Source organism: Lemur catta, chromosome 1, assembly GCF_020740605.2.
Source record: "Lemur catta isolate mLemCat1 chromosome 1, mLemCat1.pri, whole genome shotgun sequence".
Taxonomy (NCBI): Eukaryota; Metazoa; Chordata; class Mammalia; order Primates; family Lemuridae; genus Lemur; species Lemur catta.
In genome coordinates this window covers 274127291-274271469 of record NC_059128.1, presented here as the reverse complement: position 1 = coordinate 274271469, position 144179 = coordinate 274127291, and the positions used below count along the sequence as shown (strand labels likewise).

Sequence of the window (144179 nt, the reverse complement as noted above, 5' to 3'; positions counted from 1 at the left end):
GGCTTGGGTGAGTCTTGGGTTCCTTCCTGTCCCACTTACCTGGTGGGATTTGTACTGTTACATGAGGCTGCAGATCTCTATCAGGCTGTGAGGCCACCAGGGTATTAAAACCAAGACATTGATATTTTACTGTTTAAACTTGGAATTGTAGGAGGAAGTGAAATCAAATCTGCTATTGGATTGGTAACTGAAGCAAGTCCACTATATGTCATGTCAGAAGACGGGACCACAATTGCAGGAGTAAAGAAATAGTGTGACCTGAGTTGTAGGAAGAGTCAATAAAAGGCCAAGCTGGGATTTGAACCCTACACAGTCTGGTCTAAGAGCCCATGTGCTTAGCTGGGGCTGCCCACGGGAGCTGTAAAGCTAGCACGTGCCTTTCCTGGCATTAGTGCTTGGACTTCCACAGACCCAGGCAGGCCGGGGTACTAAACTTGTCAAGAGACCCAGAGGGCAAAAACTGGAGCCCCTCCTCCCAGCTTGGGAACCTGTGGGACCCGATGGGAAAGTGCTGGGGATGAGAATGGACTTGGCTCTGATCCGGAGGCTCGGAGGCCTTCCCGGAAGTGTATTTCCCAAAGGCCACTTGCAGCAGAATCTCTCTGCAGGATTGTTAAAATGCAGACTTCTGGGCCCAGACCCATCAATTCAGAACTTTGGAAGATGGGACTCTGAGAAGCCGCACTTTTAACTAACTCCCCCTCCGCCACACAGCCCATCCCTCCCCCACAGTGACACTGATAAACAGCACAGCTGAGAAGGACCAAGCTGACCACCAGTCTCCCAGCTCATTCTGACTTCACGTCTCTCCTCCCAGGGGCAGGAGCTCTGAGCATGGGGCGTGGATAAGCAGCTGACATTTGATAACACGCAGCTCTTTCATTTATTACGATCAGTTGGCATCCACATAGATGGCTGGACTCTTCGGGAAGGGTATCAGTCAAGGCTGTCTAGAGAAACAGAACCAGCAAGAGATACATATAGATAGAGGCTGGACAGAGGCAGAGACATATACAGAAATAGATATATCTGTCTATCATCTATCTAAAGAGATGTATTTTAAGGACTAAGTTTATGCCATTGTGGAGACTGTCAAGTCCAAAGTCTGTAGGTCAGGCTGGCAGGCTGGAAACTCAGGTGAGAGTTTGATGCTATAGTCTTGCAGCAGAATTTCTTCTTCTCTGGGAAACCTCAGTCTTTGCTCATAAGGCCTTCGACTGATTGGAAGAAGGCCAGCCACATAGTGAGGCTGATTTCCTTTGCTTAAAGTCTACTGACTGTAGAAGTTATCCACATCTACAAAATACTTTCATAGCAACACCTAGATTAGTGCTTCATTAAATACCTGGGTAGTATATAGCCCACCCAAAGTGACACATGAAACTAAAAATCACAGGATATTGGTTAACCTATTTACCCAAGGTAGAATTTTAGGGAAAGGACGTTTGTTGAATAACACATGGTAAGGTGACTCTACAGTTTATGGCAAAAGGTGGCTTCAAAGAAAAAGAGAAAAAAAAAAAAAACCTCACATCTGCTGCCAGAGAGAATCTTTCTTAAGCTACCCAAGGCAGAGGGTCACTCCAGTAATGAGAATCTTGAGTTCAATAAGCAATGACGTTTCATAATCTCAAAGGGTTTTCGGTCTTATCCTGCCTTCTGGCAACCCTGAGCTCTGGCTCATAGTAAGCACTTTAATTAAGATGGATGTTTGTAAGTACCAAAGAAAAGTAAAGTTGTGCCTTAATTACTTTCATTCCAATCGAATAATTTTGCTAGATGTGCTTTCCTTCTTACTGAGAATTTTAAGAGACAAGGAGAAGAGGGGAGGGGAAAGCTTGGTTTAGGGCAGATTAATGTATTCATGCGGGTTTGTGTTCTCAACACAGTATCCACAGATTTCCTGGGAATCCGTGCTCTTACGTACAAGATGTGTATAGGTCTCTTTTGTTATGTGGCCAGAATCCATACTTTCATCAGATTTTCAGAGCGGTCACTGACTCCCACATAGGTTAAAAACCGTGTTGAGTTTGGGAAGATGATAGCACATAATTACCTCATTTATAGGGCAGCAAGGTGGCCGATCAGCCAAGAACCATTGTGATATGAATTTTACAGATGAACAGCATTTTCTTTAAGCTCACGACTTGTAATTGAGCACTAATTAGCCCAGTGGGTTGAAAAGTTATTCCTAACAGTGGGCAGCCTTCTCCGTCTGATACAGTCCACTCTGTTCCGTGGTTCTGCAGCTGCTCAACCTGGGTTCAGATCCCAGCTCTGCCCTTTATCAGTTGTGTGACCAGGGTGAGTCCCAACTCTCCCTGTGCCAGTTTCCTCATCTGCAAAATGGGAGCGAAGATTAGTAGCACTCGTCTCATAGGGTTGTGAGGTCTAAGTGAGTTAACACACAAAAAAGTGCATAAAGCAGTGCTTGGCACAGAGCCTTAGATTTCACCAGGCTTGGAGGGTATGTGGGGTAGACCCAGGAATTTGCATTTTAACAAGCCTTCTTGGAGATTCTGTTTGCAAGTGTGATTGAACTACACTGTGTCAACACCCAACTAAATTGAACTTGCCTGTTCATAGCATAGGGCCCTGTTATGTAAAGCACCACTCATGACGCACAGAAATGCCCAGTGAGTTCCTGATCCCTGAGGCTGGGGCCCTGTGGTGAGCCTGCTGGGCACAGCCAGTTGTGAGCAGGAGAGAGCCACGCCCTGGCCTTGACTGGCCCTCCCTGTAGAGCTGGTCCGTGGCAGGATGCAGTCCGAATGTCTCCTGGCAACTGCTGTCTCCTGGGAACCAAGAGGATGGGTGCAGCACCCAACAAGGATGCAGAGCATAGAAGTGGCCCCTCCTGGCCCTGCCCAAGGCCGCAGGAGAGCCACCTGGGGCTGCAGCTCCCACCCATGGCTGCAGGAACACCTGTCTCCAGGTGCCTTCTCCCACCCTCTGCTCCCCAACTCCTCTCTCTGGCCCTGGTTTCTCTCCCTTTGGCTTTTTACTAAAATTCTTCCCTTTCTGCCAAAATTACAGTGTCCCCAGTGGGCATTTAGATTCCAAATTGCCCCAGATGCTTGATGGCCTCTCAGCTCTGGTTTATGGCAGCCTATAGGCAGGTGACGCTTCCAGCCAGAGCCAGGCCCAGTCACAAAGGTGATCCCCAGAAGAACCCGCAGCAGGCAGCCACATACACAGGTAACAGCACCTCAGTCCCCCACTGGTGAGAGTGTGGCCCCATGTCCAGGAAAGGTGGAAGGTTGAGAAATGGAACGAAGGTGGGCCCCGGCTGGAAGGATGGAGGCAAGTGGGAAGAGGGAGGATAGAGTCCTTGTCAAAGTTGATTAAGTCAAAGAAATAGGGTCTCCATCCATCTAGAGGGGCTTAATTATCCACTGCTCTCCGCTCAGCATTGCTCGTGAAAATGGGGGCTGCTCCGCATGTGGACATGAAATGGCTCCAACTGCTAGAAGGAGGCACCATAGAGGGGCCAGAACCCTGTTAGGACACAGCCCAGGGACAGCTGAATCATAAGTAAAAAATTCCAGCAAGAAAAACTACCACTGTTAAATTGGGAGGCACCTAATAGGTGTCAAGCTACACACTCTGTAACAACCCCATAAACTAAACTTCAACCTTAGAGGCAGGACAGCTCCAAGGGTTAGGAGTGGGGACTCTGGAGCCAGCAAGCCTGGTTTGAGCCCCAGCTGTACCTATTACTAGCTTTGCGATTTCGTGCCAGTTTCTTAATTTCCCTGATCCTCAGTTGCCTGTCTGTGACATGGGTATGACAAAGGGAGCTCAGCTGTTGGAAAGGTGACTGAGATGGCCCACTAAGTGCCCAGCACAGGGCCCAGCACCCGGGAAACTGAATGGCAGCTGCTGTCACAGTGTTATTATTGTCAGTATTATTCCTTTTATGTGGTTCTCAGGGCTGAGCTCACCTGGGCACATCAGGAGGGGAAGAGGAGCAGAGAGGTAGGCAAACTGATACTCCTTGAACCAATGGTAGCTGGGCCCAGTGAAAGGAAAATGCTCTTAAAAATATCTTATGTCTGTTTCCCTTTGCCCACACTTTAGGGGCAGCACGAACAGTCTGCAAACCACCTTCCATGTGTCCTTGACAATCAGACATACCTCTAGGCAAGAGAAGCACTGGAACTTTCCTTGGATGTTCTTGCAGGAAGACTGTCTGCAAAAGACAAGGGTCTTTCACTGGCAAATAATACTAATAACAATTGACTCAGAATGTCAATAATAATTATACTGGGGGGTGCGGAGGAGAAATAGAAGTGAAGTCCCTAAAAGCTTATTATAATTCTAATGTGCAAATCTTTGTGCATGTGACCTTTCTACCCTAGTATGTTATCTAGACACATCAATCCAGGCTGAAGGTAAGTAACCACCCGCCCAGTTGTATATGTGATATGGCTGCACCCCTCTGGGCTGAGGGCAAAAGGCATCTTACGCCCTTGTCATCACTGTGCAAAAGGAAATGTACGAGGAGGAGCTCTTCGGGGACAGGCAGACATGCTGGCCGAGGGAGGCAGCAGCAAGAGACCCAGAAGGAAAGAGAAGACACTCGAGGGGGGTCTTTAGAGTTAGGACACGCGAAGGCCACTGCATGGTGCGTGGATGGACACGTTGGTGGATGGGGTGAAAGGAGAAAAGACGATGGGTCAGGTGCGCTGCCCCGTCATCGTGCAAGACCATGAGCCTGGGAGAGCAGGTCGCCTCGACTTGACCCCCAGGGCTGCTGTGTCTTGGAGGGATTGTGAGCAGGTGCCCGCCTAACCCAGCAATGCGATTAGAAACCTAGCCAGGAAAGACTTTGTATGTTATTCTGTTTATCTACACACAAAATAGAAACAAGTACAATTACAATCATATTTGTAAAGTATCTACACTCCTTTCTCCCCACGTACATCATAGGCACTTAGGAAACACTGGTTGAGTAAATGCTCGTAGGTTTAGCAGGTGGGCTCAGGGCTGCAGTCCCAAGCAGAGAGCCCACTGTGGCTCGTCCTCTGGCCTAGGGCAGGAGCAAAACATCTGCTTTAGACTGTGAGTTCCTAGAGGGCAGGGAGGTGTCCCGGTTGAGATCTCACGTGGTCCACATAGTAAATATCAATATTTAAATGAATGACATGGTGGAGTGGAAACTAGCAAGAAGATCTCACAGTGAGCCGACGTGGCAGCCAAGGGTCTGGTCTCCAGAAGACAGATGATGAGACACATATCTCTGAGAATTCCTGGGCAATGGGCATCTTTTGACACATATATGAGAGAGAAGGCTGGAGCAAAAACACAACAAAGCATGCTGGAACCCACGTAAATGCCTGAGGGAAAAAGACACTTGCCACCTCCCCCCAGCCCAGGTTGATATTTCAGGTTAAGCTCAAGTTGTGTCAGAGGCCTCAGAGTTGGGGCCAGAAATCGCAGTTCTGGGGACAGCTGTGTGCCTGGAGATTTTCAGTGCATCACTGGGGATCACATATAGGAATCCTGTCACTGGGGACAAAAGTCTCTGCAGCACCTACTGCCAGGAGAATCTCTCCCTTTCTTCCTCCTCCTCCTCCCCTCCCTTCTCCCCTCCCCCATTCCAATCCTGCAGAGTGGGGGAAAGCCGTGCATATCAGGAGTTTGGAAGGGATTAGTCAATAGAGCCAGATCAGATGGTCAGCTTTGGGGGAGTTGGGGGGATAAAGTTAGATCCTTCACTTCAACCTAGACCAAAATTAATTCCAGATGGCTTAAAGAATTAAATGTAAAACCTAAAACCATTAAAAAAGAAACTTCAAAGGTGCTATGGGTTAGGGGATGATCCCACAGATGAACTTCCCAAACATAAAAGCAAGAGAAGGAGTCCAAAGAAAAAGCTTGCTAGATTTGAGTACATAAAAATACAAAACTTCTCCATGCCAGAAAGACATCCTAAGCACAATTAAAAGGCAAATCACAAAATGTTTGCAACATTCACAATACCTATTGTGAATATACCTATTGTACATATACAATAGGGTTAATATTAACTTTTAAAGAATTCTTACAAAACAATAAGAAAATGGGGGAAACAATAGCAAAATGAGTAAGGAATCCAAATAAGTATTTCATGAAAGAAATATAAATGGATAAAACATATATGAAAATAGTAAAAACATCTAAAAATTAAACAAATTTTATTTAAACCAATAATAAAATATCATTTTACCTATCAAAATTAGCAAATATTTTGAAAATTCTGTTATCCTGAGGATGCGATTACCATCACACTAGTATACTGCCATAAATTAGTGCAAATTTTCTGGAAGAGCAAAACAAAGTAGAAATAAATATAAAAGATACTACTAGTACACTCCTACTCTTAGAACAGCAACTCCCACTTTTGGAATCTATTCTAAGGAAATGATAAAGATATAAAGACATGGATGAAGACTTACATTTAAAGGTATTTCCTGTAGCATTATTTATAACCTTGGAAACTTAGTAAAGACCCAAATGTCCATTAGCTGGGAATTCACTTGAAAAAGGCACTTCCTTGTGATGGGGTGCCAACTAACTAACGATAATCATAACTAGTGATAAGTGAGTAACACTAAGCAACACTACATACAAATTTGGTTCCTGTTTTAGAGTGTCTCTTTCTCTCTCTGTCCTTTTCTTCCCTTCTCTCTGTCTCTCTCTCTCTCATACACAAACACACACTCAAACCCCAGAAGGAAATTAATTGAAATGTTAACAGAGGTTGTCTCACCAGGGTGAGTATATTAACACTTTTTTTGTAGGTATGTAATACTTCTATGAGAAGAAGGAAAACAACCTTCCTATTGCAAAATACACAATATGTTATAGTAAGAATGAGCCTCCGTCTCGTAAGAGCAAGTTACAAGCACAGGTTCCCTGTTAGCAGGATGCTGTGTAAATCTGAGTGTGTATTTGTACTAACATTCCTGCACACGGCCCACCCATACACCCAGGCCTCGGCTGGGGTTTTCTTAATAGGCCATGCAAAATAAAGTCTGCAAAATGATGGCAACCTAGGATTCTAGTAAATCCTGCCACAGGGGACTTTGGGGGAAAGTTCCACCCTGAGAGCTACCCAGTGTGGACTTGCCACCCTGACTTCTAGAAACGAATGGAATCCAATGAAGTGTCTCAAGCTGGAGGAGCAAGTTTAGAGCAGCAGTCAGCAAGCTATGACCTATGGGCCAAGTCAGCCCACCGCCTGCTTTTGTACAGCCACGAACTAAGAATGGCTTTTATATTTTTACGTGGTTAAAGAAGTACCTACATGATATTCTCAATTGTGTCTCTTGGACCACAAAGCCTAAAATATTTACTACCTGGACCCTTCCCCTCACCTGTCCAACCTGGTATTTGGTTGTTTGGAGTTGAAACATGTATGTACCTTAATCAAACACTCTTTTTTTTTTTTTTTTGAGACAGAGTCTCACTCTGTTGCCCGGGCTAGAGTGAGTGCCGTGGCATCAGCCTTGCTCACAGCAACCTCAGACTCCTGGGCTCAGGCAATCCTCCTGCCTCAGCCTCCTGAGTAGCTGGGACTACAGGCATATGCCACCATGCCTGGCTAATTTTTCTATATTTTTTTTTAGCTGTCCATATAATTTCTATGTTTAGTAGAGATGCGGTCTCGCTCTTGCTCAGGCTGGTCTCGAACTCCTGAGCTCAAACGATCCGCCCGCCTTGGCCTCCCAGAGTGCTAGGATTACAGGCGTGAGCCACCGCACCCGGACAATCACTCTTAACAATTTCAAAACAGTAACACCTTTTTTAAAAACCAAAAAAAAAGTAATATATACCTACTGTTAGGGAGAACGTGTAAGCATGGAAACTTTTTCTCTTCTTCTGCTGGGGAAGGTGATCACTTTTAGTCCCTCTTTTAAGAGTAATTTGAGATTTTATATAGAAAAGCCTTCACTATATGCAAACTTATTTCAATTCCACTTTTGGGAATTTAGTCTAAGGAAATAATTATATATGTGCATGAAAATTTAGCTACAAAGATATTCACTGATGCATTCACTGTGGAGTTAAAAAATTGAAACCAGCCTTAACATTCAGCAATAAGAAATTTGTTGAACAAATTATGGCACCTTCATTTGGTATAATATTATGCATCCATAATACATGCATTATGGATAGATACGCAAAGATGTTCATGATACGGTGTCAAGTAAAACAAAATAGGTTACAACAATTATATAATATGAGCCATTTTTTATTACTATTAGCATGCATAGAAAAACCCTTGGAAGAATATAAACAGAAGTGTTAACAGGCATTATCTCTATGTGATGGGACTGGGGATAATTTTCCTTTTCTCCTTTTTTGCTTATCTAGACTTTTGGACTTTTATTCAATGGAAATGCGTTATTTGTGCTCCTACTCCTTTTCCATTCCCACACCCCCCAAAAAGTAGACCAAAAGTTGATGAAAATATAGTTTTACTGACATGTCTTACAGCATTGTACAGAAGTGTTGTACAAATATTATTTGAAGTGAAAGATCTAATTTGATCCTTCCCCTCCCCACCCAAGGCTAACCAATTGGTCCAGCTCCACTGATCAATCCTTTCCTGCCACTCAACGTGCATGCCTCCCTCCCATTCTGCGTATTTCAGATGTACCACTGTGTTTCTGTTACCTATTGTTGTGAAACAATATACTTGACATTTAGTGGCTTAAAACAGCCACTATTTTATTATTTGCTCCAGATGTTGCGATTTGGTTAGAATTGGGTGAGGAGAGCTTGTCTTGCTCCACGTGGTGTTGACTTGGGTAGCTTGAGCAGGAAGGGATGGGTGGAGTGGCTCAACTGCGGCCATAGCTGGGGCCTTGGCTGTCACTGTTGTGAGGGTGTTGATTCTCCTTGTGGCCTCGTCACATGGTTAGCTTGGGCACGATCATCTCAGGGTAGTTGGATTTATTTTTACCTGGCAACTGGCTTCCACCAGAGCATAAAAGCACAGACTGTCTTTGAAAGATGTAGATCCAGAATTGGTCCAATATCACTTCTGCCACTCTTGGTTCATTAAAGCAGGCCCCAGCCCAGCCCGGATTCAAAGGGAGCAAATACCCTATGTGGTTCTTTGGGGGCCACCAAAAGAACATTTTCCCACACTCAGCATTTACAGGAATATTTTAGCAAATTCTCTGGAAGTGTAGACTGATCAACTACCAATATATCAATCAATCAATTTATATTTCTCTGTATTGGATTTCTCAAATTTGGCAATGCCTATAAAAGGACAGCTCGTTATATATTTTACTGCTAATTTGCACCTCTCATTTGACACAATGTATGGTTGATCTGTTCAAACATCTTAAAATGACTATTTTTATATATGCCACTCAGCAAGTTAACTGTCATTAGAATATCAACATCTACTTATCATTTCCTTAAAAGCAGCTAATAGCATCAATAAATTTGAGTTTAAATATTGCTTTGGAGCCCAACTTCTCTGGTGAGATTCAAATTAGATGAAGTATTTTAGATACAAGTTCAAAGAGCTTTCCCCACCAGATCAGCGTCTATCCCAGATTAGCAGGAAGGACCAGAGGAGCCCACAGACATTCAGCTGGAGTCACTCTGGCTAGGGAGGGTGGGTGGGGTGTTGCCTGGTGGGGACAGGGGCATGTGGAAACCTGTGGGAGGACAGCAGAGTAATCTCTCGACCTCCCCACTCTCCTCCCCCGACCAGCACCAGCTGGCACCATCACCCTGAGGACCAGAATCTTGTTCCTCAGTTCTGTCTGCTCTCTTCTGTATTTTCAGCCTCTCTCTGTCTGCTGGTAACTGCCAAAATGTTATAAAACTTGAGTCTGTATGGATTAAGATAACACAAGCAAGACACTCTAGCTGTCTCTGAGCTCATGTACCCATTCCATGACTACTGCAGTAGTTTTCCCCCACCCTCACACCCAAGCCCCCGAAAGAAGAGCCTGCACTCATGGTATCTCTCTATTTTTTCTTTTTTTGGTAGAGACAGGGTCCCATTATGCTGCCCAGGCTGGTCTTGAACTCCTGGCCTCAAGCAATCCTCCTGTCTCAGCCTCCCAAAGTGCTCTGATTACAGGCTTGAGCCTTCGTGCCTTCGTGCTGACCCATGGTCTCTTCCTCCTCACCGCCCACTCAGTTTCCAGCCTACCCTGTCTCCCTGGGAGGTCCCGGCAAAGCTCCCCCATGACCACCACCCCAATTCTTAACTTCTCTGTAGCCCAGAACACAGTTGACCCTTCTGTGCTTTCTCCTTGGCACAGGCTCCTCCTCGGCACCCTTCTCTTCCTCTCTCTCTGCCCAGCCCCTCTCCGCCTCCCGGGCAGGCCCCTTCCCTCTGCCCATGCCTTGAATGCTGATGTGCCCCAACTCACAAATGGATTCCAGGCCAGAGGTTCTTAATCTTGCATCCACGACTTTGTGACATCCATGACTCTAGAACGAGCGACCACATGAAGATTTTTGAGTGTGTTAGTATTCTGAGGAGAAGACCAAAGCTTTCAAAAGATCCCCCAAGGATGCTGTTACCCACACAAGGTGACAACCCATTGTCTTCGGCCATGTCACCTGTTGTTTTGGCTTCGTCTACCCTCCACAGGCAGAAGAGTTGTGCATCTTTGTCCCCAGCCCATATGTCTTTCTGAAGCCCTAGTCCTGTGTGTCCAGCCTAGACGTCTCACAGATACTTGCAACTCAATATGTCTAAACCCTACGTCTTTAAACCTGAAAACCTGGCTCTCTTTTCTCTCTTACCAAAGCTCTCAGCTAGGAAATGATCTCCTTTCCTCACCCCACATTCAATCACTGGCCAAGTCCATTAATTCTACCCCTCTCACATCATTCCTGGGCCTATATCTTTCTGCCATCTCCACCTCTATTATGTTGGTTTAAGTTAGGGACTGACAAACTTTATAAGGGGCCAAAGAGTAAACGTTTTAGGCTTTGGGGGCCATATGGTCTCTGTTGCAATTACTCAACTCTACTATTGTAGTGCAAAACAGTCCTAAGTACTTTGTAAATAAGTAAGTGTGGCTGTGCCCCCAAAGAGCTACTGATGGACATTGAAATTTAAGTTTTACCTAATCTTTACATGTCGTGATGTAGTATTCTTCTTTTGATTTTTTTCAACCACTTTAACAATGTAAAATACATTCTTAGCTTGTAGGCCATACAAAAACAGATGACGAGCCGAATTTGGGCCATGGGTCATCACTGGGCAACTCCTACCTTAAATCTTCACATCTCTTGCCTGAAACAATCTTCCTTCTTCTAGGATTTTCCCCTCAGATCATCTGCCATGGTGCTACCCCAGTGATATCTTCCTAAGAAAGAGGCCAGGGCTCCACTCACCAGCTTAAAGCCCCCAACAGTCCCCACCATCATGAGAGTAAGGTTCTCAAGCTCACACTGCTGATGATATTTGGGGATTTGTTGAGGGGGGCTGTTCTGTGCATTTAGCAGCATCCCTGGCCTCCACCCATCAGATGCCAGCAGCATCCTTACCTCGCTGACCATCAAACATGGTGTCTTCAAACGTGGCAAAATGACCCTGGTTGAGGGTCTCTGCACTCGGAGTAGAGTCCCAGGCCCCTGGCATGGCACACCTGGCCCCTCTGCCCCAGCCCTGCCTTTCCTCCCTGTGGAGCCTCTTGGGTGCCCCATGTTCCAGCCCTGCTAAGCCACCTGCAGTTTCCTGGGCCAACCAGGCTCTTCACACCTCTGTGTCTTTGCTCATGGGTCCCCTCCAGGAGCACTCCTCCCTCCTGTCTGCTGGGTAAATGCCCACTCCCTGTTCAATGCTTAGTGCATCCCTGTCTTGTGTGTCTCTCCAGCACAGGGAGAATCGAGCTTTTCCTGCATCGTGCTCTCTTGGTCACCCCTACATGCTTCTGCCACAGCACCTAAAATGACTTTGAGCCCCTGAGTTCATTACGTCTCCTGTCTTACTAAGGTTGTCAGCCCCTTGAGAGCTCACGCTGTGCCCGATTCCTCTCTGGAGCCTCAGCATTTAGTTCAATAAATAAATGGGTAAACTGAGTCTCAGGAAGTTAGTGTCTGTGATGGTGGAACCCCAGATCAAGAACTCTCATGCTAGGGCCGGGGCCAGAAGGTAAATCTCCTGACCGCGGACCCTCTACCCTCACCTTGCCATGTGTACTCCCTAAGCCTCAGCTGATGGTTTTGGTGTCTGCAAATTTTGCTCTTACAAATGAAAAGGAACCATTTCCAGGTGAGAAGGACAAGCTGAGGAAGACATGTGGGACGTGTACCCTATACTCATCAATCCCCTATCAGAGCTCCAGAATTTGCTAGCTGTGCCCGTGGGTGAAGGCAGATTGGCTCACAGTGTGATGACAGCCCTCTGCACAGGCCTAGCGCGTGGTGACCTTAAGGATAAAGACAGGTGGCCTCTCCCTGGAGGCCAAGTAAACCAAGGCCGGTGGGAAGGCAATAAGTGAAAGATACACCGGATCCCAGCCACCTGGATCGTTGCGTGCCACAGGATTTTCTAGCTGCCCCAGCAGAGGAAAATTACTGTAATTAACCCGTGCTAGAGAATACTATTAGGACACTTGATTTTTGCAGCAGGGCTTTTGAGCACCTCCAAGCCACCAGCAGTCACACTGCTGCGGCAGCCACAGACTACCTGAAATTCAGCAGCTCACAGGACTGAGACATTAAGCATTTGGTTTTTATTTCAGAAACCTTAATAAGGCATGGGGGCTGCCTAGAGGATTGTAAAAGCAAAGGCAAAAAGTTGAAAAGCCAGCTGGACCTTCTGAAGGCTAAGGACAGTCCTGCTTTGCTTCTCAGGGGACGCAGTGTTGCAGGCAAAGGGTGTCTGGCAACCTTACCCCACCCAATACCCCAAAGCCCTGGTTTTGACATATCTGATAGTGCATGAGCATTCAGCTGTCTGGACCTCATTCAAGAAGCTTCCTCAGCCGCCTTCTCTGGCTTTCATCAAATGAGCCAGGACCCTCTGCTTCCTCCCACACGAGCAAACTGCCATCAGTCTGTGCCCCAGGCGGGGAGCAGGAAGGTCAGGGCTCCCCTCTCCTCCCCTAGACCCCCACTCAAAGCACCCAGGAGGAGGGACTTGGAGCAGTAGACCCCTACACCTGGCAGCTGGAAAGCAGGCTGTGACCATGTCCCTAACCACTCATTTTACAAAGGTCCCGAGGCCAGAACTGAAACAACCTGCCCGGGGCGGGGTGGGGTGGGGGGTGTCACCTTCCTGAATATGACTGGACGGGCTCTAAAGAGCTGCTCTCTCCCAAATGCCCAGCAATAGAGTTGGGTCCATAAGACGTGGTGTTTCCCCCACAGGGCAATACTCCACTGCCTCTGAGAGAAGGCAGGAACTCTTGAAGGGCTGACATGGAAAAATCTTCAAAATACATTGCTAAGTAAACAAAAGCAAGGTATGAAACAGTGGCCACTTGGGTGAAGAATAGGGTTAAAATAGGCATTTGCTTGGGTGCTTTTGTGTGTTGAATTGTGTCTCACAGAAAGATATGTCCAAGTCCTAACCCCCCAGTGCCTGCAAATGGGACCTAATTTGGAGACAGGGTCTTTGCATGTATCAACAAGTTGGAGATCTAAAATTGAGCTCATCCTGGATTTAGAGGGGAGCCTAATCCCAATGGTGAGTGCCCTTATAAGAGAAATGGGAGGGACATTTGAGATGTAGAGATGTATAGAAGAAGGCCATGTAGAAACAGAGGCAGAGGTTGGAGTGATGCTGCCACAAGCCAAGTAACTCCTGGGGCTACCAGAAGCTGGAAGATGTAAATAAGGATTTTCCTCTAGAACCTGCAGAGGGAACACAGGCTCTGCCAATATCTTGGTTTGGGGCTTCTGGTCCCTAGGACTGTGAGAGAATAAATTTGTGTCACTTTAAGCCACCGAGTTTGTGGTAATTTGTTGTGGCAGCCTAAGAAACTAATATAGATGCCCAAAATATTTTTGAGAGTGAACTTGGATTTTCCTGAATACAAGATCAATATTTAAAAAATCAATAATCAATAGTACTTATATACACCAGTAATAAATAACCAAAAAATAAAAATGTTAAACTATACCAATGATAATAGGAACAAATATATTAAATACATAGGAATAAACATAACAAAAGATATATTAATACAAGACCTCTACACAGAGAAACATAAAATATTATTAAGAAAACTTAAGAGGTTCTAAATCAAGGAAGGTATAGATTATGTTTATGGATTGGAAGGTTCAATAGTGGAACACTATCCATTCCCCCAACACAATCACAATGTAGATGAAATGCAGCCACAATCAAAATCTAGGTAGATATTTGTGAAAATTGATACACTGATTCTAAAATGTGGATGGAAGTTCAAAAGTTCAATAATAGCCAAGACGATCCTGAAGAACAAGAACAAAGATAGGGGACACACCCTCCTGTCAATCAAGACACTATACGGCCGCAGTAATTAAGGTAGTGTGCTATTGGCCCAGCGACAAACAGACCAATGAAACTGAACAGAGACCCAGGAACAGAACCACACATATGCGAACACTTGGTTTTGATTTATAACAAAAGCTTCACGCTGCAGAACACAAGAGAAATGGGGCTTTTCCATAAATCGTTCTGAGTCAGCCGGCTCTCTGTAAGAAAAAATATTTCTCTTGCCAGCCACCTCACCCCATACAGAGATCAACTGCAAGTAGATTGTAGATCTAAATGTGAATGCCAAATAAATAAATAAATAACAGCTCTAGAAATACAATAGGGGAATGTCTATCTGACCTAGGAATAAGCAAAGATTTCTTAAACAGGACGCACCAAACAATAACCACAGTGGAAAATATTGATCTACTGGACTTCATGTAGAGAACTTCAGTTCACCACTATTTAATGAGTGGAAAGAGAAGCCACAGGGTGGGATAAGCTACCTGCCTTCTGCCTAACTGTCGAAGAACTTGTGTCCAGGCTATAGGAAGAACCCCTCTGATTCAACACAACAACAAAAACCCAAAGGAAAATCATGGGTAAGAAACTTGATCAGGCACATCAGAAACGAGGCTATCCTAATAGGCAGTAAAAACATAAAAAGGTATTCAGCCTCATTAGTCATCAGAGAAATCCAAATCAAACCCATGGGAAAAACCATACACACCCATCAGAAAAGGTAAAATTAAAAAGACTGACAATACCATTTATTGACAAGGATGTAGAGCAACTGGAACCCTTATACGCTGCTAGTAGAAGGGAAAACTGTACAGCGCTTTGCAAAACTGTCGGGCAGTGTCTACCAAAGTCGTGCCTGTACGTAGGTTTACCCGAAGACGTGAACAAGAATGTTCACAGCTGCGTTATTAGTAATAGCTCAAAAATGAAACAACCCAAATATCCACTAACAAGAGAATGAATAAAGAAATTTGTGATATATTCATATATATTAATAGAATACTAAGTAACAATGAAATGAATGAACTACTGCTACAAGCCAAAATATGAGGCAGAGGGAAGAAACCAGGCTCAGAACAAGGCAGACACATTATGTCCAAACACCAATCCATGATGTTAGAAGTCAGAGAAGAAGGCAGGGCCAGTGTGATGGAATTAGGAGGTGGGGCCTTTGGGAGGTGATTGGGTCATGAGGGTGGAGCCCTCATGGATGGGATTGGTGCCCTCATAAGGGGCTACTGAGACCAGAATTCCCTTCCACTGCACAAGGACACAGCTAGAAAGTGCCATCTGTGAACCAGAGAGCAGGTCCTCACCAGACCCAGAATCTTAGACTTCCCAGCCTCCAGAACTGTGAGAAATAAATTCCTGTGGTTTATAAGCCACGACAGCCTCTGGTATTTTGTTACATAAGCCCACATGGATATAAGACATGCTATATATGTGTGAGGTACACTTTCCTGCATTGTATTTTTAAAAACTTTAGGGAACATCACAAAAGCTCAAATATCACACACACACACATACAAAAGAATCTCAAAGGACTGAAAAAATATTGTTTAATTTCTGGGAAGGTATAAATTAAAAATCAGTATGATTTTCTAAGAAGAAATATGTCTTCTGATTACATCTTTCTTCCCCATTTCCGTCCCACTGCACACCTTCAGGCAGCAGACACACGTCCACCCAGGAGGGAGGACAAAATAAGAGGTGGGTTGGAGGTGGGGACAGGGAAAGATGTGACAGAAAATGAGCACGAGCTACTGGAGTCAGAAAAAACACTGCTTGAAACCTCCCCAGATCCCACATCCACTTGGCTAACAGGCAGCAGGTCTGAAAATACAAATGTTTCTGAGGGTGTGAGCCACGCAGTAAAGTAGGGATCTATCGGTCTAGCTTCATCCGGCGCCCAGGTGATGAGGATCCAGGAATAGGGCCATGGGAGTGGCAGGAAGAGGGGAAAGTGTTATTTCTAAACAGGCCCAGGAGGGAAGAGTTGGGCTTAGATGGGTAATAAACCGGAGACCTCTGGCCAGGCAAGGGGCAGCGTGGACGCTCCAGGCACATGGGGACAAAGGAAAAGGGACACCCACGAGCCTGGAAAATAGAATCTTCCAGCTCCCTGGTATGCCAAGCATCTGTCTGACCAGAGGTGTTTCATTCTCACTCCCCCGACCCCATCTGCAAAGGTCACTAGAATTTGGCTTTATTAACAATCAATCCCACCTGAGTTGGTGGTGCTTGTCTCTGTAGGTGACCTCACGATGCCCAGCCCAGCTCAGGCCCAGAGGAGGAGCCATTTCACCTGCAGACTCAGCCCTACCCCACCTTGAGAGAGGGCTGTTCAAGGAGTGAAGGTCCCGTGGTTCAGAGAATCATGGTAGCCTGGGAACCCAGATCTCAGATTCCAGCCCATACCAACTTCCCAGTGGTCACCGTTGCTTCTTGCACACCTGCCTGAGCCCCCTGCACCAGGGTGTCTGCACCTCCTGCAGCCCCATCAGCTGGGCTGGGTCCCCATGCACCTGCCTCATTGCTTCAATTGCTAGGTGTGGCTCCTTTCACCACCCCAGAGCTCTAGCTACTCAAGAGAAAATAAGTACTGGCAAACACATACATACGTTCTGCTATGTGCCAGCCACTGTTCTAAGCACTTTACCTGTGTTATCACATGACCTCACAACAAACATATATGCCAGGTAGTACTTATTAGCAATCTTATTTTACAGATGAGAAACTGAGGCACAGAGAGGGTAAGACGCCTGGGCATGGGCACACAGCTAGTATGTGTAGTACTGGGATTCACATTCTTAACCAACATGCTATGCTGAGTTGGGCAATGACAGCCTAAGAAGTGCAGCCACAGTATGACACCTCCGAGGCAGGGGAATGATCACATACAGCAAGAAAGATAAGAGACCTCCAGAGGTGAAGCTGGCCTGATGCTTCCACACTGGCCTCCCCCGCCAGCAGACATGAACACCGCCTCTCAGCGCCAGGCTGGGACTCCAATGCCTGGCAGGAAAAAGGGAAGTGTCCGCTAAGGCAAGAAGCCTCAGGATCAGAGCGTGCTGGCTGCATGCTGGGCTTTGAAGCTGCTGCCCAGCAAAGCTCTGTCATGGGTCAGGCCCTGCAGAGGCCAGAGCCAGAGGTCCCGGCAGGGGTAGGACGGAACCAGCCCTGCTGTAGCTCCAAAGCCAGCCTTGTGATCCTATCACCTTTCCCTCCTCTTCCTCCTCCTCCTTTCCCACCTCCACCACCTTTCTGCTCCCTTTTTATTATCTGACCTTGCCCCTCACTTGAATGTAAGCTCTAGAATGTAAGCTCTGGGGTCCACGGGCCTCCCTGGGTTGTTTCTTCTGTCTCTGCATCCCAACCTCCCAGAGCAGTGCTAAGACGTTGAACAAGTGCAATAGATATTTATTAAATATATGTCTGGGAATGAATGCAACAACACACATGCTTTGGATAGAATAGAGTCAAGTGTTCTGGCCATTCCCCAAATTTGTTTTGCAGCCTTTGTAGGTCTGCTCTGTGCCCAGGAGGTGATTCCTCTGGCCTCCGCTGCCCAGGCCTCCTGGCTGGTGGCTCCCACCAGCAGTCAATGTGGGAACAGGAGCAGAGTGTGGAGACTGATGACACCAATTCCTCCTTCCTCCCTTGTAGCCTCAGGTGGGGGATCTTCCCCCTCTTGCTGGCACCTGGAAGCCTCATTGTTCCTTGCCGGTCCTTTATCCCTACCCACTGCAAAGTCTCATCATCCGCATCCTTTGGGATGAACCCTGTCTTGTTGGAATCCTGTCTGATACATCAGCAACTCCCCTTCTGTCTATATGATTTAGATATCTTTTCTGCATATACAAATTGGATGCACACTTGATTTTTTTCTTTCTTCATTTATTTATATAAAAATTTAACTTTATGGCTCTCTTTACTTTTAAATTTTCCTCAGGTACTGACATAAAAATTAACAATGCCTTATATCTGCATTGTGGCTGTGTGTGTGTGTGTGTGTGTGTGTGTGTGTGTGTGTGTGTGTGTTTGCCATCAAGGGAAAACTTTAATTTTGATTGTAAAAATTTAGAAATGTTTAAATAATAAACAATATCTTAAACAAGAGTTTAAAAAATTATAAAATGAGTGGAGAAAGAAACAGTTGCAAAATTTCAACTCCCCTGAATTAATCTATGAGTTTAAGACTAATCCAAAAAAAATTATGATATTTGAATAGGGTGCTCTTGTTGTTTAGGGTTTTTTCCTATTTTTTAAACCAATCAAAATGTATTTAGGTAAATATAAAATTAGTTGTACAGATTTCTAATAACAGTCCCTAGCATACAGAAATGGTCTCTACTGTTTTGAACATCAATGTTGGTTTAAATAATAATGGGCCTTTCATTTAAATCAAAATACAATACTTCTACTGCCTAATTGTAGAGGGTCTGATGAATATTATCTTAAAATTATATGCTATATCTGCTTGAATAAGAGCAATTGTAGCATCAATTAAATAACAGTAGCTAAACTAAAAAGAAATAAATCAAAATCACTTTGAAGAGACAGCACAGGCTGCGGCATCCTACTGTGGCGTGGGCGTTCAGGGACCTGCTGCTGTGAGAGCCGAGTGAAACCTGCAGGTGACTTCAGATCCTGGGTCACCCTGCTCCCTCCTGAGAACCTGAGAACCAAGGGGAACCCCTGGTACTTCCAGGCCTCTGTAAGCTGCACCTGGAAGAGCAGGAACAAAGGAGCCACTTGGAAAGGCTCGGACTTGAACTCCATGTCAGACAGTGTTTGCCTGCTGCGATCATCTTCTTTTCTTAGCTCATGTGCTTTCAGGCAACAGAACTGCCCTGCAGCTTTCTGGAGCTCTTTTCTCATAGGAGAGAGTCTCCTTTTGATAGAAGGAAGTGCTTCTCTCCAACTCCTTGCCTATGTCTCGGGCCATCGTCTTACAGAGGTTACTCATCTGATACGTGTAGTTCACATTTCTACACACATTTGGAAGCTTCTTCTTGATTTCTAAGTAACATGTTTCTTCTTCAGCCAGTTTTCTCTGCAATGGCAGTGCACATTCTTAATATAATTCAGGTGGCGTTTGAAGCTTCAGCTTCAGCTTCAGCTTCTGAATCTCACTTGCAAGCTGTGAATTTTCACACTGCAAAAAATGCTTCCTTGGTTTGCAGCCTTTCTATTTGTCCTGTAAGCTCTTCATTTATTTGATTTTCTTCACACAATTTTCTGTATAGGTCTTGTCATGTCCCTTCAGGCCTTTCAAAGGACAGATTTAAGTTCACCTTATCAATGTGACTCTCCAGACAGACCGATGGATGGGGTGATCTCTGCAGACATCAGGCAAATGTATGGTGTTTGGCCAGGGATTGTAAATGGCTCCCTTGGTCACTCATGGCCTGTTTTATTCACACGTTCAAGTCCTCCAGCATTTCTATTCGTTCTGTCTCATCTCGAATTCTTTGCTTCCATCCCAGTTTCTTGCTGGAGCAGTACTGGACTTGGCTGAGAATGAGTGTTTTCATTCAAACCATCCATATTTCCTTATGAAGTGGTTCTCTGCATGTCTAGATCTGAGTCCCTGATATCTAACATTTTCCTTCTCTCTGAAGAAATTCTCTAAACAATCCTTACAAGGCAGGTCTACTGGTGACAACTTCCCTCAATTTTTGTTTGTTTGAGAAAGTCTTTCTTTCTCCTTCACTTTTTTTTTTTTTTTTTTTTTTTTTGAAATAGAGTCTCGCTCTGTTGCCTGGGCTAGAGTGCCATAGTATCAGCCTAGCTCACTGCAACCTCAAACTCCTGGGCTCAAGCAATCCTCCTCCCTCAGCCTCCTGAGTAGCTGGGACTACAGGCACCTGTCACCATGCCCAGATAATTTTTTCTATTTTTAGTAGAGACAGGGTCTCACTCTTGCTCAGGCTCATCTAGAACTCCTGAGCTCAAGCAATCCTCCTGCCTTGGCCTCCCAGAGTGCCAGAATCACAGGTGTGAGCCATTGCGCCTGGCCCTTCCTTCATTTTTGAAGGATAATTTCACTGGGTACGGAAGTCTAAGTTGGTGATTTTTTTTTTCTTTCAACATTTTAAATAATTCTGGTCTTGCTTACCTGGCTTCTGACAAGAAGTACGACGTGACCCTTCTCTCCATTCCTCTATAGGCAAGGTGCCTTTCTACCCTTTCGCTTCGTTCAGGAATTTTCTCTGTCTCTGATTTTCTGCACTTGAAATGTGATGGGTGTAGAGCTGCTATCCTGTTCACACAGTTTTATAATGACCATGTTCCTGTGCATTAAAGTGGGAATTCCTCCCCGAAACACACATACACACACCAAACCATGTCAGGAAAATTCTAAATCAGAAAAATAAGAAGCTCCCTCTGCATCTATAAATATTCTCCTTCATGTGAACAAGTTGCCAAACCATTTTGTTTTTGTTTTTTATGGGAACAAGTTCCCACGCCATTTTTTACTGGAAATGTGATCCGGGAAGCCCCACAGCCGTCCTGTCTAAAGGGTTAGACAAGGCCCCGCAAACAAATGCCTTGAATTATGTGGGGCTTTGGGTTTCAACGGCATGTTTCTCCCAAATCAAACACGTTTGTGCACACTTGCTTCTTTCTCAACATCCTTCCTGGAGGGGGAGCGGTGGCCACGTTGAGAAAGGCGGATTGTGCCCCCTGCGTGTGGGGCTGGCCCGTGGGGCTGCTCAGTGCTCAGGCTGGGGTAGCAGGGACTGGGTACCGAGCAAGTTCATGTCTCACGTGTCATCCGGGAGGGAGTGAGAAGTGCAGCCCACGCGAATCAAGTGCACGGGGGTGGGGGAAGGGGTGATCACCCTGGTCTCGAGCAATGTCTGATTGACGCCACATGTGTGGGGGTCCCAGTCACACTGTGGAAGACGCTGGACAGCCCCTGGCCTCAGAGTGAACCCGTCCCCCTGGGCCGCATCCACCCACGCAGCACTTGTCAGCTCCCTCGGCCAAGGTGCCTTCTCACCCCTCGGCCTCCACTTGTGGAACGAGAGCGTTCACCTCGCTGTGTCCACTGCCGCCCTGTGAGCAGCTTGGCACGCTCTTGGACCAGGCAGGAGGGGGGATTTATTTAAGGCCTGGAGGGTGGTCTGTAATTGAGTCCTGTGCACAAAGGCAGGATGTCCTTTCAGGGTCCCCAGCTGAGAAGGACCTCCACCCTCGGGACCAAATCAAGTCAGTCAGAGGGAGGGGAGCCGGGGCCTGCCTGCTCAGCTGGGCTTCTCTGTGCACACGCGCGCACACACACACGCACACACGCACACACGCACACATGCACAGTCACTGTGCACACTCTCAGGCACACACACATGATCTCACACACACTCCTACCCACATTCACACTCGGACATGTGAACTCACACACACATATTCACATACACTCACATGTGCTCACTCTCATGCACACAGATACACACATGCTCACATGATCTCCCATACATACATTCACACCCATATGATCTCACACACTCACACCCACTTCACACACGTTCACACTCACGCAATGCTCTTACATACACACACATTCATACACACATGTGTACCCTCTCACACACACACATACATTCCCACCCACATGATCTCACACTTGCACACACATTCACATACACACTCACATGTACTCACTCTCATGCACACACATACACACCCACATGATATCACACACATACATTCACACCCACAGGATCCCACACATACACACATTCACACTCAGACATGAACACTCACACACACTCTTACATACACACATTCATACTCACATGTGCTCGTTATCATGCACACATACACATTCACTCAACATTTTCACACAATTACACTCTTGCACACTTTTGCACTCACACATTCACATACACACATATATTGACACACACATACACATTCATGGACATACACACATATACACACTTGCTCACTTACATACACACTCTCACACACATTCACTCTCACACACACACTCTCATATACACACACACTCACACACACACACACCTCTTTCTCCCCTGCCAGATACAGAGGCCACCTAAAGAGGTTATTGGCTAGTCTTGAACAAAACTCTGCAAGTTCAACTCAACCCCTCCCTCTACCCTGGCAGGACAAAGTATAGAGTTGGACACATTCACAGAGTGTAAGTCAGGTGAGATCCCTACAGAGAGGCCACTTTAATTTTCTTGAAGCCACTGAGTCAAGGCCTGCTTGCACCTGTGGTCTGTGGGGCTGCCGAACCCCACTCGCTTGTCTGGAGTGGGCTTCGGCACCAGCTCTGCCACGCAGGGCACTGTGGCGCGGGGGCTCCCAGCCTAGCATAAGTCGGTGAGAAGGGGTTTTCCAGGGCAGCTCTGCAACAGAGGCTGTCCCAGTCCTCCTCCTGCATGCCCTGGTCCCTTTTATGTCTCTTGGCCACTGTCACCAAGGTGATCAGCCTTTTTCCCTCAAAGCTCATGTTCCTGGGACCCCAGACTTTCCCACGCTTTTCCTGCTCTGTCCAGGCATCTCGGCTGTGGCTTGCTGTTATTTGGGAGACCCCAGAGGACAAATTATAACTGTTCATTGCTCGTTCATTCTTTCTTTTCAGTCAGTAAATAAACCTAGTGCTCCTACGAGCCAGTCTCGGGTGCTGAGAACATGGCAGTGAACAAAACAGAGAAGGACCCTGCTCCACTGGAGTGGAAGTTTCAAGTGTGGGGCTGGGGGCAGAAGGGGCAAAACGGAAATCAAGGAATCGGAGACGAAGGTGAGTGCCGTGAACAGACGAAGCCGGGAGGAGGCAGTGCGCATCACAGCAGGGGCATTGGTGGGGGTGGCAGGGCAGGGAGCCAGGGGACAGCCAGAGCCGCAGCCTCCCACAGGATGGCTCTGGCTATTGTGTGGCTAATGGAGGGACAGAGGTGGGAGCAGGGACAACAGTCCAGGAGGAACATGGTGTGGCCTCCTTCTGCGTTGCAAGCTGTAGTCCATCCCAGAGCTCCAAGTTTCACTGCAATGGAAGCCAGCTCTAGCCACTGGGGCCACGAGGTCTAGCTGTCTTCCCAGACAACCTTTTATGTCACATTAATCTACCGAATGCCAAACACTTCAATCACTCCCATTCCAACTAGACAGGAATTGTTCTCAAGCCACTAATATCTCCTTCCACAGAGTCTTTTCTGAAGATTTCCTTCTAAAATAAGATTTAAACTTTCGTATGTCTTCAGGGTGAGTCTGTAGGGGGAGGATGGGAAGGAACACCAGAAATGGTCTTTGACTGATAAGAGCCTGACGAGACCAGAATACTTGAGTGGTGAAGCACTGTGTGTCAGGGAACAAGGCCCATCTTGCTGAATTATTCCCGTACGCTTTCAGCTTCTGAGCTGAGACTAAACTTTCAGGACAGGTAATCAAAAGCCTAGGATGAGGCACCAACATTCAAAATGTGAGCAAGACACATGTAGCCTCTTTCTGGAGGATATAGCTTAAGCTTGGTCACATCAAAAAATCAATTTTGAATTATCCCCTTAATTCAATTATGTAAACATATGTGGCCTAGATGACACTCTGTTAGGGGCGAGGGAGGGACACTGAAGTCCCCACCCCAAGGTACTCATAATTAGGTTAGGAGGCAGATAGCCCACAGCTAGCTCTGATGCAAGACAAGTTAAGCAATCAAAGAACACCCCTTAAAATTACCAGAGGCGTACAGAGGACCCAGGTGGGCTTCATGGAGATGGTGCCACCGAGCTGGCCTTTGAAGGACGGTGAGAACACACTCAGAGGGTGCGCTGGAGGACGCTGGGGTGGGGGCCGGCCTGTGCAGTGAGGGTGCGTGCTGGTGGATGCTCCACTGCCAAGGCTTGAAACTCAGGGTCAGTTGTTTGGTTTTTTGTTGTTGGGGGGGAGCGTGGAAGAGAGAATAATCATCAGGCAATGTTAGGGGGATGTCTGCAAAAGGGAATGCATGGGTGGCCCAAGGAGTGCCACAATTCTTGTGTGTCACATGGGCACTGGAGAAGATGAGAGAGGACACTGGTCCTCCACCCTCCGAGGTGGACCTAGCAGCCTCCAGCATCTTCCCTGTGTGCCCCCCCTCCTTACTCCAGCCCTGAACCCAACACAGGGCCCATCTCTTCCCTTCACAAGCCCACTCGGCAGCTGGAGAGATGGTCTGCCATGCGGACGAGCACTACCTAGCCTGGTGGCATCCTGGCTTTTCCCAGTCCTGGCCGGGTGACCTTGGGAAGCTAATACCGCTCTCTGAGTCAATTTCCTCATGTGTCAACCAATGATGGCAATACCTGCCTCTTGGGACTGTTGTGAGGGTTAAATGAAATAAGGCACATAAACGGATAAGTGGTAAGTGCACAATAAATGGTGACTGTTATTATAGAAGTCTGAACATGTCCCAACTGTGGGCAGAGCAACCTAACATGCAACCGACCCAACAGGCAGTCACTAGACAGCTATACCAGCACACACACCCACAGCTGCCGATCACAAGCACTCAGAGCATAACCAGTGGTTTCTTTGTGTGGCCCGGCTGTTATTAATATCAGCCAGTTTATTAATAATGCAGACGTTGGCCTCTGGGCTTTGGAAGCAGCCTTTTGGTCAGAGGATGAATCAACTCTCAGCAACAATAATGGACTAATCTCATTCTGAGGCAGAGCCCACGCAACCCTGTTTTAGCCTGTTCTTGACATGATGCAGTTCACTCTACTATGACATTATCAAAGGCAGCCCAAGCCTGGCTTTCTCATGGAAAGCAAAGCAAAAAAAAGAAAGAAAGAAAAAAGGCAATTTCTGTGACTGCAAAGAGCATAGTATATTTTGTGGGTGGTAATAAAGGGATGAGAGAGGATCAAGAGGACCCAATCCTGGGACACGGTGTGGCAGACACTGGTGGCTGAATCATCAGCCGTCATTCTATTTATTTCCTTGCAAAAATAAAAAATTGACTTTGCAGGCAGGTAGGCGGGCATATAAAAACACCCCACCCTGGAGGATGAGTCAGGATTGGCCGAGCCTGTCTTGCAATCACCTTCCCCTTGGCTAGTGATTGGTCTAGAAGTGAGCATGTGACCCACTGCTGGCCAATGGGACATAGAAGGAGTGTGCTGGGGACTTTCTAGGAAAAATATTCCATTCCTGATCAATAAGGGCCCCTTTTAGGAACTTACCTTCTATCCTCTGTCCAGTCACGTGTGGGACATTTCCGGTTCCCTACTGCAAGCTTACAAAGAACAGGGATGATGTCTTAGTCATACTCTTATCCCTCTAGTTCCTGCTTCAGGTAAGATGTTTAAATATTGAACAATCACACAGGTGATACATATTTGTTGTTTGAATACCATTGCTCTACAGCAGTGGTTCTCAGCAGTGGGTAATTTTGCCCCCCGGGGACATTTGGCAATGTCTGGAGACATTTTGGGTTGTTATAAATGACCACGTGGAGTGGGTGCTACTGGCGTCTGGTGAGTGGTGGCCAAGGACGCTGCTCACCATCCCACTAGGCGCAGGACAGCTCCCCCTGCAAAGAATTGCCAGGCCCAGAGCAACTACATCCCTGCTCCAGACAACCAAATAGGAATGCATTCTCGTGATTCTTTTTGGTAAGGCTGAAATACATGTTTGAAAACAAAGTCATTTTTAAAAGGGTAGAACTGCAAGGCACTAGACCCTGGATCATTTTAGCCGATTAGCTAACAAACATACATGAACTGTTCTGGGAAAGCCCAGTTAGTCTACAGTCCCTGAACAACAGGCAGCATCTCACCCCAAGAAGCACCAAGGTGGTCCTTCAATAAAGAGGCTGGGGTGTGGCTGGGGTCTCCCTACTTCAAGGTCAAGTTCTGTAGCATAAAGTGTGGTGAGCAGTGGTAGCCACACTTCTGTGCCACGTGGTGAGAGATCCACTGAGGCAGATGGTGGTAATTAATCAGAGAAAAGACCTCTCAGCCAACAAAGCACAGCCTGGGAGGAGTACCTCTCGTGTGGCCTTTGAGGCAAGAGGGCACACATTGGGTGACTGTCCCTGGCCAAGGTTGCAAGGCCTCTGGCGGGTGGGGCAGTGACTCCCGGGCTGGGTGCAGTAGATCAAGGGTTGGCTGGGCTGGCTCGTGCTGAACAGGGGTGAGGCCCTGCGCCAGTCAGCAGATGGAGTCCTGCCTGGGGCCTGAGGGTGACAGGTCTGGTCACCCACCCCCTCCCTGCCTCTCACCCACCCACCTTGTGGGGTGGTTTGTTTTCTTTCCACCTTCCAGAAAGCTGACCTTGCTGTTTCTTATCCCCTGATTTCGAGGTCAAGGGTGATTGGTGAGACTCTAGCCTGGCCCTTCTGGAAAACGCAACCCTGGCCTGGACAACACAGGCAGAATTTCTCCTGGAAGCCTGGCTTCCGTGTGTTGCCCCCTCCTCTGCCGCAGTTGGCCCGCACAGGTCCAGTTCACAAAGCAGGTGAGCACGGTGGGGCTGTCTCTGCAGCCTGGAGGGTTGAACCCACACGTTTAGCTCCAGGAGCTCTTTGGCCGGCGAAGGTGCCCTCTGAGATTGCCGTTGTCCTGGCCGAGCCCAGGTCCCCCCTGGAGGAGGATGAGCAGTAGGAGGGAGAGGGTGCAGGGGTTCTCACCCCTCCCAGAGTGGACAGGAAAGCTCTCACTCTCTCTAGAGAAGGCCCCAGGGGCTCTCTGGTGAGATCATGTTTTCATTTAGGATTTTTAGGAGCCGCTGCTGGGGCTGGGTGAGTCCCGCATAGTGGAGGGCCATCTTCACAGCCTCTCCCACCTCCTCCTAGGTCCGGGACCCACCTCTGCCGTGCTACCAGCCCTGCTCCTGTCTGAGAGGCAAGGGATCTAATAAACGCACATGAACTGTGGCACTAATGACATCATGCTACCTTCTCAGGGATTTAAAAAGCAGCAAGGGGCTTCTAAAAGCGCAATCCTAGATTCTGCCGTCAGAGTGGAGACGGTTTTGTTTCAGGTCCTGGGAAATGTTCCTTAACTTTTCCATTTGCTGAGTTCTCTGCTCGTCAAACCTGCAGTTCCCCTCTTCATACACCCTAACTTCCCCCATACCGAAGTGGGAACCCCAGCCTCGGTTGGGCCAGACAGGCAGAGGTCTTCCCTGTGTGTCTCGGGGGTAGCAGAGAAGCAAGGCTTCGGCTGCACGTGGCACTGCAGGGTGCTCTGCTCTGCAGGGAAGAAAGAGCATCGAGAGAAACCTCTTCTTCCCTTCCCGGGACTCAGCAGCAGCTCTGGGCACGCACCGGGGCCTATCAGCTCTGGAACGGCAGGTTAGAGAAACCTACACGGTTCTCACCAGGGACCAAGGATACACCCTACGGTGGCTAGAACTACAGGTGATACAGGAGGGCGGGGGGAAAGAGACAATGTGAACAAGTGATTAGCAAGAACCTCATGCAGTTTAGTAGCCTCCTTTCTGCAGAGATTATTCCGGATCGCCCATGTAGGGGATAAGAAGGGGCGAGTTCTCTGTCGCTGCCAGAGGCTTAGCTGTGCAGCTCAACTGGGTGATGGGGCTTGGTGGTGGTGGTGGTGAGCGCATGACAGCCTGGGGTTTCAACACACTTGCAACGGGAATCTGGTTTCCTGGAATACGCTGGGATAAATGCTGCCCTCAGCGCTAAGCCCTGCAAGGTGGCCTGGCCCCGTGGGGACAGCATCGCCAGCCTCCCTCCACCCTAGTTTCCAGTGGGACGCTCCAGCCCAGTGAGTGGGGGCAGAGGAGGGGAGACAGCTCCAGATATTTATTTCTCCGGCTCTCTTTCTGCCTGGTTGCTCCAGGTTGGCTGTGTCCATCCAGCAAAGGGCACAGTGCCTGCTAGATGGCCCTTGCCATTCTGCCACCCTCTGGACTTTGGGGTAACTGCTCCCTCTCTTTCCCCATCCAGGCAAGGGATGGTAACAGCTCCCTGCTCTTCATGGCCTGTGGGCTTCTGCACTGTCCCTTGCGGTTTCTCTAAATCAGCCCACACCTTAGCCAGTACTCCTTTTAGCAAACACCCCTCAATTACCCAGTCTGAGTGTGTGTGTTCCCTGCCAGGACCCGGATGGGATGCACAGGGAGGAAATGAGCCACTGGGATTCCAGCCGGGCCTGTGGAGTCCGGTGTGAACCATTACCGTGATTAAAATAACAGACTATTCCCACCCTTCTTGCTCGTTTCCACCCACCACCTGACACTGAACTGGCCGGCAGAGCCTCCTCTCACTAATTCTGTTTTCTCCCCAAAAATCAGCAAGCCACACTCATTTCAGAAACGGCCCCACTGCCCACCCGCTTCAGCCGGCAGAGGTAGAACCCCAACTGCTTCCACGCTGAGCAGGAACCTTCTGCCCCTTGTTCTCCAGTTCTCGAGGAAGGGGAAAGATTTTTAAAGAAAGAATGGAACGTCCATAAAGAAATTATACTTCACTCCTAGGAGAGTATCTGTGTACGGGAAGTTATCGCTTCCCCAGAACACATTGTCTTTCTCCCCCCACTGGGATGAAAGCTCCATAAGGGCAGAGATGTTTGTCTGTGTTGTTCATTTTTGTGGCTTAAGTGCTTAGTGCAGGGCCTGGCACCCCATGTGGGGAGGGAGAGAGAGAGAGAGAGACCCTTGAACAAGTCTGACCCCTACACAGCTGAAAATCACATATAACATTTGACTCCCCACAAACTTAACTACTAACAGCCCACTGCTGACTAGAAGCCTTACCAATAACAAATAGTTGGTTAACACATGTTGTATGTTATATGCATTATATTCTGCATTCTTATAATAAAGTAAGCTGAGGAGAGGTGGCTCACGCCTGTAATCCTAGCACTCTGGGAGGCTGGGGTGGGAGGATCGCTTGAGTTCAGGAGTTCAACACCAGCCTGGGCAAGAGCAAGACCCCATCTCTACTAAAAATAGAAAGAAATTAGCTAGACAACTAAAAAACTATATATATATACATATGTATATATGTATATATATAAATTATCTGGGCATGGTGGCACATGCCTGTAGTCCCAGAATCTGAGCCCAGAATTTGAGGTTGCTTTGAGCTATGATGATGCCTGTGCACTCTAGCCTGGGCTACAGAGCAAGACTCAAAATAGTAATAATAAATAAAAAATAAAATGAGCTGGAGAAAAGAAAATGTTATTAAGAAAAATCATAAGAAGAAGAAAATATCTTTACTACCCATGAAGTAGAAATTTTCATCCTCATTGTCCTCTTGTTGAGCAGGCTGAGGAGGAGGAGGAAGAGGAGGGGCTCGTCTTGCTGTCACAGGGGTGGCAGAGGTGAAAGAAAATCCACATGTAAGTGGACCTGCACAGTTCCAGCCCACGTTGTTCCAGGGTCAACTGTACATGTAAACAGACCCCTCCCTTAGGCTAAGGGGAGGTTTGAGGTATTTGGGGGCCCCAACACCTCACCGAGATGTGGGAGTCAGGGCAGATCTGAGAGATGGACTCCAAGGCATGAGGCCAGTGCTGCCTGGGAAACCAGCCTGCTCCATGTGGCCCTGGTCAGTGATGGGGGTGGCCCACATGGCCTGAAAGAGGTGAAAACAGGGGATCACTGGCCCTGTGGCCAGGCAGCCAGGTTGAGTCCCCCAGCTGTTTCTCAAGCCCTTGGTGCATAGCAGACAGCTTGGTCAGGGAGGGGGTCTTGTTTAAAATGTTGGCTCCCAGGAGCCACCCCCACCCTCAAAAACTCTGAACTGGTCCCCATGAGGTCCAGAGGCAGGTGGACCATATCTTGAGAAACATGGCCCTAGAGGACAGAGAAAACTGTTCTTCCAGGTGGGGGCCACAGAAAAAGTGTCCTCTTCCAAGTAGTTGCAAAGAACTAAGAGGGGACTGCAGGCGAGCCCACCTGAGGAAACAACCCAGCCCAGAGGACACCGGAGGGAGAACACTGTTCGCTCGGTGGCATAATGCCAGGTGCAGGTGAGCGGAACAATTGAGGGGCGGGGCATGGAGGGAAAGGAAGCAGAGAGGCTGTGAGCTAAGGTGGGGCTGGGGTGGGAGGCTCCCTGCTGCCCCAGGGTCCAATCAGAGCCTGAGTCCTGGTAAGCCCCAGTAGACATCTGTTAAATGACCCCCCACCATGAAGAGGGATGGCTGATGATTTAGTAGAATTTTAAAACATTTTAATTTGTTTTAGAAATTCTCAGCCTTGACTGCCTGTTGAAACCTCCTGGGGCGTTTTAAAAAATCATGTTGTTCGGGTTCCAACCCTAGAGATTCCAATTTAATTGGTCTCGCTCCTGGGGGTTGGCCTGGGCATTGTTTCTGTTTTGTTTTGTTTTTAAAGCTCTCCAGTGTACCTTATGTGCAGTCAAACTGAGAGCCACCGCTTTAGCTGTCAGTGAACTTGTGCATGTTAAGTTGAACTGTATAAAACTGGCCTACGAAAAGGGCAATTTCATATGGTTGAACTGGATGCTTCTCTTGAAGGGATGGGTAGCTCTGCTTCTCTTTAATTCATTTCTGTGTTTGATTGTTGAAGTAAAAACACCTGAACCCACTGAAGCCCAGGTGGTCCTGATTTGCGATGCTGCCTGAGATGTGTGGCAGATGAGCTGGTCCCAGGGCAGGCAAACCCTGCCTTCCGAGAGGGCCACCCTCGCGGAGGCTTTGAGAGGCTTGATCTCCAACTGGGGCCAATTCACGAAGCTATTCTGTGAATAGCAAATTAAAGGTGTTAATATGAACTTGCTTTCCTAATTCACCTTTTACTGTAGGAAAGGCTTAACTGTATTCATGTGTAAAATGCTTGGAAATCCATGAAGTGCTCTGCAAATCATTTTCACTTTTCCACTGATAACCAAAAATCTAGCCCCAGCGGGGACCCACCCAGGGACACACCCAGGGTGGGGGTGGAGGGGGGAGGTGGGGAGGGGGGAGGAGGGATGGGGATGATGAAGGAGGGGTGAGGCCCCAAATAAGGCACAAGGGAAACATTAAGCTTCATCCTTTTTCTTCACTCTATTGTTTCTCTCTTCCTTGGGAGTATGTGAAGTGTGGAAGCCACCACAAGACCACTCTAGCTTCCAACACCAACTGCCAAGTTCAGGGAGCACCATCCCTCTCCTGAGGCTCAACACTTCACTAGAAGGACTCACAAAACTCACCGAAAGCTGTTATCTCATGGTTGTGGTTTATTACAAGGAAAAGATACAGATTAGAGTAGGCAAAGGGAAGAGGAGCACAGTTGGCGCCTGGAAAGTTCCAAACCGTGGGGTTGGTAGTGTTACTCTCCCAGCATGTGCTTGTGACAATATGCATGGACTGTTGTCAACTGGGGAAGCTCACCTGAGCCTTGATGTCCAGTGTCTAGACTGGGGCTCTCAGTGTCTGGACTGGGGCTCTATCATTTAAACCTGGTTGGCTGCCCACATGGCTAACTTCAGTCTCCAGCCAGTGCAGAGATCAACTAACCCCACGTGACCCAGCCTCCACCCTAAATCACATTTCTGGTGTGGCTCAAAACCTCCAGGCAAACAAAGACACACCACAGCATGAAATTCTTAGAGATCACCTCCCAGAAGCCAATGGCAAAAGCCAGATCTGTCTTTGGGCAAGGTTGAATGTTTTACTACACGGAAGATAAGATTTCTTTCTCCCTTCGGGGGGATCCCATGCAGTTCTCTTCATCATTCCTCACCAAGGGCGTACTCAATTCCTCAGCCCATTTGTCTTTGAAATCAGATGCCACCTCCAGACACTAATCTAGGTAAGCCCTGAGTCCCTGGGGCCCACCATGATGTGGGCCCAGGCTGGTGAGAACTGAAATTTGGGCACCCCGCCAAAACCTTCCACATGGGTAATGTCTAGATGCCTTAAGCATAAGCCAAATCTGATTCACTTTATTATTTTTTTTGTGTGTGTGATCTTGGGAGTTTGTCACCTTCACTAAAGCGAAGGTCACCAACAGGTATAACATGAATTTGTCATATTATCTGAGGATATTCAATTCTAATATAGAGGACAGGAAAACAAATGGGTTGTATGAAATTGGTAAGGTGAAGTATAGAGAACGAGAAGCGAGTAGATTGTGAGACGTGAGCAGAAGTCATAGGAAATGTCAAGTGTAGATAAAAAGTCATAACCTGTGAAAGATGTATGTGACTAAAAAAAAAAAAAGAATGGAGTAGCAAGAATGTGTCTTACAGGTAGAAAGGGATGGAAAGACCAAGTTATGGGGGGGGTCATGCCACCTGTAAGCTGATGGCTCTGTCATCCGTACTGGCCACCCCTTGGGGACACTTCGTGTGTCTCATTCTGGATCCCATATGCTCTGCCCACGAAATGCAGATAAAACCCATAGCTGTCCAGCCAACTAGTTGGCAATTTACAGTAGTCCCCACTTATCCGGGAGGGGATACCTTCTGAGATCCCCCAGTGGAAGCCTGAAACCGTGGATAGGACTGAACCCAATTGGCGTCAATCGGAGCATGTTTCCTTTCATGTCTTCCAGCCACAAATGTAATGCCTTTTCCGTCTTGACTCAGCACTGCCATGCACTATGGGCATCATTTCTACAGTCTGAGGTGCAGCAGCAAAACTAGCACAGATTTCTTTCTCCTTCTTCACTGTTTCACAGATAGAAGATGCATCCTTACCATAGATCTTAGCAACCTCAGCCTACAATCTTTTTTCTTTCCTTAATACGTCGAGGATGTTCATTTTTACTTAAGGGAAGCACTTCGCGGCTTCTCTTTGGCATATCTGAATTACCAGTGTCACTCCTCTTATGATTTGGGGCCATTATGAAGTCAAATAAAGGCTATTTGAACACAAGCGCTGCGATTCTACAATAGCGAGTTGATCACCAAGATGGCTCCTAAGTGACTCACGACGGGGAGCATCTACAACTTGGGGACTTCGGACAAAGGGAGGATTCACATCCCGGTGGGACAGAGTGGGACAGTGCAAGATTTCATCACGCTACTCAGAAACTCTTGCAACTTAAAGCTTATGAATTGTTTATTTCTGGAGCTTTCCATTCAATATTTTCAGACTATGGGTAAATGAAACCGCAGAAAACGAAACCTGGATAAGGGCAGACTATCATACCGTTCTGACCAGGCGTAATTGTCCCTGCAACTCAGCAGGCTGAAGGTGCTGGGCTCAACACAGGCTTGTTCTATGGGACAAGCCACACAAAGGATTAAGTGTTACAAACTGTTTTAAAAGCAAACTTGACACACGAATCAGGGATGGACCCAGCTATCGTGAGTGGCACCCGGTCTTTAAGGAGGAGCGGAGGAAGCCATGGGCAGGGCTCTCTCAGGCTCCCGTGGTAGCATCTGCTCCTGCACAGACCGGAAAGGAAATTGAATATTCATGCAAATGTTGAACCCGAGACAACCCTTGGCCTTAGCGATTCCCACGCAAAAGGAAACATCAGAATGCCAGAATTTGCTTATTAATCTTGCTTCATCTCAACCTATATTACTAGTATTTTGCAAATGAAACAGGGCCACTGGGCCATCTATACTTTGTCCTCAGAGGCTTTTCCAGCTGAGAAGGGGTCAGGAACCAAGTCCTCACCCTCTACGTGGAAGAGGGATTTACCCTAAGAGAGTCAACATGGCCTTGGAGGAAAAACTAGGAGTCGGGTGGAGGGAGCCTAGGCCTGGGGAAGGTGACTGGGTGCGGAGGGAGGGCTCGAGAACCGCCTCCCCCTGCCCACCCTCCTGCTGCCTTCATCCCTACTGTCCTCTTCTCCACTGTCCCTTAATAATTCCCCAGAATTCTAAAATGATTCCAGGGGAGAGTTAAGGAAATACATACAGGCCGAAGGCTCTGGGAGAATTGCAAATGACTAAAAAATATAAGATGCTCGACCTCACTGGTAACCCCAGAAATAGGAATGAATAACAACAATATGATTTCTTGGGAGTGTTTTAAATAGCAGAGGGATGTGGGCTCCATTCATACCAAGCAACAAACCTCGCGGGGTATGCCTCCAGACATAAGGATTCTGATTGCAGGGCTTTTTATGATAGTGAAATAATGCTATTATACCAACCAAAGTTGCAGATTTCGGGAATTTAATAAAAATATGGTAGCCAGGATGTATTAAAATCATAACTCGAGGCAGTTCTGAGATGGCAGTGCTTTTTCTTTGCCATCACTTGGAGATTTCATCTGGCAAAATCAGAGCCGATAACCAGCACTGAGATTTAGAAGAGGAAATTACCTGGTTCCTGTGCTGCCCCAACTCTTCTCTTTCTTCCTGCTTCCGACTCGCCCCCTCTCCAGGACCCCACCCAGCCCTGCTCATTAGCAGGCCCACCCCAGTCTGAACAATAGAACTAATACGCTGTCGAAACCCAGGTACCTTCCTTGTTAGCTCTTCCTCCCTCCCTATCCAGAGAACATTGGGACTTGCAGGTACAGCTGGGAGGCTGGGTTCCCTCTGACAGTTTAGCATTAACTGAGAACAGAAACATGCGAGATGAAATGCTCACTTGTCCCCTTCAGCCTTCGTTTGTGGAAGGACAAGTTTGATTCCATACACTGGGAAGAATTTCCTATTCGCTTCCTTTCTCAAGCTCCTCTGATCCCACTAGGATGGAGGTAAGAAAGGAACTGGAAGCTTTTGCATTGCAGAAATTCCATAAGGCATTTTGCTTGTGCTTTGGTCTGTCTATGTCCCCCTCCAAAAGTGACAGCTCTACAGAGTGTCGGGGATGCAGGATGAGGAAGGGCCACCCTTCCCCAGCGAATTGGCAGATCCCTTGGAAAGTTTTGCAATAGTTCTGAATGGTGAAGAGGGGGAAATTCTAGCGCTGTGATCCTTAAGGATTCTCTAGCCATTTTCTGGGCAGAATTAGTGCAGGAAGGTTTGGTAGGCTTTCACTGGCCGCCAGCGTCGTGACCACCAGGGAAATTCACCAAAACATTTAAATCAAAGAGCTGGACCCTGTGAAACAGAAATATTGGCCAAACCTCCTATCCTAGGCTTCTTTTGTAAACTGGTCTAACTTGCCGAAGTGGTACATTTGGCCTCAGGCCTTTGAAACTAACAATCTGGGGGTTGTGGCCGGCAGGGAAGACCACAAATACAGGCCTTGCGTTGAAATTCCCATTTGTGTTGGCCCAGGAGCTCTTTGGCACGACCACTTGGATGGGGACAGGCTGGGTGCCAGAGTGGCGTGCCTGTTCCTGGCTGCAGATTCTGATGTCTGTCTGTGCAGCTGCCTTTCATTCACAGTTGCCTTGGGCTCTGCCAAAGTGAATTCCTCCGGGAACATCCCCACCAGCCACGACGAAGGGGGCGATGCCCGGGACACCCCCATCCCTTGAGCTCCTGGTTGCAGACTCGCTGTGGTCCGCAGCCAAAGGGAGAGGTCCAGCAGCAGAAAAGCGTGGGGGGCCCTGGAAACCCCCGAGTTCCTCCGCAGCAGTGCCAGGCTGGTCTGTAGCAGCCAAGGTGAGGGTCCCCTGTCATCCATGTAAGCACAGAGGCACTCACTCACCTGACGCCAGACACAGGACTAGTGCCCAGAAAGGCTGCCTTCTAGGCTCCTGGGTCTTGCTTCTGTGACCAGACATCATGGGGACTGTCAGTGCTAAACCTGGGAATGGCCCAGGCAAACCAGGACAAGGTGGGCACCCTACCTAAAAGTCCCCACGCCCTCCATCACCTCTCCTATAAAGCCCCGGGTGGAAGTACTGCCAGCCCCTGTTCCCCCATGGGAAGAGCAGCACCCTTTGCATTACCTCCCAGGAGCAGCAGTCAGCCCAGGCCCTTCGGACCACGCCCTTGCAGCCCTAGCAGGTCCAGGCGTCAGAAGACGGTCACAGGAGCAAGCAGGCAGAAGGAAAGCACACAGAGGCTGGGGGGTGCACACACAGAACGGGTAAAAGGGATCCCTGGCGGTCTGGACAGAGCACTGGGGGTGTCCTGAGGGGCCATCATCATCCTATTTTACAGATGAGCAAAGTGAGGTACAGGGAAATTAAGTAACTTGCCCAACGTTAAAGAGCTTTGGTTTTGAACACCTTGATTCTCAACTTCTGACCTCCAGAACTATAAGAGAATAAATCTGTTGTGTCAGGCCACCCCGTTTGTGGTGCTTTGTTACGGCAGCCACAGGAAACTAAGACAGGAGGGCTCTGTGATGACGGACTTGGAGGGGTGGTTGTGACAGGCCCAGGCAGCCGACGGGTGTTTCAGTGAGTAGGGACAGCAAGGGCAGCGGGTGAGGTCTTGAGGTCCAGCCTTGGACGTCAAGGTCAAATACAATCACTGCTGCAGCAACTCTTCAATTAGCCATTGTTCGCTTGAACCTCATTCTTTAAGCAAACCCCAAATGGCTGTTTTCCCTGTCGAACTTCAAGAACATGCACTGGAAATCAGCGCTCCCTATCAGCCTCCTACCGTGTATTTCCAAGTCTGGTGCTTTATTGTTCCAGCCGGCTAGAGGAGACTCAGAAGGCCAAGCATGCACCAGAAGTCTCTGTGCTGCCACTGGGCATCCCCACTCCAGGTTGCCGGGCTCGGGGAGTCACCCCGGACACAGGAAACCCAGTGACCTTCTGGGCTTGCAGCCCAGGGACAGGGAGTGCCGCCAGGCTGCCTTGGGAACTCCTCCCTGCTCCTGTGACACTCGTGGCAGGGAAGCCATGGCCCCTCGAAGGAGTGCAAGGCCACCAAATGACATGGTATCCTGGAGAAGTTTTAGTGACAGGCCCAAATGCCTTCATTACATATTTGTATTTTGTTAAGTTAATTAATCTAGTGGCAACAAAGATTGCTTATACAATTAAAAAGATGGAAATAAAAGACTTCAAAATAAATATATTCTTGATAATTGTACTGTAGTTACAGAAAATGTTATCACTGGGCACACCCATTTGATGGCTATTATAAAAAAAGACAGAAAATAAGCGTGGGTGAGGACGTGGATAAGTTCGAAGGCTGTACGCTGCTGGTGGGAGTGTAGAGTGGAGCAGCTGCCGTGGAAACCACTATGGCGGTTCCTAAAAACATGACACAGAATTACTATGTGATCCAGCACTTTCGCTCCTAGGTATGCACACAAGAGAAATGAAAGCAGGGACTCAAACACCAAAGTTCAGAGCAGCATTAGTCACAATAACCAAAAGGTGGAAGCAACCCGTGTGCATCAAAGGATGAAAGGACAAACAAACTGTGGTATAACCAGACAATGGGACATTATCCCACTATAAAGGAAAGAAAAGTGTGGCGTATACTATGACATGGATGAACCTTGAAAGCATTATGTTAAATGTAGTAAGCCAATTGCAAAAGGACAAATAGTGTGTGACTCCCCATACACGAGGTATCTAGAGTGGTCAAGTTCATAGAGACAGGAAATAGAATGGGGGTGGCAGGGCCTTGGGGGAGAGTGAATGGAGAGTTGTTTCATGGGTACAGAGTTTCAGTTCTGGAAGATGAAAACAGTTCTGGAGATGGATGATGGTGATCACGGCACAACAACGTGAATATACTTAATGTCACTGAACTGTACACTTAAAAATGGTTAAAGTGGTAAATTTTATTTGATGCATATTGTACCACAATTAAAAAAATAAAAAACAAATAAAAAATTATAAAGATGTTATTACTGGGGACACGGGGGGATGGGTACATGAGAATATTTTGTACTTTTGCAACTTATATATGAGTCTAAATTATTTCAGATTGAAATATTTTTTAAAAATGTACAAACCTTATGAAGAGGTAGTGAAAGCATTTGTAAATGCATAGGAAAAAATTATGAGGATACACCAAATGTTTTAGGTCATGGGACTTGGGGGTAGCATTCTTTTCCTTTTTTCTACTCTTTTGGTTTCGCTCAAATGCAACCATCTTATCACCACTAGGAGGAAAAATTTACTTTTAAAAAGTCCCCTGCTACTTTCCCAGGAACAAATAGAAATGTGGTTCTCTTTATGACATTCAAGGACCAAAACAAAATATTATCTTAAGATTTCCAACAGCCTACACAATGCCCAGCATATTATAGATGCAAATAAATCTTTGTTGAAGAAATTATAATCATCATCCCCATGATAATCAGTGGTGAGATGGAAACCAGACAGAGCAACTGTGGGTAAAGAAAACAAAAGGTATTGGTCACAGCTGATGCTATATCCTGGACAGGAAAGAATGTCATTGCCACCAAGAGAATAGTGGCCTTTTTACTGGCAATTGGGAAGCTTTTCTATAAAGTTCCATCACAATGTTGGGGCTTTGCTATCTTTCATCATACCCCTCCATCCTTTCCCATGCCACCCAACTTAGCCCACTCCACAAACTCCAGAGAAAGGTTTTCTATAGAGGATAAGTCACTTCGGGAAAGTTTGAACGAAAATTCTCGTCACTCAACTAGCTGGCTGTCATGGGTTGGGCTGTGCCTCCCCACCAAAGATCTGCTGGAGTCAGAATGAGACCTTATTTGGAGATGGGATCTGTTATAGCCTAAATTATTATGTCCCCCCAAATTTACATGTTCCCCCTAACCCCACAGTGATGGTATTAGGAGGTGGAACCCTTGGGAGGTGATTAGGGTTAACTTTGGTCATGAGGGTGGAGGCCCCGTGATAGGATTAGAGCCCCAATTAGAAAAGGAAGAGTTGTCAGATCTCCCTCTTAGTCCACCGTGTGAGCACACAGCGAGAAGGGAACTGTCGGGGGAGGAGCCTCAGCAGAACTCAGCCACGCCAGCACCATGACCTTGGACTTCCCAACCTCCAGAACTGTGAGAAAAAAAGGTCTGTCATTTAAGCCATCCAGACTACCATATTTTGTGGTGACAGCCCAAGCAGAATGAGACAGATCTTTATAGAGATAATCAAGTTAAGATGAGTCATTAAGGTGGGCTCTAATCCAATATGACTAGTGTCCTTATAAAAGCAGAAATCTGGACACAGAGACAGACAGACATGCACAGAAGGAAGATGATGTGACACAGTGGCCATCTGGAAGCCCAGGAACACTCGAGACTACCAGAAGCTCGGAGAGACGCCTGGAACAGATTCTCCCTCACAGCCCTTAGAAGAAACCAACCACCATGTGACATCTTGATTTTTGACTTCCAGCCTCCAGAACTGAGACAGTGAATTTCTACTGTCAAAGACACCCAGTGTCTGCCACTTTAAAGCTGCAGCCCCAGCAAACTGGCCTGCACCTGCCAAGCCAGCGGCTTTCCTGACAAATCCACTTCAGGCTGTTGAAGGGTAAGTTTGATGTTTAAAGTCTCCTTCCCAAACCCAAATCTGCAATGGCCATTTTTCCATTTATATCTCTAAGACACAAGCTCATCAACTGTGCCCCTCCAGGCCTCTGCCTTCCTCTTTTCCAGCCTGGTGGGCTGCTTGTCAAAACCACCTGGCTCCTCACCACAATAGCCCTTCCCCATTGTGACCTTGCCACAGCCAGCAGCAGGGGCCATGGGACCTGATGACCTTCAGGCCCCAAGATGCCAGCCACACTGGGCACCTGCAGAGCAGAAGGCAAGTGGCCCTGGGGGGACCTTTCCAAACAGCTGGTTACACGGCCTGGCATGGCCCCAGATCAGGGCATCTGGGCGCCAAGTCCCACCATGCTAGGCATGGATAGTGGCCCCAAACCCACAGTTTGTAGCTTGGTCCAGAGTCAAGGAAATCCACAGCCCATATACAATATAATAGGGAAGGTGGCTGGTGGGTCCAATGGGATCACAAGCACTGACTCTGTGTACTTTAGCAACATGAGAAATCTGGAATACTAACATCTTCAAACCTCAAACCTCCCCCTTACAGGGGACTAAGGACCCTCGGCCTTCCCTGCCCTGGTTCTGCAAAAAAACAACTTACTGTGCCCTTTCCTCTCTGAAGTAGCCAAATTATTTGGCAATCTCAGCACATGAGTCTGGTCAGATCTTAAAACCTGGAGCAGATCACTATTCATTTCATCATTCAACAAACATTTGCTGAACATCTATTGATATTATATCCCAGGCACAGCTATACTGGGAATACAAGATGAGGAAGATATCATTCCTGTGCTTGAAGAACATACATTTGGGTCAGAAGGGATAAGGAAGATGCAGAAATAGACAATCGTAACATAATGCAGTGAGTGGAATGATCAGGACACACACACAGTTATGGGAGAATCAGAGAGGGGCAGTGTTGAATAATGGCCCCCCAAAGATACCCAGACCTTAATCCTGGCGCCTGTGGATTTGTCACCTTACATAACAAAAGGGACTTTGCAGATGTGATTAGTAAGGATCTTGTGATGGGCAGATTATCCTTGATTATCTGGGAGGCCCAATATAATCATGAGCATCCTTAGAAGAGGGGAGGAGGGAAGGAGGAGGGCCAGAGTCAAGAAAAGAAGGTACCATACAGAGATAGAGTGATGCGCTGTGATGCGGCCACAAGCCAAGGGATACAGGCAGCCTCTGCAAGCTGAAAAAGGCAAAAGACACCAGCCCTGACGAAACTTTGGTTTTAGCCCCATAAGACTCATTTTGGATTTCTGGCCTCCAGAAATGTAAGAGAATAAACCTGTGTTGTTTTAAGCCATTAAGTTTGTGGTAACTTGTTTCAGCAGCAACAGGAAACTAATACAGGCATAAAGGAAGCCAGTGACAATGGAAGCTCCTGGAGTCTCACAGAGCCTTACAAAACGGGCAGGAAGCATGGGAGAGGGGCCCAGCTGAAACACAGCAGATGTGTGTAGGAAATGCACGCTGAGCATGGCTACAGCACAACGTTGCAAACAAGAAATGGTGAAAGTTAAGCTCGGACAGTGGACAGGGCCAGGTGGCGCGGGGCCCTGCATTCATGCTAAGGAGTGAGGACAGCAGCGATGGTTAGGACAGAGCCAGTGAAAGGCATTAAGCAGGGAAGTGACATGGGCGGAGTTTAGTACTACCAAGAGCAATGGCCAGGGGTCCGACAGAGGATGGATTCAGGAGACCCATCAGACAGCTGTTGCGACAGGCCTGACCAGAGATGACAAAGTCCTGTGCATTGGCTGTTGAAGGGGGCAACCCCAGTGAGGGAGGGAACAGAGCAAGGCCCTGAGGCTGGCCGCAGGTGGGCGCTGGGGAAGAAGAAGGTTGAACACCATGGCCGAGATTCAGGGTGGGGACCTCCAGGAGGTGCAGAGGATGTAGGTGCCTGAGATTAGATTTAGAGGAGGAATGGGTAAGCTTATCTTGCCACCTGTTGGCTATGAGGTGCCAATGAGATACCTGAGAGATTTCCAACCAGAAATCGGACACCCATGCTTGAAGTTCAAGGGGACGTAGATGCTCACGACTCTGGCTGGTGGGTAGGAGTTGACACGCTGAGGGAGATGGCTGGGGAGGGGAGGTGGGGGCAGCAACATCCGAATGCTGGGGGAGAGAGGGACCCAAGAAGAGAAGTGGAGCTGGGACAGCGGGGTGTTTCTAGGACAGGCGCTAGTCTGCTCCGGCTGCCGTAACACATGCAAGGCTGGGTGGCTTCAACAACAGACTGATTTCCTCACAGTTCTGGAGGCTGGAAGTCCAAGATCGAGGAATCGACAGGTTTGGTTTCTCCTGGGGCCGCTCTCCTTGGCTTCCAGATGGCCGCCTTCTCGCTGTGTCCTCACATGGTCTTTCCTCTGTGCCTGCGTCCCCGCTGTCTTTCCCTCCCGCTCTCCCTCTCCCCACCCCTTATAAGGACACCAATCCTACTGAATGACAGCCTCACCCTTACGACCTCACTTAACCTTCATTATCTCATTAGACTCTTTCTCCAGATACAGTCACATGGGAGGTTAGAGCTTCAACATACAAATTGGGGTGGGAGGCGCCACTCAGTCCATAACAGGGAGAGCCCAGAGAAATAAATGTCCATTACATTTTGCCACGAGGAAGTTCCTGGTGGTGGCCGAGAGCAATTTCAGTGAAGCAGTGGGAGAAGAATCCAGAACACAGTGGTACAAGATGAATGGAATAGTGTTGAGAAATGGAGGCAGTGATTTCAATTTCGATCAGTTTGGATGTGAACATTTTTGATGTTTGGATAAGTTGGGATGAGAAGGGGAGGAGAGAGAACAGATTCAGGCTGGAATGGGCAGTACTGAGGTGACTTACTGTCATTGATAGCGGCTCTAAGAATAGAGCTTACTGGGGAATTTCTGGGGGTACCTCCTAGCTGAGTGACATGTAGTCCTTCTAAGAACAGGACAGACCTTTCTAACTCTGCACTGTGAATATCTGCCCATTCACTGAAGTGGATTTCTGTGTACCCAAGGGGGTGTCCTGTGAGGCTCACGGAAATCCAAGACTGATCTAAATGGGGACTTGCTATAGCCCGTCTTTGCTGCAGGCAGACCTGGCCTGGAGGGCGAAGGAAGTACACATGGCTTCATGCCTGAGTCAATATGGTAGCAGTTGCACAAAGTCGCAAATTTTGCATAAAGTAGAACAATGGACAGGCAAGACATTTGACATATTAAAAAGGAGCATTTGGAGAAAAAGCCAAGAACAGATGGCAAAGCCAAGAGTCATTATGGATTGTCATGGAAGGCTTGAGGAAGGAAAGAGTTGGCTCCACCATGGAGCACAGAGTCACTCCCTTGTCACTCACAAGAGAGTGGAAATGCTGAAAGGTCAGTGTGCTGGACAGTTGGTTGTGAGTGCGGTGGCTGGAGAGTTACATTCAGATGAAAGAGAACTTGAACACCAGGATTTTGAATGATGAACTTAAACTAAAAACCCTGGGCATTTGCTCTGATATTTTCAAGGGAGATTTAAAAAAATAAAAAGCACACGTTTTTGAAAAAAAATAGTAACCGATCATGGCACGTGGTGTTTCCATTATGATCTGGAAGCGAAGGATCAACGTTTGCAGTAGAAAAAGGCTCAACATCCCCAAGACTTAGGAAAAATACCCATCTGGAAAGTGAAGAGAATGCTAATTTGTTTCTTTGGTTTCAGTGACATTGTTCGTGTTCAGTTCATCCCACAAAAGCAGGGAGTTGATCAGATTATTTTATGCCCCAATACTACAGTGACTGGGAAACGTTAAATACTTTTTTTTAAAGCCGCTCTGGCTTCGATTTGCTTCTCAAGCACGACAGTGCGTTGGCTTGCTGCTCCTTCCCGTCACGCAGTTTTCGATTAAAGATGTGATGTGATGCACTCTGTTACCAATCTGTTTCACCAGATGTGATTACAAATGACGTTTGGTTGTTAATGTATTTTTTTAAATCCACCCACAAAGAAATTGGATTTGCCACCATTGGTGACATTCCAAAGAATGTGATAAACTAGGGCTCCCTGGAAAAATGGCAGATTCTAGGGCTGGCGCAGGGAAGACACAAGATGAGCCGGAAGCATCTTGTGCTGCCAGGTGGTAAGGAAGTACTCACAGAACCAACGGAAGGAAGCTTGTCAAAGGGACACAGGACAGCTGGGCATGGTGGCTCACGCCTGTAATCCTGGCACTCTGGGAGGCTGAGGTGGGAAGATCACTTGAGGTCAGGAGTTCCAGACCAGCCTGAGCAAGAGTGAGACCCCATCTCTATTAAAAATACAAAAAATTAGCCTGGGGTGGTAGAGTACACCTGTAGTCCCAGCTACTTGGGAGGCTGAGGCAGGAGGATTGCTTAAATTAAGATGGAGGAGGTTGAGGTTGCTGTGAGCTAAGATGATGCCACAGCATTCTAGCCTGGGCGACAGAGTAAGACTGTCTCAAAAAAAGGGGGACACAGGAACCAGCCTGAGAGAGCTCTCAATGAACAACGCTGGAAAAAGTAAAGGAACACATCTTCCTTACAGAAGAATTTCAAGTAATATATGTAAATACCTCTTCCTCTAGGAAGTAGTACTTAATCCCCACGCCTCTCACGCACACCTTCAGGGTGGACTAGACTTAGCAACTTACTTCCAAAGACCAGAGCAGAGAAAGGGAAAACTAGGAGCTTTATGTTGGAGAAACCTGCCAAACCCTACCTTAACCAAGTGATGTAGGTTAATATAATAGGTGACATCGTGTGGCTATCATGTACTCCCTGATATGATGTGATAACAAGGGCACTTTATCCCTGTGGCATTCTTTACAAAAACCCATAGCCTCAGTCTAATCATGATGAAAACAACAGACAAACCTAGACTGGGGGACATTTAATAGGATATGGGGCCAGTTCTCCCCAAGACTCTCAAGGTCATGGAAAATAACAAAAGACTGACTAACTGTCTCAGACCAGAAGACAGGTACGGCATGACAACTAAATGCAACAGGTACCCTGGAGTAGATCCTGGAACATAAAGAGGACATTAATAAACAAACTAGTGACATCCAAATGAAGTCTGGAGTTTAGTTAATAGTAACACCCCAATGTCAGCTTCTTAGTTTTGACAAATCTGTGTGGTTATGTAAGATGTTAAAAATGGAGTAAACTGGGCGAGTGATATTTGGAAACTCTCTGTTCTATCTTTAAGACTTTTCTGTAAATCTAAAATTATTCCAAAATGAAAAGTTAATTTTTGTTTTAAAAAAAAAATATGAAGTCCAGAGGCAAAACAGGATTCCACAAAAACATTTTGAAAGATGGCAGCAACACAAGAAGATGAGTTCAGTGTCTCAAGGGGCTGAACTCAACTCTGGTTTTGTTTTGTTTTTTTTTTGGTACTATTGTTTTTGGTATTTTTTTCAGTGAGAAATGTGAAGAGGGAGGCAATGTGTCCATAGCTCTTTAATGAAGATCAAGGTTGAAAACTCAGACCCCTTGTTCTATACAGGGGTACAACAACACAGCCATCATGCAATGGCTAAGGCTTCTATAGCATGCACTTTGTGCCAGACTGTTGTGTCTTGCGTATATTAACTATGTAATTCTCATGTTCACCCAATGTCTTCGTCCCTTTTCTGTTGCTATAACTAAATACCTGAGACTGGGTCATTTATAAAGGAAAGAAATTTATTTTTACGGTTCTGGAGGCTGGGAAGTCCAAGGTTGAGGAGCCACATCTTGTGAGGGCCTTTGTGCTTGGAGGAACTCTCTGCTGAGTCCTGAGGTGGCGCAGGGCATGGCAAGGGAACTCATGAGAGACAGCCAACTTCGTTTTTTATAACTAACCCACTCCAGTGATAGCTCATTAACCCATTAACCCATGAATGAATTAATCCTGTTAAAGGCCCCACCTCCCAATACTGTCACATTGGGGATGAAGTTTCAATGTGAGTTTCAGAGGGGATAAACATTCAAATTGTAGCCTATTACCTCAAACACTATTACCTCAAATACCTATTTTGCAGACAGTTCCTGATTTGAGGTGTCTTCCACTGCATGATGCTAAACGTCGAGGGGAAAGAGAGTGGGACTCATCCTCCCATCTGGAGTGGGTGCTGGTGACCTTCACTGTCCCTTCCCCTTTGGAGTAAGAAGCACATGGGAGGTAGAACCTGTGGGATTTGTCAATGGACTAGATGTGGGAGGCGAGGGGAAAGTGTGGTCCAGGATGATGTTCAGGTTGGGGTTTGAGCAAGGTGAAGGCTGTGATTCCCTTCACTGCAAAAGGGCACAGGAGGAACTGGTCCAGGGGAATGAGGCCATTGGTTTTGGCCACACTGAATTGAATGTGGACCTCCTCTGGAGTTTGCTAAACATGCCTGACGCTCCAGAGAACATTCTGCTCTGGAGATACGGTCTTGTGGTCAATAACATTTGACAATCTATGTGCTTTGGGGGTAATCACAGATCACATCAGGACTTTATAAACCCTCAGCACAGCATTCCTACAATTAAGAGCCCTCGTCCCACTCTCCAGTTGTCCCAGTTGTCTCTCTGATTCCTTTGGGAAAGTCTATGTTAGGAGGTCACCAAACCATCAGCCTGGCCCCCAATTGGCTACCAATCACTCCTCACAGTCAAATATGGGTTCCTTGCCTCCCTTTTGTAAGTGTCCCAAAGTTTCTCCCCAAATGGCCACTTTCTAACTTCCTTTACTCTGGACATCTCAAGACTTCACAGAGTTGAAGCCCCATCATGCCCAGGGCCCCATGTCAGGTCCAGACTGGCCAGGCCTTCAGCCTTGCTGACAGCAGAAGATGGCGCTTAACCAGTGTAGTAGGTTGAACAGCATCTCCTCCAAAATCCATGTCTATTGGGACCCCAGAGTGTGACCTTATTTGGAAATAGGGTCATTGTAGATATAATTAGTTAAGACAAGGTCATACCTGATTAGGGTAGGCCCTAAATCCAATGACTGGTGTCCTTATAAGAAGGTCATGTGACAACACACACAGGGAAGAATGCCACAGAGGCAGAGAATGGAGTGATGCTTCTATAACCACAGCATGCCAAGGATTGCTGGGAACCACCAGAAGGAGGAAAAGCAAGGAAGGGTCCTCTCCTAGAACCTTCAGAGAGAGTGTGGCGCTGCTGAGACCTTGATTTCAGACTTCTTGTCTCTAGAATTGTGGCAGAATAAATTTCTGTCTTAAGCCATCAAGTCTATGGTAATCTGTTAGGGCAAATTAACTAGGAAACCACACCACCAGACAAACATGAGTGAGAAGACATCTTCCTGCTCCTGTGGGATTCTGAAGATACAGACAATGGACAGATCACATATGACAACAGAACTCTGGCCCTCCACCTCCACAGTACCTAGCCCCCAAAGCCAAACCCCCACAGCCATCACCCCAGAGTGGTCAGGACTTGGTCAATGACTGCCAATGTCCCTGGTTTTGCCCTCACTTCCAACTCAGAACAAACCAGAAAAAAGGCAAACATGCCCCCCCAAACCAATCACAAATGATGTCCTACTTCTAGTTAGGCCACCTCCAGGTCCCCACGTCAACACCCTCCAATCAGAGCACACCTGAAGCCTTCCCTTTTCCCCACCCCTCTGCCTGCCCTTGAATCTCTGCCAAGTGCAGGTGATGGTGGCTGACTCCCTTGCTACAGCAAGCCCTGAATAAACAGGCTGTTTGCTCTTCACAGATGGTCTCCATCATTTCCACACCTGGGAGTTACGGGAGTATCAGTTTGCTAGGGCTGCCATAACAAAATACCACAGACTGAGTGGCTTACGCAACAGAAATTTTATTTTCCTACAGTTCTGGAGACTAGAAGTTCAAGATTAAGGTGTTGGCAGATTTAGTTTCTCCTGAGGCCTCTCTCCTGGGCTGGCAGATGGCTGCCTTGTCACTGTGTCCTCACATGGTCTTTCCTCTGTGTGCACAAATCCCTGGTGTGTTTCAATTTCCTCTTTTTACAAGGACATCAGTCAGACTGGGTTAGGGCCCACCCTAACAGCCTCATTTTAACTTAAATCACCCCTTTAAAGGCCCTATCTCCAATTGCAGTCACATTCTGAAATACTGGAGATTAGGGCTGCGACATGAATTTTAGGGGACATAGTTAAGCCTGTAATAGCAGGGAAGCAGCCATGTCAGCTCGGGTGAGGCAGTTGTGTGAATGCCATCTTGATTAGTTACATATCTTCTTGTGAAACTGCTTCATCTAACTGATTGTGGCTTTTAGATGGTTTGTGCACAACATGGCTAGAAGCTTGGGCTGACTAGACACAAGAGTAAAATCACACGGTACAACAGAGTCAGTATTTACTTAGACTTTGCAGAGGAATCTGGGCCTCATAAACATCTGTGTGGGTGGAGGGAGTTGCAAGGTACCTGTCTCAGTTTTCTGATAGTCACCTCATCGGCTTGCCAAATCCCTATAAGGTCACCAGAGGAAAACAACCAAATGGACACATACGCATTTGATGACAGGGATAATGGTTTCACCACACAACTGAGGCCCACACTTCCTTGCTCCCAGGGTGGTGAATGGCCCTATGATAGGAGGAGGCAGTTCTGTAAAGGATGTTTGTATCCAAAGTTAAAGCCTTATTTATTGTTCAAGCCCTCCATTTTTAAGTCACATATTTGGGGGTTTACACCCTGGATTAGGGAAGTATTTTCCTTTCCCTTGACTGTTTCCCCAGGAATTCACTAATCTAAGTCATCTAACTCCTCTTAATACTTATTCTCAATTTATTCCCAATTCAATTCATTCATCAGTCCATCCATTCATCCATTTATTCATCATATCAATCCATCCATCCATTTATTCATCATATCAACCCATCCACCATCCATCCATCCACCCATTCATTCATCATATCAACCCATCCAACATCCATTCATCCACCCACCCACCCATCCATCCACCCACCCATCCATCCATCCATCCACCCACCCATCCATCCATCCATCCACCCATTCATTCATCATCCATCCACCCATCCAACCACTAATCCATCCATCCATCCATCCATCCACCCACCTGCCCACCCAGCTATTCATCCATTCATCATCTACCCATCCACCCATCCATGTATTTGGATCACTGTGTGTAGATACAAAGATGAGTGAGATGGCATCCCAGAACCCCGGGAAACACAGTCATGTAAATTACAGATTATCATACAATGCACTCAGGACCCAGTGTGGCAGCATACATACCTGTGACTACTGAGGGAAGGGCATGACAAACCATGCTTGGGAACAATCTTCCTTTAAACACTCCCCTCAGATCAATTTCCTTCTTTCTATTATGGCCAGCACCATGTCCACCCTCTCTGTGGCCCAAAATTTCATGAACAGGACTGAGTAGACCCCAGACATCATGACCCTCCAAAGCATGCCCAGGCCTTCTTTTAATTCTGGGCTCTTTGTCCAGGTTAGTGGGAGGAGAACTGAGCTTGAAGGCAGATGTTGCCCCTGACAAGCTGTGGGTTCTTCAATGCGTCACTTCTCCATTCTGGCCTCAAATGCATAAGCTGTGAATGAGGGAGGTTGGACCTGGCCTCTGCTTCTTGAGATGATTCCCTGAAATGTCCCAAAGCAGAGAGGACAGTGAGGGTCATACTCATAAAACTCACACTGATTTTGTATCTGTGATACATGACATGTTTATTTTAAGTAAATATATTTTATTTTTAAAGTAATAGTGAGTTATAAAAACTATGCTTCAAGAAGTCGCATCATGTTCATCCTGAGCATCTGTATGTTTCTTGGTGTCTCCTTCAAAGTCCTGGGGATCCAAGCCCAGGGCTGAGTGACCTCCACTGTCCTTGTGATTCTCTGACTTGGCCTGAATGCACGTAAAGTGAGAATGGCTCAAGTAATTGAAGGGACCGTGGGCGGCAAGGACTCTGAATGGCTCTTTGCAGTTCTCTGACTCAGATGACATGATTCATCTTTCAGTGGCAGGGACATTTGTCCAACCCATGGCCCCACGTCATGCAGCTGTGAGTAACGGCAATGATTCGTCCGTGAGCATCATTCAGCTTCCCCTCTGCTCTCGATTTAGACTTCTCCCTGAGACTTGAGTAAGCGCTCCCTTTTTATAAGCAAGCAAGAGCCCATTTTTGAGAGGCCATTCACACAAAAGGGAAACAGCTTGAATGGAAAACAGCTTGGGGACTGGGGCCATGCTGTGTTCTGCACTGATGAAGGTGAAGACGAATCCGAGGGTGGGGACCAAAGGGCAAGAGCAGACTTGAGACCGGGATGGCTCTCCTGAAGCATCCTCGGGCTTGCAGATGGCAACCAGCCCTGGAAATCTACCGAAAGCAACGCAGGAAGGAGTGGCAAAGACAAAAGCCAGGGTCTCTCTCCACCTCCAAGTTCTCTGAGGTTAAATCATTTTGCCAAACTCTTGATCAGTTCATTACTGTCATCCACAGACCCTTGTGAGAACCTACTGGCCCAGATGTCACAAAAGGAACGCGCTCCTCTTTTCCAGTGGTGAGATCCTGAAGTGAACATTCGTGGTGTGTGACTGCAGAAGTCCTGGTTGTGTGAACCAGGCGAGCCACCTACACCTATCTGTAAAATAGAGAAAATATGACACTTCACAGGGTTCTTAAAGCAGGAGTCAGCAAGCTATGGCCTGGGGGCTAAAATCTGCTGTGGCCTGTTTTTGTAGGTCCCCCGGATAAAAAAGGTTTTCACATTTCTAAATAGTTGTAAAACATACAAAAAAACTAAACTAACAAACGAAGAATGCGCAACAGACAGCATGACAATCTGTTAAACCTAAAATGTTCATTATCTGGTCCTGGACAGAAAAGGTGTGCAGACCTCTGGATTAAAGGAAGAAATAAATGTGAAAATAATTGGCCCACTGAGCTTAGCACATAGGGAACACTTAGAAAAGGTGGAGTGGAAACTTCAAAAAGGGGGAATTTTCTGGGAGTACTTTAGTCAGGGAAGGGTAAACAGAATTCAGCATATGGGGCAAAACCTGTAAGATGGAGAGAATATGTAAATGTTCCTATTTGGCCTTCCCCCCATGCTAGTCTGCGTGGGCTGCCATAAAAAATACCAAGACTGGGTGGCTTCAATAATAGGCATTTGTTTTCTCACAGTTCTGGAGGCTGCAAGTTCAAGATCACAGTCTCGGCAGGTTTGGTTCCTCCTGAGGCCTCTCTCCTTGGCTGGCAGACAGCCACCTTCCCTGTGTCTTTACATGGTCCTTCCTCTGTCTAGTGTCCCTCTGCGTGTCTAAATCTCACCCACCTTCTCATAAGGGCACTAGTCAGATTGGATTAGGTTCCACCCTAATGGCATCATTTTAACTTATTCACCTCTTTAAAGACCCTTTTTCCAAATACACATAGAAAGGTTCTGAGGTACTGGGAGTTAGGGCTTCAGTATAAGAATTTGGGATGGAAACAATTCAGCCTAACATACTCCTCTTAAATTACATGAAATATTAATATTTACCAATGCTAATCCTTTTATTTAGAAAAAGTAACCCTTACCCACTAAAAGGTCCTATAAATGTATAACAATGGGGAAAAGGCAGTCCAATTTTAGAGGACCTTTAGATGGCAGGCATCTGTCCCTTCCCTAAGGTGGCAGAAACATCAGCTGCACCCCAAAGAGCCATGTTCTCTCCCACATTTCCTAGCCTCTTGCTCACTGGCAAGGGCACACGACCAGCTCCAGCCAGAGGGGTGAAGAGCCTCCTTGCAGAGCACTTACTGGCTGGCGGAAAACTCCCCAGCTCACCCTTTCTCTGCTGTAGCAGCCAAAAAAGTTTCATTTTGGGTGGATGGAGACACGAGCTGGATGGAGCCCTGGATCCCTGAGTCACCAGGTGGAAAACAACCAGTTTGGAGTCAGCCAAGACTCACAAAAATTTATGTATGATATGAACCTTTACTGGGCAAGTCACAGAGGTTTGGGGTTGAATATGGTATCACAGCAAAGCCTAATCCATCTAACACACTGGTTGCCAGAGGAGGTAAGCACTGAACACTGATGGACGGGTCGGGGGTAGAATTCTAATCTCAGACCTGCCATGAATTTACTGCCCCATTTTGGACAAGAAGCCTTGTTCCCAATACAGGCTTGCAATTTGCCCTCTTCCAGCTGGCTGTGGTAAGAAGCCTAGAAAGAACATACTTTTGTTATAATATACAGTTTAAACATAAGCCAAAGCCTTAAGGCCCATCTTCCAAGGAGGAAACACAAGTAGCTCAGGTCCTTAAGGCAGAGCCATTTATTTTTTCACCTGTAAATAACACACTTTCCTGGCATTATCCCCCCTGCAATGTGCCACCTTTAAGTTTTAAACCACTCAGCTTCAATTGATCCTTGAGTTTGCTACACATCAAGCTCTGCTATGCTTCCAGAATTGGTTCCTCCAAATGCCTCATTATCTGAACACCAACTCAGATGTGAATACCTGCGGAAGGGGGTGGCAGAGCCTGCAATGTTCCTCGTCCTCTCTCCCAAAGCCCCCTCCCCCAGTCCCTTAGCGCACACAGACATCAAGTCTTAGAGGTAACTGTGTGTTGTGAAAACATGTCCACAGAGAAGAAGTACAAATATATACCCCATTTGTCTTTGGAACCAGATGTCTGAAAAGCTCCCTTGACAGAAAAGCTGCCACAAATAATACACTCATTTACTACTCAGGAAATACGCTCCTTTCATTGAAAAGTGATGACATGAAATTGAACCAGCTCCCAGTACTGCTCTGAATTATTTTTACTATGCCTGTAGCACATAGAGGATCCTACAAAGAAAACAAATGCAATAACCAAGAGGCCTCCAGACCCCCCTAAATATGCATCAGTTTTGCATTCTTTCTGGATTTGTCTCGCTTTGTGATACGGCTCTATAGAAAATGTTTTATTGGTTTAATCTAGTAAGACCCAATAGCCTTTTAACCGGGATAACCAGGTTGTCCAGGGGTTGCTGCTTACTTAGGTGATCTATTGAGAAAGACAGAGACTCCAGGGAAAGCTGTCTCTTTCCAGCTTTGAGATTGGATGGCGGCAAGAGCTTGGTGCTCAGCATCTCAAGAAGCGGCACAATTTTGAAAATGATTTAAAAGTGCAAGACCTGGGCCTTGCAGGAACCTCACCAATACCTGTCGTAACAACAGCCTGATCTGCTGTTGACGCTGCCCTGTGACCACACAGCCACACGCTGATTTCTCTGTGTTCTCTGAGAGAGGAACCCTGTGCTCTAGACCTGCTCTGGTGGCAGCTCATCTGGGGACTCTGGCGTGTCCTTAAACAATTTAAGTCCTTACTTTTCTCTTCTTCAAAAAGACTGGGGTTGGCTGGGCACGGTGGCTCACGCCTGTAATCCTAGCACTCTGGGAGGCCACGGTGGGCAGATTGTTTGAGCTCAGGAGTTCAAAACCAGCCTGAGCAAGAAGCAAGACCCCGTCTCTACTAAAAAATACTAAGAAATTAGCTGGACAACTAAAAATATATAGAAAAAATTAGCCGGGCATGGTGGCGCATGCCTGTAGTCCCAGCTACTCGGGAGGCTGAGGCAGGAGGATCGCTTGAGCCCAGGAGTTTGAGGTTGCTGTGAGCTCGGCTGATGCCACGGCACTCTAGCCAGGGTGACAGAGTGGGACTCTGCCTCAAAACAAACAAACAAACAAACAAAAAAACAAAAAGACGAGTTGAACCCCAGTCTCAGGTCCCTTTCTGTTCTAAAATGTTGTGGTTACTACACAACAACATTGTCATCAAAACTAGATACTCGTTCTTTTCCCCCAGAACTTCAGAGAGAGCTTTGTGCAGTGGGAACAGTGAGCCTCCCCACTTCTTAGCCATGTGACCCTCTGGGCCTTTGTCCCCTCACTGTAGCGGGGGACACAAAGGTTTAAGCAAGGTGGTGAAAAACGTTTGTGCACAGTTATGAATAAAGTGATAACTGGAACAATCCAAACAGGTAATCTAGACATCTCCTCTTTCCATCCCATCATCCCTCTTCCCCGGTCCCTGACCAAGGCCTAATGACATTCACTGACATCATTCTTCATGCGCCATTTTCAGAGGCTCCGTGGGAGATCCCGAGCACCCCCAAAATGAAACATGCTGATTCACCTTGAACTGCCATCTGCAGCAGGTCACACGGACTTTGCACACACACCTGTTGCAGGTACAGTGACGCAGGGAAACTGGAGCAGAAAATGCCCCCAAATGCCCCACAACAGAATTCCCACTTGTATCCAGTCAGTTGCTGGGCCAAGAACTTTCCATACAAGATGGTACCCGTATTTCTATTTGCAATGTACTCGATGTTTTAAGATTTATCAGCAAATAAAGAAGCAGTCATAGTGAGCGAAAAGTGTATTTCACAGTCATTAGAAAAGTACACTTATTTAATGGTGGTGACACAAACACAGTCCTTACTTATGACCAAATCATACAATTAAAACAGACTTTTCCTCCTGGACGTCACACGATGACAGTTCAGTCCTTCCCGTCAGTAACTCCAGGCCGACTGGAATCACCGGCACAGACTAAGGGAGACAGCCATGGGTCAGACAGACAACACACCTTGTACTTACCAAAGGGATAGTCAAGTTTTCCATATAAATATAATAAAATAATAAAGAATTTAACATTTTTCCTTTTACTTGGTTTCATAGATTTGTCAGGTGCTCACACACACAAAAAATACAGTTTTCCCCCCTGCCTCACCCCCCTCACCTCACTGTGTTCAGAATAAACCTGAGTTCAGAGTCCAAGTCACCGATGGCGATGCGGTCAGGTGTCTGCAGCTGTTCTTGAAGCACTCGAGGAATGGCAAACACGTTCCCCACAGGCTAACAGCTACGCGGAAACGCTCCTGTTCTTGAGGAAATTACAGTGCAAGAAACAGACATCAGGGGCTCCAGAAAGGTCACAATGCACAGGTGCACACCCCGTGAACTTGCAGAGTGGGACAGATGCAGCTGGAAGTCACCTTTAGGAAAGTTTCCTTCACCAACCGAAAATCAAACTCTTCGTGTCAGATGGAGAGAGGGTCATTTCTTCGAAAAGATGATTTCTTTTCAATCTTCTCTCTCTTAAAAAGCTCTGTTTTCATTGGTAAGTTCTGGAACCCAGTCTGAAGCTATACGCAGGAATAATGCCAACAGCCAGGAGTCTGACCTCCTCCCAACATGGCCTGGAGCTGGGGTTGTCCCCTTGGGAGGCAGGAAGCAGCTCCAGGTCTTGCCAAGGTCAGCCAAAACTGGGGCATTGAAGGGGTTTCTGCAGTCAGCCAAACAGCATTCTTCTTGCTTAGTCAGAGACGTGAGGGGCCAAGGGAAGTCACCACCGGTGAATGAGGAACCGATCAAGAGCCACCTCCCTGCCCTCTGGCAAGGGCTGGCTACCAGGGAAATGAAGGCTGGCTCTGCAATTCTCAAGGGCCTTGGCCCATCTTGGAATCAATGGATGAGATGACTACCCCAGGGGGACCACAGTGGTGGCCTCTAGTCACAGCTGCACTAGTGAAAAGTTGAAGATTCCAGTCTCCAAAACCAACCACTGTCCAACCTGTGCTCCAGATTCTTCTTCCGCTTCTGTTCGTGACCAAGTGCTCCCTGCCAAATGCCAGGGCCGAGGCCCCACGTGGTGGACAGCCACCATCAGGCTCCAGCTGGACACAGTCAAACAACACGGAGGGTCCACAAAACACACACACAGGGATGGTACAGACACAAAACCGGAGATGCATCTTTGGTTCGATCCTTGGTGAAAGGTGTGAAGACACGGTATGGACTGAACCCTGTGTGGGGAACGCTGCTCTCCTCGAAGAAGAACCTGGCCTTTATTTGAGCAGGTTCCCGCCAGACAAACCTGTTCACAGCTCGCAGCAAACTGGCTGTGCTCTAAACTGCACTTGTTTTCCGGGCAGCTGGAAAACCGCACTGCAGAGGTAACGACGTCTTCTTGCCATCTGAATCCCACCATGACCATCTTTTCCCTCTTTGTAAAGAACCAACTATGTTCTACGCCTTCCGGAAGGATCAGGGCTCTGTTGATACAATGGGATGAACACAGGACAACTGGGATCCTCCCCCGCCCACCGGCCACCACCACGAAACGTGTCACCGGGGCGAGCAATTTTGCTCTCCACGCTGCATTCTCTCGCACAAACGTGAGTTTGGTGGAATTGCCTCTCATCTCTCCATCCAGGTTTTTAAAATTTATGCTACTTCAACTTACCGACATCACATAAACAAAAATCTCTTTGGAGAAGATCATTCAACCATTTAGCAAGTTTCAATAAAAGAAAAACACCGGTCAAAACCTTGCTTGGGACGTGAGTTTCCTTCCGTCTGTACCTTTCCACAGGGTCCCGCCGTTTGGTTCAGTCTCTGCCTGAGGCTCCTCGCTGTCTTCCCGGAGGTTCCTGGGCCCCCCACTCCCTGTCACCAACTCCTGCCGGCCGGTGGGGAATCGTTGCTACAAAAGGCGGGGCCGCTTCACTCTGCGGAGGACACCGTGCCCTGGATGAGTGACTTTGTGACGCTGTTGGTCCCCACGTGACCGTGGCCGATGGCTGAAAAGAGAACAACCCTCTGAGAGGCACACGTGTCGCAGAGAGTGAAGAAAGGTCTGGTAACAGTCTGTAATCTGGGCAGCCGGAGCACGGTTTCCCCAGCAAGCCCGGCGACGGCCACGGGTGGGACGTGGGAGGAAGGGGGAATCCGAACGGCTGGAAGTGGCCGCCCCTGGAGCCGACACTCCTCTCCACTCCCAGCATCTCCAGGGTCCCCAAGCGAGGCTGGACTGTGCAGGCTTCGGGTCTGTGGGTTTCGGCTACAGGCAGGATTGCAGGGCAGGAATAGATGAGGCATTAAAGGGTGCCCGCTCAAGGTCTTTGTTCACACCCTGACAGACGTGTGCATCTGTCCCATCGCTTTTCTTTAGAGATACCCAGAATCCCGCCGGCCCAGGTCAGCACTGGCCCTTGAGCCCATCGGCCACGTCAAAGGACAGGCTCGTGGGGGCTGCCGGCTGCAGCGGGGGCACGCCGGCCTCCAGGGGCCTGTCCACAGACGGCTGCAGGCTCTGATGCCGCTTCCTCAACATCTGCCCGACGCCCATCATGGGGAACCTGCCTCGGCTTTTCACGCAGTTTGGGCTCCCCAGAGGCTGCGTGGGGCCGCTGCTGGGAACCGGAGGTGGGGAGCACACGCCTTCCTCTTTGGGGGGGCTGTTCTTATCTTCATGAGCAAAGGAGATCAGAGTGGGATGCAAAGGAGTTTGGAGAGGTGACGTGCTTCCGGACGGCAGCCCCGGGGAGAGTGTCCTCTCACCGGAATTTCTGCGAGCCAAGCTCACAGGCGAGTTCAGAATCCTGTAGTGATGAGAGGGGGACAGCAGTTCTATGTGGTCGTCGCGGTCGACAGACTCGAAGGAGCGCACCATGTCCAGCATCAGGGGGTCTTCCTTGGGGGCGATGCCCGTGCTCCCGGGCCCTTGCTGGTGGGGCTCCAGTTTCTTTACTATCCTGGGGGTCCTGGGCGGTGGGACAGGGATGAACTCCATGGAAGAAGAAGCCACGCAATTGGAATCGGAGGTTTTGCGGAAGATGTTGCGGCAGCCGAAGGAATCTGCACACCAAGAAAGCACACACAGAATCATGAAGACAGCCACCCAGACAGCACGCTCGGCCCCCCTCCTGCCTGCTCTGACCCCAGCTGGACTGAGACAGTTACCCGCCCAGGCTGAGAGGAACCAACCAGCAAATGGCCGTGGCTACTCGGCCAGCAGCGTCCAACTGTCCCCAAGGAGGCCCGGAGTTCTTCTAGGAAGGAGGGGACAGGAGGCTGGAGACAGGAGGTCTCCTGGATCCCAGGCTGCCTCACCGCCCCAGCTTAACATGTGTCCCCCTTTTGGCTACTTAAAATTCCGGATGCTGCCAAAGTGCCTCAGAATAAAAAAGATGCCTGTGCTCGACACAACATCCATAAAACTCTCAGAAGCACACCCAGGCCCCTCCAGTCTGGTCCTGGACAGCCCATATGGAAGCATATAACAGAATTTTTATCATCTTAACCATTTGAAGTACCGTGTGAAGTATGTTCACATTGTTGTAGAATTAGTCTCCAGAACTCTTTTCCTGTTGCCAATCTAACACCCCCTATCCATTAAACAATAACGCTCCATTCCCCACTCCCCGAACTCCCTGCCAAGCACCCCTGACCGTCTGTCTCTGTGAACCTGACTGCTCTAGGGCCTCGTGTAAGCGGAATCATACGGTATCTGCCTTTTGAGGCTGGCACAATGCCCTCAGCATAATGTCCTCCAGGTTCATCCACGCGGGAGCACGTGTCAGGATTTCCTTTCCTTTTAGGGCTCCGCACGGTTTCTGATCTCTGCGGAGCCTCCTCCGATTCTGAGCAGGGCAGAACACGCTTCATCCATACAGTTAGGGCAACCGGCCAATCCCCACGGCTCCCATCTCAAGCTGGCACAGACTAGAATCCAGTTTGCAAACTGTGTCAGAAAAGAAACGGAAAACCCCCTACAGATTTGGAGCTGAGAGGAATAAAGCCAAGTTCATGCGGAATAAGCTGTGTGTTCGCTTCTTTCTTCTCCCATAACATTTTATAGGCCCTGGCGAGGCCCCGAGGCAGGAGCAAGCTGCTGCCCGCTGGAGCGTTGTCAGGAGCAGCCGAGGGCACGGGGAGGCCGCCTCGCCTTATGTGAATAAGGATGGAGACACCAAAATAAAACAGGCCAGCACGGACGTCTGAGATCCACCAGTAGAAAGAAGCAGAACTTCATCAACAGCCGACGTCTCGGGCTCCAGCTGGCACGCGAGCACCAGCTCCCCTCCGAGGTCAGCCATGGGCTCTGCTCCAAGGCTGCCATGGGCAGTATGGGGACAGTAGCTTCTGTCGGGGGCAGCGTGGGAGGGAGGAGGATAGGAGGTGGGTTTGAGTCCCACTCAGGGACTAATGGCCCGGCACGCTTGAGCTGATCACAGACAGCCATGGCCCTCTCCGAACCTCAGTGTCTTCATGTTTGCAACAAAGGGACGGAACTCTGTGACCTCACCCATCCGCTTCAGTAAGAAGAACCTCTCCTTTACCTCTCGGCTCTGCCTCAGGACATTCCCGCTCCCGCGTCCCCTCTCAGTGTTTCTACCCTGCGTGTTGAGCCCGTGCCCAGTGAGCTCTGCCACTCGTCCCAGAGGAGAGAGACACATTTGTCAGTTATCTGTGATGTGCTGGATTCTGAATCAGCCCAAAGAGCCGACACATGCGACTCGTTTCATCCAGCCAGTAGCTCCGACAGGCAGGAGCCACTACAAGTCAGGGACCCAGTGCAGATCGTCAGCGGAGAAGGAAGCTGGGCCTCCACAGGCAGTAAGTAGAGCTGGGGCTGGAACTCAGGCCCGACCACCTTCCCCCACCACAGAGCCCAGACTCGCCACATTCCAGTGCCGCACAGGGCCTGCTGTCTGGGGACGGTGCCCACGATGCCACCGTGGGGAAACCCAATCTCCACTCCCGCAACAGCTTACACACTCACCTCTGTTCCCACAATCCACGTACCCCAACCTCTGCTCCCACAGTAACATATACCCCAGTACCTGCTCCCCCAGTGACATACCCCAATCTCATCTCCCACAATCCCATGTACCCCAATCTCTGCTCCCACAGTACCATATACCCCGATATCTACTCCCACAGTAACATGTACCTCAATCTCTGGTCCCACAATGCCATACCCCAATCTCTGCTCCTGCAGTACTGTGCACTTTAACACTATCGTGCACCTCAGTCTCTGTTTCCATAATCTCGTGCACCCCATCTCTGTGCTCTCAGCTCCTTCCTGCACAGGTGGCCTACACCACCCAGTTCGGCCCCCGATTGTTCTCGGGCTACCTGAGGTCTGTAACTCCTCTTTCCTGGGCCCAAGAATCACGTCTGGCCCAGGGCACCTGCGGCCATGCCCTGGGGGTACACAGCCAACACGCAGCTCGACACAAGTGGCCTGAGAGGGGCGGCAGGGCCGACCCACCTTTGTCAGGGAAGGCGGACTTGGGGGCCTTGCGGTCCTTCAGCAGCGCTTTGGTGTTCTGCAGCTGTGTGATGAGCGAGGACGAGGGCTGCTTGTGTGAGGGCAGGTTCTTGTCCAACTTCTTGGAGAACGGTCGATGAAGAAAGTCTCCTCTTTTTTCTTGTTCTTTGGGCTTTTTATCCTTCAAATCAGAAGCAAACACACATGCTCAGACACACACACATAGGAACATCCCTCGCCCATGCGGATTAGAGAAATGCCAGCCTTTCAAGTCTTGATGCTCCCAGCTGTGTCGAGCGAGGGGAGAGCCAGGGGCCAGTGGAAGTCCCAGCCTCCTTCCCTCCACCCGGGCGACAAGGGGGCTTCAACGGTCTCTAGCCCTCTCGCTCTTTGCTGTTTCAAGGTGTTCCAGCAAGGGCAAGGCCACCTCTAGGAAGTCAGTTATTCTGGAACAAGCTGAACAAACTAAGGTAAAACAGATCAGAACTTCTGCATCTACCGTCTGCATTTAAAGTGGTGCCCAAACATTGTGCCCACGGTAACAGCTCTGCAAAGGCAACTTGAAACGTAACTGCTTCCTCCTTAACACAAGTTACCGTCTGTGCAGCCGAGCCAAGGAGGCGTCCAACGCAACGTGGACAAAACAAATCCTGGGAGCCCTGGGCGGCCCTGGCTCTTTCTACCCTCTAGTCATGCGAGCACTTACTTGTGTACTTAAAACTCACTTGTATGCAGCCTTTTTTGCTGTAAGCCTTGCCTTTGTTGAGTTGGATTATAATCCCTCTAATGGGAGTGAATTTGACTATTTTATATATCTGCAAGCCCACAGCCTCTGGCATAAAGCCAGATGCTTAGAGAGAGCTTAATAGTTATTGAAATGTTAAAAAAAAAAAAATTAAAAAAAGGGCTGGTGGAAACTGAACTGAATTAAAATAAATTGAATTCAAGCTTCTGGGAAGGGTGGTGGTGTCACTAAGAAGCAGCTGCAGAAGTTCTTTTTTTCTGGCCTTAAAGACCGTGCTTGATGTTTCCTGTTAAACAGAGGCAACTGCATCCCTGACCTCACCCCGGATGAGGAAAAAAAGATATATTTTCACATCTTTCCCCTCAACTAAAGCTGTTGCAAATCAAGAGAGCTCATCTATTTTTCATGTATGTTGCTGAAAAGCTTCTCAGGGAAACATCTCTTTGCACTTTTATAGCCCTTTCTAACAAGGATGTTCAAAAGCTCTGCAGATTCGGGTTTGTGGTGTCCAGTTCTTGAGTGGGAAAGAACAGCGGGGAGGAACAGGAAGGGGGTGCTGAGCCTGGCGTGCCGCTGCCAGGGCCTGCAGCTCCCTGGGGACCCGGCCCTCAGCTGACACGGTTTGTCCCCCGCAGAGCAGGGAGGTGGGAAGACAGGAGAGGTGAACTTCCGCACACTGCTTGCTCAGCACCTTAGCAGCTGCCACCAGCCTTTTTTGAGAACACACAGGGCGCCAGACACTGCACTAAGAGCGTGACCCACCAGGAGGCAAATTCTGTGACCTCCTTTACTCATGAGGAAACAGCCTGAAGTGGTTAAATAATCCACCCGTGACCCCAGTGGAAACTCAGATTTTCCCAGCCCTGAAGTCTATGTTGTCAACCCTCGACTTGGCAGCGCGCTCTCAAAGCCAGGGGCAGGGGCAGGCGACCCCAGCAGTGGACAGACCAGACACAGCTGCTGGCGTGGAGGCAGGAGCTCGCTGCAGACCCACGGCTCCGCCAACGCCATCTGATTGCCACCGCGGAGGCCACATGCCCCAGGCTGTTCTCTGGGATGCCACGAAGGGGACCATGTGCTCCAGGTCACCTTGGCCAAACCAGCAGACAACAATGACAGTCTTGCATTGTTTCTCTCTCTGTGTTTCCATGACACACTCACAGGCCACCTTCTCGAAGGTGTAGGAGAAGGAGCTTTTACACACACACACACACCCCCATCTAGCATCAAAGGGGCCTTTCCGGAAAAGTCTGGCAGAATCTCTTTCTTTTGCTCGGTTCTATCCCTATTTTTATGCAGAAGTCATCAGTTCTACCTATTAACACCTTAAACAGGAAGAAATAATCAAACATACCTTCGTCATACATTTTAAAACAACATTTGGAAGAAAAGACAAAATCGCAGTTCTTCACTTTTTAGGATTGCTTTTTAAACCTATCAGCAAACCTTTCTTCAGGCTGCTCTGGGACCCCCATGTTTAGGGAGCTGCTGGCGGCTTTACAGGTTCATTTCAGTTATTTTCCAACCTTTCTGGGTCCTCAAAAGCCTAATGATCAAGATGCAAAACTTCTGGGGGCCAGTACTGCCACCCAGATAGAGCTCATTTGCACCAAGAAGTGTACGACGTGTGAGTGTTTGTTGTGGAAAGAGACCAAGGTTGGCCTGTAGGACCAAATTTCTCCTGTGACTGACAAAGAGCTATTGGCAATGAGCAGAAAGCCCACTATGCGGGCAGAAGAAGGGAAAATGTAGCACTAGACAGAAACTCGTGGGAAAGCCTGCTAAGGTCACCTTTGTTAACCTTAGTCCCAATCATCCTGGCACATCCTCCCCAAACTCCCAGCACATCCTTCTCCAGCCTAAAAGAATCAGGGATCTCAGAGTAACTGCTTTCTAGGGGGAAATCAAGAATTCACCCCGACGGCTCCCTGCAGGGGACAAACTCAGGGTCAGTCCATGTAAAAGAGTCAACAGCCCAGAGGAAACGTGTTTGTTTACGACCAGCCCATCTCAATGCCCACCCCCCACCCCTAAGCACGTGTTACCTAATGCAACCGATCACCCAATTATACTTTTTCATTTGCATGGCCTATTTTCTCCGAAAGAAATTTCCTAGGGAGCAGGATGCTAAATTGCCTTACATAACAGAAACAGATCTTCAGAGGGACTAATCACACTCCCCACACATGTTCTCGCTCCTCACTCTGCCATGCTGCGGCCTGCGGGGACTCCTGGCTTCCCTCCGATGCTCCCCGGGCAGTGCTCCCAGCACCCCAGTGGACTTGGAACTGCGTAGTGGGTGATGCAATTCAAGCTCCCAGTTCTGAGCACGCCCTCTTTGCACCCTCACGGCACAGTCCCAACCCCACAAGGCAGATCAGAGAGGGGACCACATGAGGCCCTGGCTGCAAGCCACACGAACAGCTTCTTGTTTTCCATCAACCATTTCCACCCACTGCAGATGTGCATGGACGTTTACAAAATGGCACCTTGTGAAAATGTGGCCCCATAAAGGATCTTCTACCCAAGACCACTGATGCTGTGCATTGTTCCATGGAGGAGAGGTAGAAGCCCGGAGGTGACCCACGGGGCTTCTGGAGGGTGATCTCTGCAGGCTCCAGCAGCTGGTGCTGGGAGGAAGCCTTATCTTCAGCCTCTGATGACTGAGCTGCAGAGAGCTGGCCCCCTCGGACTTTCCCCGATGGCTGTGCCACTGGGGGTATGACAGCCACTGAAGAATGGCCACAGGCTTCTGTGTTCCAAAAACCTGCACCCTCCCCCTTCCTTCTCAGCTTTGCTCCCATGGGTGTTGCACCCAATGACACCAGCTGTGGTCGTGGCTTGGCAGTCTGGACATCTGAGATCTATTCCTGGCTCTCTCCAGAGCTTGCTGGGTGATGCTGGGCAAGTCACTTGCCCATCTGTCACCAAAAGTGTGGGTCTGTCCCAGCTCTGGGAGGATAAAAATGAAGCTGGCACCTGCTTCGTTGTCTGAACAGCAAATGCATTGATTTAACAGGGACGGACACTGCTCTGCATCCCCGTCAGCCCAGGCTGGGGGAAGAACCGTGCCTGGGAAGGGTGCCTCTCCCCTCCTGCAGCAGAGGAGCCCTAGGAGCTGAGTTTTCTTTGAGTAACTCTAGCAAGTCCAGCCCGTCCTGGGCTTTTCTAGAGCTTGCTGTCCCTCTGATGGATAGCAAGCCTCACCCAGCCACTTGGCACGTCAGTACCAGATGCCACCTGCTACCATCTGGGATGGCCCAGGGACCTGGGTGTTGCTGGCTGGTTGGTTGGTTTTGGTTCCTTATTGCCCATCACATAAGGTCACATAAGGGAAAGCCTGATTTTGCAGCAGAAAAAGCCATGAGTGAATTGATAAAAAAAAAGAGCTCGGTTCATAAATTAGGCCCCCAAGCCAGGAAGCTCGTCTAGACCATTGGAAACCCCATGTCTCAAACAGGTAGAAGCAGGATGCACAGCCAGGTGCGTAGTTACAGTAGGACAATAATAAAAAGTCAACTCCACTTAGAAAGCACCAATCTGATCCGGGGGATTCTGCTTAACTCACTCACAACAGGATTCTGTATGTTTTAACTCAGGATAAGGACGGGGCGTAGAGACCCTGGTGCTGCAGGCAAACATGGGCCAACCCTTAGAATCACAAGTGATGGTTGATATCACATGTCAGCTTGGCCAGGCCATGGTACCCAGCTGTTTGCTCAAACACCAGTCTAGATGTTGCTGGGAAGGTATTTTTAAGATGTGATTAACATTTAAATCAGTAGACTTTGAGTAGATTACCCTCCATACTGTGGGTGGGTCTCATCCAATCAAAGCCTTTAAGAAAAAAAGAATGAGGTCTTCTGGCAAAAGAAATTCTGCCTCTGGGTGGCCTTTGGGGTTGAAACTGCAACATTGACTCTTGCCCAAGTTTCCAACCTGCTGGACTGCCCTGCGAGTCTGGACTTGCAGCCTGTACAATCACGTCAGCCAATTCCTTAAAATAAATCTCAATTTCAATCTCTCTTTTTCTTTCTCTCTCTCTCTCCATTTATATGCGTGTGTGTGTGTGTGTTTGCACATTGGTCCTGTTTCTCTGGTGCACCCAGACTAATACATCATAAACCCCCACTTCTTACCTGCACAGCATGGAATTCAAGGTCTCTGGTCCAGGTGTCCAGGGAGGCCTGTGAAAAGCAGCATTTTTAACAATTCAAAAAGCTGCACCTGCTCCTGATTCCCCAAACTCTCCCCTTACTGTTTCCCTGCAGTTCTGGCTGAGACCCTTTTGTGTCAATGTTTACAGACAAAACAACGACAACAACAATGAACTCTGAAATCGTAGTGAAAGTGGGTAGATGTCCTCATTCACGTGCTGAATAGCTTTTCCGGGTAAACTTTTTATTAAAATCTAAGATGCAGAACTGGGACTGCTCTAGTGATAAGTAAGCAGCTTGATGTGTTTTCTTGAAACAGTAACAGTACCCACGGAAACGGCACCCCGACCGCGACACAGAGCCCAGCCAGCACCCGGAAGCTTCCCTCCCCCTGTGCACCTGTGTCCTCTCCTAGTCACTCTGTCCCTCAAAAGTAACATTCTCATTTCTAACAGCACAAATTGACCCGATTCTCAACTTTATTTTAGCAAGTTGTATAGATTTTGAAATAAGACACAGAGTGAACATTTTAATATTTGCCTATACACTTATAGTTTCTGTTGTGGGTTGAATTGTACTCTCCCAAAATCCATAGGTTGAAGTCCTAACTCCTAGGGGCTCAGAATTGGACCTTATTTAGAGACAGGGTCTTTACAGAGGTAATCAAGTTAAAATGAGGTTATTAGGGTGGGTCCTAATGCAATGTGACTGGTGTCTTTATAAAATGGAGATTTGGACACAGACAGGCACACAAGGAGAATGCCACGTGAAGATGAAGGCAGTGATCATGGTGATGTGTCTTCGAGCCAAGGAACATCAAAGACTGCCCCAACCCCCAGCAGCCAGGGGAGAGGCCTGGAATAGATTCTCCACACAGCCCTCGGGGGGAGTCAGCCCTGCCAACACCTTGATCTTGCACTCCCGGCCTCCGGACTGCGGGAAGATCAACTTCTGCCCGGCTGGTGGTACCTGTTACGGCAGCCCTGGCAGACAAATCCAGTCCCACTGCCTCTCTCCGCATGACTTTCCTCCCAAAACTCCAATATTACTTTGTCACTGCAGAGATCTCCTAGTTGTAGTTTACAATTTTTTTACAAATCAATATTAAATTTTAAAAGACTTTAACACAACTGGCTTTGGGTTCCATATGGCTTTCATAAATAAGTCAGGTTAAAAATGATGCCCACCCCGCCTCCACCCCCATGGCCCCAGAGGGTCTCTTTTTTAGGAAGAGGAGTCCCTCAGGCCACACGTGTACCGGTGTTCTCAAAGGAGAAACTTGGCCCACTTTTACAGATACATTCTCAGCCTGTTACAGGAAAGAGAAGCGGAGAAAATGGCAGAGTCCATAAAATCACAGCACTGTAATCCCAATGGGGAAGTTTTTTCAACTTAATTCAGCTCCTTTGTCTCCCAGGACAAAAAGAACCAGGATCAAGAGAAACAAAGAGGCCACAGCTTGCACTCAGTGCATGGGACACAACTTTATGATGTCCCGGGGGGCTCAGACCCTGAGCCCCACCACAGTTTTCGTACAACCTGAAACTTCTGCCCACCACTCCCTCTCCCCACCCCCCAGCCTCTCCTCCTGGGCCCACCAAGGGCGACTGGAAGGAAACCCAGCAGCTCCGAGCGGCCTTGACCTATGAAGTCTGGGCCCTTCCAGACCCTCTTAATGCTTCTGCGAACCAGCTCCATTCCACTTTCTAGGTTCTGACAGAGAAAAGTTGGATAATCTGGTTAATAGCTGTGATTTAATTAGCAGAAGTAGCAGCGCAGTTTGGAGAAAACAAATGGATCATAGAAAATTGAAATACTGTTTGCCCATTAGTGTTCCTATTTAAATCCTAACCATTAAATATTTCAACAAATGTTTAAAATGCTCACCATGGGTTTTCAGGCCAAATGAAATAACAGAGAAAAAGAATCTGGACGAAAGAAGGGCCTTCTCTTCCCATTGCAGTTCTGGTGCCTTCAAACACAATCGTAGTGGGGCACGGGCAAGGTCAGTGTGGACAGGAGGGTAAGCAAGGTGGCTTATGGGTCACTTGGACAGCCCCATGGGGCTATCAGTGCATCTAAGTCTGCATTATTCTTTGAGGCCCTAAACAGTCGAATGCAAACCAAGAGACAAAGAAGCCTAACCCTGAAATCTTCACGCCCTGGACTCCAGCTGGCGAGACCTCAGCGAGGGCAGGTGACCACAGAGTCCCCTCCTGCCTTAAGGCACGGCCATCTGGTGGTGATGATGCCACTTGTGTGCTATGCTGCAGGTGTCCCCCTGACTTTCATCCAGCTACAGGTCCCACCTGGAATGTTCTACCTTCTCCGATGGCCTATCCTAGTCCTCTTCACTTTCTGAGACTCAGGTCGAGGCTCACTTGATTCTTGCATTTGTTCATTAAGCAAATATTTACTGAGCACTTACGATATGCCAGGCATTGTGTAGACTCCGGGATACTGAGAGGAGCCAGAGGGACTCAGTCCCTGCTCTTATGACTCTCACAGAGGGAGAGCTGTTAAATAAATAACCCCAAACAAATGAAAAGCTGCACATGGGACAGGCCGCAGGATGGAAACTGTGGTGCGAAAGCCTTGCTGGAGGGATGGGACCCGATGGCAGAGGTCACAGAACAGCAGGAGTCCACGAGGAGCTGACCTTGCCTTGGGATCTGAAGATGCAAGACAAACTCAGCAAAGAGGGGTGGGGAGGACATTCTGGAAGAAGGAACAGCATGTGCACAGCAAGTCCAAAGGCGGGCGATGGGGTGGGGGTGGGGAACTGTGCACAAAGCAAGGAGCAAGAAGCAGGGCTGGGGGGAGAGGGGATTGGGGCTGGGAGCCGAGGCAGAGAAGCAAGCAGGACCTGGGCTGCTACGGGGTGGGGAGGGAGAGTTGGGTTCCGAGCATGCTAGATGTGAGACGCCTTCACTCAGGTGACAGGAGGTTAACATTTAGTAGGCAACTGGCCAGAGAGGTCTGGAGCTCAGGGGGCATCTGGGTGCTGACACCGGCCCGCCTTCCTGCTTTCAGCCTGAAAGCCCCGCCCGGGCTTGCGGCTCACGCCTGCCCGCCACGGCCCAGCCTGCATAGGGCTCATCTCCATCCTCATCGCCGGGGCCCCACGGCCTGTCTCGGAGGAAGGAGGCCCCCAGCCCAGGCAAGGCAGCCTCTCCTTCCATCACAGCATCGGTGACAGAGAGGTGGAGTTCACTGTCTTCACTTCCCGTCTTCCACCACCCCCAATCCGTGCAACGCCCCCTCTGCTTTCTTCACCGCCATGAAGCCGTCCTCCCTAGCGAACTCAGGACAACTGAGTGCTCAGCCGACACTGCAGGCCATTTCGTACGTGACCTTTCTCATCCCGTGGTCTCCCCTGCCCCCTCCCTGGCCACCCTTCACCATGGCCTCTGCCACTTTCTCCCCTCCCTCTGCGCCCGGGCTCTGTCTGGAATGGACATTCTCCCTGGCCCTGGCACTCAGGGCCGGGCCCTTTCCTGCATTCCTGTCACATTCACACGTGGCGCCCAGCAGCTGGGCACTCTTGGTCCTCAATGTCCCTGGGGCCCAGTGCTGGGCTCGGTAATCACCGGTGCTTCACTGCTCCCCTGAGCTCAGAGTGACACGCGTGGCAGGTGGGATCGGGTTGGAAACTTTACGCTGGAAAAGGAAAGAGGGAGGAGGCCAGGCCTGTGGCCTCCCCCAGGGCATGGAGGGAGGTTCCCTTTTTGATCTCTTCTCAAACAAAGTGACTCTTGGGTGTCCCAGGAGGGGTTCCCACAGCAGGGACACCTGGGGGACATGGGAGAGGCTCCTGAGGGGAAGAGCCCACCTGACAAAAGGTGCGTGAGGGGCTCTGAGGCAACACCTCACCCCCACATGCCTGGCCTTGGATCTGGAATGCACAATCTCCTTACAAACAAGTATTTGGGGTGCAAATTTGTGACGTTCTGCCATAGGATACTAGTTTTTATTCCAAATCAAAGAACTGTGGTATTTTTCCAGGTGACATCAGGTCACCAGCGATGGCTGACTAGGAAAGATACTCCCCACCCCCTCTTACTTACTTCTCCTGGCGCCAAGGGTTAGACTCAGCTATATTTTTTTTTTCGCCTTTGCATTTTTTCCTTGTATTTTTAGCTGCCACGTAATAATTGCATGTATTTATGGGGCACAGAGTGATGTTTTGATACATGTATACAGTGTGCAATGATCAAATCAGGGTAATTAGCATATCTGTCACCTCACACATTTATCATGTCTTTGTGTTGGCAACATTCAAAATCCTTTCTTCTAGCTTTTTGAACATACACAATAAATTCTTATTAACTATAGTCACCCTACTGTGTCACGGAACACTAGAACTTATTCCTCCTCTCTGGCTGTAAGTTTGGATCCGTTAACCAACTTCTCTCTCCCCCGACTCTTCCCAGCCTCTAGTAAGCATAATTCTATTCTATACTTCCATGAGCTCAATTTCTTCTTTTTTTAGCTCTCACATGTGAGTGAGAACATTGAGCATCTCATTTTTACCCTTTGGAGATCTGATAGCGGTTTCCAACCTGCACTGCTCACTGGATCATTCAGAGAGCTTTAAAAAAATACTGATACATAAGTCCCACCTCCTGAGATTGACATAACTGGTCAGAGGAGAGTCTGGGCGTCCAGATGTTTAAATGTTCCCAGCGAATCACATGTAGCCACCGAAGAGAACCAGGGTTTAGAGACGGTGATGGTGGCTCCGCTGTAAACCATTTCTCAAGGGCTCAGTTACGAGAGTATTTGTCTTTTGTCACTTCAGTGTCTTACAGTAACTGGTAGGTAGTACCGGTGGTAATTACTCTCCCTGCAAAATGGAAATCCACACCTCCTAAGAGACCCATGTTTCGCCTTGGGGGGTCACCCACCTCATAGGGCTCCTTGGTGGCCCTGCATTTTTCTATCTGGTAGAGCTGGGTCTTGTAGCAGACGCTGTCCTGGATGTCAGATTTCTGCCAGAGGAGAAAAGAAAAAGTATGGCTTAACTCTCAGAAATAGAAATGCCCTTTAAGCAGTCATTAATGTTTAAACCAGTCCTTGGTTGAGAGAGTGCTGCAAATGGTTGGCAGGCCAGAAAACTGCAATGCAAAGTCTCATCCCAGGATGGCCAGCAAGCAGGATGCAGCGTGGGGAGAGCCCTGGGCCCACAGTCAAGCGACCTACTTCTGTTACTGGCTCTGCTAGCAAAGGGCCAGGTGACCGTGAGCAGGTCACTGCACCTTGCAGGGCTTCAGTTCTTTCATTTGTACAATAAAAACTACTCCAAGATGTGAAAGCAGAAACGAAACAGGGGAGCTGGGTAGAATAACTTGTTTTATCAAACCGCTAAACAGGCTATAGATCTTGCTTGTCTGCTTTATTTTAAAACAGCACACACACATATCCCACCGAAATGAAAGCCACAACAATTCACAATATAGCTCAAAGAAGAAGATGGACAGCTGCATTTGAGATGATGTAGGTGCAATCCTGTCTGGAAACAGGTGAAATTAAATGACTGATTAATTTATCAATCAACAAATAGTTAATGAATGTCCTTACAGGCTTTCCAACTTAAAAATACATGCTTCTTGGTTTTAAAAAGAGAAAACCAAGAGATAAGAAAAGAAATGACAATTAAGGTACAACGTTTTACTTTTTAGTTCACTAGATTGGGCTTCAAAATTATACACACGGTGTTAGTAATTGGTTGATAAGATTAATAACTGGGACAGTGAATATAGTACAATTAAATTAGCTATGTGTGGAAATTACTGAGCAGACTAGCTACAGTTGTCTACAGGGATTAATTCACTCTAGTTAAAAACAACCACTTGCCTGAGTGTGGATTCTCAGGACAGCTGTGAGTTTTACTGAGTCTGTTTCACATTTAACCCTTGTATCATAAGACATACCTGGTCTGAAAATCCATAGTCTAGGCAAGTGGCTGTTTTTATCATATATAAGATCCTGATAATATACATAGAAAACTCTAAAGACACCACCAAAAAAAAAAAAAAAACTGTTAGAACTAATAAACAAATTCAGTAAAGTTGCAACATACAAAATCAACATGCAAAAATCAGTAGTTTCCATATACTAATGATGAACTATTCAAAAGTGAAATCAAGAAAACAATATCATTTACAATAGCTACAAAAAAAATGCCTAGAAATAAATTTAACCAAGGAAGTGAAAGACCTGTACATTGTAAACTCTAAAACATTCATGAAAGAAAAAGAAGACAAATAAATGGAAAGATCCCATGTTCATGGAATGGAAGAATTAATATCATTAAAATGTCCATATTACCCAAAGTAATCTACAGATTCAATGCAATCCCTATAAAAATTCCAATGACATTTTCCATAGAAAGAGAAAAAACAATCCTAAAATTCATATGGAACCACAAAAGACCCCAAACAGCCAAAGCAATCTTGAGCCAAAAGAACAACGATACAGGCATCACATACCTGACTTCAAAATATAGTCCAAAGCTATAATCACCAAAACAGCATGGTACTGGCATAAAAACATACACATAGATTAATAGGACAGAATAGAGAGCCTGGAAATAAATCCATGTATTTGTGGTCAATAGATTTTTGACAAAGGCTCCTAGAGCACACAATGAGGAAAGGACAGTCTATAAATAGCGCTGGGAAAACTGGATATCCACGTGCTGAAAAATGAAATTAGACTCACATCTCATACTACATACAAAAACCAACTCAAAATGGATTAAAGACTTAAATGTAAATTCTGAAACTGTAAAACTACCAGAAGAAAACATGGGGACAGTCCATGCTAGTGGTCTGAACAATGATTTATTGATATGATCCCAAAAGCACAGGCAACAAAAACAAAAATAGACAAATGAATTCCATTAAACTAAAAAGCTTCTGCACAGCAAAGAAAATAAACAGGGTGAAGAGATAACTTATGGAACAGCAGAAAATAATAGCAAAAAATATATCTGATAAGGGGTTAATATCCAGAATATTCAAGCAATTCAAACAACTCAATAGCAAATTCCATATAACCCAATTAAAAATGGGCAAAGGACCTGAAGACATTTCTCAAAAGATATACAAAAGGCCAACAGGTATATAAAAAGGTGCTCAACATCATTAATCATCAGGGAGATGTAAATTAAAACCACAATGAGACATCACCTTATATCAGTTAGAGAGCAGGAATAAGTTCAGGCAATCTATTGTACAACATGGTGACTATAGTTAATACCAAAGTATTATATTCCTAAAAATCACTAAGAGTAGATTTTAAGTGTCCTCACCACAAAATATGGTAATAAGTACGTGTGGTTTTTATATCTGTTGTTTAGTCATTCCACAATGTACATATATTTAAAAATATCATGTTGTACATGATAACATATATTAATACAATTTTTTGTTAATTAAAAAGTTAATTTTTTAAAAATAACCTTTTCCAGTTAGAACAATATCAGCTGAGTTTCCAGGGAATGTTCCCAGTAGACGAAGCCACCCTAAGCTTTGCAACACTGACAACCCTGATGCTGGGCGAAGTGAAGAAGCAGAAAGGCAAAAGATGGCAAGACCCCTGGACAGAACGAAAACACAGCCCAGGAGCTCTGACAAAACGCCTGTCTGGCTTGAGATGAGCTATGTGATTGTTTAAGAAGAGAGTGAATGACCTAAGTTTATCTCTGCACATGGGGAAGCAGCCATAGGAAACTTTTTGAAAAACTAAGACCCCTCCATCTTACTCGGTCAGCACCCAAAGAACTACTTCTGCCAAAAGAAGAATGTTTGAACCCGCTAACTTACTTAGGAAAGTAGCAATGTCATTCTTTAATACATGAAATCATGAACTTTATAATGTAGTTTTATGAAAACATATTTTAGTAACGAATTTTTGAACAGCATTCATCATTTCAAAAAGAAAATCAGTGTGTTAACCTTCTTCTTTTCCTTTTATTTGAGAACCATTTAAATTTTTAACTTTTACTCTTTATAGCATAGTATGGTCCCCAAATGGTATGACCTTGAGCCCTAAGGGGTGAAAAAGTTGTACGCAGGCACCTACAACACGTGCATATTTATAAGTTATAAGCGTGTACCTTTGTACTAATATGTCATCTAAATAATGAAATATATAATAAAATGGCAATTAAAAGGGATAAGAAAGAAATTTAGGACATAATTATCTTCTTATAAAAGAGAAAGCACTTCAAGTCCAACATGTCTTCTAAGTTCCTTATGATGACAGAACAGAGAACTGCTGTATGATACAAGAGATTTTCTTAGTCTCTCCTTATCACATAATAAAATAATATAAACAATATACTGTGCGTTGGAAGTCCTGTCTTCCTAGATTTGACGTCTCTCCCACAGGAGCTTTCCCCCGAGCGATGCAGCCACAGTGGCACCATCTCTGAAATCCAGCCTCAAACTACGGCCGTGTCCCCATCAGAAGTGCCACCCCATCCCTGCTTACACAGAGCACTTTCTTTTTCCCCATAAAACATTGTTCATATTTTTAAAGCCTTTTACTATCGAGAATCTTTCTTCTTGTGTACATCTTTCCTTTTGTGGTTCACTCGAAAAGAAAAAGTAGTTCTATAGATAATTTCCTGCTGAAGCAAAATCTAGCACATATCCTAAGCTGAATCAGCGTGGAAACATCTGGACTTTCATCCAGCTGTTTAACAAACCTCACATCGCGTTCTCCACAGGTTCAGCAGTGTTCTCTACATGTCTCCCAAATCTATGTGCTAACAAGAGATGCACTTTGACCATCTTGTCTTCTGGGCATTACTTTGGTTCTTTTTGCCACAGCAGGGAGAAGATCATTGCCCCAAATGCAGGTGGACTTTCATCTTTTGCTCTAACACGGAAAACTCAAAAAAAGTTTTTAAGCCGATTTGTTTGGTGGACTTTTGTGACACACTGGGCTAGCACATGACTTTAAATAGCACTGAAAAAACTCTAGAAGTTTGTCCTCATGTTCTGGATTCTAAATGTCTTCCTAGAGGTGACAACCCCACACCAGCACACCTCAGGATGCAATATACACAGGGTGAGGTCGCCCTTCATGCAAGTGGATACTCAGTCAATTTCAGATGGGCTTCCTCACAATTCTGAGCTTCTCTGGCTGACTTCCTGTTAGATCTCGTCATCACCCACCACTCTGAGTAGAAGCAGAAGTTGTATGTAGTATCCATGTTGTCTTGGATCCAGTTTCCTTTGCAGAATTCTTTTTGAGCCATTGCCCATTTGGAGAGACATGATTTATTCATAACTAGATACCAAAGCATGTACATTCCCTTACCCAAAAATGATGCAGGGGACCAAGGGGTCAGGGTACCACTGTCCACCCCATCCTGCAGGACCCCCAACTCTCACTCATATGTGACACAAGACACCCAGACTGAGTGAAGGTATCAGGGTCAAGTTAGTGAAGCTCAACTTCATTTCTATTTTCTGGAGAAGTAAAAGTAAATAGCGGCTTCCTCCCATACCATACTTGAGAGACAAATGCCAGAGACACTGCTCCCTAACTTTTATGGCCAGAGGAGCCCCCAAAACCTCTAATGTGGGGAACCGAAAGAGCAAAACAGTAGCAGAACAAAATAGGCAACAGAGAAGCTGAAGGAAAAAGAGGCTTGAACCTCCTCGCAATTCTGCCCAGGCCTTAACTCTGTGGGAGAATGTTTGCAAAACATCCCAGACAAAAAGTGCTACCTGAGAAGCAGGTTTGGCTTCTACTTTATTCCACATTCAGGAAACTCACATTAGGTAAAATTAGCAGCTTGGACGAGTATCAGCAACTGGGAAACACTTTGGGTAGAAGAGCTCTTTTTTCCACGGAGAGCAGAGAAAACCACCCATCGGGTCCCACTTACCCCTGACAAATAGCGCTCGAGTTTCTTGTTGAGGAGGAAGTAGATGGCGAGGATGTGGCAGGCGCGGTTGGAGAGCACAGTGTTGATCACGTCGCTGTTCTTGTAGCCCAGCTTCTCCGTCATGTGCAGCACCACGCTCGGGCTCAGGTCTTCCAGGGAAATCCTGCCGGGCAGAGACAGAGACCCAGTCACCCCTTCACCCTCACGGAGAGGCTCACCCATGGCAGCACGGAGTCGGCCCACACAGGCCCCAGGTGCACAATCGGGTGCATTCATTCACTCATTCATTCATTCATTCACTCACTTCGTTAGGAAAAATGTCATGTACTCAGAGGAGTGGATGGAATAGCATATTACCTATGCATACCATCACCTGGATGTGCCAATTAACACTTTGCCATACTCACTTCACCTATTTTTTTTTTTTTTGCTAAGGTATTTTAAATTACAGACATGCCATTTCACTCCTTAGTACTTCCGTGTGCATCTTCAAAACCAAGGACATCTCCGGCAGAACCACAATACCATCAACACACCCAGTAAAATTTCAATAATCCCTTTATATCATCTAATAACCAGATAATATTCAAATTCCCCACTTGTCCCCTAAATTTCTTTCCAATTATACATTCTTTCCTTACAATGCATTTGTTGCCATGGATAGAGGCCACACTTAATCTGGGTTTTGGGCTGAGAAAGGAAGGTATTCGGGAAGCAGCCAGACCATGGTTAGAGGAAGAGGGAGAGCTCCCAAGTTCACACGCGGGGAGCTCAGCTGTAATGTGGGGGTGCTCTCAGAGGAAGGCAGGTTAAAGCTACTTTATAGGGACATTGTGAAGCTAAACTCTTTGGGATAAAATGCCAAAAAAGTATCAGTCACTCACTTATTCACTCATTCATTCATTCACCCGCCAAATCCACGGGACTTACATTCCAGTGGGGAAGAGAGAGTACAAACTCACTTCATCCCCCCGACAGTCCTATGAGTAGGAGTTGTCATTGTCCCCGCTTTACAGATGAAGAAACTGAAGCTCACAGCAATACAGTAACGTGCCCAGGGTCCCGCAGGCAGGAAGCAGCAGCCCCAGAATCACCCCCAGGCAGTCTGGCCGGAGTCCAGATGCCAACCCTGCACATTCACTGCCTCTCAGATAAACAGACACAGGCAACGGGTGCAGAGAACAAGAAGTCAAGCGGAGTTATCAGGAGCGTGCGTGCTGGTAGAGGGGATGTGCCAAAAGAACATTCTAAATCCCTTGAGAGGTGCAAATAGGACACTCTGAGCAGAAAGCAACCTCATCTGACTGCAGAGCTTGTAGCTTCTGCCAAAGGGTCTGAAAATATTTTTGACAGAACCTCAGAACCATAATGCCAGAGAAACTCCGCAGTGTAACCCCATCATTGTGAAGAAGAGGAGACCAAATTGCCTAGTTTGCACCCTGAGTTGGTTGGGGTGCCAAGAGTAGACTAGGTCTCCTGACCACTGTCCTCCAGCGGTCGGTGGAACCTACACCAGGTCTCCCTCCCCTAGAATTGACTAAGTGCTGTCCAAAAAAAAAAAACCATGCTGAAAGAACAATGAAATCAGCCTTCCTCACTCTTGTGGTACACAAGATTATAAATTCTAGATAATGGGTGGGAGGGAGATTGGAATAACTAGTGGTAAAACATAATAACATGTTTGTTTAAAAAAATACACTACTTGAGGTTTGCCAGAACACTTAACATAGAGGGTGCAGTTGTTTGAAAATATCTGGGAACTCCAGTGTGGGTGTGGCCCTGACCCTGGCCAATCAGATCATGCTGGTGGCCCCTGCTCCTGGCAAGACCACACACCCCTGCAGGTGCCAGGGAGGGCATGCGGTGCCCCCTGGGCAGAGGTGAGAGGAGGGAGGTGCGCAGGGACAGACACGCCATCTCTGCCCTTTTTATCTGTTGTCTTCAAAAACAGGAGCTCTGGCCAGGCACATTGGCTCCTGCCTGTAAGCTTAGCACTTTGGGAGGCCGAGGTGGGAGGATTGCTTGAGGCCAGGCATTCAACACCAGCCTGAGCAAGAGAGTCCCAGCTACTTGGGAGGCTGAGGCACGAGGATCGCTTCAGTCCAGGAGTTTGAGGTTGCAGTGAGCTATGATGATGCCACTGCACTCCAGCCTCAGTGACAGAGAGAGAGACTCCATCTCAAAACAAAACATCAACAACAAACCAAAAATACCTCATAAACAACAACAACAAAACCCAGGAGTTCTGCCAAAATGTAGACTCACTGACTCTTGATTAAGAATAATATTTTAAAGCTTTTCCAATAAACAATGTATATATTTGGTGCTCTCCAACATCAGCTGTTGAATTTGTATTATTGTTGCATGTTTGGGTGACACAGAGAATGGTAAAATGTTCCAGAACACTAGATATAATTTGAACTAAGCAAATTCACATGAAATCCATTTTTAAACCACAGATCCAATTTGGTCTAATTCTGTCCTGTATTACCCATGACCTCCTTCCCTCCCACCATCTCCAGAGCAGACAGGGGCAGAGAGACTGTCCAGGCCCCTGCTCAGGGACAGGAGGAGGCAGCAAGGTTGGTGCTATAAAAATGTCTGCACCCGGATCAGGGAGGGGAGACAGGCACCCAGCAAACATCTGCTGACTGACTGGCATGAACACTTACTATAAAAAATTTACTTTTAAAAACATTTCCCTCTTGCCTGTTGGAGATCAACTTGGAGGCCCAAATGACTTCACAGGAGAAGGCCTTACAGATAAGTAGAGGAAAACATGAAACCTTTATTTTCTTTACTTTCCCGAAAGGAAAACATTGACAATATTTAAAATAATTAAATATGGGGCTATAAAACATACTTTTAAACCAGATATTCTTTTCTCTAGTCCCATGTTCTTATTCCCTTTATCCATGTGCTGGTAAAACCAGAAAAATAATTATAAAAAATACATTTTTTGCCTTAAGGATAAACATTTTTCAAAATAAAACTGTAAATAACATGTCCCTCCCCCAACAGTTTAGAATTCTGGTTCCATTACTTAAAAACTGAACACTAATTTGCCTCCAGTATAAAATGAGTAATGGGCGAACATAAACAGAAGACAGCGAGCTGTTGTTTTCTTTAATACACAAGATCTAAACCATTTTTTTTTACAATCCACCTAACTAGTAGCACGTGCAGCCCTTAATGCTTCTGACCAAGTCCAAATGCAAAAACTTCTAATCTGGCAACACCAGTAATAGGCACTTGAATTTCAGTTTTAATCTACCAAAGCCTGTCTACAGCCTGTGGAAAAGCTACAAAATGAGACGCCGCGTCCTAATTCTGTGTGAATGAAGATATAGCCAACAAGGAGGGGAAGCACCTGTCTAATACCAGCTCCACTTCTTCAACAGCTGCTGCGCTGAGCGCATGGATCCTGCTCGTTTAGACAGTGATTACATTAGCCTAATGACTCATTAGGCTGCCACCAATGCCCCCTCCTTTAACAGAAAGGACTCCTCCATGTGAGCATCAGTAATGAGGTCTGCCTCACTTTGGGGTAATATTTCTGGTGTCTGTTTCAGAAACTGGCCCAAATCAAGCCGGTATTGGAAAACAGCAATCTATTTCCAGGTTCCCTTGGTAACCTAAGTAACGTAGACTTTGCTTAAATTACTTCCCGTGAGCCAAACGGTAGAATTCTAGATGGCATCTGAGTGAAACCACCTCCCCTATGGTCACAGTGAGTGGAAATTTGGCCCAGTAGTGTGGACGCAGACCTCCACACCCCTTAAGTTCCTCCGGAACTTCCAGGAACTACCTGCCCATCTTGTCTGGAGAACTCAATACTTCAGCTTTCATAAGGCTTGGTGGATGTTTCCAGACCTTCCTGGGCATTGAAAATAAGACCACGGAGGACATCCCTTTCCCTGTCCTTTCAGCCCCATCTGTCCCCCTTAGTCAGGGTTCTCTCATCCTCCTCCAAGCTTGGCCAGATGTGTGGGCCACCCTGGGTCTGAAGGCAGAAGGACGGTGTTGGATCCATGTGGTCTCCATGTTTTCTGTGACGTAGCCAAAGTGAGAGCCCACAGTTCCCATTCAGGTTAGTTAGCAATGTATCAAATGAGAAGGAGAAGTGTAAGAACAGGTTTTCTCGTACTTGCTTTCAAATCTGTAGTCAGTATCCCGCACGCAGAAGCCCGGGCCACACAAGGTGCCCATCAGAGCTCCTACGCTGGGGCTTCTGTCCGTGGGACTTCCGTGACGAGACCTGCCTGTGGAAACTGACACGGTGACCCTTCACAGCAAGCCCACGGGGACCCAGCCTGACACTAATGACTCCTGTGCCTTTTCTTCCCACCCTCCACACTTTAAGGTGGGGAGTGCTTAGGGCTGAAATAAACATCTAGAACAAAGGAGAAGAGGAAACTAAGGGTGGGTTGAAAGAGGAGGGGGAAATGCCATGGGATCCGCCTGATGTTAGCAGGTGAGGTCACGGCTGGATCACACACACACACAAACAGATCCACACATGCACACACTCATACACGTAAACACAGATACACACACACACAGACACATACACTCGGGCCACAGCTGGTCTAAATGGTCCCTTCGTGTGAACTAGAAAGAGGTGCCTCTCGGGGAAGACGCCACCTCGGGCAGCCCGCACCCCCACGGGGCACACTGCACAACCGCACGGGATGGCCCTAACTATGCCTTCTCTGTGTGCTGAGATGAGCTTGTCTATACATAAGAGGGGTGCAGAGGCAGGCAGGACAGCCAAGAGAACACAGCTTTTCCTTGAATCTCCTATCCACAACTATTCAGGGCTTGTAGGACAGGCCCCATCTTGCCCGCAGAGGAGTCCCTCTGTGTGCACGAAATTACCTGTTGGGATAAGTGATGTTACAGGGCACTTTGCCTGTGTAATTCTCATTAAGCCAGCGATTCGCCAGTGCTTGCTGAATATTTGGCCTCTTCACAGGGTCTGGTTCCAGGAGAGAGCGCAGGAAATTGATGGCTCCTGGAAGACATGCAGGAAAGAACACACCCACGTTATAGGCTGAACGCAGACACCGCTGACAACCACCACCGCAGGCGACCCTCACCTCACCTGCCACTCCCCAGACACCACTGGGGTGATCTATTCTCTGAGTCTCTGGGCAGGATTTTGATCCAATGATTCGCAGAGCTTGGGCTCAACCCCACCTCCCCTCAGACAGGTGGTGTGTTTTAAATCCTATTTCCTTCTCTATAAAAGAGTGGATGTGGAGAGACAGGAACACTCATACACTGCTGGTGGGACTGCAAACTAGTGCAACCCCTGTGGAAAGCAATACAGAGATACCTTAAACAGATACAAGTAGACCTATCATTTGATCCAGTAATCCCATTATTGGGCATCTACCCAAAAGAACACAAGACATTCTATAACAAAGATATCTGCACAATTCACAATTGCAAAGATGTGGAAACAACCCAAGTGCCCATCAATACATGAGTGGATTAATAAAATGTGGTATATGTATACCATGGAGTACTACTCGGCTATAAGAAACAATGGTGATATAGCACCTCTTGTATTTTCCTGGAAAGAGCTGGAACGCATTCTACTAAGTGAAGTATCCCAAGAATGGAAAAATAAGCACCGCACGTACTCACCATCAAATTGGTTTCACTGACCATCACCTAAGAGCACATTTAGGAATAACATTGATCGGGTGTCGGGCAGATGTTGGGGGGGGAGGGGATGGGTGTATACATACATAATGAGTGTGATGCACACCGTCTAGGGGATGGACACGTTTGAAGCTCTGACTCGGGGGGTGGGTGGGAGGGCAAGGGCAATATATGTAACCTAGACATTTATACCCCCACAATATGCTGAAATAAGAATAAAAAGAAAAAGAAAAAGAAAAAAAGTATATAAAAGAGATGCCACATATCCAAAGAATTTAGGATACCTGTCCTAGGGATGCAGCTGGTACATGCTAAACCAAGGACCAGGCTGGGTTTCCCCACGCCCTGCACTTCCCAACACTACCTGTGGTCTTGCCGCTTAGAGGTGAGTGGAAGAGACGTTCTATTTACAGGCTGGAAGGATGAAAGAAAGTAAACAAAGTACCTGCTCTCAAGGTAGGTTTCTGGGCACTGAGGAAGAAGCCAGAAGGGAAAGGCATTCTAAGCTTGACCCTCTAATTAGGAACCAAGGGACACTCAGTGTCTCAAGAGGCCCGTGAGGTCCTGCTTTCTTTTAAAGCATTCTCCGTGGCCGTTCACTTCCCCTCTGTGAACAGAAGACGCAGCGCCCAGCATGGACGGAGCCCGTGCCCACCCGGCCCAGCCAATCAGCTGTCGAGACACCAGAGAGCCACCCGTTTTGTTTAAGTGTCAAGTGTTAACTCTGCACGAGAGTGACTCAAGTTTTAAAGTCCTAGTTCACGTGCACATACGGTAGTAAAACTGCGGAAACTAAGTAGGCGGAAGGGAGAGGACGGGACGGGTAAATTCACACCTGACGAGTACAGTGCACACTATCTTTGTGATGGCACACTTACAACTTCGACTCAAATGGCACAAAAACAATTCGTGTAACCAAAATGTTTGTACGCCTGTAATACAGTAATATAAAAAAAAAAAATCCTAGTTCACGTACAAAGTTCCAGCAAGCACCACACTGTGAACCACGTCTACCTGCTGGGCCCCTCCTTTTGTGCCGTCCCTGGAGAGGAAGAGGCTGCTTGGGCAGACTGGATGCCAGTAAAGTTTGCCTTATTTTTCAGCCTCCCAAAGTTCGCTACAGTCACATCAGTCATGCTGAGCGTGGTACGTAAGGGAAGGATACGAGAAACCGTTGACAAACTATAAAATCCCTACAACCCTGTTTCCTTCCATCCCAAGCAAAAACGATTTTTAACAATGCCTTGGGTTTCCTTTCATTCAACAAACATGCACAGAGTGCCTGCTGTCCATCTAAGCACTAGAGGTAGGAAGCTAGTTTGTCTCTAAGCAGAACATTTGCAACCTTTAAGATTACAAGAGTGGAGACAACTACACAACACATAAAAATATGTTTATAATGTGCGTGAAGGGCACAGGCTACAAAATTGCTCAGCAGATATACAGCATATCCACCTATGCCCAAGAATATCAGCAATGACTTCAAAATGAAGACTGACTGTCTTGCTTGACTTGTGGGAATGTGATATTTTCTTTATCTATATTCTTTATTTTATGGAACATGGTTATAATGTCTTTGCAATATAAAAATATTCTTTTATGCAGCTTTGTACATGATTTCCAATATACCAAACAATAAATCCTAGAAATTAATCTTAACTTACTCAGTCCCCCAATTTTTATATCCTTCTCTTCAAAGTTATTTTTCTGTTTCCTAAGATAGTCTAGTTTTGTGAGGAAAAGTCATAAAAATTCTCACTTTTTCATAGGCTTTAAGTTGTCATTTTAGTGCTGTTTTTAAAAGAAAGATGGGTCCCATTTTGTGCAGGGTGAAAACAACACCATCACAAAGGAGCCAGTTATGATGCCTGAATCAACTCAAGAGAAACAACCTTCGCTGGGTCATGCTGCCAGGTGACTCCTCCAGGGTGGGTGCCCATATGGCACTGTCGAGGTCACCAGAAGGTCATCTCCTCTTAAGACTGAGTGGGTAAAAATAGGTATGTGGATGCCGTTACAGTCACAAGGTACATTTCATACTGTAAGTTTTATAGTTGGGTGTCCAAATAAAACTTTCCTAAAATGTTCTTCCATAGTCTGAAAAGCAAACAGGTCTCCAAAAAAAAAAAAAGATTTCTCTTTTTAGAATCTCCATCTCCATCTCCCTTCTCCAAATACTTCTGCATTGCAAGATTTATCTGGATCTTAACTAGGGGCATCTATTGGTCAAGGAAAAAAAAGATGTGGGCTTAAGGAATGGAATCGGGGAGGCCGTGGAGTTAGTGATGCTTTCTGAGACATCGCTGTTGCTTACCCTCAGGGGACCTGGATAACAACCGGGCTGCTGCCGGACTTTTTCAGAGCATGACTAACCAGAAATGCTAAGGACAAACTAGATGTGTGTTTCTGTTCTATTTTCATAACCAAGCACTCCGCATCATCACAAATTGCTGATGAGCACAAGTAATTTTAGTTCAAATCTCTACTAACCAATTTTATCTCTTTGGACATTGCAAACATTGCATTGCTCTCCAAAAAGGACTTTAAGAACACCTTAGAGCTCTTTGGAAGTTTGTGTTAAGGGTCTTGTAAATTCCTGTGTCTCATGGGCAAAAGAGATTAAAATATTTCCCACTGTCCTAGAAAGCCACGCCAGGCATGGCCACACGTCTCCACAGTCCTAGAAAGCCACATGTCGCCGCCCTTCACCCTTCGGCGCTAACACAATGTAGGTTCTCCGTTCAGGCCTGGAGAGGTGGGGTGAACCACGTGGGTGCTCCACCACCCTGCTCAACAAAACACACGGCACAGGTTCCTCCAGTGCAAAACTCACTTTCTTTCACGAGCCCTCAGCCTCCCAAAGTCGGGACTGGCTTGTGTGAGCACCCGGAGGCTATGCCGAAGGAAGAGCCACAGGCGACAGACAAAGCCATTGGACTTTTCACGTTAGGGTAGCCTGCTGGATGCAAGTAGAATCCCATCCCCACCCTAAGCTCCCCCTTCATCACCTCCCAAGCTAAAGAATTATTTGACAGTCTGATAATCACACCTTCTAGGACACCTTCATTAGCCCTGGCTCAACCCTCACAAAAGCTTGCACTTCTCCTTCAGCTCCACTTTGGTGAATTTGAGCCACAAAACACTCTTGATCTGCAGTGACTGCTGGGGGAGGTGGGGCGATGAAAAGGTAAGCAGCTGTCTGAAAAGTTTCTAAGTCACAAAAGGCACTCCCTGCTCTGTGACACACAAGTGCCAACAAGCAGAGAGAAGCTGTCGGGGGGAGAGAAGTGGAAAGGCACCCCAGGCTTTAGTGTTCCAACTATTAACATGACAGCGACGAGGGCGGGTGTTTGGAAGCGCACTCCGCGGATTCACAAGGGCAATGACACTGTTTCCAACTCCAATTTGGTAAAAATTCTTCCAACTTAATCTAAAAAAAGGGCAGCAGAATAAAACAGATGAGACCATCACAAACAGGAGTAACAGAATCATCCAGTTAATAAAGATGTGTGTTAGCGAGACACTTAATAAAACTGGCATATTTTCAATTTGGATCGGCGTTACTCAAAACATAAAGACATAGAGGCAGCAGATAATACCCTGGAACCTTGGGGAGGGCCCATCTTACATTAAATAAAGCCAGAAAAAGGAGAGAAGCAGCCCAGCACAGTAGAAAAATCCAGGTTTTCAGTCAAGCAGGATTTAGTCTCTCTGAGACTCAGTTTCCTCCTTGGTAAATGGGGAATAATAGTCCTTACCTTGCAGAGTTGTGTAAAAACAAGATCACATGAAAAGCACATGATTGTTCAATCAAATGGCAGCTACTCTTGTTACTGGTAAACTAGTATTGATATTTTGGGATGTAAGCAGATGGTATCATATGGTATCATAAGTATAGGCGGACCAGGCTCGTTGGAAGGGAAAGGAGATACACTTAGAGGGGTGCAAAGGGTTAGAAAAACAGGGGGCTGTCAGAAGGATAGCAGCTGATGCCCAAACCCAAAGTCATTCACTCTTTAAACAAGATAAGATGCCCCGGGCTACCTCAGCAGCTGGTGCAATGCTCTGGGCCCTCCTGCACCAGGCCACCTCCCAGCTCTGAGTCATCAGAAGAATGTACGGGCCACCTTTCCAGGTCACACGTGCACTTTAACACCAGTCAGCAACTTAGACTCCCTGAGCCTCTATCATGTGCAAACACGGTGCTTGACATCTGGCACAAAGGATCAAAACCCTAGTTGAGGAGACATATTTGTATATCCCAACAGAAAAAAAAAATGGGTGGGGGGGAGTTGCTACCATATTCCTAAGTTGGAAAATCAGATATAGAAATGCAATTCATGCTTGACAAGTCAAGACAACAAAGTCCTGCAGGAATGTGAAGATCTTTAACAAGCACACACAGAGCTTAAGGCCAAAGTAAAAACTGTCTGCTCAGAGCAGGAGCTATTATATGTATATGAGGTCGGACACCAACTCCAATGATGCTGAAATTGCCGGGAACATTTTTAATATTTTTCCTTTGGAATTACCTTTGGACTTTTTTAACATCTTCAGGAGTGCAACTTTTACTTCTTTAAGAGTAAATTTAATTTTCACAATCAAAAACCACTTAGATTCCAGCCTGCTAAGACTGTATAATATTATTGGGAGTAAAAAAAAGGTATGGTCCTGAAGTTATAAGACGGATTTTTTTTTTTTTTTTTTTTTTTTTTTTTTGAGACAGAGTCTTGCCCTGTCACCCAGACTGGAATGCAATGGCGAAATTGCAGCTCATTATAACCTCCAGCTTCTGGGCTCAAGTGATCCTCTTGCCTCATTCTCTGGAGTAGCTAGGACTACAGGCATGTGGCACCACACCAGCTAATTTTAAAAAATTTTTGTAGAAATGGGGTCTCCCTATGTTGCCCAAGCTGGTTTCAAACTCCTGGACCTAGGCAATCCTCCTGCCTTGGCCTCCCAAACTGCTGAGATTACAGATATAAGCCACTGCACCTGGCATGAGACTGATTTTCTTGTGTTATTAATCTACCTGTCCTTGCCCGGCTGCCCAGCCCATCCCTTGATGAACGCAGGCTGAATTGCCTACTCCTCCTCCCACAGCCTGCGTGTGGCTCACACTGATGCTGTTCAACTAATATTTCTCGCTCTGCACTTTCAGTATACATGGTCAGATTGTACTGCCCCACTCCATTCAGCTGGTGAAGCCATGTGCCATCTTTTAGAAAGCTATGAGTTATGAGTGCAAGTGACAAGACCTTCTCCTTCCCTTTCCCTCTTTCCCTCTACATGAACCAAGAATGTGGGGAATGGTGGCTGCACCATCAGTCTGGGGCCCCAGGTTGGGCAGAGCCCTTCACTGTTTGATCTAACTCTCAATAGATACGTATGTAGCATGAGCGAGAGATAAGCCTTTGTTGTCTTAAGCCACTGAAATTTGGGGGCTGATTGTTACCGCAGCACAACCTGACCTGTCCTAACTAGTACAATGAGAAGGCAGCAGATCAGCAGTTCTCCAGCTCCTCAGAGTCTCAGTGAAACTCAAAGTGATACTGTCTGCCCTTCCCAAGCTTGGGGGTACAAACATCTTCCTATCATCCTTTGTTAAGGGTCACTTAGGACAAAATAGGCTCTGAGCCATCAGAAGAACTTCAGAATCACTCTGAGAGATGGCAACATTTGTGACTATACACCTCTTAAAGAGACTCCTTTGAAAGACCGCATTTATTAGTAAATATCACATCTTGTTCCCACAATGAGACATAATTAGACCCCTACCAGAATGACTAAAAAATAGTGACAGCATCAAATGTTGGCAAGGATGCAGAGATCGCTAGCAAATTGCTAGTGGGAATGCAAAATGGTACGGCCACTCTTAACAAGAGGCTGACAGTTTCTTACAAGACTAAATATGTGCTCACTATCCTGCCCAGCAATTTCACTCTCTGGCATTTGTCCCAGACAAGTGAATCCACATTCACACAAAAAATTTATATGTGAATATTCATAACAGCTTTATTCATAATAGCCCCAAACTGGAAACACCCCAATGGTCCTTCAGTGGGTAAATGGTTAAACAAACTGTAGTATAGCCACACCAGGGAATACCACTCACCAATAAAAAGAAACAAAGTCTTGATGCGTGCAACAACTTGGATGGACCTCAAGGGAATTATTCTAAAAAAAGGTACTTATATATAAAACTTATATCAAAAAACATTTAAAATGACAAAATTATAGCGATGGGGACAGGGTAGTTGATGGGGCGTAGGCGGAGGGGAGGAAGAGGAGTAGCAGAGGGATCCTTGCAATGGGATCGCATTGTACCTTGGCTGTGGTGGCTGTCACACGAATTACACATGTGATAAAACTGCATAGAACTAAAAACACACCAACACACACCTGAGTGCAAGTAACACTTGTGAAATCTGAACAAGGTCAATGGATTTTATCAGTGCTAACCTCCTGGTCGTGGTATTATACAGGATATTACCACTGGGGGGAACTGAGTGAAGGGTACACGGATCTCTTTGTGTTATTTCTTACAACTGCATGTGAATCTACAATTATGCCTCAATACAAAGTCTTTAAAATAATCTTATGTGTCAAAAAAAAACACCTATCCCCTTATCCTGATTTATTTTATTTTATTTAGAGCACTTACACTACCAAAGATCACACGTTTGTTTATCCATTAATTTTCTGCCTGTCCCGCTGATGTATAAGCTTTATGAGAGTAGAGAGACTGTCTGGTTTGTTCTCTGTCCTCCTCACCCTGGAACACACCCGACTGGCACGCAATATATATCCACGGAACAAGCTAATAAAGATGAGATATGGAATGAGTGGGTGAATGAATAAATGAGCACTCCTCGCGGAGCTCTGCAGCACTTACATTTCTGGAAGCTCTAAAACCAAAATATAACAATCCGTTTGATATTTTGCACATTTCTTAACTCCAAGAGTTATGGCTCTCAGTGCAGAAATATTTCTTTTGTAATGACGGAACTGTAACTTATCTTCCCAAGGACATAATGCCTCCTTTGCTTTCAGCCTCCAGAGACTCTACCCTCCCTAAAGGTGAAAGTATGGGCCGAATTAGATAATTACACACGAGAATGCATTTCAGCTTGGATTCCATTTGGCATGGATAAACTCAAGCTCAGCTTTATACGTGGCTGTATAAATTCAAGAGAAAAATACATAAAAGCGGTGAAATAAAATGCTATGTGTTAACCATGTATCATAAGTTGAAGTTAAATAATTACTTTTTTTTTTTTAGGTCAAAAGACTCATCTCAGTAAAGCTGAGTTTATTCTAAGCGTCAATTAAATGATCATCAAAGCCACACTGAGGCCAGAAACTTGAACTGTGAACTGTGAACCAAACAAAAGAACAAATTGTACTAATTTACTGGATTTGAAACCAAACCTCAACGCAAACTGTTTACTGAAATGCGAACCAGGTGAAGTTTGAGAATAGTTTTCAAATACACCTGATGATTTCGTCTAACAAAGTAACTGACGCTACGTATATCTCAAAGCTTTTGAACAGGCTCGGAAACTCAACTAACAAAACAAATCACAGACCCAAGGTGAATGAAATCAATATTTCTGTACAGTGAATTGACTAAAGAAGACACAATAGAAATGTGATTACAAACCCTCTTTTCCAAGTCAACATTATATGGTGAGTTTTAAGACAATCAAGCCCGCGATTATTTTTCAAATGCAGACTATTAGATCCTTTTGACCTGCGTGTTTTGTGCAGAAGGAGGAAGAAGGAAGTGAGGGGTTTGAAATTAGAACAGAACAGGAAAGGGTACAGGTGAGATGCAGCGAGTGGCTGCTTGGAGACGGAAACCCAACCACCTCTTGAGATTTAGTTTTAACACTAGGAAGAAACTCAGTCATGGAGTAGTCATAACACCATTGCTGCAAAACAAACACTGCTTCACAAATGGACCCAAACCAGACAGAATAAAACTCCTGAGGCCTCATCCGGAGCGGCAAGGGTGTTACCTGTGGAGAGCTGGGTGGGGAGGGGGTTCATTTCCTTGTCCACCATCTTCTGGTACAAAGCCCGAAGACTGAACGGCTCCACCGTGAAGGGCAGCGTCCCAGTCAGCATGGCATACATGTTCACGCCTCTGGAAAGAGAGACAGTGATGAGTGAGACCAGAATCAGGCCCCAGGGAGGGCAAGACAAAGAGCACACGGGCTTAGAGGAAGCTTCCATGCTGCCCTCAGCCCTCTGCACAGTTGTCTTTCTATAACGCTCAACATCACGATAAAGGCTCAGGTGGGAGCACTGAGTGTGACATCTCAGACAGGGGACCACGGAGATAAACAGCAGTTTAAAGAACAGCAAAAGCCACCTCCTAGAGGGGAGCCAGGACCCTCTGCCCTCTCCGAATGCTGTGGTAGGAAGATGTCAACAGCAGGACGCCTGGACCAGATGATGGGAGAAACACCTGGGAGATGTTAGGAACCTCAAATAAGAGTAGTCCTGTCATTACGTGGTTCTCCAAGGGTGGCTTACAAGGTGGAACTTGGAAGAGACCAGATCAAAAAAATGCAGAGAGGCTGGGTGTGGTGGCTCACGCCTGTAATCCTAGCACTCTGGGAGGCTGAGGTGGGAGGATCGCTTGAGTTCAGGAATTTGAGACCAGCCTGAGCAAGAGTGAGACCCCATCTCTATTAAAAATAGAAAAAATTAGCTGGGTATGGTGGCACATGCCTGTAGTCCCAGCTACTCCGGGGGGCTGAGGCAGGAGGATGGTTTAAGTCCAGGAGTTTGAGGTTGCTGTGAGCTAGGCTGATACCACGGCACTCTAGCCCGCGCAACAGAGCAAAGCTCTGTCTCAAAAAAAAAAAAAAAAAATGCAGAGAAAGGCCCTGCCTGGGAGCACCAGTCACAGCTAGCTAGCTGGTGAGCCGGGGCACCATTTCATACCCTCTGAAACGAAGCCTCATACCAAACCCCAGTGTTTTGCTCTACTCTTAAATTTTGCTTTGACTTATAACTACAGAAATTCCTGTGGAGGTCTCCTTTCCCTCTTTACTTTTTAATTTTATTGTTTACTGTGAGACTCTGCCACCAGCCCTGACCTCAGTATCTCAGATGTGGTTGAAATACCTTCTGAGTGGGCTTAACTGCTTATATCCAAAGCCAATCTAGAGAACAGCAACATCTTCTCAGAGGATTTTTATTTTCCTGATGTGCAAACCTAATATCATTTTGATGAGATTTCCTGATGGGGATGAAATGCCTGCCTACCAAGAGGTCTCCAGTGTTCAAAAGCGCCCGAGGGAACCTGCTTTAAAAACAGGCAATAAGATTTCCAGTCAAAACAAATCCAATGGGACTGAAATTAAGACCCTTGAGGCCCAATTCCATGGAGGCACCTCTGAATTATGGCATTCCAGATAATGACAGGTACCGGGGCCTAGGCAGAGACCATTCTCAAATTTCAGACATACGCTAAGACCCAGTTCCTGCTCTGAACTCACAGTTCGAGTGAAGGAGACAGATACATAAACATTCATTCCGCAGATACTTGCTGGACGGCTCCCTGCCCCAGGCAGGGTTATAGGCGCCAGGCACCGGGGAGCCCGGGAAGGACCTGCCCACCTGGCTTTAGAGCAGGGAAGGAGATGGGCTGTCAACACATAAACAAATAAATGAGCACGATCCTTTCGAGAGGTGTGAGCGCAAAGGGAGGAAGAAAATGCTGAGCTATGTGGCTTCTGACCACAAAAGGGTTCGATTAAGGGAGAGAGAGGATTTATAAATTATAAGAAGAAGGGAGATCTCTCAGGTGGTGAGTCTGTGCCTGGGAACTCATGTGCCTTTGGCTGGTGGGCCGGCTACGAGGAGAGAAAGAAACGGAGATGGGAATGAACAGGACACACACACAGCTGTCCTGAGCAACATTTACCTGCGTGCACAGCGGAACACATCCCCAGGGGAGAAGGAGATGTTAGGTGAATAAAAGCTCTATGGTCAAATAATCTGGGGAGCGGTCATTTTGTACAAGTGGATTAAAAAGGTTCACAATGGAAAGCAGCAAACTACAGCAGTAAATCCCGCAGGTTGCTCTAAAAGTTGGAATGGGAGTGGTGGCGCGCAACAGAAAGGCAGAGGCGAAGACAAAATGGGGACCTTTGGGGGCACGTGCTCAATGGCAAAACTTGGGAAGCTGGACCGATGGTGGTAACAGGGGCAGGACTGAGGAAGTAGGAAGGAGCGATAGCTGGGTGTGGAGGGAAGGAGGATTAGGGCTGGTGATACGTTTGAGAACCTACTGCACAATGCTGCATTTGGGGCATGTTTGAGGTAGAGCTAAACATCCTTGCTTTGGAGAATTCTTGGAGACTGATAAGAGGGAAAGCTAAAGTGGCCCCAACATTATGGAATTTCTGCATACAAAGAGGCCTTGGACACATGGCTTTTATGGACGGAAACCCTCTGGGACATCTCACAAACTTGTTTTGGGGGACACTGAACAGCCTCCAAGACAGGCTGTTCCAACACTCCTGAGCCAACCCATTCACTCAGGCAACTCTGTGCATGAGGAACACTTCCCAATACTAAGCCGAAGTCTACATCTTCTACCCACTGCTTGGGGAGCAAGACCAGTTGCTCTTCCGTGGTTCGCACTGCACATATTTAAAAACTGGAACCAGGATCTTCCTACCCTTCTGGGTCTTCTCCAGGCTGGGGACCTCAGGCCCTTTGTCTGTGCTTTATATGACACCGTTTGGAGTCCCCTCAACAATCCAGCTCTCTGCCCTGAATACACACCAGCGGGTTCATGCAGTTAGTAAGTTTAAAGTTATTATGCTCTGTAGCAAAGACCTAATACTTCAACAGAGCTGGAGTGAATTGAGCTAAAGGGAAAAAAAAATTCTGTCCCTGTTCACCGCCTCTGTGTGCCTAATCTTGGCTCTAACAGTTGTACGTAAAGCTGCAGAGCCTAGTGCTTACACAATATCATTTTTTCCTGCAGATAAGTGTTTTATTATGCCCAACTCATGCAGTGTTTCTCAAAGTGAGGTGCACGGACACATGCTCAAGTGGTTGGCAGTTCTAATTTTGATTTTCTTTTTGGTGACATACTAAAACATTTGACAAAGCACAGCCGGGGGCATCAGATGCCCACCATATAACCAAGAACTCCTTCTACCGTACACACACTCCGTTTCAGTTCCTGCTTTTGCATTTGTTTACGAATGCATAATTTTTGCAAAAAAAACATCACTTGTATTGTCACAGCCTAATGAGAAAGGAGCAGGCGTAAATTTGTCAGTGACGCATCTGTGCTTACATCTGCAGGAAAAAAAGTCTCCTGATAATTGGAACAGTGCGATAGGGGGCGGTTCCCAAAGTATGGTCCTCAGACCAGCAGCATTAACACCACCTAAGAACTTGTTGACAATGCATGTTCTTGGGTGCCACTCCAGACCTACTGAGTCAGAAACTCTGGGGGTGCTTTTGCAAGCCCCCCACGTGTTTCTGATGCACACTTAAGTTTGAAAGCCACTGGAAAAGTGAAAAGTATGCGTGTGTGTTGAGTCAGCACAACATGGGCCTGATAAGCTCAAAGAACCTGCGCCCAACAGTGAGAAGTAACTCACACTGCGCACAGCAATTCGCTTCCCACAAAACATCAGCCGCTGCATTAAATTAATGTTGCTAATTTGAATATTTTGGGGTTCTTTGAGTCTCAGTTATATTTAACTCGTAAATGAGCTTTGGTTTTTTAGTTGGCCATAAATAAAGTGAGTTTAATTTTGGGCTCGTGCACTTGTAAGTAACATTTAAATAAAAATACCTCGAGTCAGCACACAGAGTTATCAAGAATGTTCTTCCTTTAAAAGGACAGTGTACAATCCTCGAGACTGCAGAATACTGCCCTATGATGACCTTTTATATTTCCTTCTACCTTTAACGGACACACAGCTTCCTATCACAGGTGGGGGTGCATCTTACAGCACAGAATGCCTCTGAAAGGTAGGATGTCATGGTAACGGGAAAGGAACCCACCCAACTAAAGGGGTTTGGGGAGTGTAGGAGGCCAGAGGACCAACTCCAAACCCTTTGTCAAAGTTTCTTTCTTCAAGGAGACCTTGAGACACCAAACTGCTGGCCTCCTGTCACTGCCTAGCTTCAAAAGATGACCAAAATCTCCTCAAGTCACTTCCTATCACATTGGCCTTTCCCTCTCTCCATTATCTGGCTGGGACCACAGACGAAATTAACAGCTGCTTGTCTGATGGACAGCTCCAGTGAACTCCACATGCCGGCTCTGACCAGGACCGAGCGAGGGGCTGTGATAGTGACTCTGACTGATGGCTTTGCAGACGGACTCTAGAATTTCATGTCTCTTGGAGGAGTTTACCATCAAGAAAAGCAGCCACAAATCCTTGAAGAAGACCTACCTCTTTCATCCTAAGGTCTCTCATCTATAAAATGTGGATAATAATGTTACCTCCCTCTCAGGTTGGAAGGGGCTCACATGAACTAGGCCACAGAAAGGGCCAAATGCTGTCCTGGGCATACATTAAGTGCTTTATGAGAGTGACCTATTGTTTCACCAGAAAACTTTTTTAAAAATAATAGGAGAAAAGATGCAATTATATTTGCATTCTATTGCCAAATAATAATGGAAACCTCCATTAATAGTCATACAATCCTAGCTAGGAGATTTTAAAAGGGAAACCACAGTGAGCATCTTAATTCTTCTCCCTGAGAGTTTCCATACATGTTTAATATCTGAATATAGAGAAATCTAGTCCCTTTGACATTTCAGAAGTATGTGAGAATACCAAGGGAAAAATGTGGAATGTGGTTTATAAACCTCTGTAATCCCATAGAATTAGTAGGAGTTTCAAAACATGCTCAGAATTTCCTGATGGGTCTTTTGAAATATGGCCCAGGGGCTTTTCTCTGATTCTCCGTGGCAGACGTGGGATTCCCAAGAATCAAAGACAGCCTTAAAGAACGAGCACGACAGGAGACTGGGGTGAGCAAGGGCACCAAGCAAACACGACTAGGGTTTTCCCAGCAGGAAGAAAGAAGGGTGAGTCATTGCTGGGTGGAAGAAAATCCAGATACTGGGCAGCGTGGACTACTCTGATGTCCCAGAGGAGGAAAGAGAGCTGCTGAGGGGCAGCTGGCAGGAGAGGGAAACAGGCCCCAAGAACCACAAATGTGGAATCTTTGGAATTAACTCAGAAGCCAAATGGTGGCCCTGATATCTAGTGTGGTAACCAAAAATATTCCCTGGAAGAAAAGTTTGGGTATCACCTGCCATCCCAAAGAAAGAAGACACAGAGTCACAGCTCCCTGGAGAAGTCACCGGCGACTTTAACCAGATGCAATGGGCAGAGCCACAGAGCAGGCAGAGGACCTGCTCACTTGTCCTTGCAGGGCAGGTGCACAGAAGCCTCAGGGACTGCCCAGTTCACATCAGACTGCAGCTGAGAGCACCTTCAACGGACACACCTTGATTCCGTGTCATTCTTTAAGAAAGAAAATGCCTTGGAAAAATTAAAAATAACTCTCCACCTGAAAGCAATGCCTTTCCACCTTTCAGCGCCAACTTGCAGTAATACAACTTCCAATTTAAGGTCTCAAAAGTAGAACAGGAACAGAGTCATCCATTTGGAAAATCTCAGACTTCACCATCGCTCCATTGAATGGTCTGTGTTTAGCAAGAAATTATTTTCTTGGGGATTTGAAGACTTTTGTTGCTTTTCCTTTCATCTTTCTCCTCTTCTATGTTAAATACACATGGATTTTATAACTAAAAAAGTCTTGGATTTTATAACTAGAAAACCTCAGAAGCTAAAGGAAGCTTCTCTCTTTAAAGTCAAAAGCCCTAAACTTCCCAAAAGGAGTCATGAGTTTCTTCTTCCCACCTCTTTCTCCTGACGTCCTTCATTTTGAGGGGAGTATACAAAACCATCCTCTATTTGACCCCTGCCAGTAGCTGATGGTATCTCACAGTACTTTTACAAAACACTGCATCTGAGGCCTGGAACAAATTCTCTCGCTCTCCCTCCTGAACACCTAGTTCTCTCTGGAGACAGAAAAGCTGGAAACAAGATGGCGACTCTTGGTCAACTTGCCTCCCCAAAGGTATGGTACTGGGGATACGGGTTTTTTCCCAATAAGTGAAAACAGATTCAATGAGCTAGGAAGGTGATCTGAGTGTGTTGTGCATGGCTCTCCACAAGGCACCGTGTCTTCACACAAACGCTTCACCCACCCCAGGGGCCCCAGTGAGAGCAAAGAACAGCTTTGGTCACAAAATTGTTGCATTCTCAATCCTTTGAGGACAGAACTCTCAATTTCCGTTTTCCTCACCTGTAGTGATTCACTGGAGGTTGCAAACAAGCATTGTAATATTCTGACACTAAAGTTAATTTTGGTTCTTTTCAATTAAAAAGTACATCTGCATTCAAGTTTTTTAGAATTGGCATATATGCCACTCTGAGGAAAAGTCAAATAGCAATAATAAGGGTTTGATGCACCAGAATAAACATTTTTGTTCTGTTTTTATGTCTGAAATTTCAAAGTTCATTTCCTTGGAGATATATGTGTGCGTGTGTGTGTATATACACACATACATATATACAAACACACACATATATATATGCATACACACATCATATTTCAGTCACCTAAAGGAAAGAAGTGAATGATTTTAGGGGTATTTTTATGGTCCCCAAAATAATGACAATTGGAAATAATGGAAGACCTCCAAGAAAGAATGCACCAGTTTCCGTTTCCGTTGTTAATTCCTGCTTCACTCCCGGAGGGTCTGGGGGACCCTATTTGTGAGGAAGAGTTTTCTTTCTCAAGGTTTCCTTCAATGACAGGCTGATTATCTTTCCAAATCAGTCTCAGAAATCACAGAGAAAGTTCCTATCATCCATCCAAAACCTTTGGGGGAAGTGGGGTGCTTTGGATTTGGGAAGTGAACTTGTCATTCTGTTGTTGTTTCAGAGCAATAAAAAGAGAAGACGTTTTATATTAAGTGTCTAACCCAGGGAGAAAACTGGTTCCGTTTTCACTCTCTTTTTAAACAGCCTTCTAAATTAACTTCTCTTTGGGTTTTCCACTTCCAATTCTGCCAGCAAAGTCATGGGCACCAAACAGAAACCTAACCCATATCTCAGACACAATACCCCAAAGCAGAAGAAAATTAATCTCTTAAAGGAGGCTTTGAACTTTTGTGTGCTCGTCAAGATTAAGAGCAATAGCAGTCAGATATTTCACACCTTCCAGCCTTTGCACATGCAGTTCCCTCTGCCTGGAAAGCTTCCCGCCTCCCCTCCCCCTGGCCAACTCCACTCATCCCTCAGGAGCAGATTAAACTCTCTCTCCCACGACACCTTCTTGACTTAATCCAGCTAAGCAGTCATGGCTGCCTCCTCTGCCTCACGGGACACATGGCATTTGCTTATAGGTGAGACTTATAGGTAAGCAGGTGTCTTAGTCGGCTCAGGCTGCCACAACAAAATGGCGCAGACTTGGTGGCTCAAACAACAGACATGTACTTTCTCACAGTTCTGGAGGCCGGAAGTCTGAGATCAGGGTGCCAGTGTGTTCAGGGTGAGGGTCCTCTTCCTGGCCTGTAGGGCCCCCTTCTCACTGTGTGCCCACGTGGCAGAGACAGAGAGCCTGTGCAAGATCTCTGGTGTCTCTTCTTATACGGGCACTAACCTCACCATGGGGTCCCACCCTCATTACATTATTCAAACCTAATCCCCTCCCAAAGGCCCCACCACCAAATGCCATCACATTGGGGGTTTGGGTTTCAACATATTAATTGCAATTTGGTCCATAGCAGTAGGTAAGTATGTCAGATTCAAAAAAAAAAAAAAAAAAAGGAGAAAAAGGGCCACATTTTTGGGAAATGTCATTACAGGAGCCAGGACTGACTAAGGCATCTAACTCACCACCTGCACACAGGACCCGGCACAGTGCCTGGCACTGCCAATATTTACTGGATGAACAAATTTCTGGCACACCATGTGTGTGCAGAGACAGCTCACACAGTGCTGCAGTTTGAATGTGTCCCCTCCAAAATTCAAGTGTTGAAACTTAACTGCCAGTGTGATGGCGTCAGGAGGTAGGGCCTTTACCAGGTGATTAGGCTATGACGGCTGCTCCCTTGTGAATGGGATTAAGGCCTTTATAAAAGAGGCCTCACACAGCATTCACCCCTCTCGTGCTTCCACCTCGAGCCACGTGAGGACACAGCGTTCCCCCTTCCAGAGGACGCAGCATCAAGGAGTCCCCTTGGAAGCAGAGAGCAGCCTTTGCCAGACAGCTGAACCTCTGGCACCTTGACCTTGGACTTCCCAGCCTCTAGAGCTTGAAGAAAATAAATTTCTGTTCTCTATCAATTACCCAGTCTCAGGTATGCTGTTATAGCAGCACAAAACAGAGCAAGACACACAGTTTCCTTTTGTTTCCTAGGCTAATGTGGGCCATCCCTGCGAATTCAGCACAGGTCCTGTGGCCTCATCCCCTACGGAAGCGCTCCAGGGAGCTGGTTGCCCCAGGTTAACCTCATTTATAAGAAAGAATAAAACACAGTCCCTCATGGTCACAGCAAGGGGAGACTCTCCTCCCTGAATCCTCACCGTGGGGCACCAGAACAGGGGCTCTTGGGCCTTCAGTTTCTGGTCCACCTGGAGATCCGACATGGCCCTCCAGAGCCACGCCACGGTGAGCTGAAAGACCCTGTCCCCACGGTGCCACCACTCCTCACAGGCTTGCACATATGGTGCTTTATTTCACAGAGCACCTGCAGCCGTACGTCACCTTCTTAGGAAAAGAAAAGTACAACGAAGCCAAGAAATGTCCAGCTGCCCCAGAAGCAGCCCAATGGCGCCAGGGGCCAGCGTGGGGACGGGAAGTGAGCTGCTCCCTGGCTGGAAGGACAGCCCCTGAAGTGTCCAGGCGTCCTGGTCCTCTGCCCAGGTAGGCCTCAGAATCCCCCTCAACGCAGCCCTCCAGCCCCCTCCTCCTTCCGGTACTGCCAGCGGAGTCACTGCTTCTGGTTCATGGACAGAGACAGAGCAGGTGGCAGCGGGCCAGGTGGAATGGAAACGACCTGCACTGGGGGACAGATCTCTTTATTTTCATCATGGGGCCCCAAACTGAGAAACGGAAGATCTGTGGTCACTAAGTGTCAGTGCTTGTCCCTGGCCAAGTGACTTGGCAGAAGGAACAAAAATGAAGTCTGAGCTTCAAACTGACCTGTTGGCAGCCTGTGCCTTTCATCTCCCTTTGTATGTCTCCAGACAGGAAAACTGTGTGCTCCCATGTCACCATTAGCTGGCGGGGACGGAGGTCCCATGCTGCTTTTGAGCAGTGCTGTGACACTCGTCACAGGCCTCAGCCCGGCGCCTCCTCCAGCTCTGACTCCGCCCGTGGCTCCTTCCCGCCGGCAGCTCTCGACTTGCGGGACATGCCTGCCGCATCAGCCACGGTCTGGAAGGGGTCCCCTCACGGGCTGAGTCTTGTCACCATGAAAACTGAGGACAACACCGTACTGTCCAGCCCCCTGGAGGGCAGGACCTCAGGAGCAAACCGTCACCTGCTCTGCAATCGACGGACTTCTTCCCTACACAGTCATTACGTCTCCCGCCCCCTCCCCGTCCCCATAGTCATATAACACCCAAGGGGTGGGAGGAGCCTCTTGGTTTTCCAGGCTTCTATAACATTTTGAATTTTGGCGCACAAATTCTCCTTTTCATAGCTTTCCATTTAGCATGAATGACTTCCCTAACTGTTAAAAAGGTGATTATAGCCTCACACATTCGTATTCATCCATTCAATACATTTATTGAGGGAAGACAGCGTGCCAGACACTTAGAATTCGTAAGTACTGGAAGAAACCCAGACAGATTTCCTCTCGTGTGTGACTCTGATCCACTGGTACTGGCTGCCAGGAGGGCTGTGTTGAGAAAGATTCTGAGGCCTACCTGGACAGAGTTTAAAAAGAGTTTTGACTAGTGATGCCTGCGAAGCCACTCAGACACCCCGAAGAGAAGGTGTCCTCTGCCGCTGCTGCCAGCTCCATCCCACCAGGTCCACGCCACACACTTTCCACATGCAGCCTGCACCCCAGACCACACCTCCGGGGAGACCCAGAGCTCAGGCTTCAGCTAAGCCTGGCCCCACCGCTGACGGGCTGCGCGTGCACCTCTGGGCCACACTCACCGCTCTCTTCTGTCTGTGCAAAATGTGGGTGAGAGCCATGCCTCGCAGGACGGTCCTGAGCACCGGGGGTGATTCAGCAGAGCCCCCAGGCGCTCAGGAACAGGGGCTGACCCTGCCTTATCTCACCCCCTCTTAGCCAGGGCTCCAGGAGAGCTGGCCCTTTCCGGGAAAGTCCGGGAATTCCGTACCCCTCTGCATCCCATTCTGTCTCCGCTTCTTCTCAGTCTCCAGCCAGAACGTCCTGAGCTCCTGTCGCTTCTAAACCCTTGAGCTGATTCACATTTATGTTGCTTTCTCCGCCAGCTTCAGCCTCTCCCTGACCTTCCAGCTCCTGCTCCTCTGGGTGAAAGACCCGCCCCCCCTCTGTCCTTATTTCTCCCTCCCTCCCTTCCTCCCCCCTCCTTTTTTCTTCCCTCCCTTTCTCCAGGCTCCGTGTCAGGTGCTGAGAAACCTGGGAACAAGCCAAGTGGTCCCTGCCCCCCAGCTGCAGCCCAGGGGTTCTAGCAGGTGGACAGTGATCACACGGTGAGGGCTGGGAACACAGGGAGCAGGGGGCCAGGGGGACATGGGAGGGCTGTCCAGGGCACCAGCACCCAAACAAACAAGAGGGAAAGGGGAAGGGTGCAGGGCCAGGAAAAAGAATTGCAAGCTGAAGGAATGGTGCTTGCAAGGGCAGGAACATAGCGGGGGTTGGCTGTGTCCAAGGAACAGGATCCCAGGCTGGGCTGGCGAGAGAGCGGCAGGGGACAGGGAGAGAGGAATGGCTCCAATGAGGCCCCAGGGCAGGCAAGCACCTCACACAGCACGTTCAGGAGCCAGTACTGTGTCTGAGACCCTGAAAGGACACTGCCTGGTTCAAGCCCAGCTCCACCACTTAGTAGCTTCGTGACCTTGGCAATTTTATTAGTTTCTCTCATAATGGTTTTCTTCTTATAAAATAGCATAACAGAGAGTAATGATTTCACTGGGTGATTGTGAAACTGAAGTGACATAGTGTCTGGCATACACTGAGCACTCATCGAACGTTAGCTTCTCAGCCAACCTGGATGAGGGTAGTGCAGTGAGGATGGAGAGAGGCAAGGGAATTCCAGAATGTTCCAGGTCAACACACCCTGCATTCAAACCAGCCCCTCTCATCTCCAGTGTCTACTTTTCTTTAGAGATGGGGTCTTGCTATGCTGCCCAGGCTGGTCTCGAACTCCTGGCCTCAAGCAATCCTCCATCCTCGGCCTCCCAAAGTGCTGGGATTACAGGCAGGATTGGGATCTCACTCTCTGTCTGTCTAGAGCCCATCTTCCCACAGCAAGGAATTTAGTCCTACCCCGGATCCAGGATTCCCCATGGCTCTTATGTGGTCACACACAGCAGATGGTGAGGGGGCTCACTCCCCAGGACTGGCAGGGACCTGGGCTCCCCGACCAGAGCCTAAGCGAGGCCTGGTGCCCCTGCAGCAACCGGGGATTCACTCCTTCAAATATTCATTGCATTTGCACCTGGTGGGTGAACACCAGGGAATAAAAGGGCGAACCAGGCCAGTGAGGTCCCTCCCCTCATGCAGCGTCCTTGCCCACTGGGGAGACAGACAAGGGACAGATTCACAGACAGGAAAACGACAGGCAGGGAGAGGCGCTGAAGAGGACATTGAAGGGGTGCGGAGAGGGTATGGGGGACCCTCTGGCAGGGAACACAGAGATGTTTTCAGCAGTGGTGCTGCTGGATTAAGACTGGAGCAGGGAACAGGCAGTCTGTCTGAAGAGCTGGAAACACGTTCCAGGCAAAGGAAATCGCAAGTGCAAAGCCCAGGGCTGGGAGAGACAAGAGAGAGGACACGGTGGCCGAAGCACCGCAGGCAGAGGGCGGGGAAGTGCGCAAGGACCAGGAGAGGTAGGCAGAGCGAGGCCCGCAGGGGCGGGGGCCAGGCACCGCGTGGAGGCTCATGCGGATGGCGACGGGAAGCTCGGGCAGGAGGGAGGGACGTGAGTGATTCCCAAAGCCAAAACGTGAGATCCTGATGGCAGGACTTTGATGACTTCTCTCCCCAGCACCTCAGTGAGTTTTGGTAAAGGCCACTCTGACAGTTTGTGTAGAAAAGCCAGACCCCAAAGAATCCCTGAGTGATACTCCAGAGCCTATCATATAACATAGCTGTCCCCAACCTTTTTGGCATCAGGGACCAGTTTCAAGGAAGACAATTTTTCCATGGACTTGGCAGGGATGCGGAGCTCAGGCGGTGATGTGAGCGACGGGGAGTGGCTGTAAATACAGATGAAGCTTCGCTGGCGCTCACCTCTTGCTGTGTGGCCGGGTTCCCAAGTTTCATAGAAGACAATATGCATGGCCTGGTTCCTAACAGGCCACTGACCGGTACAGGGCCACAGCCTGGGGTCTGGGGACCACAGATATAATACATACTTGGCCAATCACCCAGCATTATTTCATAAGAAAGTTGCTGTGTAGACAGCAGGAGGAACTTTCACTCTTAGAAGCTCAATAACTCACATGGACCAGACGTCGATTTTGGGGCCGTACTTCTTCCTGGCGAGCAGCTCGGGGGCGGCATAGGCAGGGCTGCCACACTGCGTACTGAACGGGTCGGAGTAACCCAGGATTCCCGCACAGTTGCTCAAACCAAAGTCTGCAAAGAGAGGAGAACAACACAAGTTCCAAATTAGAAAACTGCAGAAATGCAGAGAGAGTAAAGCAAGAGTGGGGAAAGGCAGCAGGAAACACTCTCTCAGGCTAACACGTCATTTAGCATCCAAAAGGCAAACCCAGCAGCTGCAAACCATAACCTCTGGATATGAGTCTCAAGACAAAAGAATGTAGGTGGTGGTTCCCTGGCTTAGCTGGGAACATTGTACACCGGGCCTCACAGTAAAAGCTCGCTGGAGCTAACGGTACCTTGACCTGAAAACTATTTTCATCAAATCTTATAAATGAGTCATTCAGGAAAAAAAGAGAGGCTTTGCTTTCTAGGACGAAGGCAGGACGAGAGGAGAAGCAGAGGGGCTCGGAGTTAGCTAACTTCCAAGTGGCCACGTGGGGAAAAGATGGAGGAAGATTGATTTCTCTGGCTGGTGTCTGCGTCCCCCTCAGTGACACACGATCCGGCCATTTACAGTTGACTTCTTCAGCTGAATGTTTTCACTTCATGAAAGTCTTTTAAAAAATTCCCCCCAGAGGTATTCAGCACATATGGTGATCTGAAGAGGGGAAAAAAATATACTCCAACCATTTAGAAAACGGTGAATGCTGGCTAGAAAAATAACACTGGAAAGATGGCGCAAACTAGACTAAGTGACTGCATGGCGTTGCTTTGTTCTTGGATGATTAAGGTAACCAGTAAGGAGAAAGAAAAGCCCAGAGCATCTGAAGCTCCTTTGGGTCTATTATGCCTTTTGTGCTGTGTTTACTTTTGATCTTGCAGATACTGCAACTGACAGGTAATTAGAGAGCTGTTAGTGCCATGCCCTCACCTGATATCTTTCCTCAATCTTTGCTGATCTCAGAATTAAGATCACAGTTCATCCTTTGAACTTCAGTGTAAATATTATGGACCTGCCCTCCCCACACAGAAGTCTCTCAGGCTGCAGGGCTCAGGCAGGGACTGGCTCCAAGTCTTGAACAAAACTCTCACACTTTCTCAATGGGCACTATTTATGAATAGTTTCATGACTGTATTTTCTCCTTCCCTCCAACACATCTCTGCCTGCAAAGCGTCTGGCTATTAAGAAAGTTGTAGGGAAGCTGAGGAAAGGAGAAACAGGGTACAAGCCAGGACGGGGAGTCCGTGAAGTTACTAGCACGCCACGGATCAAGATGACACAATTAAAAAGGTTTCCAACAGTCGTTGGCTTACGCTGTGTAACGAAACAGCTTTTCTAAAAAGAATCTCATCCAAGCAGAGCTCCAAAAATTCTGTCAGGCTCTGAATATCACCCAAACTGCTACATGTTCAAACACTTAACTCTTATTGTTGTTTTATGATTCCATTTTCTCTCTTAACCTCCCTCCTCCTCTCTCCCTTTGCACCCACCCCCATTTCCTCTCCCACAGGCCCAGCCAGCACCAGGAGACAGCGCAAATCCTGCACAAGAGAAGGCTTCAGGGGCAGCGGAGGGAGGCAGCTCTGCATTCCTATCTTAGGGGAAGATAATTTGTTAAAAGGAACCTGAGGAACCCTGTTCTCAGACCCCACCCAGCAGTTAACACTGAAGTGGGAGGAAAGAGGGGTGAATATTTTCAGAAGAAGAAAAATTATGTCCTGTTTTAAATTAGAGGATTGTTTCATTGTTTTCCGGTTTGCAAATGAACCTAAAAGAATTTAAATCAATGGACAAATGCATGATTGCATAAAGAGCACCTACTGTGGGAAAATTCCACCAGGGAATAAAGATGCTATTATCTGGGGCAACATTTTAAAGAAAGCTTTATGAACGGCGATGTTAGAGGTCCAATCTCATTGGAGTCCCAGAAAATGTATCTCTAAAAGGCTCTGTTCCTAATCTCAGCAGGGTTGTGTTAACAGCAAGGGAGGCCACATTCCATTCACTTCCTCATCTCCCGCCATCGTCACCCCTGCCCTCCCCTGCCCCTCCCGCCTCCTGGGTCTAGAAAGAAGGGCTTGTTAGCAGAAGAGGGCAGAGAGAGGCAAGATAAGAGACCAGATCTCCCTCCACGTCCCAGGCAAGTTTGGGAACAGAGTCTGGCCTTATCTTAAGCACAGTTTCCAGAAGATAAATTAGCCCAGGATTTGGGGAGTGGAGGAGCTAGAACCTGCATTTTAAGTAACTTTTGCTGATCCAGCCAAAAGGGCTTGATTTAAAATATATTGTAGAGAAACAACTAGTTCGTTTCACATTCATAATTGTTAATTATTAAAATTTTACACATGTGCCTATAATTAGAATTGTGAAACTAGAGAGAAGTTCACCTCCCAGCGATGTCACATGGGTCTGCCTCAATTAGATTTGTTAGAGACATCAGCCAATTATCACTCCACTTTCTGAGAGCTACAAAATGAATCGCAAAAAACGCCCAAGTGAACACTGCTCTGGAATGCTGAAGTGCAAAACTGTTCTAAGTTGTAGCTCTTCCATTTTAAGATTATACTAAATTTACCAAACATCAGACTCCCTTTTTTTTTTTTTTGATGGGGGGAAAAAAATCCTGATTAAATCAAGTCTTACTCCTGGTAATCATAGTTAATTTGAAACATGGCTTAAGTAGATTTATTTAAACAAAATTCTTTCACAGAAAGAGAAACTATTAAGAGGAAATGCTAATAGCTATAATCACCTTTGAAAAAACAACTAGGTAATTCCTTTGAAGAAAAGGAGGTTCAAAGGGCTTTCAAGTTACAGAAAGAGGAGTAGACACCTGTGATCCAAATTGCCCAATCCAGGGTAAGAAACCCCCAAGCAAAATGCACTTTCCACTTGCCTCTGGGGGTGGTGTAATGTCTCTTTCAGTGACAGGTGTGAGTTAAGGCTGTTTAGTGTTAGTTGGTCATGAAAAAACTGGGAGCCAAGCGAAGAGCTCTAACAAAGGGAAATCCAGTTATCAGAGCCTCCTGTCTAGAAGTTTCGGGGATTCCTGGTTTGGACTGGGCCTGTTTTGCCCCATGACCTGAAACACCTGTGTAAATGCCCACCCAGAGGTGGCCGGCTGCGAGGTGATCACTCTGAGAGATTGGAAGTAAAATGGTTCCCGGCATCCAAAGAGCAAGCATCACACTCCCTGAGAGGAGAACTGTGGGCTGTAATTTAGGTATGTAATTTCCTCGCTGACTTGCATAGGTCTCCTCTAAGAGGTTTTATTATTCAGCCACTCTGTGAGCTACTTATCAACGCACCTGCTATTCACCGTGATTGGTTCTTCCAGAATCTACCGAGCAAACGTCTAACTGAGGAAAGCGTCTGTGTTTGTCAGCACTGCTTATTCCCCAGGACGGGTCTATAAATGGTCACCCAGGGCTGTCACGTGAGGACAAAGTGGAGAAAGCAGAGCAGAGAGGGGAGCAAAAGTGAAGGAAAGAAACAGGACGGGCAGTGCCTGACGGGCAGGTGCACTGCACTTAGCTCGACTCACCAGCCTCAGTCTGCACCATGCCTGGGGAAGTGAATTATTCTAACTTTTACTGGCATGCAAATTCAGTCTTTACAAAGCCTGGCCTCTTACGGTCTCTGCTGCTGTTAGGACAACTCTGTCACTGTCACTTCCACATCTTCCAAAGACCGGGCACAGGTCCTTTTCCTCCATTCCTCATGCCCCACCAAGGAGGCTCCTTTGGTTAACACTCCAGATCCCAGAAACGAGGACCAGAGAGACACCCTGCAAGCGTTTCACACAGGCCTTGTTCCTGGCTTCCGTATTTGGCCCTCAGGACAACTAAAATGCAATAGTAAAACAATTTAACAAAAAAAGAAGATTCTTTGGATTACCCAAGAATCTTCTAAAAATATATCTTTTAAATGCTTTGGGGGAAAAATTGGTTTCCTCTTCATGGTCAATCTTCTACTAACAGGTGTATCTATCAACACCCATGAGTGGCGTTTAATCACCCAGCCAAGGGGTCTGTGCAACCTCTTCCTGTTACTAGGTTGGGAGCTGCAATTCCAAGGTATCTAATAAGTCACTGGAAGGATATATTTTGGAGAGTCTTGAGATGATTTTCAGTATTTGCCAAGCAAAAGTTCCTTCTTAGGTATAAAAGTTAAATTCGCAAAGTTCTTTTGATCCTTCTCTTTTCCCTTAATATAAAGTCTTTTCAAGCCATTAAAGTAGAAGAAATTACTTACATTTGAGGTGCGAAAAGAAAGAAAAGAGAGGAATAAAAGATGGTGCTGTCTAATATCTGGGTATAAAAATGATGTCCTGAGATTCTGCCAGGAGCAGCCATCTAGGCAAAAAACAAAAACAAAAACCCTGAATTCTTCTAGAGAATGAGCATGTGGGCCTTGAATTACAAATCAACTATGACTCACTCTATGGTGGAGCTTCCCTCTGATTGGTACAGAATTCTAATTATCCCTCTGCAAGGTCACCACTGGCCTTGTACCACAGGGCTCCGATACAGACTGTATTGAAAACAGAAGGTGAGTTGCATTCCCCTTACTTTGGGCTTCCCTACATTCATTGAAAATGGAATAAGACATGGTGAAGCTATAGTTTGCAGCCAAACTATTTTCCCCTATTCTAAAGATGTTTTCCAGTTAATCCAAATAAAAATGACCTCTATAAAAGCTCAGCTCCATCTGAATTTATGGAGAAGCTATAGCTGGAATAATCCAAAGAAACACATGACCAACAAATATTTATCTGGGCCTGTGAAATTCAATTCATGGTCACATTACAGTATTTTATCTTCCTAATTATGTTTAAATTATTAAAATTAATTTTCACTTTCAAAACCATTGTTACATATCAGAGGTAAAAGAAGGTGCTCTAGAACATTGTCTGGGGATTAGATATAGACCATAGGTAATGTTCAGAGTTGAGAATTGACAACACAACATTTAAAATATAATCTTGTTTAAAAAAAAATTCATACCAATCAGCTTGATATTATTGTCTTCATCTAGTAGCAAATTTTCTATCTTCAAGTCTCTGAAATAAACAAAACCACACAACATTTCAGATGAGCATTCGAAATAGCAGGATGACATTTTGCTTCTTAAGGGAAATGAATTGTTTTAGAGGCACTTTCAACCAATCCATAAAGGTTTCTGCCGAAACTCAATCAATTAAGTAAATATTTATAAGACATGAAATAATTAATTGCTGTAGCCTATAAAAGCAGAAGGATTTCAGAGAAGACAGAGAGCAAAGAGGGCAGAAGGAATCATAAAAAGTTTCTGAAGGAAATAAGACCTAAACCGGAACCTGGAAGTCAAACAGAACGAGGGTTCAGAGAGAGTGGAATGTATCATTCAAGACAGGTGCTGCCTGAGCAGCCCAAGAAATACAAATGCAGCCATGGGTTTGCAGCACCATAAGCAACATTAGTCACAGTAAGGAACAGATTTGGGAAGCAATTAACAAAAAAAGGTTGAAAGCCGACTTAATTGATCAGTCCTAGGACCACTATGTTTGGAGCCCAAGTCTCATGACAAATTAATTGGCAGGTGATAATAAGTTAATCTATTTAGCAAGCAGATATTATCTTGGGCAGAGTAATGGACTCCAAAGATATCAGTACCCTAATTCCTGGTGTTATGCCTAAGAATACATTAACTTTACAGAACCAAAAGGAATTAAGTTCCAGATAGAATGAAGAATGTTAATCAGTTAACAGGTAATGCAATTCACGGACAGTCAAGGGACAGGAGGAGGTGGGAGGGAGAAATGCACCCTCGGCCTGTTGAGTGTGAAGTGCCTGTAGCATCTGTGCCAGCCGACTGCAAGCTCCTCAGGGACAGAGAACATGTCTGCCTTGCTTACCACGGTACCCCAGTACCTTTGCACATTCCACGTACCCAGTAAATACCAATGAATCTAGATTAGTAAAGAGATCATTCTGGATTTCAGAAATAAAAGTATTTATATGGGCAAAAGGGTATATTGGTCATCAAAACCATCAAGGTCGACAATGATAAGCTCTGGCATCTCAAATTGTAGCCTGCCAACTCAGGCACATCTTGAACATTAATTATGTAAGCATATTCTTCTCTTCCATTAGAAAAAAATATTTTCTTCCATTGTTTTGAAACATACCACTACTGCTCCAGCTTCTATTTTCCCACTTTTCAATAGAGAGATGGGCAAAAGAAATTTTTTTTCCTCTCATCTCTTTTGTAAGGAATTGAATAGTGTAATCACGATAAAACAAAAATGGCAACTGATACACCACGTCAATGTCAGAAACAAAAGGGAGCAGCAGCTAGGACGCTCTGTGGCAAACAAGACAACGGTGCCTCACTTAACAGGGACAGTTGCTCACAGCTCGGTCCCAGTACTGCCAGCTCACCTCGTTTTCCAAGAGAAGCTAGAAATCCGGATTTGGATCTCAATTTTTAAATGTTGGCAACAAGTTCATATTTAAAACAATCATAACAGCACTGTGTGGGCCAAGCGTGCAGGCAAGATATCAATGTTCACCCTCAGCGCAGGTGGAAATGGAAGCCTTGAAAGGACACGACATTGCCCAAGGGGAGGGTAAAGAATTAGCGGGGAGACAACAGGCTGGTGGGGAACAGGGACATTCTCAGCAGACTGGGGAGGCAGGAGGGACGACAGCGAGGCTATTGTCACAGGAACAACTGAGGGCAGGATTTCAAGATGGAAGAATTAAGGAGTCAAATGCAGAAAAAAAGTGAGCTCTAAAAAGGGTCCAACAGATTCAAAATTGGAAGGTTGCTGGTAGCCTTAGGGCTGGACACTTCGCTGAGAGGGAAGATCTGTGTTAAAACTGGGAATATAAACAGATGTTCCCCAATCCAGTGCACCCACGAATGGGCAGAACTGTATACTTTCACTTCAACCCAAATGAAACAATACACAGAATACTTCAAAACCATGTCTGCCTTTTAAAAGTATCCTATATGTCCAAATACAGGGTGACCCAAATTTAAGGTGGCACCCCTCATTTTCCCAATAGGAAGACCTTAGCCCTCAGACAAAGATTTTTGGAAAACACAAATATACAATTAGGAATGAAATGGAATTACTAAATGACTATTTATAAGCTATTTATCTGTGAGGGTGTACCATCACATTTAAGATCATATACTAAAATGTTAACATAAATTATTTTAGAAACAGTTTTTCCATACCCTCGCATTTCATGAAATAATTTAATTCAAACTTGTCATAGGCAGAGCCAGGATGGCCCTTTGAGTGCAATGTTTGCACTGTAACATGGCCTTTCAGGTGACTGGATGTTTGAGACAGAGCATTTTTTGAATCTGTATGTGATGCACTTGCTGGAAATCTTATCCCAAACCCATTTAAAATTCCTATAAATTAACCATTCAGAGAATAATTTTTAGAGTAGTCTCTCAAACTATTGTAATTGAGGCCATATCTCTAGAAGTTATTATTAAAGCCACGTAAAATGTTTTTGCCTCCCTTTCTATCAAATTCCTCTGGTGATTTCTAGAGCACCCAAAGTCATCGGTGACTCTAAACAAGGTTAATGTGTCTTCTTCAGCTAGTACTTTGTTGTTGAAAATAAAATACTGAAATTGAAATCGTATGCCCACAATATGAGAGATTTGAGAGGCACTTCCTCTTTTCTGAAGATAATTAAGACACAGTATAAGGCGGACTTCTACCCAAGCATACATGGTGATTCCAAAACACACACATGCACACACAAAATAGCATGCCAGCAATAGCCCCCGACTGTGATTCCATGAACACTGATTACAAAGCGGCAGGATTATTTAAATCTAAAAGGCCACAGTTTGTTTCAAACGAAATTAAGCCTCTTTGCCTGGGAAGAATGGGAGCCACACTAAGGGAGAAATTTGGTTCAGAACAAATACTGTGGAGAGAAACAGCTTAAAGAGGCAAAGTAAAAGAAAGCAATTGCCAAGAATAATAAAACTATGCTGGGTATTTCTGGGGCCATGAACGCCTACAGAACAACCACAATGATTGGAAGAATGATATAAATGGAAGACTTACAATTAAGAGAAAATGCAAAAGAAAAAAAATACACACTTTTAAAATCAGGGAGATGTCATAAAACCAGGGGAGGAAGTTTAAAAATATAAGTATTAGGCAAAATGAGAAAAATAAAATCAGTTCAAAGTTACTGCATCCCATAGTAACCAACCCCCGGCCCCTAAGATAAATGCTCAGTTCAAACCTGGTTACAAACCTGGTTAACTGGGATTATTTACCCATACACTGCATTATCCTTCTGTCCAGGCTTCTAAAAGATCTCAGTGCTAACCAACCCGACCTCCTGAAGCTGCCATGACTAGTTAACGACAAGGTGAGCGATTAATACCTTAGTCTCTGTCCTGAAGTTCAGTGTACTCAACCTACCTAAATGAAAGGAACATTCCACCTCTTTTGGCTTTATTTATTTCCACCTCCTGCCTTGGCTTTCAAAGCTTACCTAGAAGCAGGGGAGACACTTTCCTTCTGACTCCTTAGGAAAAAGGCTCTAAAATCCCATTTCTAAAAATAGCCTTTACCTAGGGATTTACCCAAATGAGTGGAAAACTTATGAACATGAATGTTTATAGCAGCTTTATTTATAATTTTCCAGAATTGGAAGGACCCAAGGTGCCCTTCACTACGTGAACGGATACACAAACTGTGGCACATCCGACACTGGACTATTCACTGATGAGAAGAACTGAGCTATCAAGTCCTGAAAAGACACAGAGGAACTTCAAATGCATGTTTTTAAGTGAAAGAAGCTGGCCTGAAAAGGCCTCATACTATGTGACTCCACCTATATGACATTTCTGGAAAAGGCAAAACTGTGGAGACAGGAAAAAGATTAGTATTAATAGTTGCCAGAGGTTGGTGTTGGGAAGGGAAGAAAGGAAGTATGAACAGGTGGAGCACAGAGGGTTTTTAGGATGGTGAAAGAATTCATGAAACTGTAGTGGTGGATACATGACATCGTGCATTTGTCAAAATCCATAGAACCGTACAACACAAAGAGTGACCCCTAATGTAAACTGCAGACCTTAGTTATTATAATAATAACGTATCCATAGAGGTTCATCAATTGCAGCAAATGTGCCACACTAACACACGGTATTCATAATGGGGAGAACAATGTGGGAATGCTCTGTAGTTTCTGTGCAATTTTCCTGTAAACCTAAAACTGCTCTAAAAAAAAAATAAAGTATGAATTTTTTTAAAGCGGCTTTTGGATATGTTTCCCTTTCCTAAGCAATCAGTACTAAGAATGGTGTGGCTACACCCAAGTGCCTCACTCTGGCGGTTCACTGTAGAGCACCCTTGGCCACCTAAAGTTAATTTCCTGACTCCATTCAGCACAGAGGGCCACCCAGACCCTCTGCCCAGCTACTCAACAACGACCAAAGAGGCCACAAAGGACCCCAAGAGAACACAAAATTGAGAAGACACCTTCTTGAATTAAGAAAAGGGTGAACTTATTCATAAGGTTTTAGTGTCTGGATATTACAGTATACCTTTATTTATTTTTTTACAAAATAGAGACAGGGTCTCGCTGTGTTGCCCAGGCTGCAGTGCAGCGGTGCAATGCTAGCCCACTGCAGCCTTGAACTCCTGGGCTCAAGCAATGTTCACGCCTCAGCCCCAGAGTAGCTGGAACTACAGGCATGTGCCACCACACCCGGCTCTACAGTGTGCCTTTAAAAAAAAAAAAATACTGGCAGGTCTCTATTATTCAGAAAACTGGCTCCATCAGAAAACCATCTGTGGTCCATGGGAAAAGCATGGTGCTTACTCTAGCTCCATCCAGGAGCAAAACACTTGGCTCTGCTAAGTGTGCAATTTGCCCTACGGAAAGGAAGGTACCAACGGGAGCCTGGTCCACACATGGCGACAGGGGAGAGGGGAAGTGGACACTCAACCTCACATCAGTGGTCCCTGACTTGAGTAACCATGACCACTTTCATGGAGGGGAGAGGGAGTAGGAGGGTCTCCCTTCAGTCTTGCAGTATGAAGAATTCCTCTCTGTGGCAGGTAAATGTGAAGTTCAGTGTTCATTTATAACTGAGAACAAAATGGATGGAGAGGGGAATGGCCCCTGGATGGACGGGAAATAGCTTTTTCTTGGCCAAAGGGGCTTCAAGGAGGATTCAGAGGAACCAACAATGGGGATGGGGCATGACCTGTACAAGGCGCTGGAAGGTGGGTTGACCAGGACAGTGCTGAGTGAGGGGACGGAATGTCTTGGGAACCAAAGGAACAAACCAATGCACCAAACGAGAGAAGCCTGGAGCGGCCCTTTGGGAGAGCAGGGGAGCGAGCCCGGTGGAGAAGAGGCTGCCGGAGGGGCGGTGGGCGCAGGCACAGGAGGCTTCTGGACCTCCTTTGCTAACTGGCAGTTCCAGAGAGAAATGCCCCACAGCACTCATCACTGCGGCACCCCCAGGCCTGCCGCTGAGTCCTGTGTGGGGTGTTTGTCCAGAGACCTAGAGAGGACCTAAGAGAAAAAGACCCCTCCCCCCTGCAGAGGCCAAGGCCCTCGGCCCCCTTAAGGTTGGCTGAAAACCCACTGACGGGAGGCAGATGGAGAACAGGCCCACATGCATTTACCTTGTATACAGGGAGCCTTCAGAGGGAAGGCACAAAGATACAGGGGACATTGTCCATTTTTACGCTTAGGTTCAACAAAGCATGGACAGCCATGTAGAAACACGATTGGACAAGAAGGGTCTGATCTAATGCTAACAGATGGAGTGGGGACACCCAGCAAGGCCTGTCTAGATCCTTCTTGGCCTCTCTGAGCAGCATCCTTCCTTCCGGGTGTGGGGCAGGACCCTCTCTCGAACGGGGGTCTTATGACCTGTGGTCAAGGTAGGTCAGCTCATTCCTTAGTGGCCAGTTTTTACACAGAATATTGTTAGCTGTAAGGGCTGGCTTTCGAGAAAAGGGGTTCTGGTTTCTAAGACCCACCTTGGGGAAGAGGGATTCCAGTTTGTGAGGCTAAGCTAGCCCCGGGACAGAATGGGACTGAGAGACAGGAGGACAGGGGAAGGTCAGAGAAAAACTTTTGCTTCTGAGGCCTTCATTCTGGGGTACTGTTTTCTGAGCCCCAACAACGCCCTCCAGGTATCACCTAATCACCTAATCTAGGTTCTTTCAAAAGAATGAGCACTAACAGATATTACTAACAATTAAAGGTTCACCACAGGCTACCACCCACCCTCCACCCACCCCTCTAAACTCTCCCTGCATTTCTTTAAAGATGGTCATCTCAAAGGATCCAAGACTGGCCACAGTGAACTCAGTCACCATCCTCCCAGACCGACGGTGCAAGGGAGGACTGTCAGGGAGGGCCCTGTGGCCTTAACAAACATACGGATCCTGGCTACCCCCCACCCAAAAAAAAGCAGCGGCTCTGACCCTGTGAAGCAAAGAAGCAGACAGGAGCAGTGCTGCGGAGGTGGGGGCGGGAGTGTGTGTGAGAGCACATGTGTTTTTGTGTGCATGCTGCAAGTGCAAGCACACATTCATGTGTGTGCATGCATGTGGGGAGAGCATGGATGTGCATGTGCATGTACACATCCATGTGTACGAGTGTACACGTGTGTAAATATGTGCATGTGTTGCATACACACATGTAAGTGTGAGCACTCACGTGTCAGTGTGTACACACTGTGTGTGTGGTCATGTGTGCGTGTGTGTGTGTGGTCACGTGTGTGCATCACACATCTCCCGGGGCCTCAGCAGGCCATGCCCAGCGCAGGCGGGCTAGGCCGAGGGGCAGCCACTCAGGGCTGAGACCAAAGATGAAAGTGAGAACTGAATGGCATAAAACTGAGGCCGCCAGGATTCAGGGAGGGGAGAGAAGGAGCGTGTGAGACAGGGAGGGGCTCAGCGAACATGTGGAGGCCTGGGGAAGTGAATAAAGACAGGCCTTGGCGCCCGGCTCGTTCCAACTGACCCTGGGCAAGTCATCCCCACTCCCTGAGCTCTGATTCCTCCTAGGAAGCTGGCCAGCATAAGAGGGGCTACCCAGCAGGCAGTGGGCACAAGGAAATGAGAGAAGGCACACCCAAGTCCTGTGTGGGCCCCTCCGATGAGACGTAAAGGGAGCGGTTATGAGGTGAGAGGCTGGAGCCGAGGCTAATAAAGGTAAAGATGCTAAGTCAAGGTCAAGAGGAAAGACCACAGAGAAGACTGAAAAGGGGTGATCAATTTGGCCATAAGCAAACAGTATTGGGGGCACGGCCCCCCATGTGAAAGGTCAAGAGAGAAGCAGCCCAGGCAGGGCTGGACCAAACTCAGACAGGATTTAGTCTGGGGGAGAAAGTTTTGCCTGTGGGGATGGCCACAAGATGGATTTTAATAATAAGCTAAGATTAAAGGATCCAAAACTCCCCAAGCACACAACTCCCGAGGCAACAGGCTTTTGCAGGAAACAAAAGTTTTTTGGTTAGGTCTTATTCTCAGAAGCACTGTATTAAAATCAAATGATTTGCAAATCTTTGATTTATTTGCAATATAGACATTTTGATAAAACACGAGAATAATTTGTTAAGCAGATACCTGATTTATTTATTCAAAATGAAACCTTTATTGAGTCCCTGTAATGTTCTGGAAGTGAATTCTGTTTAGAAAAATGAAAAGAGCTACTCACTAGAAAGATGCCACTCTACAAATTGTGACCTGAAAAATAAACAAATTGGCACTAAGTCAGTGAAGAAACTCCCCTGAAATCCCAGGGAAAATTTGGAATAGTCCAGAAAGAACTCGTGACTGGCTACCAGAAAAGCTTCCATCCCAGCGCAAACTCTGACACTGGCAGTATTCATTCCATGTTGCTTCATTCATTCAACAAAGCCTTGCTGTGTGTCCCCTGGGCTGGGCACAGGGCTAAGCTATGGCCCGTACTGAAGACAGATAGCAAACAAGTAAGTAATTGTGGGATAAGTCTTTGGGAAGCAAAGCAGAGGGTGCCATGGGAGCCTATGACCAGGGGGCCCAACCCGGAGGGCTTCCTGGATAAGGTGAGCTTGGAGCTGGGACCTGAAGGATGAGTAGGATTCAGTCAGGCAAAGAGAGCAAGGAAAGCGCAAGCAGAGAACGGCTGCGGAGTGTATTCAATGAGCAATAATTACAGAGAACACATACTTGGTCCTGAGGCAGTGTCTTGGCTTCGAGCACTTTACATGGATTGACTTATCTAATCCTCACAACAACCATGTGAAGTGCATAATCCATTATCCCTATTGTGTACATGTGCAAAGAGAGGCACAAAAGCCTGAGTCATTTGCCCAATGCTGCCTTTTTTTTTTTTTGAGACAGAGTCTCACTCTGTTGCCCGGCTAGAGTGAGTGCCATGGCGTCAGCCTAGCTCACAGCAACCTCAAACTCCTGGGCTTAAGCGATCCTATTGCCTCAGCCTCCCAAGTAGCTGGGACTACAGGCATGCGCCACCATGCCTGGGTAATTTTTTCTATATATTTTTAGTTGTCCAGATAATTTCTTTCTATTTTTTAGTAGAGACGGGGTCTCGCTCTTGCTCAGGCTGGTCTCAAACTCCTGACCTTGAGCGATCCTCCCGCCTCGGCCTCCCAGAGTGCTAGGATTACAGGCGTGAGCCACTGCACCCGGCCCCAATGCTGCTTTTAAGTGGTGGAGCCAGCATGTGGACACAGGCTGTCTGGCTTTAGAGGCAATGCCGCTGACCACTGTATAGCCCCATCTACAAAGTTGTTGGGCTAGAGCTTTGCAAAACCTCACATTTCCAATCCCATTTTTTTTAAAGATAGTGTCTCACTCTGTCACCAGGCTGGAGTGCAGTGGCCCGATCATAACTCCCGACAGCCTTCAATTCATGGGCTCAAGTGATCCTCCTGCCTCAGCTTCCCAAGTACCTAGAACTATAGGTGTGTGCCACCATGTCCAGCTAATTCTTTTATTTTTTGTAGAGACAGGATCTCACTATATTGCCCAGGCTAATCTCAAACTCCTGGCCCCAAGTGATCATGCTGCCTCAACTATACGCATGAGCCACTATACCCAGCGCCTATTTTTTTAAACCCAATTAAACACAAAACTTGCGCTATCACCTGTGCTTCTGGCTATGTATGTGCTCACTCTCAGCAGGCCCTGGGATCCCACACAGCTCCCAGAGGTGAGCAGAAATCATTCCTCTCTTGTCAGCCTTCCCCGCCTTCCCCTCTCCAAGAAAACCTGAAACTTAAAAGAACTTCCTAATCCCCCACCAGCACAGTTGTGCCTGCTTCTTGTCAGGCCCCAGAGAACAAAGAGGGGCCTCCTCTCCCGCACTGCACTCCTCTTACGTGCGGAGGGCCCTTTCCAGTATTGATGAATGAATAAGGTCACGGCCCGGAGCCGCTGCGCTGACACACATCCAAGCACGGCTCCCACGCTCTTTGATCCTGTGTCTCTTCCTCCCAGTCCTGCGCCCCGTGGCTTGTCTCTTCCTGCTCGGGGATGGCGGTATTGTAGTACCCTCTTATGTTTTGCCTGTACCGTTTGATTGGACTTTGTTAGTCTGAATGAAACATGAATCTCAAATTAGCCTCTCAGCAGAATCGGTGTTCTCGTTGACTCACGGTAAGAGTTGACGCTCTGTATACAATAGCAAATCATCGGATTTTGGCATCCCGCTGGGTGAGCACATTTGAGGGGAGAAAAAACAACTCGTCATCTCTTAGAGAATCTCAGGCAATTCTAAGATGGAGTAAAGAAGACGTCAGACCGTACCCTACCTTTGCGAAAATTAACAACAGCCCTATTGTAGCAAAAGACACAAGTCCGATTTCATGACGTTCTCTGCTGGCTGAGGGAATCTGCTTTAGGAGGGTTTAGTTTCCCTTAAAAGTTCTACTTATGATATTTACATGATGCTTAAAGATTTGCTTCTTTTAAATGATATCTAAATAGTTCTGGGTAGATAATTAAATATTTAGCTTTAATACCACAGGAAATGAGGGCCCTGCTAGCATTAAGTTATGACAGAACGACGTGGTACCAGCCTGATCAGGAACCAACTGCATTTTTAAAGCATCCCCTAACACACGAGCCAAAAGCCCTTTAAATCATTGTATCGATGTAGCCACAAAAATTCATCTTGACTCCTGTTGGACAATCCAATGTACTTCCTCAGAAATCTGCCCACCAGGGACTGCAGGGCCTCTCTGAAATACTATACTCTGGTATTCACTTGAAAAAAATCTAACCTCAGAATAATTTATGAAATTTATTCTACCTTTGCAGCATAAGGAGAAAATTCTCCACCACTGCAAGGGCTACAGAAAAGAGCATACCGGTGGTCAACCAAATTATGAATGCCACAAGTTAGTGGTCTAGAGTCTTTGAAAGTCAAGACATTCAGTCAGAGCCACCCATGAATATATTCTAAACATCTTAATGCGATGTCTCCACCGCCTAATCACCTATGTCCGTGTGCGGTAACACACATCCACATGATTTCTTAGAGACAAAAAAGAAGAAATCCTCCTCAATGATGCCTATTATTTCCAACCTTCTTTAACTTTAAAAGATCTGAGCCCTCGCCATTATTGGATTATGAATATATTTCCAAGGAGAGAGAGGAAAAAGTAGAAAGTCCGGAGATCAGAGAAAGAAAAAGTATACTGTCTTTGCGATCAAAACATTATTAAATTCATTCCTTTGACATCCTGACAGTAATTGCACCGAGAGGGATTGGATTTTGTTAAAATTGTTTTTTAAAGGGTTGCTGAGAATTTCCTGCAGGAGAGGCCAGCGTGCAATACACAGCTTTCACCTGATTTTCCTTTGCTGTCTTCGAAATCCTGAGCAGCTCGGTGCTCGTCACATTTTTGACAGCACAAAACCCTTGGAAAAACACCCTGAGTCCCACAGAAAGCTCCACCACTCGCAGTTCCCCTGGTTCTACCTTCCACTGTGACCTGAGGACTGGGTAAATGCAGACTGATTCATTCATGAGGTTTCTGCCTTTGTCATCTTAGCAAACAAAGAGCCAGGCACACTTACGACCATCATTTTCCTCATAATGGCAGAGCTATGACACTTCAGGCTACACAGGGTATTGTTGGAAAGAGACAAAAATAGCATTATTCACTTATTTCTGAATGTTCCCTTCCTTGCTGATTGATCTAAACCCAGGGAGTTCTAACAAAGCGTGATCTCATGACAACATGTGTGACTAAGAAAATGTACATGAAGAGGTTCTCTCACCTCGGTGAGGAGGAAATGACAGGCCTGAGTGGCGCCTGGCCCAGGCTGGCTCTGGGAGAGCCTGGGCAAGGGACCTCCCCACAGCGTCCCTGGGTTTGGACCGACAGGGCAGAGCCCCCCACGGTGCCAGGCCCATTAGCAAGGAGACGCTCGCCCTGCCTTGAAAGTCTCGGGGTTCCATTAAGTAAAGGCCTGGAGCTGCTTTCTTCACTGATCAGAAAATGAATGGCTTTCAACCAGGTAAAATTAGATTATCATTTAAAATTAAAATTAGATTCACCATTAAATGTTGAATTTTTTAAAAATATGTGTTTCCTGCAAAGGTTAAAACAGAGGGTTGGCACATGACCCAGCGATTCCACCTCCTGGAGCAGAGTCCTCCAAGAGAAAGAACTTGCACACACAGACACTTGTATGCAAACGCTCACAGCAGCATCATTCATGACAGCCAAAATGTGGAGACAACCCAGTGTCCATCACCTGGCAAATGGATCCACAAGTTGCGGTGTGGCCATACAAGGGAATATTATTCGGCCATAACAAGGAAGCAGGTACTGATACGTACTATATAACATGAGCAAATCTGAAAAACATTATGCTAAGTGAAAGAAGCCAATCACCAAAGACCATATTCTGTATGATTCCGTTTCTATGAAATGTCCAGAATAGGCAAATCCATAGAGACAGAAAGTATATTAGGAGTTGCCAGAGGCTGGGGGCAGGAGGGATTGGGGAGTGACTGCTAATGGGAACAGGGTTTCTTTTGAGGGGGTAATAAAAATATTCTAAAATTAGATAGTGGTGATGGTCGCACAACTCTGTGATTATACTAAAAACCACTGGGTTATACACTTTTAAATGGTAAATTGTATAATATGTGAACTGCATGTGAATCAAAAATGTCTTAACAAATGTGTGCACATATGTTTATATACATACATACACACACATATTTTATGTCTTGATCTTGCTTTTTAAAATGAGAACCAATTAAAAATTATTTTTAATTTTCTCAACAACCTGGAGTAAAAACTGACTATAATTCTATGAAGGAAGAACCATGCATTTATTGGTAAAGCCAACACTCTTGGGAGGAAAAGAGGGCACTTGCATTTTTTAAAATTTATTTTATTTTCATACAGTATTAAAAATAAGCACCCACAACCAAGGGCAACTTTGCTAAGAACGCTGTTTCCATTCACTTTCTTTGTGAAACCCCTGTCTAGGAGGGGACAGGCTGATAAAAACAAGCTTGATTTTCAAAATTATTTGTGAGGTTGGTTTGGCTTATGGGGAATACCCTCTTGATTTCAAGGGCAAGTTCACAATTCGAATGGTGATTCAGTTCAATTGAATAAAACAGCTACCGAGCAGCTACTATATGTAAAGCAAATACAGTGAAAGCACCATCCCTGGCACTAGGTGGAAAATAATCTCATGCCATCTTAACACTGCTTCTCCTTTCAGGCACCTGAGCAACTGGTCCCATGAGTCTGCAAATAATAAAAAGAACAGCAGCCAACACATACATGGTGCCTACAAGGTACCAAACGCTATTCCAGGCTCTTTCTATACATTAACTCATTGACCCTACACCAACCAAGAGAGAAGTGTCATTATTATTCCCATTTCACAGATGAAGAGACCAAGGTTCAGAGAAGTTAAGTAACTTGCTCAAGGTCAAACACTATTGAAGGACAGAACCAGGACACAAGCCCCATCACTCTGGCTTTAGATGCCACTCTTTTAAACCCCACACTGGCATTAATCCAACTTACAAAACAGTTCCATAATAAAATATGGATAAAAATGTAGAATTGTAAAACAGGCTGTAACTATTCAGCCTTGCCTGGAGCGCGCTGAAGCACGGTGCCGCTCATTTAGTGTGGAGTCAGCGCTCACCGGCACGCCGCGGCCCTTACCTGTGGACCACCCCAGCCCGGTGCAGGTGCTCTACGGCAGAGATGAGCTGCCTGATGTATCTGCGGGCTTCAGCCTCCTCCAGCCGCTTCTTCTCGTATATCTTGTGCATCAGGTTGCCCCCCGGGCACAGCTCCATGACCAGGTAGTAGCTGTTTTCCGTCTCTAAGATGTCAAGGAGCTGTGTGATGTTGGGGTGACGGATCATCTGCTGGATCTGCCCCTCTCGCCGCAGGTTTTTGGTGACATAGGTGTCCTTTTTGGCTCTCTTCTTATCGATGACTTTTATGGCCACCTAAGGAGAAACCAAGAACATGCCTGTTATCAGACCTTGCAGGCACAGGCTGTTCCCTGGCTACTCAGAGGAACCCTAGGAAAATACATCGCTATTTCTCCGCAACAGGAGAAACACCTTCTCTAAAACAGCATCAAGGGGGGAGAAAAAAAGAAAAATATAATATCTGGAAAAATCAAAAGATTCAATTATTTAAAAAGAGACTGGAATTGACTTGAGCAAACATGCGTGGTTGTCTGGAAGGCTCCTCGAAGGGTTAATGTCAAACTTATTTCTCTGCGGGAGAAGGTGGATGAAACAGCCAATTTCTCTTCCAGCAAAGGGCTCTCCCTGTCTCTCTCAGGACCCACCATCGTCCCTTTCAGATCCGGTTCCCCCCACACACCCCTGCTTCTGAAACAGCTAAATCTGCCCCCCAATCCTAGTTCCAGGGTGTGGCTAGGAACGGGGGTGCACTGCCCAACACTGCAGCACCCCTGGCCTTTCCCCACCCATTCTCCACCCTGCACAGGTGCTTGGGCCTCCAGTGTCTCTGGCCTCTAGTATCCACCTCTTCCCCTTGGTGAATGACCTCCCAGGTGAGCTCCGGCCCCGCTGTTAGGACCCAACCTGCAGGGTCGCATCTCATCTACCCACCCGAAGCTCCTCCTGGGTTGCCTCCCCCACAACCAACTTGTCATGAAAGGTAGGTGGCAGGGAGGGAGGGAAAAACAGAGTGAAAGATGAAGGGATGGAAGGGACGGGAAGACTTGTCCCCAACTGCTCCCCTTCCTCTGAGAGGAGTCACCTCTCCACTCACCAAGCCCTAAGACACACCACTGTTTTCACCCTGTCTCTCTTACATCTTCACTCCCCTCTCTATGCAACCAGCCATTGACTCGATGTCAATCCCTTCTCCCCCTTCCTTCTTCTCTGCTCCCCTCCCACACCCCAACCCCCGTCTGGTTCATTTCGGACCTTGCCCCCCAGCACCCAGTCGCTCTGTCTCTAAGTGAGACACGAGCATCCCAGGGATGCTCTCGTGCATGGCTATGGAGCCACTGGGTGCAGGACGAAGACAGTGGACATTCGGTTTCTATTTATTTCCTTTTTTCCTAATTATATTTTTTACCTATTTCACAATGCACTTGAAATACATTATATGCAATATGCAATATACAGAGGTCCAAGTACATAGAGAAATAAATGACAAATAGATCAGTAAATAAATACAGGTAAATACATGATTTCAGCCAGAGGCTCAAACATTCTTTTGTGGTCATGGTTCATGATAATAATAAATAAATAAATAAATAAATAAATAAATAAATAAAAGTCTGAGATGCATCGTGCAGCAGTGACCACAGTTCATAATAATGTATTGTACACTTGAAAACTGTCACAAGAGTAGATCTTTTTAACGTCCACCACACACACAGGGAAACGATGACCCTGTGAGGGATGGCCGTGTTCCCGAGCTTGGCTGTGGTAACCATGTCACGTGCACACATCCCAATGCCACACCAGACACCCTGAGCACACGCGATATTTGTGTGTCAATTAAACCTCCACAAAGCTAGAAAAATACTTAAAAAGGGGAGGGGCGGGGGAGTCCAAATCAAAGGCAGACTTTAAATTTAGGGGAAAAAAAGAATAAATGAATAAGCTTGCAGAAGCTCTTCAGGGCCCCTGGCGTCGTCCCCACCAGCCTCACCACCGTCCAGCCCCGACTGCAGGTTCCCCCTCCTGGGCAGTGTCCCTGCTCCCCCAACACTGCCACTCTCCACATTCTCCCACCACCCCCTTCCTGCGCTCGAGTGCCCCTGTCCTTCAGAGGCTAACTCAGGCACCACCTCCCTCCTGCACAGACTCCCCTAAACTCAGCTTCCCTACATTCCTACGCACGTGGCATCCGTGGCAGGAATTACCATGGGGACAATAAGAATTACCACGGGGACAACCACCGCTTTGCAGCACACAGTCCTTTCTCAGCATTCAGTGACCCATAAGTGACTCACCGATGGAATCGTCAAAGCAAAAATGGCTGTTAACAGCTTCATCTACTATCTCTTCTGGGGAAACAAGTCTCGTTTGAATACAGACATTCAGGCCCTTAATCCAAAGATAGGAGTGAGGAAGAGACAGACAACCCAGGGGGCTGAACAGGCCTGAGCCTTGTCCCGCACACACCTGGCAGCAGAGGGGTCTGCTCTGCCCCAAGGCAGCTGGGGCCCATGCTCTCAGCCCACAGAAGCTAAAGTCACATTCCCGCTGCGTTTGGCCCCAACTAGTACTAGAGATACTAAATTAACAGCTTTATAAACTGTACTTATTCCTGACCAAAAAAAAACAAAACAAAACACACACACACACACACACACACACACACGCACATATATATCCATATCCACCCCCTTGGGGAGGTGGGGAGAGAGAGTGATGCTGAAAAGTACAATTAGGTATTGTCTTTACTTGACTCTGTGTTGCAATGTTTAAAAAATTACACCCTTCAGCAATGAAATTCTTAAAAGTGCTGTGAATAAACAATAGTCTATAAACCTGGCACTAATACAATCTGCCTTTTTTTAAATAGAGCCCACGATTATTGTTAGGATAATTTATTTAGTTAGCTCTTTAACTACCTGTACTAGATTGAATAATGGCCACCTAAAGATATCAAGTGCTAATCCCTGGATTGTGTACATGTGACTTTATTTGGAAAAAGTGTCTTTGCAGATGCAATTAAGTGAAGAATTTTGAAGTGAGATTAACCTGGATTATCTGGGTGGGCCCTTAATGTCCTCACAGTGTCCTTATAAAACAGAGGCAGAGGGAGCTTTCGCACAAATGGACGGAGGGGATGGAGTGGGAAGAAGGAAGCAGAGCTGGAGTGATGGGGCCACGAGCCAAGGAAGGCTGGCAGCCACCAGAAGCTGGAAGAGGCAAGAAAGGGCCTTCCCCCAGAGGCTCTGGGGGGAGCATGGCCATGCTGACACCTTGATTTTGGACTTCCACCTCCAAAACTGTGAGGCTGCCCCTCTGGAATGCATTTCCAAGCATGGTGAGCACCTCCTTGGTGGTCGTGAATGATGACACCTTTTTTTCTGCAGCCTCCCTCTCTCCTCACCCTCCCTGTGCTCACCCCAGGCCCACACGACCCACAGGGAGCCGAATTGCCACGAGCTCCCTCCCAGATCCACCCCCAGGGCTGAAACAGCCCATGCCAGGGCTTGGACCTCCAAGCTCTTTGTCAAAGTAGGACCCTGTGAAGCTCCAGTAATTGGCTAGCAAATGTCTACAGTGCAGACCCCTTGGATCAGAAAGGAGGGTACAGGTGGCCCCTTCCATGAGGTTGGACCATCATTATCGCAGTGGTATGATTATCACAATCGTAACAATTAGTGCTTCTTTCCAACACACTGGGCTCAGGTGTGCACACAGGCCCTCCTCCAGGTGGTCCTTCCTGTACTTCCTACTTCTGAGCAAATGCAGTATTTCCAAACACGTCTCCCAGCTTCTCTCTCTTCTTGCTCTTCCTCTAGCCCATCCTCCCTTACCTGAAGGTGAAGGGTCAAGCCAATGAAGTGATCCACGGTGCTGGGGAAACACCCAGTGGAAACCCCTCCAGCCTCTCATCCCAACACCAGTCAGTCCAGCTCTGGCCTCGGGCATCTTACGGAGGCCTTCTGTGAAGCAGGCCTGGTATGGTAGCCCAAAAAATGGTCCCCCAAAGTTAGGTCCCCATCCTAATCCCTGGAACCTGGAACTATTATCTAATTTGGGGAAAGGGTCATTGCAAACATAATGAAGTTAAGGGTCTTGAGATGAACAGACTGTCCTGGGTTAACTGAGTGAGCCCTAAATGTCGTCACAAGTGTCTTTAAAGGGAGGAGATCAGACAGACAGATGCACAGAGGGGAAGGCAACGTGACGACGGAGACAGAGACTGACGCGGCCACCAGCAGCTGGAAGATGCCAAGTCCAGACCTCCCAGCTCAGTCCTGCTGACACCTTGATTTTGGCCCCATGAAACTGATGTGGGGCTTCCAGCCTCCAGACTGTTAAGAGAATAATTTTTCGTTGCTTTAAGCTACCAAGTTTGTGTTAATCTGTTACAGCAGCGCCAGGAAACGAACACAGCGGGTGTATGCCCCACCACTGTCTGCCGCCTTGGTTCCCAAGTTCTACTGGTCAAGAGCCCCCCATGACAATCCTGAACACTGAAGCCACTTCGCCTGGGGGAAGGTTTCCTGTTAACCTCCCTCTCCATTTTCAAACCCCAGCTTGTTACCTGCTTGTTTCCATTCACCCCCTGACTTGCAAGCTCTGCACTGATGACACTGAAAATGGAATGCCGTTCTTGATTACACAAAGCCACTTAATCAACTTCATCTACAACTGAAATGGGGGGGAAATGAATAGAAAATTAAGGAAAAGTCAATCGGTGATCACCAAAGGAAGGCATCTAATTTAATAGGACAGCAAACAGAGATCTGCAGGCAAAACAGATCTAACACTGATCCTACCTGGGTAAAGCCCAGTGCAATGATGGGTCTCCAGCTGGAAAATAAACTGCTTTAGTCAAGAGAGTTGTAAAAGAGTGAAATTAAACCTGCTGTCAAATGGCAGTAAAATAAGCAAGTTTAGCGTGTTTCAGACAACAGGTGTGATAACACCACACACAAATGGCTGTTACCAACACTGCAGATTCACTGATTCACGTGAGGACAGAGCCCCAGCCAGTGCTGTCGGGGAACTTCCAATCCGGTCGTGTGTGTGTGTGTGTGTGTGTGTGTGTGTGTGTACACACGTGTGTGCGCACGCACGCACTTGGGGGAGGTAGGGAGTGCCAGGGAGTATGGAAGCCTGGAGGTCATCCTGAGCACATTGAGAAAAACAACTTTCTGTGAAAGGTCAGTAAAACTAAGGCTCCAGCCCTTCGACAGATCCAAATTGCAAAACTTCCCAGAATTTTACACAGGAACCCATTTTCAAAGATCGCCCCCCTATTTCCAACAAGATACACAGCAAAGTCTTGCAGTGGTGGAAAATTAGTAGAGAGAGAATAGCAAACCTCCAATGTATGCCAGTTGAAAGAGATTATTCATCAACTTTTCCATTACTTAAGAAATAACCTTTCTTACAGTAGGCAACGCCCACCCTTCCCCTTCCCCGCCAAAAAAAAAAAAAGAAAAGAAAAGAAAAGAAAAAAAATGCCTACCAAGGATGACAGATAACCAACTTTTAAATAAATAGCTAAGCGCGTAAGAAAGAAAAGGAAATCCCGTAAGGCCACGAAATCACTAGAGCAGCTATAGGGGTAGAGAAATACGAGACACAGGAGAGACAGGAGGAGAGGACACCTCAGGGCGGGCAGGAATAGGAGGAAGAGCCTGCCCTACACAGAAGGGGTGCTCGCCTCCCCAACACGGGAGAGGAGGAGGAAAGGACAGCATGAATCCCAATCCCATCGGGAGAGGGTCATTTGCTAACCATCAAGGAAATCATGCTTGATGGCTTTTGTTATATATTAGGAGAAAAAAATCCAATGTAGAATTTTACTTAGAATGAGCATTGCACAAAATCATCCAAGCCTGGTAATGCACCCAGTAATGGTGAACACCTCCATAAACCAAATTGGTCCCTAAGATAACGTACGTAAAAAAAGCCCTTAGTACAATGTCTAGCCTATAGGAAATGCTGCTTAAATTGGCGCTGTTATTATATTACCAATTTACTTTCCATGAATCAACCTGTAGAAAGGGTGAAAAAGTATTCAAGCTCAGTTCAGCTAAGGAAAAGATGTACATTTTTTTTTACTAGTGGTTTTAGCATATTAAAAAAGCCTGAACCACATTTCAGTGTTTTGAACTCTCTGGAATGGAGCTGCTTCTAAATCCCAAGGCAGTGGTTTCCTATCAGGCTAGACTCTCATCTTCTTTAAATATTGACTTAGTTGGGACTGTGTACATAGGATCAGAGTTAACAGGATTTTAAATGCATCCCTTCATCCTGGATCACCCTTCACTGCCTTTAAAATTCATTACTCTGAAACATATCAAGAACTGATGCACCCAACCTCCAAAATGAAAAGTCAGATGTAAAATGGGTCTTTGAAAAAAAAATATTGATCAAAGAGACTTCTCTTCAGTATCACAAAAACATACATACATGGTTTACACATTATACAATGTGACATATTTTAGAAAATTCATAGTCTTCCTGAATCAAAGCACTTTTACACCATGTTTTAAATAATCAAAATGCACAGGGAATGGCAGGCCCTGATCACTATAAATTTCCTTTTCACATGGAAATTAGCAAAAAAAAAAAAAAAAGCTTTCTTTCCAGAATTCTTTGGTTTCTTAATGAATACTGTACGCTAAACTCAAATGAATCTTTCCTTCTTCAACAAACACTTATTAAGCACCCAAAATACAACTGTCACTGTTCTAGGTGACAAGTATATGAAGGTTGAGCATCTCTAATGTGAAAATCCAAAATCCAAAACTTTTTGAGCACCACCCTGATGCCCATTGGAGTATTTCAGATTTTCAAATTAGGGATGCCCAAGTTTAGTGCAAATATTCCAAAACCTAAAAATATCCAAAATCTGAAAGATTTCTGGTTCCAAGCCTTTCGGATAAGGGATACTTCACCTGTACTATGCAAGAGTCATGAATCTTCAGGCCCATTTGGTGGGGAGTAATTCAGATTCTTTGTAGTGGTTTAAGATTACTCTCCTTTGAACTGAATTGCATATGTTGAAGCCCTAACCCCCAATGAGACTGTATTTGCAGATAGAGTTTTTAAAGAGGCTATTAAGGTTAAGGGAGGTCAGTCATAAGAGAGGGGCCCTGATCCAATAGGTCTGGCGTCCTTATGGGAGGAGGAAGAGACCAGAGAGCTTGCTCTCTCCCTGAGCGAGCACAGAAAAGGCCATGTGAGGACACAGCCAGGAAGGCAGCCATCTGGAAGCCAAGGACAGAGGCCTCGGGAGAAACCAGCTCTGCTGATACCTTGATCTTAGACTTCCAGGCTCCAGAACTGTGAGAAAATAACATTTCTGTTGTTTCAGTCACCCAGTCTCCAGTATTTTGTAATGGCAACCTGAGCCGACTAATGGACCATCTGAGCATCCTACAATCCTACGGAGTTCCCTACAGAAAAGTGAAAACGTACGTAAGAACAAAGCTCTTTTACTGAGGGCTGGGGTCAGATCTTAGAGTTTCTCTTCTGACCTCCCCCTGCTTTCCACCTTCCGGCGGTTCGCGGGTATCACAGCACAGCCGCTGGGCGGGTGGGCTGTGAAGCCAAGTGCCATGACTTCAAACCCTTCTCTGCCACTTGGCAGCTGGGACCTCTCTAAGCCTTGTTTCCCCACTGGTTTCAAAAATGGAAAGGGGGAAGTGCCTACCTCATTGGGATGCTGGAGAAATAAGTGAGAAACCGTCAAAGGGCGTTTAGCAGGCGGAGCATTCATCAGAGTTGCGTGTTTTGTACAAGAGCAGGAGGTGGAAACGGAAGCAAGGAAGTCGCTGCCTCTGCCCTCGCCAGCGTCCTCGGTGCGGTCCTGGCCGCCGGCCCAGGAGGCCACTGTCCCTGCTGAGCCCCACTTCCCTTGGCCTTCCCGGTCCCGGGCCTCCTACTTCTCCTCCCACCCCTGCCAACCCCCTCCTCACACTAGGGACCTAGGCGCCCACCTCCTCCACTTGTGTGACTCCAGTGACGCCATCTGTTGGCGAGTGCCCACACCTGTCCTGCTCACACCCTTCCTGAGCTCTGACATGCCTATAGCCACCTCCACCCACTTGGATGTTCTGCGGGCCCCCCAACCTGTCACCTCCCCCTGGGGTTCCCCAGCTCAGCTGATGGCACCACCATCCACAGGTGGTCCCAACTGTGTGTCCTCCTCCACCCACCCACACCTAACCCCATACCTCATTAATCACTAGGCCTGTCAAGTCCACCTTCTAAACTCTCCCATCCCTTTCCTCTCCTTCCCCATCCCCCATGGGCACCATCCCTGCTAATCTCAGCACCTCCTGGCCCTTGTCCCCCACCCAGACTTCCTGGAATTCCCTCCCACACTCTTGGTCAGGCCAGCTCCCTCCCAGCTCCCAGCTCCCACTCCTCTCTCTGGTCTCAGGTTACCCTTTGCTTCCCCACCCTGGCCTGGTGGCTGTCACACCCATCACACACACGCTTAGCTGTTTGTGACAGGAAGACAGAACTGTCTGGCCTCCCAGCACCCAGCACAGAGCTCGGCTCATCAAGAGGGAGGGAGGGAGGGAATAAACGAATAAATGGCTGAATGAATGGGAAATCCCACCAGTCCACTACAGGGTAGTGTAAGTTCCTGGTCATCTCTCCTGCTGCCTTGGGTAAGTCTCACCACTCAGCTTCCTCAGCTACAACACCAGCAGACCAAAGCCTTCCTCTCAACCATTAAAATTCTCAACTGCAATGCTGCCTATGGACATGGTTCCAGCTTGTGTGTGATCATGATGCAGAGTCCACGACTCCCCTTTGAGAACTGTCCCCTTCTCCGAGAGGCTTCCGGGCCCAGCCTAATTACAACTGCACCTCCACCCCCGACCCCCGACCTCTCACGGAGACACCGAAGACACTCGCAATCCCCTAACTGTATTCTTCCCCATAACTCACTGGGCTACAATAGGGATTCCTCCTTTACAAAGTTCTGCCACCTCCAGACTCTGGGATCAGCCCTGTGGGGTCCTTCTCACCCTTTTTCAAGGCCCATTTTTCCCCCTAGAACACTCTTCCAGAACCCCCTTCCTGGCACCAAACCCTGTGGTCATTTCAAGCTCATGTGCCCAATGCTCGGCACGGTGTCATGAATCAAGAAGGAGCTCAGTCGACAAACACTGGACTCGTGGCAGAGCCCTTGTGTGGACCAGTGAAGGAAAGGGAGGAGGCAGGGAGTGGCGGAGGAAGAAGGGACGGCTGGCTGGCTGGCTACGACTGTCCACAATGACGCGTGTGCCTTGAGGATTCCAGTTTGAATGGACAGCAGTGCTGAACTCAAGCTGAATGCCAATGCCAGCAGTGGATATGAGGGATGGTGTGGCCTGGGCAAGTCTGAGCAGAGAGAGAAATTCAGGGTCACTTTCTCATTAAAGGCAGTGGACTCTGGTCCTGGCTCACCAAGTGTAGACCGCCCAGCCCACCTGCTGCAGAAAACAGAGTCCCGCTTCCTAAAAGTGTGGCTAAGAGTTGGGGACAAGTCACCAGGGAGAAGGGGTGCCAGAAAGACCTCACACAACTCACATGAAAGCAGGCATTCCATCACAGGACCCTCATTCTTCAGTGCCAGTCCACATGTCCCTGCTAAAGTCCCTCAAACCCCAAAGCCTAAATCTGGGCTGTGCCCCTGCCGAGTACCCTGTCTCCTTCTCAAACTTGTCTGAACCATCTGTCACCTTCTCCAGACCAGCTAATCTAGGGGGACAGGAGAGCTCCCCAAGAGTGAGGACCAGAAAAACAGACTCAGACTCCCCATCACTCCCAGAGGAACCCAAGTCCTGAGGACACCTCACCTAAGCACACCTCACCTGCATAGCCCCCATCGGGCAGCCGCTCATCTCTGACGTCCTCTCCCGCCCCTGGCTATTCTCACCCGGGGGACCTTGGCCACACACTCACTCCCTCACCTCCGAGACTTTGCAGAAATGTCAGCTCTCAGAGGGGCTTCCCTGGCTCACCCATTTACACACACACCACACGGAGCCCACAACTGCGGAGCTCACAATCCCATATTCTGAGGCTATCTGTCCCCATGGCACTTATCGACTCTTAAATCCCACAGAAGTGGCTGACTGAGCATGCAATCTGCCTGATGCTTAGAAGCCCCAGAAGGCAAGGAACGGTCCTTCACTGACATGCTTTCGGCCAGAACTGCCCCAGCGCACAGACAGCACTCGAGGACTATTTCTTGAATGAATGAATGAATGAATGAAAGCATCCAAGTGCAGTTGGAAGAAAAATATCCTATTAACTATTTCAGAACCTGTGATGCAGCACATTGTGTCCCTCCCGTCCCATAAAATTCCTGTGTTGAAGCTCTAATCCCCAATTAGTTGGCCCTCTGCATCCGTGGCTTCCACACTTGTGGATTCAACCATCTATGGATCAAAAATATTTGGAAAAATAAATCTACAAAATTCCCAAAAGCAAAATTTGAATTTGCCTCATGCAGAGTGTTACACTGAACCCACACCAATCAAGTGATGTGCAGGCATTGCATTAGGCATCATCATAAGCAGTCTAGACATGATTTAAAGGATACGGGAGGATGTGCATAGGTTATATGCAAATACCACACCATTTTATACCAGGGACTTGGGCATCCAAGGGAGGTCCTAACCAATCCCCGACGGATATGGAAGAACAACTATATTTGGAAATAGGGCCCTTAAAGAGGTAAATAAGGTTAAATGACGTCATAAGGGTGAGGCTCTAATCCTGTAGGACTGGTGTCATTGTAAGGAAACAGAGAGACACCAGAGGGTATGTGAGCACAGAGAGTCCACGTCAAGATGCAGCAGGAAGGCGGCCGTCTGCCAGCCAAGGAGAGAGGCCGCAGGAGAACCACGCATGCCGACACCTTGATCTTGGGCTTCCAGCCTGCAGAATGGTGAGAAAATAAATGTCTACTGTTTAGGGCCACCCAGTCTGTGGTATTTTGTTATAGCAACCCCAGCAAAGCAACACAGAAACTTTACGATAGTTATCAGTCATGACAGGACGGCTCGCTTTGTAAATCCCATCATAAACAATAAATGCTGGTTGACAGCACTGGATATTGCAATGAACAGGGCAAGGTGGGCGGAGGGGGAACCCCAAAGCCCCAAAGGAAATGGCAGGGCCTGAGGGCTCTGCACTGCTGCAAACTGTGGTGATTAGCATGACCCAGTGGGAAGTTTAGAAAATAAATTGGTTTCACACCGTCTTCCAAAGAAACGATGTGTGTAAATGCATCCGAGTGGAACGTGCTCCTGTGTGGATGATACTTATTTAACAGAAAGCAGAAAATATCCTTAGCTGGCTTTATAATTAATTTCAGTGTTGCTCCGATTCACAGAGAAACCGTGCTAGACAGCAAACACACATAGCTGTCTTTTATCGAGGACCATTAATTGCTGCTGTTTTTGTGGCAGAGCTCAAACACCCATGACCCCTGGCTCCCCGCCCGCCACCCTCCTGCTGCTGAGAACTAAAATTCAAGTCTTTTTGTAAATGAGAGAAGAAAGTTTCCTTCTCCGGTTTAAACAACCAAGCTCATTAGGACTGATCGAGGCAATGCTAACAGAACTAGGTGCTGGGCAAAGGCAAAAAGCTGAACTTTAGTATAAGAAAAAATTAAAGTCAACTCCCCAGCAGGGCTGGGAAACCCTCCCATTCCCACCCTGGAGCATTCTGAAGCCACTTTCCTGGGCTCCTCTGCCCCCGCCCGACTCCAGCTCCAATTCAGTAAGCAAATCACCCTGGAAACACATCCTGCTGGGAAGAAACTAGAAACTGGTTCCTGCAAGGGAGGAAAAAAATGCAAAACAGAGAATTCTAACATAGCCAGGCAGACCAGCTAAGCTGCAAATACAAGGGCACCAGTTGTACAATTGCTGGAATTCTTATCAGAAGCCGGTCTCCTCAGTTAAAATATGCACTCTTCCCTGTGGTCAAGATGCATTCATTATCCACTAGGATAAAATAACCCTGAGTAACCCCAGATTCCTGCCCAGTAGGAGTTCACCAAAACCCGAGAATCCTGAGGGAAAAAGAAGCACTCATTAAAATAGGTAATGCTAACATCATTTCTCTTTGGTTTTGGAAATAAGTCAAAAAAGGTAGAGGTTATACCCAGATTCTGAGTCTTTTGAGACCGACTGTCATTCACCTTGGTAGTCCCCCCTGAAGCATAACTGATAAATGTATTAGTTAAAAAACGGATTGCCCTGTGGTCTCAAATCCTCATCAGCTCCCATCCCCCAGCACCCCTTTCTGCTCCAGGCCTCTTCCAGTTCACCCCGTTTTTAATCATCCCGAGTGTAACTGGTGACAAGAGAGGAAGCCTCAAATTACATAATCTAGAAGCAAACAGATACATGGGATCCGAGAGACAATGACTGGTGATGCATGGCTACCCCCCGTCTGCCATCACTGTTAAATTAACTCGCTGACAATAATAGCCGCTTCCCCTCTGCCCACTGGATACCCCATGTGGGCGGCCTGTGCCCCAACCTGCCCTCCCTCCCCGCCTCTCTCAGGTCACATCAGCAGCCATTCCTCCGACAAGCCCGCTCACGCTCCTGCACCTGCGCCAGGACTTCCTCAACCCCACCTGTTGCCTGAGCAGTCCATTCCCTTTTCCCTTCCCGTCCCAGCAAACAGCCACCAAGTCTCTTCTGGAAGGTTCCTTCTTGGCCACACCCCTTGCTCTGGCCAGCCTCCCTTTCTCCCACTGAGACCCCAGAGTCTTCTTCCTGAGGACAGTGATGGTCATCGTCTACATAAAGTCCAGATTCCTCCATGAGAAACTGAAAGTCCTCCATGATCTGGCGCCGGCCCCCTCACCTCCCTCTCAGCTTTTTTTTTCTTGGAACAAATGTTATTCTGGCTAGCTTAGATTCTATCAATTTTCATTTAGCCCAACTGCCTCCGGTCAAATAAAATTTTCATTCTTTCAGTGCTTTTACACAATAGTCATAGTGAGACACACGCTCCTTACAATTTTGTTCATTTTTTTTTTTCAGTTTTTTATTGCAGTAAAAAACACACAACATAAACCTTACCATCTGCGCCCCATTTCAGTGTACAGGTGGTCGGGGTTAAGCATATTCACGCTGTTGTGATCTCCTCTCCAATTTCTGTGTGCCTTCCAAGTGTGCCCCTGCAGCGCCGTCCCTGCTTCTCCTCACAGGTCCGGCCCCAAAATGTCCCCACCTGGGCACTGTCACTGGGCACTGGGCAGGAGGAATCACTGGCACCTCTGAGCAAACAGACCCTCCCCCTAGACATCCAGGGTTCCTACCTCAGAATGGTACAAGAGAAGCCCACGGGGACAGGGCAGAAATCCTCACTCAGCCACACGTCCAGTGCTGTCCAACCAAAATAGGCCAGCCACGTGTGTAATTTTACATTTCCTGCTAGCCACATTAAAAAAGTAAAAAGAAAACAGGTGAAATTAATTAACAATCTATTTCCTATAACCCAGTTTATTGAAAATATTATCATTTCAGCATGTGATCAATATTTTAAAACTCTTAATGAGATATTTTACATTCTTTTTTCATACTACATTTTGAGATCTGATGTGTATTTTACCCGTAGAGCACATCTCAGTTCCAACCGGGCACATTTCGAGTGTCCAGCAGCCGCATGTGGCGAGAGGCAACTGTGCTGGACAGGAACCCTCTGGCTAACCGGCCTCGGGCAAACCGCTTCACCTCTGAGCCCGGGGCCCAGCACGCTGCCTGCCTGAGACCCAGGACTCCACAGAAAAGCCAGGAGAATGAACGGAAGGAATGAAGAAATGCTCCATTTTCTCATCTGCAAAGCGCGTGGGAGATGACACATCACACGCATTTATAGTGAGAATTAAAATTATGCCTTTGGGAACCCAACCAAGGCCAGAGTCCCAGCACTGAGAAATCCCAGGCAAGAAATTAACCTCAGCAAACCTCAGACTGTCCGACAGTGACCGGGGGGCAATAACGGTGGCCAAGGTAAATCACGCAAAGTGCTCGGCACAGAGTGACCACCCACTAACTGTACTTAAAACTGAGCCAACAGTAAGGACAACACAGTGGGACTAGGACAGAACTGACAGGTGCAGACGGTGCTAAGCGGAAAATGAAAGCAAGCGAGCCAGTGTGAGGGGGACAGGGCAAACACCAAGCGGACAGAGCGACACAGCAGCTTTAGGAAAGGACAAAGTAACCGTTGCACACTAAACTGAGCACAGAATCCTTATCATGGCTCCTGTGTCCCAGCCCCGGGGTTGCTGGTGACCCATCCACGTGAGGTCCTCAATAAACCTCTGTAGATGGCTCCACCGTGCCACGTGAACACAAGGCTTCCTTCCTCTCCCCCTAAATCACACGCTAAATGGTAGGGCCTGCCCCACTGCCTGTGTTCATCAGAAAGGGAAAACTGGGGCTTTTTTTCATCTCTGCCCTGATTTATTCATGTGCGTTTATGGTGTCAGTCTGTATAAAGCAGAATTTGTGTTGCTGCAATGACTCCATAAATCTTCCTGGCCTCCCTTCCCCTGGCCGGGAATAATGAATGCTCCGCTGCCACTGACAGCAGATAATGGCTCTCAGGAAGGGCAAGGAATTCACAAGCAGATAACGAGCGAACTCAGTGGGAGGTGGGCGCACATTTGCACACACGTGTGCCTGGCTGAGATCTTAAGACGCAGGCCTCAACTCCTTTTTGTTTCTTTAATGCACTTTGTTCTATCAATCATGGTAATTACTATCTCCCGGTGCATTAGCTTGCTGGGGCTGCCGTAACAAAGTAGCACAGACCCGGTGGCTTCAACAACTGACATTTATTGTTCTGAAGGATAGAAGTGTGAGATCAAGGTGTCAGCAGGGCTGGTTTCTTCTGGGACCTCCCTCCTTGGCTTGTGGGCGGCGGCCATCTTCTCCCTGTGCCCTCCCTGTGTCTTCCCTGGGTGTGTCTACGTCCAAATCTCCTCTTCTTATGAAGACACCAGTCAGACTGGATCATGGCCCACCCTATGATCTCGTTTTAACTTAATTACCTCTTTAAAGACTCTAACTCCAAAGACAGTCACATTCCATGCTACTGGAGATTAGGACTTCAACATATGAATTTAGGCAGGGGGACACAGCTCAGCCCATAACACCCAGTAAAACTCATCACAAGTTTCAGTAATAAGAAAGGAAACAAGGGATCTAAAAGAGAGATGACCCACCAAAACTCCTGAGAGGCAGCAATGTGACTTAAATAAACTCAACTCCAACAATTCCAAGACATCTCCAAGCAAATGTGAGGCTTTGAGTTCCTTTTCTCTCTGTTGCGTGTTTTCCCAGCTTACGTGACTTCCGATGTACTTATTATTTTAAGTTATTACCTTCCTACAAAGAAGCCTGTCTTTTGCACCTTAACTTTGGACATCTATACTTCCTGCTTCGCTTTGAAAAAAGAGGTCAACATCTTTTTATTTGCAGTTGTCACCTTGGCTTTTCCTTTTTTCAGCTGCTTTTAGTGAGGCACAAAGTTTAGGAAACATCACATAAATACACTTTCTACTCTTTGCCATTTGTAAAACCATTGAAGGTTTAGCAAAATGTAAAAGGGACCAAAAGTAGTCAAAAGAGTAGACCCAAAAGAAAGATTTCCTGAAGCAAAATCCATGACAAAAATCTTTCAGGATTTCAATATTTGAGGAAAAAAGCCAATCCTGTGTAGTGAATAGCCATGATTTGTAGACTGGACAGAGGACTGTAGCTATTGCTTAGCTCACAGGAAAAGGGGAACTCAAGCTGGTTTTAAGAAGAACCAGAACTGTTTTTTGGCACCAAATTACATAAAGAGGTCTTTAAAATTCTTGCAGTAACTGTGACTATTAGATGGGAAATTCACAACTACCCCCAAATAGGCTATTTTTTCAGGTAATTTTCTTTAGTTTTCTTAAATGGCATCATGACTTAAAAGTAACATCACCTAAATCAACTATCAAAAAACAAAAAGAGAGCCAGGTCCAATGGCTCACACCTGTAATCCTAGCACTCAAGGAGGCCAAGGTGGGAGGATCGCTTGAGGCCAGGAGTTTGAGACCAACCTGAGCAAGAGTGAGACCCCATCTCACCAAAATAGAAAATTAGCTGGGCATGGTGGAGTGTGCCTGTAGTTCCAGCTACTCAGGACGCTGAGGCAGGAGGATTGGCTTGGCCCAGGAGTTTGAGGTTGCTGTGAGCTATGATGAGGCCACTGCACTTGACCCGGGTCACAGAGTGAGACCCTGTCTCGAAAAAAAAAAAAAAAAAAGAAAAGAAAAAGAAGGAAACTAACTATTTTTAGCCAATATCATTCATCCCATTACATACAATCTGAGTATGTTTTAGAAAGACTAACTTGAAACATTCTTCTTTCTCCAAAATCTTCTGGATCTCATCTTTTGAACATGCAGAGAGAACACAATCCTTCTGAAAATGTGACCATTTAAGGAAGGATTAGGGATTTCAGTTTTGTTTCCATTAATGGGAGGCATACATTTTATTTAATAGAGGTTGGGGGACTTGCCTAGAGTCACACAATGTGGTGATTCCAAGACTGAAAGACAAATATTCTGATTCTATCCAGGACAACGTGTTCAAAATTCTTTTAAAATATAGACTTCTTATTCATCACTTAGTCAACCACCTAGCTGTAAAGGTAATTGTTTTTGGCAAGAGTAAATGAATCTGTGTGGCCAAGAATTAAAATTATTTTCAACTCAACATGATTTTCTGTACTTAGCGAATATTTTCTACTATTCCAATGGCAAAAAAGGTAACTAATGAAAAAATATGAAATATACACATACAGCAACATGCATATGTATATAGTCAAGTCTAATAAAAGAATTATTTCTAAAAAGCAGACTATCATGGACTTCAAAGGGATGTTTCTCATTTAAAGGAACGTAATCACTAACTATGGAAATACATTTTAAATTCTGAGATATCTTTTTTTTTATTTATGGTGGAGGGCTAGCTGTGATTGGAGTTATTATTCTCAGTCTATGATTTCTACCCCACTGGGTCCCACACTGTGAATTTGGGTCAAGCGCCAGTTAGCCATTGCTTTCATCAGCATTAATGGGGCTTTGTTATGTCAAAATCAGGTTGGAAAGATTTTAATGTGGCATTCATGGGAATCAAGATTTATTGTTGCAAAGCCCACTTCTCCTCCTCCACCAAAAAAAAAAAAAAGCAAAATGAGACACTTTTTGATCATTATCATATTTTTTAAAGTGGATCAGTAGTGTTAATCTCATTATATTGAAGACATTTTATCATTACATAGAGAAAGATTAACTAATAGCATAAGGGCTTATAATTAAGCAACCCATAGGGTGGGTCTCCATGGTCTAGATACTAAATAAAGAAATGTACGCAGGCAACTGTCTGATTAACTTAAGCTTTCTAAATATTCAAACCGGCCAGGAGAGCCATTTAATGGTCTAAATTATCTAGTTTATCTGCCAATAAGCATAAAATTGATGAGCCATTTGGACACTTGCCATTTCCTTGTCAACTGCATAGTGAGAAAACAAAAAGGCACAGGTGTGGATCACAGTCATCAAGCCTCATCAATCTCAAATTGGGACTCGTTCCATTTATTAAGCACTTGACAAGCAGGACCCAGCGAGACATTTTACATGTCTCACGTAACCCCCACAGCCCTGTGCGGAAGACGCCATTATCTCCCCTTTTGACAGAGGGGGAACCCTTGGTTTCCACAGATTGAGAAACCTGCCCAGAGGTTGCCCACCTGAGACGTGGCTGGGCCTGGATTTGACTCTCAAAAGGAAGCTGAGCTGCTTCCTGCCATCCAGGGGGGCGATTTGATCCAGGTTAGGGCCCGAGCTGGGCTACCCGGTGGGCTATTTGGTCATCATGATCGCCTAAGTCTGGTAGTTCAGTGTGATCAAAGAAAAACAAAAGCATCTTACTGTCCAAATTGGTCATTTTAAAAGCACAATCCCCCAATCTCGAAACCGCTGGCGTCCCACGGAGACGAACTTTGCCATCCGTGTGCGCCCAGGGGAAGGAGCTCCCTCGCCCCCGACTGTCAGAGCTTGTTCTGCAGGGGGAGAAATCGCGTAGGTGGGATGAGGCAAACAGGAAAGGGCGAGTGACAAGTGTACACGTGAGCTAAACACAGATGTGACGGCTGCCAGGTCCTTAACTCCGAGATCTCAAGAGCCCCCTGTGAGACGCTGCCGATCTCTGCTGCCAACAGGAGAGACCCCGCGGGTCACTCTCGCCACCAGCCTGCGCCTCCTCGTGGGAAAGCTGCTGGTAGGGCCTCGAGGGCCAAGTGTACAAACCCAGAGCTATTTTCCCGGGGCCCAGAGGGGACAGTGGTGGAGACAGTCAGCCCCTTCTCCTTTCCTCCTCACCTCTGAGGGTGCATCCCTCCCCCCGGAAAACTTCAGCAACCCCCCGACCCAAGTCACCCAGCAGACATGTCGCAGACCCTACAGAAGAGTCTGAGCTTAATATCTGTTATGGGCTAAATTGTGTCCCCTGCAAAATTTTATCTTGAAGTCAACCTCCAGTGCCTCAGAAGGTCGCCTTATTTGGACATAAGGTCATTGTAGGTGTAATTAATCAAGACAAGGTTATCAGGGTGGGCTCTAACCTGACATGACTGGTGTCCTTACAGAAAGGGGAAATTTGGACACACACACAGAAAACGCCATGTGAAGACTGGGGTTAAGCTGCCACAAGCCAAGGAACGACCAGAAACTGGGAGAGAAGCCTGGAACAGATCCTTCCCTAGCGACTGCCGAGGGCGCACGGCCCTGCCAACACCTTGATCTCGGACTTGCGGCCTGCAGAACTGAGACAGCACATTTCCGTTGTTCTAAGCCACCCAGTTATGGCAGGAAACTCATACGGCACTCCAGGGTTGTGGGCATCTGGTCCCTCCTGAAACCCCTCTGGGAAATTATTTCCAGCCACTCTACAACCAGTCCATCGTGAAGTTAAAAATAAACCACAATAAACCCCTGGCTGACTTTGGAGACAGGCTTACATCCAGATACTGATTAACTCAGGTGTCACTGTGCACACAGGGCTCAGCGGAGTGATGTTGCTAAGAGAGCCTGACTCAGAGAGGAAACCTTTGGACCATGACAAACCCTCGTAAGTGCAGCCAGAGCTTTCACACGGAGACCTTCCCTCTACTGAGCTCCTCTAAGTACCCACCATTTGTGAAAACTCACGCTAGGCATGAAGACCTAGTTCTACCCTAAATAATCCTGCAACCCGGTGGGGAGGCTGACGTGCTCACTCGTGCCTAAGATGTCACGTGGGGTATGAGAGGTGACATGGGAGCAGAAAAAAGAGGCAGAGAAACTGCTTCCGACTGGATGGAGAAGGGCAGGCTCCTGGGCCAGCACAGTGGGCAGATCCCAGAGGACGCTCAGGGGACAGAGAATGCCCCTTGCCTGGGTGGCCACCAACAGTACTGGGACAGAAACGCAGAACTCAGCACAGGGACTGACCAGAGAGTCCTGAACGCAGAGGATGGAATTTGGAATTTGTTCTGTAGGTAGTAAGGAAACCCGTCAGGATTTTGTCAGTAGGGCTGCAGCCTCATTAGAGTTTGTTCCTAGACCATTAGGATGGATTCTGCCAAGGGTGAACAAGGACTAAACCAGACTGTGGCAGAAAGACTGATCAGTAGGACATAAAATCCAAAAGAGAACTCACAGGAGCCAAACGACCTGCAGGGGCTGGGAAGACGGAGGGGCCTAGATGGCACCCACACGCTGAGTAAGGGCAGCGGGGAGTGGCAGAGAGGGAAACGGAGGCAGGGCCGTCAGTGGCAAGGACCATGAGTGCGGTGTGGAACACGTTATGGGTTGAATTATGTCCCTCAAAAAGATATGTTGAAGTCTCACCCCCAGGACCTCAAAACGTGGCCTTTTCTGGTTGCAGATGTAATTATTTAAGATGAGGTCATACTGGAGCAAGGTGGGTCCCGAATCCCATATAACTGGTGTCCTCACAAGAAGAGGAGACAAAGACACACACAGAGAACGGGCAGTGTGAAACACAGAGGCAGAGACTGCAGTGACGCATCCACAAGCCAAGGAAAGCCCGAGATCGCCGGCAACCCCGGGAAGCCGGGAAGAGGCCAAGAAGATCCCCTGACCCCGGGACTCAGACAGAGCATGGCTGTACCAGCACCTTGAGTTTGGACATCTGGCCTCCAGAACTGTGAAACAATAAATTTCTGTTCTTTAAGCCATCCAGTTTGTGGTACTTTGTTATGGCAGCCCCAGGAAACTAACACAGAATGTTAAAACGGAAGATCTAAGTAAGGTTGGTGCAGCAGGAAATTGTTGCCAGCCTGGACTTTTAAAATCACTTCCTCCACGGCACCGAGGGCAGAGTGAGCTTTTCCCTTCTCTACTCACTTGCACATGGAGAGCAGGGAGGACGGCGGTAACTGAAGAGCAACTTACAATCGTTAAAACCATTTCCACGATAACATACGTTATAAACGTTTGTAAGAATAAACCATAAAGAGATTAAGCTCACAGACGGTATGCTACTTAGGCATATTGATCGGATGTTTTTGTACATTAAAGCCTTTGCTTTCGTATCAGTCTCTTAGTATCAACAGAAACTGCCCTTTCTCTCAAACTTCCCAAACTCACTCCACGCAGAGCTGGTCTGACATTAATCATCCTCTCTCTTCACATTTCCAGAAGCCTCTGTCCCACCCCTACCCGGCTCCACCTCACCCCACAACAAAGTTCACCGCAGGGGTGACCAAGAGGCAGGAGAGAGGCCCTCGGGGTCTAGAAGAAAAGTGAGCTGCAAAAAGCACATTCAATATACCTATTTTTGACCTAATAAAAAAACCACAAGGCATAAAGCTTGTCCTAGTAATAACCACAAAACATAAATAAAATGGTTTTGCCAGATGGGGATTCACCACAGGGCATGTGGGTAAAAAACAAGGCTGAGAGATGCTGCCCTGCGGGGCTCAGCTCTCTGCCGGGCCCTGGAAGCCAGACCGGCTGGAGGGTCGCAGCTCAAGTCTGTTTGCAGAGTCCACGGCCTTCTGTGACAGACGTCAGCACAACCACCGTGTCTCTACAACACGTCTCTACTCCACATGGTCTCCCTCTTCCTCTCCCCAAGGTAACTGCCAACGCACGATGAGCCCATGCATCCTTAGCAGCGATCAGCATCCTGGGTCAGTGCAGCAGGTGAGTATCGCAGAACTTGGGGAAACAGGCAGTGCAGCTCCCTGGAAGATCCAGGCAGCACTCTCCGCCCAAAGCCCAAGGAACACCAGGGCCCGGTCAGTGTACCCTCTGGCCCTGGCCACCCCATCTCCTTCACTGCTGGCCTCTTGACCTTGTCTGTCTCTTGCTCTTTGCTTCCAGGGTCCAAAGACCTCTTCAGGGGCAATGAGATAGGGTAGGAACAAGAAAACTCGTAACATGATATTATGGATTAAATTGTGTCCTCCCACAAGATGCTGGAGTCCTAACACTCTGTACCTGCGAACATGACTTTATTTGGAAACAGGCTATTTGCAAATGATCAAGATGAGGTCGTGAAAGTGGGCCCTAATCCAATATGACTGTGTCCTTGTAAAAGGGACAATTTAGACAAACAACGGAAAAGCACACCGGGAAGATGATGGGAAGACACAGAGAAGGCCGTCTACACACCAAGGACAAGTGGGGCTATCGGACGCCAGAAGAGAGGCCTGGAAAGAGCATCCTTCCCTCGCAGCGCTCAGAGGGATCCAGCTAACCTTGATCTCAGCTTGGCCTCCAGACTAGGAGACAATAAATTTCTGTTGTTTAAGCCACTCAGTTTGTGGTACTTTGTCACAGCAGCCCCAGGACACTAATGCACATGACAACATGCTATGAACAGTAACAACATTTTTAGTTGAACCTTCTGAGTATTCTTAAAAAGTGAACACTTTAAGAGCTACATAGAATAACCTTTTGAGTTCACACATCATATGTGAATTATTCACAAGTCATATGTAAATGTTTTATAAACAAATATAAATGCCTTTGTGGACCGTCCTAATAATTTCATATATCTATATGTGTTCCTTAAGAAATTCTGATAGGAACCTGAAACACTTCATTTATTTATTTTTTTAAGAGACAGAGTCTTGCTCTGTCACCTGGGCTGGAGTGTAGTGGTGTGATCATATCTCACTGCAGCCTCGAACTCCTGGGCTCAGGTGGTCCTCCTGCCTCAGTGTCCTGAGTAGCTGGGACTACAGGCACATGCCACCATACTCGGCTAATTTTTTTTTTATTTTTTGTAGAGACGGGGTCTCACTATGTTGCCCAGCCTGGTCTCGAACTCCTGGCCTTAAGCGATCCTCCCACCTTGGCCTCCCAGAGTGCTGGAATTACAGGCTTGAGCCACCGGGCCTGATCTGTTCTTTTCATGGTTATAGAAATGTGCCAGGGAAATCAGGAAACCACCACTGGGACTAAACATTTTCAAAGAGGGATTTTTTCCCTGTCCCCCCAGCTGAATCAAACAGCTCACAACACCATACAACAAAAGCAAATCAGGAGCCCAAATAGCATTATCAGTTTCCTTTTTTTTTTGAGACAGAGTCTCACTCTGTCACCCAGGCTAGAGTGCCATGGTATCAGCCCAGCTCACAGCAACCTCAAATTCCTGGGCTCAAGCGATCCTTCTGCCTCAGCCTCCAGAGTAGCTGGGACTACAGGCGCGTGCCACCACGCCTGGCTAATTTTTTCTAATTTTAGGTCTCACTCTTGCTCAGGCTGGTCTCGAAATCCTGACCTAAAGTGATCCTCCCACCTCGGACTCCCAGAGTGCTAGGATTACAGGTGTGAGCCACCATGCCCAGCCATCAGTTTCCTTACTAGAAAGGAGGTTGTTTCCAGGTATTGTAGTATCTGCACATAATGTGAGTCATTACAGAAAAGAATTTAGTGAGGCAAGGAGTGTGAGAGAGAGAAATTCCAAGTTCCTTCCCAGAGGAAAACATTACTGAAGAAGGAAGAGGATCCCATTACAAAGGGGTCTCAACAATCAAGTGAAACTCCCCAGCCTGATTCCTGAGGCTGGCCTTAGCTCTCGGGGCACCCAGCGAATTTGGATATATAAACACCATTAGTTTTCTCGGGCAGCCCTAACAAAGTATTAATATCACAGACCAGGTAGCTTAAACAACAGAAATGTATTTTCTCACAGTTCTGGAGGCCGGAAGTCCAAGATCAAGGTATCAGCTGGGTTGGATTCTCCTGACGCTTCTCTTTTTGGCTTGCAGATGACAGCCTTTTCACTGCGTCTTCCTGTGGTCCCTCCTCTGTGTGTGCACAATGTCTGTGTCCAAACTTCCTCTTCACATGCGGACACCAGCCATATTGGATTAGAGCCCACCCACACGACCTCATTTCACCTTAATTATTAATACCTCTTCAAAGACCCTATCTCCAAATATGGTCACATTCCAGTATGGGGGGTTGGGGAGGTGGTTAGATGGTTAGGACTTCAACATGCAAATTTGGGAGGAAGCACCACTGAGCCCAAAGCAAACATCTTGACAGATGCAAGACCTGTTAGGCTAAGGGTGATGCCCTCCTCCACATGGGCCCCCCACGTGAGGGATGCTCAGGACATCAAGGACCCAGCAACCACTGCAAAACACAAAGCGCCAGCTCACCAGTCCCTTCGGATGCAGACGCCATGCTGAGCAACTACATTTAAAAGGTTGCTTAAGCCTGGGCACCAATGAGGCATGGCCCACCCAGCTGTTGGTGATAAATCAGAAGTTACTTTCCTAACGCTGAAATTTCCCCCTGTCACACAGAGATGGATGAGCCTCTCAAATTACCCACAGAGAAACCCAAAACCACCACGTTCCTTTCCCAGAAAAAAAGAAAAAAGAAATCTCTGTTCAAAGGCATTTTTGCTTTTCATTCTCTGCACTTGCATGTAATTGTCACAGGCCCCTTATTAAACTGTCACACTATTTACCCAGCCAAGGAAGGAATAGGGCTGATGAGCAATTAATGCTTCGGGGGGATTTTTCTCCTCGAACTTGTAGACTGGAGCGTCTGGGACCCTGGTTAAACAGCTGCTTCGGTTCTCGACACACAGGAAGTCTGAGCCCTGGGCCCCTCCGTCAGGTTGAATGATGACTCAGGAACTCAGGAGACAGAGGGTTCAGAGGTCTATGGAGTCCAGTGAAGGGCATTTCCCCAAGACCCTAACTGTCACATATGTCTTGTGTCTCCCGGACAGTGAGTGACATAAACACGTTGAATTTATTTCTCATCCAGATCCTTCACCCGGCCTCCCTTTCTCTTACACAGCAAGCAACAAAGTAGACTTTGCCAAAGAGGAACGAGGACTGTGCAGATTTTCACTTGAGATTCGCTAAAATCCTGGGATGCTTAATCTGTCACTCCCGTAGGAAACATTTCCTTTTCCACAGGAATAGCATGGGTCCGAGTTTGTGATTCACGGCTGGGTTCCGGCTCTAGAACACAGGCTCCTTTGAAGGCAGATCTGATTCTGGTGCCTGTTCACAGTTCACCTGGTGCCTTAGGCAATAGCACCCAATGGAGGGGGCCATTTGGGGGAGAAATCAAGACCCCACTTGGCTTGCCAACCTCTGGCCCTAGAGGAAAGGGTATATGTTTTTGCTTGCTACCACCATGCACCATGCACCACGCAGCTGCATCCACTCAGAGAAGAGGCCTTTTTCCAACTGGTCTGCCCAGAGGGGACCCCTTTCCTAATTGGCCCATTGAGGGTGTGCTTGTCTTTAATTGGCCTTCCCAAAGGGGGTGCCTTTTTCTAATTGGTCTGCCAAGGCATAGCTCGTCTAATGCGTACAA

At 47.0% G+C, this 144179-nt stretch overlaps 1 protein-coding gene across 1 annotated transcript; it reads right to left on the bottom strand.

Moving 5' to 3' along the window:
* Nucleotides 1–54086: 54086 nt before the first annotated feature.
* HUNK (hormonally up-regulated Neu-associated kinase) lies at nucleotides 54087–121035 on the bottom strand. Its single transcript, XM_045525170.1, has 11 exons — nucleotides 120973–121035; nucleotides 119268–119560; nucleotides 106061–106116; nucleotides 101008–101143; nucleotides 88284–88411; nucleotides 79471–79606; nucleotides 74593–74755; nucleotides 69593–69676; nucleotides 64668–64715; nucleotides 59784–59964; nucleotides 54087–57364 (listed from the first exon to the last, which is right to left on the bottom strand). Exons 1-11 carry the CDS (start codon nucleotides 121033–121035, stop codon nucleotides 56706–56708), a joined length of 1947 nt encoding a protein of 648 aa, XP_045381126.1. The 3' UTR covers nucleotides 54087–56705.
* Between the last annotated feature and the right edge of the window lie 23144 nt (nucleotides 121036–144179).

Bases quoted from the DNA above. Each gene is read 5' to 3' on its own strand.
- HUNK (XM_045525170.1), bottom strand. From the start codon at position 121,035: ATGGTTACCACAGCCAAGCTCGGGAACACGGCCATCCCTCACAGGGTC. The intron at 106,117-119,267 runs GTAAGGGCCGCG...TGTTTATTTCAG, and splicing joins CGGGCTGGGGTGGTCCACAG to AGACTTGAAGATAGAAAATT. The intron at 57,365-59,783 runs GTGGGTCGGCCC...CTTGGTGTGCAG, and splicing joins GTCCGCCTTCCCTGACAAAG to ATTCCTTCGGCTGCCGCAAC.